The sequence below is a fragment of the Coptis chinensis genome, chromosome 7, assembly GCF_015680905.1.
Source record: "Coptis chinensis isolate HL-2020 chromosome 7, ASM1568090v1, whole genome shotgun sequence".
In the NCBI taxonomy this organism is placed as follows: domain Eukaryota; kingdom Viridiplantae; phylum Streptophyta; class Magnoliopsida; order Ranunculales; family Ranunculaceae; genus Coptis; species Coptis chinensis.
Window position 1 is genome coordinate 54,755,155 of NC_141462.1, and position 144,179 is coordinate 54,899,333.

General features: G+C 37.8%; 2 protein-coding genes, 4 long non-coding RNA genes and 2 pseudogenes across 12 annotated transcripts; 4 read left to right on the top strand and 4 right to left on the bottom strand.

The window, feature by feature from the left end:
* Nucleotides 1–22,509: 22,509 nt before the first annotated feature.
* On the bottom strand, nucleotides 22,510–81,501 carry LOC147488002 (uncharacterized). The gene is made up of 2 exons (XR_015201076.1): nucleotides 81,410–81,501; nucleotides 22,510–22,721 (listed from the first exon to the last, which is right to left on the bottom strand). It is a non-coding gene; the product is annotated as an uncharacterized LOC147488002 (long non-coding RNA).
* LOC147488003 (uncharacterized) lies at nucleotides 46,405–49,392 on the top strand. 2 transcript variants are annotated; one of them, XR_015202586.1, is made up of 3 exons: nucleotides 46,405–46,519; nucleotides 46,634–46,726; nucleotides 49,091–49,392. It is a non-coding gene; the product is annotated as an uncharacterized LOC147488003 (long non-coding RNA). The 2 variants fall into 2 exon arrangements; XR_015202587.1 differs by having other exon boundaries at nucleotides 49,022–49,143.
* A 16,520-nt stretch (nucleotides 81,502–98,021) lies between the features above and the next one.
* LOC147488004 (LEAF RUST 10 DISEASE-RESISTANCE LOCUS RECEPTOR-LIKE PROTEIN KINASE-like 2.4 pseudogene) lies at nucleotides 98,022–98,417 on the top strand (annotated as a pseudogene).
* Nucleotides 98,418–100,424: 2,007 nt separating this feature from the next.
* LOC147488005 (Zinc finger C-x8-C-x5-C-x3-H type family protein) lies at nucleotides 100,425–106,935 on the top strand. The gene is made up of 8 exons (XM_086569988.1): nucleotides 100,425–100,716; nucleotides 100,794–100,878; nucleotides 100,961–101,104; nucleotides 101,211–101,299; nucleotides 102,067–102,255; nucleotides 102,380–102,510; nucleotides 102,597–102,693; nucleotides 106,293–106,935. Exons 1-8 carry the CDS (start codon nucleotides 100,549–100,551, stop codon nucleotides 106,464–106,466), a joined length of 1,077 nt encoding a protein of 358 aa, XP_086426114.1. The 5' UTR covers nucleotides 100,425–100,548; the 3' UTR covers nucleotides 106,467–106,935.
* Nucleotides 106,936–108,740: 1,805 nt separating this feature from the next.
* On the bottom strand, nucleotides 108,741–112,257 carry LOC147488006 (mitogen-activated protein kinase homolog NTF6-like). Its single transcript, XM_086569987.1, has 6 exons — nucleotides 111,980–112,257; nucleotides 111,760–111,889; nucleotides 111,539–111,676; nucleotides 110,308–110,640; nucleotides 109,637–109,820; nucleotides 108,741–109,552 (listed from the first exon to the last, which is right to left on the bottom strand). Exons 1-6 carry the CDS (start codon nucleotides 112,126–112,128, stop codon nucleotides 109,383–109,385), a joined length of 1,104 nt encoding a protein of 367 aa, XP_086426113.1. The 5' UTR covers nucleotides 112,129–112,257; the 3' UTR covers nucleotides 108,741–109,382.
* Nucleotides 112,258–113,729: 1,472 nt separating this feature from the next.
* LOC147488007 (uncharacterized) lies at nucleotides 113,730–139,032 on the top strand. Of its 4 annotated transcripts, XR_015201223.1 has the most exons (4): nucleotides 113,730–113,981; nucleotides 114,091–114,266; nucleotides 118,664–118,886; nucleotides 138,911–139,032. It is a non-coding gene; the product is annotated as an uncharacterized LOC147488007 (long non-coding RNA). The 4 variants fall into 4 exon arrangements; XR_015201225.1 differs by lacking the exon at nucleotides 138,911–139,032 and having other exon boundaries at nucleotides 113,738–113,981; nucleotides 114,091–114,255; nucleotides 118,664–118,979; XR_015201224.1 differs by lacking the exons at nucleotides 118,664–118,886; nucleotides 138,911–139,032 and adding an exon at nucleotides 116,640–116,868 and having other exon boundaries at nucleotides 113,739–113,981.
* Nucleotides 114,887–116,874, bottom strand: LOC147488008 (uncharacterized; annotated as a pseudogene). Its single transcript, XR_015201221.1, has 4 exons — nucleotides 116,738–116,874; nucleotides 116,362–116,466; nucleotides 116,239–116,288; nucleotides 114,887–116,144 (listed from the first exon to the last, which is right to left on the bottom strand). The product of XR_015201221.1 is annotated as an uncharacterized LOC147488008 (transcript).
* LOC147488009 (uncharacterized) lies at nucleotides 121,564–143,525 on the bottom strand. Of its 2 annotated transcripts, XR_015201226.1 has the most exons (3): nucleotides 142,757–143,419; nucleotides 122,537–122,655; nucleotides 121,564–122,082 (listed from the first exon to the last, which is right to left on the bottom strand). It is a non-coding gene; the product is annotated as an uncharacterized LOC147488009 (long non-coding RNA). The 2 variants fall into 2 exon arrangements; XR_015201227.1 differs by lacking the exon at nucleotides 122,537–122,655 and having other exon boundaries at nucleotides 142,757–143,525.
* Nucleotides 143,526–144,179: the final 654 nt, after the last annotated feature.

A 144,179-nucleotide genomic window follows, 5' to 3' on the forward strand; every position in this document is an offset into this window, starting at 1 on the left:
CATGAAAAAATATAAATATGAAACAAAAAATAGAAGCGAAAAGAGATATGAGATTGACCATGACTTAAAAGCTTTTATATATCTATGAAATGCATTCTTTTTTCTTTTTGCAAATCAAATGATCGAGTAAACTAACATAAAGACATGAATGTGTTGCTTCTAATTCTTATTTTCCTATACAATTTACAAATCTATATTCTAAAAGAGATGTAAATATAGAAGAAAGAGAAATATTGAGAAATATATATTATAAAATTAGTGGAACATTATAATTAGTATAACATTTTACTCTAATTATATATTTGTAATATATAGTTATAAAATAAGCTAGTAGAACATTATAAGTAGAACATTTTACTCTAATTATATATTTGTGATATATAGTTTATAAGCTACTAGAACATTATAAGTAGAACATTTTACTCTAATCATAATATATAAGTAGAACATTATAATATATAGTTAGAATAAAATTATAATAAGTTGAGTAAAATTAGTGGAACATTTTAATTATATTGACAAATATATATATTATACTTTCTCTTTAAGTGTACCAATTTTTTGAAATCCGGATTTTTATTTTAAACCATTTAATACTCGTATAAAATATATTACGTATTATTAACATATTGCAAATTTTTGACAGAATGTTTCTAACATGTAAACGAATGAAACTCGAATTATTCCCGTACCGAATAATTCCTGTATTCCGAATTGCTAACAAGGGGTGCAGATGTGTTTGATGGGGGAGAGGTGGTGCCACTCCTGCGACCACTATGACTACAATGTCTACCTTCTTGCTGGCACAGAGAGTACTAACAAGAGAACCAAAGAAAACTTGTTTGAATCAACGCAATATAAGGGGTATTTATAGGCGCCACATTTTTCAACGGTACATTTTTTTTTCATAAAGCAATGGTACTTGTTAGCTTAGTGCAAGTCATTCTCAGAACATGAAAACTACCTTAATGCAAGAAACAGGTGGTGCCCCACATAAGACTATTGTAGCATGAGTGCATTTATAGGGTTATAGGCGCCAAGTTTTCAATAGTACTAGCAATTGTGAAAATAATGAAACAAAAACACTAAGGGGTTAATTAGTATTTATCCCAGATTGATATGGTCAACCCAATTTTTTTTTTTTTTTTTTTTTTTTTTTTTTTTTTTTTTTTTTTTTTTTTTTTTTGCTCACAACCTAGTATAATTACTTAAGATTGCATTTGTTTAGTGGCAAATGGTGGTGGAAAATTTTATTTTTCCACTAGATGCACCATTTGCTAGTGTTTGGGTGCATTTAAGGACACTGGCAAACACTATTCTCTATTTGTCAGCAAACGAAATTTTCCCACTAGAAGTGGGAAAATAGAATCCACCTCCCCCCTAATTAAACTCTTTTGCCAATAGAAATTTTCCCACTAGGGCAAGAATAATTTGCCACTACTGGTCTTCAAATTCACTAATCTCTCTCTCTCTCTCTCTCTCTCTCTCTCTCTCTCTCTCAGTATCATCTTTGCTTGAGGACAAGCAAAATGCTGTTTGGGGGTGGTGTGATAAGCACCCAAAAGTGTAGTTTAAACCCCTTAATAGTATTCTATTTAGGCAAATTATGTTTATAATAAATAAGAGTTAGTAATGTTTACGTGTTTTTGTGTATTTCAGGTTTTGAAGCTGTTTATGTGCTTAAATATGTCATTTTGCATGGAAAACGAATCAAGATGATTGCTAGAAGAGTTCTATGTTTAAAGCCCAAGAATCAAGAAGAAAAATCATTTTCAAGCCTAGTCAAAGTCAATTCGGGTAGAAAAAGGGCGAAAAGCCATCAGAACTTCAAATTGGCGTATCTTTGGACTTAGACCTCGAAATTGGGCCTACTTTATGTCAAAACGACTGGCTCGGAATAAAATTTCCAATGGACCTAGTCTTGCCCCAATCACAGCTGTAAAAGGTGGATGAAAAGGGTCCTGAAGTAATTTCCAGCAGCTGTGGCCTCTTTAAACTTAACCTAATGGACTTTGGGTTCACCCAAAGTCCCCCTTTGTGGCCCATGTACGAAAATGTAACCCTAACCTTCTCCTATATAAAGAGGGCTAAGGCTAAACAAAACTTGGCTACTCCCTCTTTAGTTTATATTATTTTAGGTCTCTCTCTCCCTTTCTTTAGTATATTTTAGTTTAGGTTTAGAAGTAGTTTTATTTTTGTAGCCTCTATTAGAAACCTTCAATAAAAGCTTAGTTTATTCAATTCTTCTCTTTACTTTAATGTCTTATTATTATTATTTTAGTATGATTCCGATGACACAATGTTAAACCTCCATTAGAGGGGGTTTATGAATCCGCGTGAGGATGACTGTTAGTAGTTTGGTTGTTGTTTAGAATAGAGTTTCAAGTTTGATTCTCATGGTTGTTTAGAGATAAAAAAAAAACATAAAAGTTGAACTAGAGTTTAGAGCCACCATCAAAGAGATTTGTGGTGGAGCTAAACTCTCATGCTAGTGAAGCTTTGATTCGAGACAACTTGGTGTTCACTAGCTAGGGATCAAGAAATCAATTCAATGACTACGCTAATAGCCAATTGAATCGTGTGGTGGATTGCCCCTCTCTAATCCTTTTTAACATTATATCTACTGTTTTAGCACTTAGCTCTACTATTTTCATCTCATATTACTCTTATGATTAGTTAATAGTAGTCTATTCTAGCTAGATTCGTTTACAATTACGTGCTAGCAAGAGTGGAGAACACGATTACTCCTCTATATCAACATGTATTGAGAGTATTATTATATTATTGATATGCATGATTTAGTACTATTTTTACACTATTAAATCTTACTTATCAACCACCACAATCGTCTAAGTCTTCATCTATCTCGGCTTTTGTAACAGCTAGAGATAACCCTTGCTCTAGTAATTAATAGTTTAGTCACTACCTTTCAAATATTGACTTTCCCAACCAACACTTCACTCCTAATTGAAAGCCTAGTAAGTTATTTGATATCGTCCAAAGTAATTGTCATTTCTCCAAACGGGAGATGGAAGTTGTTTGTCTCACAATGCCACCTCTCAAAGAAAGCACAAAGAACGATTTTGTTAACATACATATATGTGTGCAACAAAGGGGAAAAGCCTGAATCTTTAACCTTTTGCCAAAATGTTGCTCATTTTTCCTCCATAACCGATGCCAACATGTTTGTTCTGTGTTGGTGAGTTTTCAAAACTCCGCGCTCATGCAAAACACATATTGCCTCATTATAACAAACACAAACGAGTTATATATATAATAAAACAAACATATTATTGCATAAGTACCACACCTTTTCCAACCAAACAAGGAAAGATACATGCTTGTAATACTACCTCAAAACAGAATCTCTACCATCTGTCATTGTCGTTAGGCCTCCAGGGAATTGACCTTCTTTGGGATATTCTTCTCTTAGATCGGGACCTTTGGCTATCCTTCTTCATCTTTTTCAAAGAAAGTATAAGAACTTAATTAGTTAGACTCTTCGTGAGGGTTTATAGAAGTGCTTTCTTCCAAATTTTCTTCTTCTGAAACACTTGGACTTTCTTCTTCAATTACATTCTTACCTTGCTTTCTTCGATTGGGGTCTTTACGGAAAGAAGCAGTCTTAGATTACTTGTAGGCTCTTGACAACTTTGCATTGCACTTATGAAGCCTTTGCACCTCTAGTTTTAGAGGCATCATATCACTACCAAAACCATGCAAACATGTTTTATTTTTTAACAAAATTGAAATGATAAGTGATAATAGTAAAAATGATAGTTTTCCTTATGAATAAAGCGATGAAACTCTAAACGCAAGTAAAACTAAAAATTGAACTTGTACTAGATTTATCAAAGATTTCTACTCTCGATACTATTGAAGTAGAGTTGGACTAGAAGATTCGTTCCACTCCTAGTTCTTAGCATTCAAGTTTCCTACGACTATCAATCCTACCAAAGTTAATAAGAGAATTACGAATTATACTACGAAATGCTGTTGAATACTAAGGTTTTAATCTAGAATAAGAATTAGGGGGGAATTGAATCCACCTTGAATCCAACTTAAGAAACTAGCATAGATTGTTGTAATCCAATTATTACGTTCTTACGGTGAGAATTAGTCGTTCTAATCCCTAATTATACATGACATCTCTATCAATTCATAACTAGCATGTGAGGATGTCCACCCATTCTCATGGCGAATCAACGACCTTCTAGAGTGGAAGAGATTCTTACAACTATTCTACGCTAACAAAATCAAGTTTTCATCAAGGCTTCATCAAACCCCTCTACTGGAGGTTTAGCCTCGATTCATCAAACTATCATTTCCAAATGAAATTGAATAAGACATAACATAAATATTCTAACTTTATTAATGTAAAGATTCTAATCAATAATTCAAAACTAAATTAAACAACTAAGAAATGAATAACAACTAATAACTGAATTTAGATCTAAGTACTTCAATAAGTCAAAACCGAAATTATCAAGACTAACTATTTTATTTAATCCAATGAATAATAACAATCATTCAATAATCTAAATTAAAATAAGGAATGAAAACTAATTAATAAACTAATTAAAATTCTCAAAACTAGATCTAGAACTAAGGTTTAATGGCTACTCTAATGGCTACTTTCTAACCTAAGCTAATTGATACTTAAGAGCTAAGTCTTGTGTGTGGAAATGGAGGAGACCAGATCCATATTTTCGTGCATGGGTTGAGAGTCCATGTTTTGGGCTGGAAAATTGAGCCCAATGCCCAATTTCTTCAGTCCACAGGGCCCTTTTCAGCTGGCTTCGACTTCAATAAGCTTTTCGTCCACTTATGCTCTTCTGATTGGGTCAAGGTTTGAACCATTGGAAATCTCTTTCCGAGCCGGTCGTTTTGACATAAGGTACGCCCAATTCCGAAGCCTGAGTCCAAAGATATGATCTTCGGAAGTTCTCACGACTTTTTTGTCTTTCGCCTGCCGTCTTGGCCTTTAATCCCAGAACTTCTTAGCAACCAACCCTTTGCTCCTTTATATCGCCAAAGTGGCACATTTCTGCACATAATTAACTTTAATGCCTGAAATACATAAAAGCACGTAATTAGCATTAACTCTTATTTATTACTCGCATAATTGGTCTAAAAGTATTATTGTTAAGGGGTTAAAACTACAGTTTTGGGCTCTTATCAAACCACCCCCAAACAGCATTTTGCTTGTCCTCAAGAAAATATGAGAAATTAGCATAAGTGACCAAAATGGAGTTCTAACTAATCTCGTTTCGCCGAGTGTGATTGCATTGACTATATGCAACAAGGCCTTAAACCACTAGAAATTCCTTAGTGGACGAGTTATAGCCTCGTGAGAGTTTTCCAGTGACTTCATCTATACTACAACAACTCAGAAATAAAACTATTGTTTCCTTATCTATGTCTCAATTATCTATACATCTCACTAGCAATGAATACAGAATAATCAGGTCGAAACCTAAGCTAATATATGCATAATAATCAATCATCTACGAATAAACATATATACAATGAGTAATACTATGAGATGAACTAGCAGGTCCATTTATGAAAACTCGGAATAGCATCCTTAAGTAGGTCCTAACATAAATGTCAAGACAAAAACCACTTTGATTTTTCCGCTCAAGTTTCGCTACTCCAGTGTGCAGTGGGCACACTTTACCTTACAATCTCAATGACACACAAGGAAGTTGGAGTCGATCAAACACATCTGCCACTTACTATCATACTAATTTATTCCTAATTGAGCTAGAGGTCTTTATTAGGTGTTGCGGGGATCAGGAGATGGTTTAAGAAGGAAGGAAATGGATATTCAAATAGGACAAGTTTGAGATAATAGAGTTCATATTATGTAATTAGAGAAAACTTTATTCTTTACTTTTGCTTCTACACTTTGTTTCCATCCTTAGCCATTTTTTTTTTCTTTTTCTTTGGTTATTGACTCCTTGATTCTATTTTTGGAGTTCTAACTCTTTATTTCCTTTTATTTTTTTATTTGGATGGAAACTTACTTTTTTCTTCTAAAGCGATTAACGAATTCTTGATTTCAATGGTTCTTCTCTTTTCTATTCTTCATCTCTATTCTCAAACTTATTCAAAGAATTGGGTAGTTTTTTTTTTTTTTTTTTTTTTTTTTAACAGGGTAAAGGATTTGTGGTTTATGAAAGGCTCAAGAAAGGCTCAGAGGGGCGACTAGCGGAAAATAATTCATAGGTTTGAATTTCTGGCTATATCGATCCAAAGAGGGTCTAAATTCTCGCTTAGGATATGGTATAGTAATCAAACAAGTGGACGTGTGATTTCTCTATTCGGATTTTACTTCTCCCTTGTGTCATTTCTCAAATGTTCATTCATATAAGGCTTTAGGCTATATTCTCACAGGATTTATAGAATAAGTACTCTAGCCTAGATTTCAAAAACTTACTGCCAACAATCATAGATACTCATGTAACATATTTGTAGATAGATGCAAGGATTATTACCTATATATTAGCCTAAGTTTCTAAAAACTATTCTAATGTAAAAGCTACGTGAGACTTCTAGATTATTGAGAGCATAGAGAGCCTAAGTTTCTAAAAACTATTCTAATGTAAAAGCTACGTGAGACTTCTAGATTATTGAGAGCATAGAGAAAGAAAACAATACCAATATTCCTAAGTGTATAGCATACTTTTTATTTTTATTTTTTTAACTAGAAAATAAGTGCATATTATACATATATATATCCTAATAGATGTCTTAATTACACGTGTTTCTATTCCCCCCCCAAACAAGAAGCATGCTTTGTCCTCAAAGTATGTAAATAACTAGGGTAGAGAAATATCATTGAAACGTGTAAAATTCTGAAGCTTCTGCAAAATAAGGTTAAACATAATAATATAGAAAAGAAAAACTGACGCAACTCTATAAGAGTTCCACCCGTTATGGGGTTAATGAGAAATAGATTGCTTGGGACATAAGCAGACACTAACTGAAATAAAAACTAACCTTAACTCCCGTTTAAGCATTTCCCTCCTCATCCTTAATAAAGAAATGAGGTTCCTTCAAGATCCCGCCACGCCATGGTAATTTGTCGGGCTTCACGCCACTTATCGTCTACTATAGCTAACTTTGTGTGCCGCCACTTGGTGGGATGGAGTGTAAAGCAACTGACGATGAGGTTGTATCCTCCACCATTGCCAAGTCATTACACGGAACAATCGAATAATACAATTGGTGGGTCTCACAATGTCGACCCCAACCCAATCCGTGAAACGGGCACAAAAAACATGGAAGAAACATAGCATTATACGGCAAATTAAAACAGGCATAAGAAGGTACTCATGCCTCTTGCCATGGGATCGGGCTAAACTAGATATTAAGGTATGGGGAATATCATAGAGTGTACGTCCCCCAGCTAAAGCAAGGAAAATATCACAAGTTTTGTCATTCACAGAAGAATAACACCATTCCCCTCTAATGTTTAGTATGATCTAAAATATAACAGTGCCCACGTTCATAGACAGGCTACCAAGGGCGACGTTATAATCCCCTTGGTCCTCTATCCTAAAGATTCTTGCCCCGTAATACTCATGCAAATCATCATAGTTATACAAGTACATATTATCTACCAAATAGGCCCATGAGTCTTATATTTCGGCCGACTGATAACCGTAAAAACAATAGAATCCTAAATATTAATGTTAACAACATTAATACGTAATCCTACCATTCTTATGTTTAAATCAATTCTTCTTACTCTCAAAACATAATCATGCAATATAATGAGTAAGGATTCGTTCCACTCTTAACTGTCTAGACTTAAATTGAATTCAAATAATCAAACCAAAAGGAACAATGGTGAGAGTAATGATTTGATGTGAAATTTCTATACTACCATTCCCAACACAAGAACAATAATAAGAACATGTCATTATGGAATAAGTAATTAACTTTATAAATCTAATAGAACAATAAGAACAAGATATGATTGAATGAATAACAACTATTTTATTTATCTAATGAATGATATTCAATGATTTAAATAACTAATCTAAAACAAAGAATGAAACTAATTAATGGAATGAAAACTAAGTAATTAACTAATCTAGATCTATCTTTTTCTAACCCTAAACTCCATTAACATTAGCTTCCTAACCTAACTCCCTACCATTAACAAAGAGTCAAGCTTTTGTTTTTATACTTTCAGATCCAAAAATCGTGCATGGGCTTGGAGCCATGTTTTGGGCCGGAAAATCGGGCCCAAAACCCAATTTCTTTAGTCCAAAATGGGCTATTCAGCTGCAGTTGGCTTCGACAGATTTTTTGTCCACTTCTGCTCCTCTGATTGGGCCAAGGCTTGGACCATTGGAAAGCTCTTTCCGAGTCGGTCGTTTTGACATAAGATACTCCTAATTCCGAGGTCTGAGTCTAAAGATACGGCCTTCGGAAATTCTGCTGACTTGTGTACTATTTCTGCCCGTGTTGACTTTTCAGTTTTTGACCGGGCTTTACAAAGGCTTTGTCTCCTTGAATCTTGGCCTTTAATCACGGAACTCCTTAGCAACCGACCTTTGCTCCTTTATCTCGCTAAAGTGGCACATTTCTGCACATAATGGACTTTGAAGCCTGAAATGCATAAAAACATGTAATCAGTATTAACTCTTAATTATTACTCACATAATTGGTCTAAAAGTATGATGGTTAAAGGGTTAAAACTACAGTTTTGGGCTCTTATCACCGGCATAGCAAGTCCAAGCACAAAGGCTATCAAGAACCTGGAAATTTTCATTGGTTCATCCCCGATGGTGATGGAGAACACTTGTTCTCCATTTGGTCTATAAAAAAACTTACAATTATCATAAAATTACGATGTAAGTGCGGGAGAATAAAGTTCATCAGGACTTACCAATAGTAGCTCCCATCCTGCTAGAATGATCACTTTGCGAAACCACACACCATAGGTGTCACTTTTGAACAAGTCTTCAACAGACTATTCCGGTATGATACGAGGGAATGTCATCCCCAATAAACTTCATTTGGAATAGCTGCGAAGGATCTGGAACAACCCACAAAAATGGAATTTTTTTCTTGCCCGCGGGGTTCGGGCGCCGGGTGCGCTTTGGTGATTTTGAGTTCCGGGCACTTTGGGCAAAGGTGCTCACTTTGTGTGCAGGATGGGTGCGAAGTCGCTTCGGGATGAAAACTGGAATTCGGTGTTGTGAAGTCAGTCGCTTCAACTCAGGGCTTGGTAGGGCGCGGATCGCGCTCTGATGAAATTCTGTTAGAGAGTGCCTAGGGCACAGATCGTGCTCCACTGGAGCGCAGGCGCACTCCGAGCTGCTAATAGTGCTAAAATGGATAAGAAGATGGGAATCATGGGAGTGAGAGGTAAGAGATGAAAGTGAGGTGTAGTATGGGTTGTGAGTGTAGAATGAATGAAGTTTTTATAGGTTTTAAGTTGCTAAAACGAATCGGAAAGTTACCAAAAAGTTTTAAGGCAATTGCCGAAAACAAAAAAATTCCAAAACTGAAAACGGAAACAACCCATATTCTCTATTCCAAAACAAACCTAATATCTTTTAGGTTGAATTTAGGATTGAAACTGTCTAATTCATCGAGATTTCATCCTATCACAATATCTATTCATAGTGATGCCCATATCGGCAATATTCTCAACCCTCACTCCAACACAAATTATAAACCGGAGGATCATATCAAAAATCATGCTAGAATACATAATACCACCCCCAAACAATTCGGGAAGGTGGGATTAATGATAAAAACAATGCACAATTTAAAAATAACCGGATTATATTAAAACGGAAATTCAAACAACATTTAACAACCAAATTCAAAATTAAATACGGAATTCATAAATTAACATCCGAACTAAAATAAAAAGCAAATAAAAAACAACATCAACTCATAATATTTCTAAACCACTCACTGCTGGTAGTGGAAGGGACATGGGAAGGTGATGTCTCCTGAGCTCCTGATGGGCCAGAGCCATCCGTCCTGCGGCGACGACGCTCGTGCCTCACAAATTGCTCCTCAGAAGAAGCACCCCCCTGGGGTGGAAAGCGTGCAAGCATATCATCTCGGAACTTGCACTGAGTTTCCATCTCGGCCCTCGTCTGTTCCCACCGCTCATCCTCGCGCTGGGCACGAGTCTCAAAGTTATGATGCATGGTAGCCTGCCGAGTTCGGAGGTCTTCACAAATAGTATTGAGAGAACGCATGTCACGATGAATCACAGTCATGCGTTCTGCATCCAACCTACACCCCTCCAAGGCATCGACATCAAAACATGTCGTGTCCTCCTCATCCTCTTCGACTACCCTCTCTTCAGGCAACCTCCAAACTCTTTGGATACACTCCGTGATAAATATGAGGATTTGGTGCTCTTCGTGCAAATCCTATCAGAAGTCGGAGTCGCTCTCAAGGTCATCATGATCTTGGTTATCAAAACCGGGAGAGGTGCAATACTCTTCCCAACTCCCCTAATCATGTTACCCAAAACTCCAAAATACGTAACTTCATTTACGCTCTTGGAGTATCCATAGAATGTGAAGGCAGTTCGGACCGATGTCACCGACTTTCTCCTTCCCTATGACATTCCTACCAATCCATCGAGCTCTGACCAATTTGGTTGGTTCTCGAGAAACGATCGGGCGAACACAATGCGAGCTCGCATTGTAGTTCCTTCCAAAACGATCCGTTCATCAAAGGTTCGACCCCAGTAAATTGGGAATCTTGTAGTGTGGCATCGAGATGGCGTCTAGGCAGAATGCCTAAAATCTCGACTAACAACCCAGTAGATACTTCCCTCCTCCTCCCAGCCACCTTAACAAAAATCCTATTTCCATCTAACTCCCTCGCCCTATAAAACTGTCGGACCAAATCTTCATGGTAAAAATTGTCTGTCGAGTACCACAAACCATTCCAATCTCTCTTAACCATCTCGTCACCATAAAATGGCCCGAAGTGGTCGGCAATAAACGCGTGCTCTGGCAAAATCCGACGTCTTTGAGCCATTTTAAGATTTGGGACGAGTTGGGGCTTTAAATTGAATGTGGGGATGGTGTTTGAGACAACCTCACTAACCAAACAGTGGTGGTGGCGCGGCAGTTCAAATTCCTCAATTTTTTTTGTTTTTTTCTAATGTTTTGGTGGTGGGAATTTGTGAGGATGGTGGTGGGTGTAGTTTGGAGGAGACTTGGGGCGGATTTAATTGATTGGCGTGGGTGTAATTAGGTTTCTTTTTTTTTCTTTTTTTTAGGTTAGGTTTTAAAGCTTAAAACTTTGTTAATGGCAGTTTTGAGGAGGAACACGACTGTTGTGTTGAGGATGGTGACACACGTGTGCGCGAGATTGGGCCCTAGCCCAATTTGATTTTTCAAATTTTTCGTTTTTTTGCGCAACTTCAAACTAAATTTGCCGCTTCGTTACCAGTCCGATTTTTGCGAATGAGCTATGGAAATGATCAGAAGAGAATTTCCAATCCAATGATCCATAAAACACTCTATTTCGACCATGGATGACATATAAGAAGATGGAAAATGCATCGAAGTGCGTGTGTGACATAAGTTATGCGAACGAATGAACTCTAATTTCATAGATAAAGTCAACCCAAATCAAAATACAATTAAACGGTCTAAGCAACACAAATGGAAAGTTGAACAATCTAGTACAGAAACAAACACCCCACCCCCAAACAAATTTTTGGCAACGAAATTTAGAAAATTTGTTTTAAAAGCAGAAAGCAGGTCTTTTAAAGTCAGATTCCCGAGACTTCCTAAATTACTATTTTTATGATTTTAACAATTTTTATATTTTTTATGAATAAGGTTTAATATAAGAAAAACAATAAAGCAATAAATACATAATTCACACCATAGAAGAACATGACACAAAATCCGAGAAAACATGCAAGAGTAGAAAACATGAATTATGTTTAACGTGGACTTAGGATCCGGTACTTACAGCCACACACTCCATAAGGAGGGCCCGATTACCTGAATGGTGCACTTACCAATATATGGAAATGAAAGGAAGTACACCAATGAAAAAGGTCAGTCCTCATAGACAGGGTCCTATAAAAGGACTTTCTCTACATCAGGGGACAATAACTCGTGAAAATGTTTCAACCGTTGGCCATTAAATTGAAAGGTACTGTTGTCCTTGAGATTTACCAAGGTGATTGCCCCATGAGGGGTGACTTCAGTAACCAGAAAAGGACTAGGCCAATGGGTTTTTAATTTCCCTGGAAAAATATGTAGACGGGAGTTGTAAAGCAAGATTTTTTGACCTACCACAAACTCTTTGCGCAAGATTTGCTTATCATGAACATGTTTCATGTTAGCTTTATAATCCTTCGCGAGATCATAAGAATCGCTACGGATTTCTTCAAGCTCATTCAATTACAACTTGCGCTTGACACTCGCCTCATCGACATTGAAGTTAAGGCTTTTTATAGCCCATATAGCACGGTGCTCCAATTCAACGGGCAAATGACAAGGTTTCCCAAATACAAGTCTAAAGGGAGACATACCTATAGGAGTTTTGAAAGCCGTCCTATATGCCCATAAGTAGTGGTGTCAAATGGGCTAGGCCGGGCTGGCCCGACCCTCAAACAATGAAGCCCTCATGCTTTGAGGGTTGGGCCAGCCCTACCCTCATTTACTTCGAGGGTCGGGTCGGGTCGGGCCAATGCTTAAATCTCGAAGCCTTTACCCGCCCCTCAACCCTCTCGAAAGGGCTTGAAGGACAGGGCTTGAGGGCCAAACGTGAGGGCCGGATACTATGTTATACATTTGATTTACAAAATAAATTTAGAAACATTAGTTAAAAATGATAAAATCGAATGCACTTCACAATTAAACCTTCAAACTACTAAAAAAACTTGTTAAAGTTGTATTAGTAAATTAAGATCAGTTAAATTCATTTCATAAAATATTATAAAGAAATTATAAGGTTGACAAACTTAATAAATAAACATTTTTTTAAGTGATTTTTAGCATATTAATGTTAAAATGAAATATATTATAAAAAAATTTATTAAAATATATGTAATAAATGTTGAGGGCCTAATGAGGGCCGGGCTTAAGGGAGGGCTTAAGTTTCGAAATCTAGGCCCTTACCCTTCCCTCAAAAGCTTGAGGGCTGGGTCGGCCCAACCCAAGAATGTGTGAGGGCCTCATTTTGAGGGCTTTTTTGGCCCATGGGCCGGGTCGGGGCGGGCGGGCTAAGGGTTTGAGGGTCATTTTGACACCCCTACTCAGAAGGCATCAAATAGACGCTTTGACCAGTCCTTCCTATCAGGATTTATAGTTGTTTCTAATATCTTTTTGATTTCCCTATTGGAAACTTCTACTTGTCCGTTAGTTTGTGGATGATACGAAGTTGCTACTTTATGTGTAACTCCATACTTTTTCACTAGAGATGCAACAACTCTGTTGCAAAAATGTGTTCCACCATCGCTAATGATGGCTTTGGGAATGCCAAATCGACATAAAATATATTCTTTAACAAAAAATACAACTGTCTTATGGTCATTGCTACGGCAAGTCATGGCCTCTATCCATTTAGACACGTAGTCCATGGCGACTAGAATATAAATGAAACCGTGGAAAACTGGAAAGGGACCCATGAAATCAATGCCCCATACGTCAAAAATTTCTACCACCACAATTGGATTCAATGGCATCATATTACGCTTCGTGATTCGCCCAAGTTGTTGGCAACGAATGCACGTCTTGCAATGCACTTGGGCATCTTTAAAGAGAGTAGGCCAATAAAACCCACATTGAAGAATTTTAGCAGCTGTTTTCATACCACTAAAATGGCCACCACACTCTTTGTCGTGGCAGAATGAGAGAACCTCATTATATTCCCATTGGGGAATACAACGACGAATAATCTTATCCGCACAATACTTGAAAAGGTAGGGCTCATCCCAGTAGTATAGCTTAACTCTGGCCAAGAACTTCTTACGTTTATTTCTTGACCAATCATAAGGAATAATATCAAACGCTAAATAATTCACAATGTCAGCATACCATGGTGCAGAAAAAATAGCATACAGATGATCATCCGGAAAAGAGTCCGGTATGGAGTCAGAATCACTATCATCGTCGTTTATAAGTCTGGATAAGTGGTCGGCAACTACGTTTTCGACCCCTCGTTTGTTCTTTATTTCTAATGTGAATTCTTGCAGAAGAAGAATCCATCGGATTAATCTCTGCTTAGCATCCTTTTTTGCGATAAGGTACGTAAGGGCTGCATGGTCCGTGTAAACAAGAGTCTTAGAACCAACCAAATAAGGACGAAACTTATCTAAAGCATAAACGACAGCCAAGAATTCTTTTTCAGTAGTTGTATAATTCCTTTGAGCATCGTTTAGAGTTTTACTAGTGTTTCGACCCCCACCTACGTGGCAAACGTCCATTGGTAGGAGTCTCCACTTTATTCGTTTAATCGACAGGACTAAAGCCCAATTCGCAATATCATGGATCAATGTATAGGCTCATTAACTCATGTGGCTAAGGCTAAACCTTAGCCACATGGCTTGCCACTAATGTACGTTGATTTATGTCCAGATTCGTTTCTAATCAAAGAGATAATTATCAGTTGAAAGTTATAGTATATCACAATTACTCAAGCTACAAGATTACTTGAGCTACAAGGACTCTCTACTCTACCTATATAAATACCAAACTATTTTTCATCCAGAACTACGTTCTTGAGACTTGATCCCACTGATAATTTGGGTACATAGGCAACCGCAAGGTACAATCTCATCATTCCCCCGATCACCATCATTTTTCTAATTACTTTTCTACGTTCTTCATCTTTTCATCAACACTTGGTGTTTTGATCATATTTGGTCGAAACAACTAGCATAATAAATAACAGTGGATTTATTATCTAGTTTCTGTCCCAAAACAACACCAACGGCATAATCACTAGCATCACATATGAGTTTGAAAGGTTTAGACCAATCGGGAGGCTGTATAATGGGGGCAGAAGTTAAGGCGGCTTTTAAAGTTTTAAAAGCCTGTTTCTGATTAAAATTAAAATCAAAGATGGCCTCCTTTAAAAGCATATTAGTTAAGGGTCTAGCTATTTTCGAAAAATCTTTGATAAAACGCCTATAAAAACCTGCATGGCCTAGAAAGGCTCTAATATCATGGACAGTCCGTGGTATAGGTAAAGTCGCTATCTTATCTAGTTTGGCCTTATCTACTTTGATGCCATCACTAGATAGGATGTGACCTAGTACTATGCCTTTTTCACCATGAAGTGACATTTTTTCCAATTTAAAATAAGACTCTTCTCTTCACATCGTGTTAAAACTTTAGACAGGTTAGACAGGCATTCAGTGAAAGAGTCTCCATAGATAAAAAAAATCATCCATGAACACTTCCATGAAACGCTCTACCATGTCACTAAATATATGAAGCATACACGCTAGAAGGTATCAGGAGCATTACAAAGGCCAAAAGGCATTCATTTATAGGCGTATGTTCCAAAAGAACATGTGAAGGTAGTCTTTTCTTGGTCATCAATATCAATAATAATTTGGAAATAGCCAGAGTAGCTATCCAAAAAACAATAAAAATCATGACCAGCTAGACGTTCAAGCATCTGATCTATAAAGAGTAAAGGAAAATGATCCTTTCGTGTCATGGCATTTGAACGTCTATAATCAATACAGATCCTCCATTTCATAGGACCATGCGTGGCAACATATTCACCCTTGGCATTACGTACCGTGGTAATCCCTGATTTCTTTGGAACTACATGAATGGGACTTATCCATTCGCTATCAGATATTGGGTATATGATACCCACATCGAGTAAGCGTAAGACCTCTTCCCTGACCACTTCTTTCATGGCAGGGTTTAAACGACGCTGAGGTTCGCAGGAAGTCTTTGCGTTATCCTCTAAATGGATACGATGAGTGCACACATTAAGGTCAATTCCTTAATGTCGGCTAGGGACCAACCAATCGCAGAACGATATTCCCTAATCACCCTGATCAACCGTGTCTCTTCCTCTTTAGATAACAGAGAAAATATAATTACCGAATGACTACCATCCGGATCAAGTTGAATATACTTTAACTCAGGAGGAAGAGGTTTAAGCACCGGGGTAGAAGGAATATCGATAAATGCTTCTGGAGGGTCCTCATCTTGAGTAATGAATACTTGCTTAAGCAACAGGTCTTCAAACTCTGTATATGGAGCAACTGAAGGGTTTACGATTTGTGTAAACTCGAAGATGGTGTTGACTTTCTTTATGTAGGAGTCATCGACAAAATCTGAACTTCCAAAAGAAAGGAATTTATGCATATGGTTTTCTGGAAACGTGTTATTAAAGTAATCTTGAGCTAACCTCTCGATCATGCTAACCTCTCCATCTATAGACGAATCTAGTAACTGTTTCATCATTTTAAAAACATTTATCTCAACCGAAAGATGGCCAAAAGACAAGGACATCGAACCATCGCGGCAGTTTATAAGCGCGTTGGCAGTCGCCAAGAAGGGTCGCCCTAAAATGATCGGAATAGAGTCGTTAGCAACTTCTGTATCGAGAATAACAAAATTAACAGGATAGTAGAAATCTTGGACCTTAACAAGTACATTTTCAACCACACCCTTAGGGTACTTAATAGATCGATCCACTAATTGCAACGTCATTTTAGTAGGTTGCATCTCTTGTAGACCTATTTGTTTGTATAGATAATACGGGAGTAAGTTAACACTCGCCCCCAGGTCTAGTAAAGCGGTCGTTGTATGGGAATCTCCTAAGGTGCATTATCTGATGGGGCGAATCGTGGTCCTTGTACTTAACGATTCCATTGTGTTCCGTTAAAGTTGGAAACTGTTCAGTTAAAAAGGCGTCCTTAGGAATACTTGTCTTACGCCTTTTAGTGTACAACTCTGTGAGAAACTTAGCATGGTGAGGTAATTTTTTAATTGCGTCCAGAAAAGGTAAGTTTATCGTTAGATTTTTAAAAACTTCCCTAATCTCGTCGAAGTTTGTATCCTTGTTTAACATAGCTAATTTCTGGGGAAACGGTGGTTTCTCTCTATATTTAGCGTATGAATCAACTGGATGTCTAACCTTTGATTTCTGTTTCTTAGGTTGTGGTTTAACTGGTACCTCTATAGGGGTAGGCTCTTCAGTTTCTATTACGGTATCTAGTACAATCTCCGGTGTAGGGATAACTGGTGGGGTAACTATAGACATAGTTACTTTGTTATCAACCACTCTCCCAGAACGGAGAGTGGAGATGGCATTTAGCTCACCTACATTTTCATTTTCCGTACTAGTATTACCATTTACCTCAAAGGCTGTGTTTGGTGTTTTAGGATTAGGTATCGCTTGTCCTGGAAACACACATTTAGGTTGCACTTTCTCTTGAGCTAACTGCTGTAAGGAAAGTTGGGTGACTTGTAAAATCTGTTGTTGAGATTTCATAAAGGTATCAAAATAATCCGGTTGTGGAATAGTATTTGCTACTAGTTGTGTGACAAGAACTATGTCACGTTGATTATTAATAGATGGATTTTTGTAGTTATTATTTACCGGAACGATACCTCTATTAGTATTATAATTATAATTATTATAATTATTATAATTATCCTGACCTTGTCCTTGTCGTGGTTGAGCTTGGTTGTTATAATTATAATTACCCTGACCTTGTCCTTGACCTTGTCGTAGTGGGCCTTGGTTATAATTGTTTGCTGGCTTAACATTTTGATTATTAAACCCTGGAGGTGTTACATGTTGATTATTTCTCCAACTGAAATTAGGATGCTGTCTCCAGGGGGCGTTAGGAATAGGAAAACTATTAATCGAGCAAACATTATCTTGTTTGATGTTGTTGTTGTTCATAGAAAAAAGGACAATAGAGTCGGGATGCTCTGGACTCGAACAAAAATTACATGGATTGGAGTTGACATTTATGACGGGGATCGGCGTTTGTTGAACAGAAATAGACTCTACCTTTTTAGTTAGAGATTCGATTAAATTTTTAAGTTCCGGATCGGGTTTCATCTCAAACATACCGGCGGCTTTAACTATTTGAAGAACAAAGGAATGGGGAGAAATCGTCACTACCCCAGTTATTATTACGCTTAGTTTGATCTTCTAAAAATTTATAAGCCTCTGAGGCTCCCTTACTTAGGAAACTACCTCCATTCATTATGTCAAGCACCTCCTTGTGGTGGTGTAATAGTCCCTTGGAAAAGGCACGAACTAGCGTGTCTTTCGCGAGGTTATAGGGTGGACACTCTATAAGTAGATCGGTGAAACGATTCCAAGCCTCTAAAAATGATTCATGAGGATTCTGTCGAAAGAAATGAATCTTGGAAAACATTTCATTGGTCTTCAGTGGTGGGTAAAAATGTTCCATAAACAGTTGAACAAGTTTAGCCCACAAGTCCATTTAATTTGGCTTTGGGCGCTTTAACCAAGACGCCGCCTTATTGGCTAAAGTGAAGGGAAATACCCTTAGGTTAATTTGTTCAGCACCAACCATAGGATGGTGGAATGTAGTAAGAACTTGGTCAATCCTGCGCATGTGCTGATAAGGCTTTTCATGGTCTAACCCATGAAAAACGGGTAACAAATTAAATATATTTGGAGGGATTCGGAAATCCCCCACTGGGTCTGATAGAACGATGCAAGTTTTAGGGATATCGTTCAAGGCTTTGTAAAAGTCAGAGAGAGGAGACTCTCTTTCTTCAGCCATTACTTCAGGTGGTGTGTGTGGTATATTAATTAGAGGTGTAGTGAGTGGTATACTAGAAAGGCGTGTTTGTTGACATTGCCGGTTGATTACGTTAGACATTTTTCTTCGGCCTGACTTTAATCTCATGCAAGGCTAAGCCAATCTTAACGAAACACAACAACACTCCAAACAATCTTGATATGCTAGTATGAACCTCTAACAGGAGATGCGAGGTGTGGAAGAAAAGAGTACCTGAATGCCTCCTTGCTTCGCTTATAAATAGCGTCTTGTTTACGCGTGCTCAGTGTGTATAACAAGTTAAAACACTGAAAACTATGAAGAAATGGAAATTTGAAACAAACCTGTGGAAATCGGGCGGTTTAGAGGGAGGGTAAGCTCGAGAATAGGCCTAAGTAGAGGCGACGTGGCTGTGTTCGAGGCCGGAGTTGGAGTTCAGGGCTCTTGGCAGAGGCGTGCTCCAATTTAGCCTTGGTGGGGCGCAGGTAGCACTCAGGGAAAACCTCGAGATCCAGGCGCTTCAGCGAGGGGGGAACTCGTGTTTTGCCTTGGCAAGGCGCGGGTCGCGCTCAGCCAAAGAGTGGAGTTCCAGGCGCTTGGGCGCGGGTCGCGCTCCATGTAATTTGTTGAGGAAAATTTTCAATGCTGAAACGGACAACCACAGTGAGAATCAAACAAGGATGGGTGGGTTATGGGACTTTGGAAAATTAACAATTCTAAAGAAAACAATGCTAAAGGTAACTAAGATGGCAGCGGCGCCATTTGATAAACGTAAAATTGATAGTTTTACTAATGAATAAAGTGATGAAACTCTAAACGCAAGTAAAACTAAAAACTGAACTTGTACTAGATTTATCAAAGATTTCAACTCTCGATACTACTAAAGTAGAGTTGGAATAGAAGATTCGTTCCACTCCTAGTTCTTAGCATTCAAGTTTCCTACGACTATAAATCCTACCAAAGTCAATGAGAGAATTACGAATTATACTACGAAATGCTATGGAATACTAAGGTTTTACTCTAGAATAAGAATTAGGGGGGAATTGAATCCACCTTGAATCCAACTTAAGAAACTAGCATAGATTGTTGTAATCCAATTCTTACCGTACCCCCCGTAAGAATTGGTCGTTCTAATCCTTAATTATACATGGCATCTCTACCAATTCATAACTAGCATGTGAGGTCGTCCACCCATTCTCATGGCGAATCAACGACCTTTTAGAGTGGAAGAGACTCTTACAACGATTCTACGCTAACAAAATCAAGTTTTCATCAAGGCTTCATCAAACCCCTCTAATGGAGGTTTAGCCTCGATTCATCAAACTATCATTTCCAAATGAAATTGAATAAGACATAACATAAAGATTCTAACTTTAGTAATGTAAAGATTCTAATAAATAATTCAAAACTAAATTAAACAACTAAGAAATGAATAACAACTAATAACTGAATTTAGATCTAAGTACTTCAATAAGTCAAAACCGAAATTATCAAGACTAACTATTTTATTTAATCCAATGAATAATAACAATCATTCAATAATCTAAATTAAAACAAGGAATGAAAACTAATTAATAAACTAATTAAAATTCTCAAACTAGATCTAGAACTAAGGTTTAATGGCTACTCTAATGGCTACTTTCTAACCTAAGCTAATTGATACTTAAGAGCTAAGTCTTGTGTGTGGAAATGGAGGAGACCAGATTCACATTTTCGTGCATGGGCTGAGGGTCCATGTTTTGGGTTGGAAAATTGAGCCCAAAGCCCAATTTTTTCAGTCCACAGGGCCCTTTTCAGTTGGCTTTGACTTCAAAAAGCTTTTCGTTCATTTCTGCTCCTCTGATTGGGTAAAGGTTTAGACCATTGGAAAGCTCTTTCTGAGCCAGTCATTTTGACATAAGGTACGCCCAATTCCAAGGCCTGAGTCCAAAGATACGATCTTCGGAAGTTCTGCTGACTTTTGTGTGTTGTTTCTGCCCGTCTTGGCCTTTAATTCCAGAACTTCTTAGCAACCAACCATTTGCTCCTTTATATCGCCAAAGCGACACATTTATGCACATAATTGACTTCAATGTTTGAAATACATAAAAGCACGTAATTAACATTAATTTTTATTTATTACTCGCATAATTGGTCTAAAAGTATTATTGTTAAGGGGTTAAAACTACAGTTTTGGGCTCTTATCAATAAGCAATATAAACAATATCATCACAATTAATTAAAATAAAATGAAAAAATTAAAACATTCGATATATTTTTAGCACAAAATGCAACAACATCCATTTCGTTTCAATGAAACCAAACTCAAAATAAATTACAACAAAAAAAATGCTATTCTAGGCATTTCATGAAACATCTAGTGCATTTTATCAAACTTATATTTTAGACAACCAAATTAAAACCAACTTCATCTACGCAATCTCGAAGTTGTTTTACACATTTAATAAAAAAAAACAATGCACTTTACAATCATTTAAATCCAACATTAAACCAAGAATAGCTAACAATTTAGAAACTAAAACGCTAAAAATTCAAATCCCACTGTAGATTGACTTAAAAACAAAACTTTACTACAACAATACAAAATTTGTTTGAAACTTGCGGTACTGTGATATTGTAAATCTGTAACTGAACTGTAAACAAATTGAAAATAAATCATTAAAGTTTTTTTTTTTGAATTTATCCAATTTAATTTACATAATAAATTGCAAAAAATAAAAAGTCGAAATTGAAAGGTTCAAATTGAGAGTAGCGGGAGAGAGCAGTCGTGACTTTCAGCGCCAAAAAATTTCTTGTCGAATAAGTTGCTGCAAGGTTTTCTTTTTTATTTTCTTTTTTGTTTTGTCTTAGTCAGTTTCAATTCAGAAAACGTGGGGTGGAGTGTGAATAAGTTGCTGCAAGGTTTTCTTTTTTATTTTCTTTTTGGTTTTGTCTTAGTCAGTTTCAATTCAGAAAACATGGGGTGGAGTGCTTTGAATGGCGGGTGTATGACAGATGGGGTGATATTTGGGCACCACCTTTGGTGTGATTCTGTACCTTAGTTCAAGCTGGTTGGGCTTTGGCCAAATATTATATATATTTATAGCATGCAATGTTAAATTAGATTAAATTGGAGTATGGCCCAAATGTAGTCAGAACATAGGCTCAACCCAAGAGCATACATGAATTATGGAGGTACATTTTGATATTGTATCCTTTAAATATATATGTGCTTTATTTGATCACAAATTGAATCCCTTCTTCCAAGAAAACATAATGTTAACATATCAGATGTCTTTTGTAGGCAGGTCATAAGGGTCCATTCACTTCTTCTCCAAAAATACATTATCTTCACACTTTTACAACTTTAACTGTGTTTGTCCAAACAATTATGTTAAAGAGAAGGAGATGGACCGGATGAGAGCAAGAGAGTTCAAAAACGGTGGAAAATGAGAAGGTCAAAAGTAGGATAATTGTTTGAGGCGGGAGCATGGGAAATAAAACAAACAACGGAAAATCCCTAGGCAAAGAGGATGCATGCCACAGAAAATAGAAGAGATCGTTGGATAAGAAATCTCATTTACGGTTGAAGGAGAAGCTGTCACAGCCCGAATTTCTAAACAATAACAAAGTGAATATTTGAAATATAATTATCTCAAACATCACTAGGTTCACTTGTTTAAAAACCCAGACTATGACGGAGAATACTACACATACAAACCCTAATAGCCATGTCATTAAAGAAACAACTTAAAATAAAATAATCCCAATAATTATCCGAAATCTCTTTATTAAGATAACATCCTTCCAAATAAAACATCAAACAACTCTCCAATTAAAGTTCATCACTACCATGTCCTCATGCCATAAAAAAATAAACTACGTTATTACATTCTTCCAACAAAGAAATCAAACCTAAAAGAAAACTAACGGACCGCTCCAGGCACGAATCCCAATCACACGCCGCGGTTCCACTGCCTTCCACCTATGTTCCCAAGAACACACCCACGTTGCCAAAACAAAGCAAACATGGGTCAGCAAATTGAATTTGCTGGTATGAGTAGACTAAATACATATAATCATTTCATACTTTACTTATTCAACTAACACTTTAAATCTATCATAACCTAATCATTCTCAGCTTGGAAGACACTTAGTTCCGTCATCTCAACTGGCATAGTTTTTTCCCAAGCAAAACTTTCATTTTATTAACTTCCATTGTATTAACTCATTCTAATAACTCCTTTTAATATCTAAATAATTGAATTACACTTACCGATATCCGCCGCTGTATAAGGGTAGGACCGCGTCCCTGCACAAAATATTATTAAGTCCTACCCTCCTGCAAAAGAAAGTTAGAACTTGTATATATAACATATGTAGATATTCTATATGTATTCAAAGGTAAACCCAAGCACACTCGTATAAACAAATCCATTTCTCTTATCAATTAATCAATTACTTTTCTTATACACCCACCCTTTAGTACCTACTCCACGATTTGCACTCCACACATTTGCCAAATCACACATTTCTGTGTGCCTCTCTCCCACCGAATATCACAATATCATAGCCATCTTTGGGCTTTCATACACATATTTCACAGCCTCTTTGGGCACAAAACTCAGGTCATTCATGGCACATTCAATGAATACCTATCCTATCACTAACGGGCCATTCATGGCACATTCAATGAATGCCCTGGGTCATTCCTGCCACATTCAAGGAATACCCAATCCTACATTCCCGTACATTCAAGGAATACAACTAACCCGCAAGGCGAAATACCTTAGTTCCTCTTTAGGGCAGTCCACTACAATTTGGTCATTCATGGCACATTCAATGAATACCCTTATATAACACTAACGGGCCATTTATGGCACATTCAATAAATGCCCACCTACATATGACTTAATCAGTCATAAACTCAATTCTAAAACTTGAGGCGTGGAGAGTTCTAAAAGGGTGCGGTAAGTTTTGTTTACGCATTATTGTATTTTATTGTATATATTATTTCAGAGAACGTAGGAATATCTTGATTCAATTAATTTTGGTTTACGCGTTATTAATTTCATGAATGTATAAATGTCATAACGTTGTGTATCGCAAAAGACTGAAAAATCACAAAGCAGTAAATACACGTACACATGTATATTTATAAAGGTCCTAGCCTAAGGTCAAACACGTTAATAGTCCTAGACTTATCCTATTAGACCGAATCATAATTTTAGGAAAAGTCAAATTTTCGGGTCAACTGGTCAAAGTCAACAGTCAACTCTGGTCAACCCGGCCTAAACTCCAAAAACCCAAAAGCCCAAATCCTAAGGCCCATAGTCTAATCTAAAAGTCAAATTTTAAAAATCCAAAACAAAGAGATAATAGCCCACGATTTTGGCCCAAGCCCAAAATCGTTTTTTTTACTCGTTCATCTCCTTCCTCTCAATTTCAAACAACCACCACCCACCACCCACGGCCACCACCCGGCCATCCATGGCAAAAAGAAACCCCGCGGTTTGGTTCAGGGAGAAAAACCCTAGCTACCCATATCAACAATTCACCATTCTGTTATACTGAAGAAATTCGACCGACGCCATTAAAGCTCTCTTTGCAAGCTTCAATTGTCAAATTTCCAACACCCAATCCACCACCAACAATCCCCTCAACCCAACAACCTAACCTCACAACAAAATCTAAACAAAACGATCCAAACAAAACCAACCCAAACAATCAAAAGCAGCGGGGCCGGTTTGGTCACCATTGAAGCTTTTCCGGGCTTCAACAAAGACACCCAATCCTCATCCCAACGGTACCCTATTCATCCTCAACAATCCTCTCAACCCAACAACGGTTTAACGGTTCCACACATATACAAAGACAACTTAAAAGAGTTCAGAAAACATGGATACTGGGACCGACTTCAATGAAAACAAAGAAAGAGCGTTTTGGGTGGGTTCAAGGCTTTGACAACCTCCGAACCCACAACTCTCCATCCACCAATTCCTGAATCGTAAATCGTCCAATCTGTTCATAGCCAGCAAAAACTAACGAGCGGTATGTAGAAAAAAACAGTATGTAGAATAACATGTTTATCAATTCGACAGAAAAACCACAATCGAAGAATATGCAGAACAAAAATACTGAGGGGAAACCTAGGTTTTTCCTCGTACCCATAAAACTGTAAATCTCAAGGTGAGGTGAAATAGAAATAAAAATATGACTACTCACTGTGAAAATCGAGCGAGCTCCCTCTCGAAATCGAAATCGACCGTCTCGCGAAACTGGACGATCTTTCTGGTTCAAACCTCTTTTTTTTCTCTCGGTAAAACTCTCCCCTTTTTTTTCTCTCGTTTTGTTTTTCTCCAAAAAAACTCTACGTGAGGAACCCCTATTTTCTAGTTTTTCAAACCTCTCCGAAAAACCCGGGTTTTAAACCTATCTACTTACTTACGGGCTTTTTTTTCAAAACTACTGGATATCCTATTTCTGTTTTCTATTTACATTATTATTATTATTAATATTTATATTATTATAGAAAAAGCAAATAAAAATACGGGGTGTTATAATATACACACCTTAAAAGGATCTCGGCCCCGAGATTCAAGGTAGCGTGTCGAGAAAAGCTCGTCGGTGCATCCGTCTTATCTTATCTTCAAGTTCCTGTGTCACGTCATTTTCCCTTTCACTCCAATCGCACTTTTACCAAGTTTACAATCCTCCTCCTAAGGTGTTTCACATCCCTATCTACTATCATGATAGGCCTCACCGTGTAAAAGTTACATCATCGTTCAACTCTCTAGCTCTGGCGTTTGGACAACCTCGGTGGGATCTTTCACACATTTCGTAGCATAGACGCGTGGAAGACATCGTGAATCATTGCTAAGTTAGGCGGCAAAGCAAGACGATACGCCAAACTACCAATGGAGGCTACTATCTCATATGGTCCAATATATCGTGGACTCAACTTCCCTTTCATGCCAAACCTCATAACTCCTCTCATAGGGGAAACCTTCAAAAACACGAAATCGCTTTCTGAAAAACTCTACCCGTTTCCTCTTCAAATCTGCATAACTTTTTTACGCTTACTCAGGTCTTTAATCCTTTCTCTAATGACTTTAATCTGCTTTCGGATGTCTCTCTCACTATCTCGGCCCAAGCAACACTCGGTCTCCCACATCTGCCCAACAAGCAGGTGATCGACATGGACGCCCATACAAAGCCTCAAAGGGTGCCATACCGATGCTCGACTGGAAACTGTTATTATATGCAAACTCCACCAAAGGTAAATGCTCCTCCCATACTCCACCAAAATCCATTACACAAGACCGTAACATATCTTCTAATATCGATTCACCCTCTCTCATGCGTCCATGCAATGCGAGGGATGATAAGCGATGACTCATCGCCAAACTAGTGCCCATAGCCGCGGCTGAAAACTCTTCCAAACTTCGGAGTGAACAAAGGATCTCGATCTGAAACAATACTCTTTGGAATCCCATAACCCCCGACCACTTCCGAATGTACAAGGAAACTAACTTTATCAGTATTTCTACGCATCGTCAATAGGGATGAAATGAGCAGATTTCGTTAGGCGATCAACAATAACCCAAATAGATTCATTACCTCTCCGAGACTTAGGCAAACCATCAATGAAATCCATAGAAATATGCTCCCATTTCCACATCGGTATCTCTAATGGCGCAATAATCCGTAAGGCCTCGATGCTCTGCTGCTTTAACCTGGCCGACAAGTTAAACACCGAGAAATATATTCTCCGACATCTCTTTTCATTCCTTCCCACCAAAAGGTCCTCTTCAAGTCTTGGTACATCTTCGTTCCTCGGGATGAATTGTAAACGAGAGCGATGAGCTTCATATAATATTTCCTTCTTTAACTTTCTGCGTCATCCGGGTACACATAATCTCTCATGGAATCTCAATCCTCCATCGGAATCCTTGCCTAATCGGACGGACAATCATCTAAAATATCAATGACCGGATCATCCAACCGACTCAAAAAGAAATCGGTCTCGTGTTTGCATGGCAATCACTCTATCGAAAATCACCGCCTAACCTCCAAACTACATATATACCCCTCATCGTAGATCCGGTGTAGTCCGGACATCATAAGCGGCTATAGTCTCTAAACTCTTCCACTCTTGCACCATAAGAGTGGTCAAAACACTGTGCAATCGACTAAGTGCATCCATGACTACATTGCCCTTGCCACGGGTGATCTTGAATCTCGAAGTCATAACTACTTATGAACTCCATCCATCTCTCATTGTCTCATATTCAACTCCTTACGTGAATACGGATACTTCAAACTCTTGTGATGCGTGTAAAGCTCGAACTTCTCACCATATAAATAATGTCTCCACACCTTCAAAGCAAAACCACCGCCGCTAACTCCGGTCATGAGTAGGATAACGCGTCTCGTGTATCTTCAACTGCCGTGGAAGCATCGACACCACCTTTCGGGTCTTGCATTAACACACACCCAAAACCGGTTCCACTAGCATCCAGTAAAAACCACTAGCTTTCCGCCTCTAGTGGGATTACTAGAATTGGGCTGTAGTCAACCTCTGTTTCAATTCTAGGAAAGCTTTCTCACAATCATTAGTCCACATAAACTTCACATCTTTCCTAGTTAACTTGGTGGTGAGCTGCAATAAGTGAGAACTTCTCAATAAATCTCCGATAATATCCATTAACCCCAAGAAACTTCTAATCTATGTAGCGATTGGTTGGTTGTTTCCATTCTTTCATCGCAAAGAACCTTCTCGGGTCTACAACAATCCCTTCACTAGATACCACATGTCCCAAGAAACGAATTTCTTCTTCCCAAAAATGGCACTTGCTAAACTTAGCATACAACTTATGTTCGAAACGTCTGCATCACTATCTTCAAATGCATCTTATGTTCTTCTGTGTTTTGTGAATAAACTAAAATGTCATCAATGAAAACAATCACAAATTTATCCAAATAGGGTCTGAATATACGATTCATCAGGTCCATAAAGAATGCTGTGTGCATTAAATCGACCCAAAAGGCATCCACAGAAAAACTCATACAACCCATAACGAGTTCTAAATGGCGATCAAAGGAATACTCTTCTCTTCAACTCCCATCGATAATAACCGGTCCTTAAATCAAACTTGAAAATATTTTAGCCCCTTTCAGTGATCCAACAAGTCATCAATCCTAGGAAGCGGATACTTATTTTTATAGTCACCGATTTAAATCCACGAAGTCAATACACATCCTCAAAGTACCATCCTTCTTGGAAACAAAATAGCGGTAGCACCCCATGGTGAGTTGCTCGGTCATTATGAACCGGGTCATACACACCTTAAAAGATTCAAACCCATATACTCAAAAGATATGGTTAAGCCAAAAAACAAAATCACTAAACATTAAACTCTTACCCCTTTCTTGAGTAATTCCTCGACTTGCACTTTCATTTAGATCCAATAGCTTAGGTGCCAACTGTAAGCCCGACTTTGAAACTGTGCGGTCCCGGTAACAAAGTCTATCATGAAACTCCACCTCCCTCTTGGGTGGCAACCACGGAATCTCTGAAAAACATCCTCGAAGTCTCTCACTACTTCCACATCAGCGATATCCCCCGTGGGTATCTCTCTATAGAGCACGTGAAGCTAGACATCACTAAGTCCTCTTTACTAACACGGTGTGAATCAACCTCGGCATGCGGTGTATTCACTATAACCTCCTCCTCAAGACAATCCAAGGTAACATGATAAGCGTGTCAACCGGTCCATACCAAGTATGAAATGGAAACCCTCAAACCCCTAAAACACGATCAAGTCTACCATAAAGATCACGGTCTAAGAAACACAACTTAAAACCTTTGCACTCGTCATATAAGGTAATGAGAACCTCCTAACGGTGTCTCAACACACAAGGGCTTAGGTAAAGGGTAGTTTTAAAACTTTCTTTCTCAACATCTTGACGTGAGATATAAAGGAATGTGAAGCACCGAATCAAACAAAACTCTGAATGTAAACCGAGATGAACTAAAGGTACCTTCAACATTCCTGTGTCCGGCATAGGCTGATAGGCTCTAGCACGAGTGATTGGTCTTTGCCGGTGCTCTGATACCGCTGATTTCCACGCTTGGTAGGGCAATAACGAGATAAATGCCCCACTCGCTACACTCCCAACCAAAAGCCCTTTCAGCGGGAACTATGGCTCTAAGAGTGGGTCTTTGTGCGGTAAAAGTAATGATCTTTGGTCGATACGGAGGAGGGCGGGGAGCTCGACTCGACCTCAACCTTCTGGGGACCCCGCCTCGCCATCGCGATTCCCCGAGGTCTATAGCCTCGGTCGCCCGGTGGCCTATAACCACCCCTGGCGATGAAATCCTCCCGGGGTCGGAATACACCCTGGCGATGAAATCCTCCCACGAAACCCCGGGATGGTGGTCTCAAAGCGGAACCCTTTGAGGTACATCGTAAGGCCTAAACCGATTCGGCTGCCTGCTCAAAAGGCCTAGGACCAACAAGCGGTATCTCACCAAACTTCCTCTTCCCCTCGACTCTCTTATGGCTGCATTACGCTCCTCATATCTCAAGGCCAAGTCCAACACACGATCAAAAGTGTCCCCATCAAAAGGAATCAACTTGCGGACAAGTGACTCTCTAACCAGCGTATGAACTTTTGGTTTTCTTCTTGTCGATATCCACAAGATAGGGAGCAAACCTTGATAACTCATTAAACTTGGTCACATACCCGATCCACGGACTTCCCGTCTTGAGTCAACTCGAGAACTGTTGAGCCAATTGCTCTTTTCTTGCCCTCGGAATGAACTTACTCTCAAATCTAATCTTGAAGTCTTCCCAAGTCAAAGTTCTAGTGTCCGGACTAGGGGTGAGAGCTTCGCCACCAAAACCTAGCGTCATCAAGTTGGTGGTGCCAACTCCTAACCACGAACCTCGATAAAAGCTGCGATACGCTCAAACACATTTTCACAACTTTGAATCCAAGACTCGCTGCAATCGCATTCCCAACACCAATAAATGCCTGCCAAGAGTACCAAACTCCTTATTGCGCTTAGCAAAAGGATCTCCCTGAACTGGATGGTTATTCTGCATAGCCTGCAACAACTGATTCAACTGTACTCCTGACATCTGTACTGGAGTGTTCACTGCAGGTCCAGTGGTATTACCATTTCGTGTCTCAACCATGATCTACAGTTCAAACAAAACTCCCATTAATATTCACATATATCCAAAACTCTCAACACTATAACCCATATTCCACATCCGAGGATCACTTAGACTTTCCAACACTAAGCTAACCTAGGCTCCGATACCAAAATGTCACAGCCCGAATTTCTAAACAATAACAAAGTGAATATTTGAAATATAATTATCTCAAACATCACTAGGTTCACTTGTTTAAAACCCGGACTATGGCCGGAGAATATTACACATACAAACCCTAATAGCCATGTCATAAAAGAAACAACTTAAAATAAAATAATCCCAATAATTATCCGAAATCTCTTTATTAAGATAACATCCTTCCAAATAAAACATCAAACAAACTCTCCAATTAAAGTTCATCACTACCATGTCCTCATGCCATAAAAAAATAAACCACGTTATTACATTCTTCCAACAAAGAAATCAAACCTAAAAGAAAACTAACGGACGGCTCCAGCACCGAATCCCAATCACACGCATGGCGGTTCGGTCGCCTTCCACCTATGTTCCCAAGAACACACCCACGTTGCCAAAACAAAGCAAACATGGGTTGACAAATTGAATTTGCTTTGGTATGAGTAGACTAAATACATATAAACATTTTAATACTTTACTTATTCAACTAACACTTTAAATCTATCATAACCTAATCATTCTCTTGGAAGGCAGTTAGTTCCGTCATCTCAAAAGTGGCATAGTTTTTTCCCAAGCAAAACTTTCATTTTATTAACTTCCATTGTATTAACTCATTCTAATAACTCCTTTTAATATCTAAATAATTGAATTACACTTACCGATATCCCCATTTGTATAAGGGTAGGACCGGCGTCAAGACAAAATATTATTAAGTCCTACCCTCCCGAAAAGAAAGTTAGAACTTGTATATATAACATATGTAGATATTCTATATGTATTCAAAGGTAAACCCAAGCACACGCTCGTATAAACAAATCCATTTCTCTTATCAATTAATCAATTACTTTTCTTATACACCCACCCTTTAGTACCCTACTCCACGATTTGCACTCCACACATTTGCCAAATCACACATTTCTCGTGTGCCTCTCTCCCAATGAATATCACAATATCATAGCCATCTTTGGGCTTTCATACACATATTTCACGACTCTTTCTTTGGGCTCAAAACATTCATGACACATTCATTCAGGTGGCACATTCAATGAATACCTATCCTATCACTAACGGGCCATTCATGGCACATTCAATGAATGCCCCGGGTCATTCCTGCCACATTATCAAGGAATACCCAATCCTACATTCCCGTACATTCAAGGAATACAACTAACTAAAGGCGAAATACCTTAGTTCCTCTTTAGGGCTGGTCCACAATTTGGTCATTCATGGCACATTCAATGAATAATTTTATATAACACTAACGGGCCATTTATGGCACATTCAATAAATGCCCACCTACATATGACTTAATCACCATAAACTCAATTCTAAAACTTGAGGTGGAGAGTTCTAAAAGGGTGCGGTAAGTTTTGTTTACGCATTATTGTATTTTATTGTATATATTATTTCAGAGAACGTAGGAATATCTTGATTCAATTAATTTTGGTTTTCGCGTTATTAATTTCATGAATGTATAAGTGTCATAACGTTGTGTATCACAAAAAGCGAAAAATCACAAAGCGGTAAATACACGCATACATGTATATTTATAAAGGTCCTAGCCTAAGGTCAAACCGTTAATAGTCCTAGACTTATCCTATTAGACCTAATCATAATTAGGAAAAGTCAAATTTTCGGTCAACTGGTCAAAGTCAACTCGGGTCAAAGTCAAAGTCGAGTCCAAGTCAACCAAAGTCGAGTCCAACTCGTCAACCCGGCCTAAACTCCAAAACCCAAAGCCCAAATCCAAAGGCCCATAGTCTAATCTAAAAGTCAAATTTTAAAAATCTAAAAACAAAGAAATAATAGCCCATCGATTTTGGCCCCAAGCCCAAATCGTTTTTTGGCTCTCTTGTTCATCTCCTTCCTCTCCAATTTCAAACAACCACCACCCCACCACCACACACCACCACGCCATCCATGGCAAAAGAAACCCAGCGGTTTGGTTCGGGGAGAAAAACCCTAGCTACCCATATCAACAATTCACCATTTACGATAATCAAGAAAATCTCATCCCGCCATTAAAGCTCTCTTTTCAAGCTTCAATTGTCAATTTTCCAACACCCAATCCACCACCAACAACCCCCGGTTTCAACCCAACAAAAACCCCAACAAAATCTAAACAAAATGCATCCAAACAAAACCAACCCAAACAAAATCAACGGTTTGGGGTCTTGGTTGAACACCATTAAGCTCTTGGAGTTTCAAGGCTTCAGACAAAGATCCTCATCAAAACAACCACCCTATTCATCCTCAACAATCCCTCTCAACCCAACAACAGTTTATTCAAATATACAAAACAACTTAAAATTCCACAAAACATGGATAAAACCACTTCAAAAAAAAAACAAGGAACGGTTTTGGGTGGGTTCAAGGTTTTTGACAACCTCCTCAACCCACAACTCTCCGCAATTTAAATGCCGAAAAAGTAAATCGTCCAATCTGTTCATAGGGTTCACAAACTGGTGTCTAACCATTAAAAAAGAGTATGTAAATAACATGTTTATCAATTGAGAAAAACCACAATCGAAGAATATGCGAACAACCAAAAAATATAAAACCTAGGTTTTACTCATTACCCATAAAACTATAAATCTCAAGGTGAGGTGAAATAGAAATAAAAATATGACTACTCTCCGTGAAAATCTAAAGCGGCCGAAAACCTCCCCAAATCGAAATCGACCGTCTCCTTCAAAACTGGGACGATCTTTCTTGTTCAAACCTCTTTTTTTTCTCTCAAAAAACTCTCCTTTTTTTCTAAAACTCTCTTTTGTTTTTCTCCAAAAAACTCTACGTGAGAAACCCTATTTTCTAGTTTTTCAAACCTCTCGAAAAACAAAGGGTTTTAAACCTATCTACTTACTTACGGGCTTTTTTTTCAAAACTTTTGGATATCCTATTTACATTTTCTATTTACATTATTATTATTATTATTATATTAATATTATTATAGAAATGCAATAAAAAACGGGTGTTATAATATACACACCTTAAAAGGGTGTTATAGTGATAGTCACGCCTCACTCCCATCGCACTTTTACCAAGTTTACAAAAGGTGTTTACATCATCTACTATCATGATAGGCCTCTAGTACATCTTTTCAACTCTATTTTTCCGGACAACCTCGATAGGATCTTTCACACATTTTTCCGTAGCATAGACACGTGGAAGACATCGTGAATCATTGCTAAGTTAGGTGGCAAAGCAAGGCGACGCCAAACTACCAATGGAGGCTACTATCTCATATGGTCCAATATATCGTGGACTCAACTTCCTTTCATGCCAAACCTCATAACTCCTCTCATAGGGAAACCTTCAAAAAACACAAAATCGCCTACGTAAAAACTCAACCCGTTTCCTCTTTAAATCTGCATAACTTTTCTGCCTACTCTGTGCTGTCTTAATCCTTTCTCTAATAACTTTAATATGTTCAGATGTCTCTCTCACTATCTCAAGCCCAAGTAATACTCGATCTCCCACGTCTGCCCAACAAGCAGGTGATCGACATGGACGCCCATACAAAGCCTCAAAGGGTGCCATACCGATGCTCGACTGAAACTGTTATTATATGCAAACTTCCACCAAAGGTAAATGCTCCTCCCATCCTCCACCAAAATCCATACACAAGACCGTTAACATATCTTCTAATATCTGATTCGCCCTCTCCGTCTATCCATCTGTCTGAGGATGATAAGCAAGATTTCATCGCCAAACTAGTGCCCATAGCACGCTGAAAACTCTTCCAAAACTCGTAAGTGAACAAAGGATCTCGATTTGAAACAATACTCACTGGAATCCCATGTAACCTGACCACTTCCCGAATGTACAAGGAAACTAACTTATCTGTATTTCTACGTACGTCAATAGGAATGAAATGAGCAGATTTCGTTAGACGATCAACAATAACCCAAATAGATTCATTACCTCTCCTCCGAGACTTAGGCAAACCATCAATGAAATCCATAGAAATGTGCTCCCATTTCCACATCGGTATCTCTAATGGCTGCAATAATCCGTAAGGCCTCGATGCTCGCTTTAACCTCACGACAAGTTAAACACTAAGAAATATATTCTCCGACATCTCTTTTCATTCCTTCCCACCAAAAGGTCCTCTTCAAGTCTTGGTACATCTTCGCTCCTCTAGGATGAATTGTAAACGAGAACGATGAGCTTCTATATATAATATCTCCTTCTTTAACTTTCAGATCATCCGTACACATAATCTCTCATGAAATCTCAATCCTCCTCGAATCAACTGCCCACTCGGATGGACAATCATCTAAAATATCAATGACCGGATCATCTAACCGACTCAAAAGAAATCGGGTCTCGCGGTTGCATGGCAATCACTCTCACCAAAAATCACCGACCTAACCTCCAAACTATATATACCCCTCATCTCAGAATCTGGTGTAGTCCGGACATCATATGCTGCTATAGTCTCTAAACTCTTCCACTCTTGCACCATAAGAGTGGTTAAAAACACCGAGCAATCGACTAAGTGCATCCGCCAACTACATTGTTTTGCCTCGGGTGATATCAATCTCAAGTCATAACTACTTATGAACTCCATCCATCTATGTTGTCTCATATTCAACTCTTTATGTGAATAAAGATACTTCAAACTCTTATGATCTGTGTAAAGCCTCGAACTTCTCACCATATAAATAATGTCTCCACACCTTCAAAGCAAAACCACTGCCGCTTAACTCTGTGTCATGAGTAGGATAACGCCTCTCGTGTATCTTCAAACTGTCCGCGGAAGCATACGACACCACCTTCCTCGGGTCTTGCATTAACACACAACCCAAACCAATCCCACTAGCATCGTGTAAAACCACTAGCTTTCCGCCTTTAGTGGGATTACTAGAATTGAGTCGAGTCAACCTCGCTTCAATTCTAGGAAAGCTTTCTCACAATCATTAGTCCACATAAACTTCACATCTTTCCTAGTTAACTTGGTGAGTGAGCTGCAATAAGTGAGAACTTCTCAATAAATCTCCGATAATATCTAGCTAACCCCAAGAAACTCCTCTAATCTCATAGAATGTTGGTTGGTTGTTTCCATTCTTTCACTGCAAAGAACCTTCTCGGGGATCTATAGCAATCCCTTCACTACATACCACATGTCCCAAGAAACTAATTTCTTCTTCCCAAAATGGCACTTGCTAAACTTAGCATACAACTTATGTTCCTAACGCTCAGATCACTATCTTCAAATGCATCTTATGTTCTTCCGTGTTTTGTGAATACACTAAAATGTCATCAATGAAAACAATCACAAATTTATCCAAAAAGGGCCTCGAAAATACGATTCATCACGCCCATAAAGAATGCAGGTGCATTCACAACCCAAAAGGCATCACGTAAAACTCATACAACCCATACCGAAGTTCTAAATGCAACCAAAGGAATACTCTTTCTTCAACACCCATCCGATAATAACCACCCCTTAAATCAAACTTTAAAATATTTAGCCCCTTTCAACCGGGTCCAACAAATCATCAATCGAGGGGAAGCGGATACTTATTTTTATAGTCACCCGTTCAAATCCCTCAAGTCAATACACATCCTTAAAGTACCATCCTTCTTTGAAACAAAAATAGCAGCGCACCCCATGGTGAGTTGTTTGGTCGTGATGAACCCGGGTCATACACACCTTAAAAGATTCAAACCCATATACTCAAAAGATATGGTTAAGCCAAAACAAAATCACTAAATATTAAACTCTTACCCCTTCTTGAGTAATTCCTCGACTTGCACTTTCATTTCGGCCCAATAGCTTAGGTGCCAACCTGTAGCCCGACTTTGAAACCGGCAGTCCCCGTAACAAGTCTATACTTAAACTCCACCTCCCTCTTGGGTGGCAACCCCGGAATCTCCTGAAAAACATCTTCAAGTCTCTCACTACTTCCATCGGGCTGATATCCCTCGTGGGTATCTCTATAGAGCACGTGAAGCTAGACATCACCGAAGTCCTCCTTACTAACATAGGTGTGAATCAACCTCGGCATGCGGTGTATTCACTATAACCTCCCTCCTCGCGACAATCCAAGGTAACATGATAACGCGTCAACCCGGTCCCATACCAAGTATGAAATGGAAACCCCCAAACCCCAACACGATCAAGTCTACCATAAAGACACGGTCTAAGAAACACAACTTTAAACCTTTGCACTTTCATATAAGGTAATGAGAACCTCCTAACGGTGTCAAACACACAAGGGCTTAGATAAAAGGGTAGTTTTAAAACTTTCTTTCTCAACATACCGACGAGATATAAAGGAATGTGAAGCACCCGAATCAAACAAAACTCAATGTAAACCGAGATGAACTAAAGGTACCTTCAACATTCCTGTGTCCCCGCATAGCTGCATAGGCTCTAGCACGAAGTGATGGTGTTGGTGCTATGTTCACTGATTACACCCCTTGGTAGGGAAATAACGAGATAAATGCCCCACCTACTTACACTCCCAAAGAAGCCCTTTCAACAGAACTATGGCTCGAAAGGCCAGGCCAGTGCGGGGTAAAAGTAATGATATCGGGTCGATACGGAAGAGCGGGGAGCTTGACCTTGAAGGCCGGGACCCCTATCGCGCCGATTCGATTCCCCGAGGTCTATAGCCTCCAACCGCCCGATGGCCTATAACCACCCCGGCGAGGCAAATCCTCCCCGAAACCCTCGGGATGGTGGTCTCGAAACGGACCACTTTGAGGTATATCATAAGGCCTAAACCTATTCGGGTGCTTTTTGCTTTCAAAAGGCCTAGTACCAACAACCGGTATCTCACCAAACTTCCTCTTCCCCTCGACTCTCTTGGGGCTGCATTCTCGCTCCTCATATCTCAAGGCCAAGTCCAACACACGATCAAAAGTGTCCCCATCAAAAGGAATCAACTTGCCGGGACAAGTGACTCTCTAACCCAATATGAACTTTTGGTTTTTCTTCTTGTCAAGATCCATAAGATAGGAAGCAAACCTCGATAACTCATTAAACTTGGTCACATACCCATCCACAGATTTCCGCCTTGAGTCAACTCGAGAGAACTGTTGAGCTAACCGCTCTTTTTATGCCTCCAGGAATGAACTTACACTCAAATCTAACTTGAAGTCCTCCCAAGTCAAAGTTCTAGTGTTCTAGACTAGGGTGAGAGCTTGCCACCAAAACCTAGCGGTGTCATCAAGTTGGTGAAATGCCAACTCCTCGCTTCAACCTCAAGAAGTCGTGATACGCTCAAATACATTTTCACAACTTTGAATCCAAGACTCCGCTACGATCGCATTCCCAACACCAGTAAATCGTTGCCCACAAAGAGTACCAAACTCCTTATTGTGCTTAGCAAAAGGATCTCCCTAACAGGGATGGTTATTCCCGTGATAGCCTGCAACAACCGATGAAACTGTTCTCTCGACATCCAGATTGGAGTGTTCACCGCAGTCCAGAGAGTATTACCATTACGTGTCTCAACCATGATCTATAGTTCAAACAAAACTCCCATTAATATTCACATATATCCAAAACTCTCAACACTATAACCCATATTCCACATCTGAGGATCACTTAGACTTTCTAAATCTAAGCTAACCTAAGCTCTGATACCAAAAATGTCATAGCCCGAATTTCTAAACAAAAACAAAGTGAATATTTGAAATATAAATATCTCAAACATTACTATATTAACTTGTTTAAAAACCCAGACTATGACGGGGAAAACTACACATACAAACCCTAACAACCATACCATAAAAGAACAACTTAAACTGCACAAACCCCATAATTATCCCCTATTACTTTATTAAGATAGCATCCCGTCCAAACAAAACATCAAACAGACTCTCTGAAATATAGTCCTTACTACCATGTTCTCATATCATGTTGAAAGTAAACTACGTTATTACATCTTTTCAATAATAATCAGACCTAAAAGAAAACTAACGGACTGCTCCAGGCAAGAATCCCAATCACACGTCACGGTTCCACTGCCTTCCACTTATATTCCCAAGAACACACCCACGTTGCCAAAACAAAGCAAGCATGGGTCAAGCAAAATGGAATTTTTGCCGGTATGAGTAGAAGTAACCACATATAAATATTTAAAATCTTTTCTTATCCAACTAACACTTTAACTCTATCATAACCTAATCATTCTCACCTTTGAAAGAAAGGTAGTTTCATTATCTCAACCGCATAGTTTCTTCCCGCCCAAGCAAAACTTCCATTATATTAACTCATTCTAATAACTCGCTTTTAATATCTAAATAATTGAATTACAACTTATCGATATCCTGGCCAGAAGGGTAGGACCGGCCCCCAAGACAAAATATTATTAATTCCTACCCCTCCGAAAAGAAAGTTAGAACTTGTATATAACATATGTAGATATTCTATATGTATTCAAAAGTAAGCCCAAACACACTCGCAGATAATCAAATCAATTTCTCTTATCAATTAATCAATTACTTTTCTTATACACTCACCCCTTTAGTACCTACTCCACAATTTGCACTCCACACATTTGCCAAATCACACATTCCCGTGTGTGCCTCTCCCACCAATACTACAATATCATAGCCACCTCTGGCTTTCATACACGTATTTCACAGCCTCATTGGGTACAAAAACTCAGGTCATTCATGGCACATTCAATGAATACCTTAGGTCATTCCCGCCACATTCAAGGAATACCTATCATATCACCAACGGGCCATTCATGGCACATTCAATGGATGCCCTGGGTCATTCCTGCCACATTCAAGGAATACCCAATCCTACATTCCCGTACACTCAAGGAACACAACTAACCCGCAAGGCAAATACCTTAGTTCCTCTTTAGGGCAGTCCAAACAATCTGGTCATTCATGGCACATTCAATGAATACCCTTATATAATGCTAACGAGCCATTTATGGCACATTCAATAAATGCCCACCTAACATATGACATCATCAGTCATAAAACTCAATTCCAAAACTTGAGGCGTGGAGAGTTCTAAAAGGGTGCGGTAAATTTTGTTTACGCATTATTGAAATTTATTGTATATATTATTTCAGAGAACGAATGAATATCTTGATTCAAGTATTTTTGGTTTACGCGGTATTAATTTCATGAATGTATAAGTGTCATAACGTTGTGTATCGTAAAAGACTGAAAAATCACAAAGCAGTAAATACACGCATACAAGTATATTTAGAAAGGTCTTAGTTAAGAAAGTCAAGCATGCTAATAGTCCTAGACCTATATCGTAATAGACTGAATCATAATCCGAGGTAAAAGTCAAATTTGGGTCAACCGGTCAAAGTCAACCCCGTCAACAAATAACTCCGCCAATGGTCCACCGCAGATCAACCAGCCTAAACTCCTCTAACCCCAAAAGCCCAAAGCCTAAGGCCCATAGTCTAAACTTAAGTCAAAAAATAAAATCTAAAGTTTAACACACAAGCTCAACCCACGATTTGGCCCAAGCCCAAATTTGAATTTTACTTGTTCATCTCCTTCCTCACAAAACCTCCACCCTTCCACCACCTATATCACCACCACCGCCATCTATAACCAAAATGAACCCAAAGGTTTTCATCCCCACCTAAAACCCCACCTACCTATACCATCAATTCATGATTCCATCATATCAGAAAATCCCAAATCGACGCTTTATTGATGGTCTGCTAAAGCTTCACTCGCCAGAACACCACTCACCTCTCAACCATACCCCCTACAATCAATTCTCATACCGCCAAAAACAACCACCATACACATTTGATCGACCCTTCCTCCACACTAGATGGCGCTGCCATTAACGACCTTCTACCCCTGCAACAGCACCCACCCCAAACACCAATCGACCAAACCTCCACTTCACAACCCAACACTTCACCACACAACCAAACATCACCAATTATGACCGCAACAGTTCAACATCACCACAAATCAAATAAAAACATACTTCAAACACAAAAATAAAAGGGACGGTTTGGTGCTGATGGCAACGCCATTAACCACCGGTGTCCAGACTTCGACAGTTTAAATGCTAAAATTCTTCATAGTTTTATTTACAGAAGTATTCCAAAGTTTTGTATCCGTCGGCACCATTACAGAGTTTACAATATCTCGGATATGTAAAACAGTATTATTGATAGATTTTAGCGTAAAACAAATAATTAACTAAAAATCAACCTCTTCGGACTACTCACCTCTTATAAACCTAACAAATGAAAAACCGAAAAGATCAAGTCGATCATTTGAACTTGAACGACGATCTTCCTCGTTCAAAACCTTTTCTTCTTTCAGTAACTCTTTTTTTTTTCTAAAACTCTCGCTGTGTTTTTCCCCCAGAAACTCCCGTGAGAAAACTCTATTTTCTAGTTTTTAAAACCTCCCCGAAAAACAAGGATTGAAACTTATCTACTTACTTACGGGCTTTTATCCGTAACTGCTGGATATCCTATATCTGTTTTATCTATTTCCATTATTATTATTAATATTATTATTATTATAGAAAAAGCAAAATAAAAGACGGGGTGTTATAGTCATCATTACTAAAAAGTTAAAACTAGGCTAGCTCGATTTCACAGTTTGAACATCACTAGCCTGTTAAACTAACCTGGGTTATTCAAACCTGAGTTATTCAAACCTGAGTTATTCAACTCATCTTATGTTTAGGGTAAGATTTTGTTGTGAATAACTAAAGCGAAAACAATACTATCCACTCCAAATAGATAAATCCTACACAAGGATTGATCCTTCTTTCAAGAAAAAACTTCAACACCCTCCAAGTACTATCCCTACACTTCTCAATATCAACTAACAAACATATATAAAGTAAAGAAACTAATGTAAAGAGAACAAATCACAAGACGGGGGCCGGATATAGCGTGGTTCGCAATGTGTCTACATCCACCGACGAGTTCCAAGCTTTTACTAGATGCACAAAGTAACATATTACAAGAGCTCTTAATTCACTCACAAAGAATGAACACTCAATCACTCACTTAGAATGCACTCTTACAATCTCTGTCTCTGTTCTAGTATTGGTTAGGTTAAGTTCAATTAGAAAAAAAACTTATGTTTTTATACTGGATCGAAAAAGATCGATGTGTCTAAGAATCGCGATGTGGAGCGAGTGAAGTCTTGCCTTTTAGGTGTAGATGTAGCTGAAAAGCGCTATGAAATTTTGTACACAAAAGTCCAGTAACTTCGATCCAAAAAATTGGCTAAGTACAAATCCTCCAAAGGGATCGGCGACTTGTATTTGTGCTCTAAGCCAACTAGTGGCACGCGGGTCGCACCTTACAAAAAGCGAACAACCCCTTTTTTCTCTACATTCTCCATCGGTGAGGTTTTAACACATAAAACCAAGCTGAACACATCCATCAAGAAGCACTAGTCTTCAAACAACATCCCTAAACTTCGCCAACCGCCGAAAGGCCATTCCCACAAAGGGCTCTAATCAAACATGTAGGATTTGGAGCAAGTCCAAACAATGTTGGAACTTAACTCCGATGACAACCTTCGTTACTATATCGCCAAGATTGTCATGGGTGTCCACTTTCTCAAGTGCTATATCACCATCCTTAACTACATCCCGCGACAAAATGATAACGGACATCAATATGCTTGGTCCGAAAGCATTATAAACCCGGTTCTTCGCCAAATGAATAACACTCGACTATCACAATACAAAGCAACATTGTTACGCTCAATACCCATATCATCTAGAAGACCTCGAAGCCATAATGCCTCTTTCATCGCCTCGCCCATCGTCATATACTCTGCCTTTATAGTAGATAGAGCAATCAGAACTCAGAAGCATAGACCTCCAACTAACCGTGCACCATACATCATAAACACATAACCAAGAGTGAGTCGATCGTCGTCTATCTAGATCACCCTGCATAATCTGAATCAACATAACCACTAACATAACAAGTACCTCTACCATAAATTAATCCCACATCCAAGGTACCGCTTCAAGTACCTCAATACCCATTTCCTTCGCCTCCTAATGCCGCTTTTACTAGGATTTTTATATACCGCTTACAACACCGATTGCTCGTGGAAATGTAAGGTGTCAATGCACACTATAGCATACATCAAACTGCCCACTGCACTATAAGGAACATGAGCCATATGCTTTTGTTCCTCCACCGAACTAGGAGAGAACTTAGCTAAAAGCCTAAAATGTCCAACCAAAGGAGTAGAAATTGACTTTGCGTTCTCCATACCGAATCAAGAAATTACTTTCTGAAGGTATTTCTTCTGAGATACAACTATCCGTCGCTTCTTTCTATCTCTGTCAATCTCTATGCCCAATATCTTCTTGGTTCCACCCAAGTCCTTCATCTCAAACTCAGAGCTAAGTTGAGATTTCAACTTGTCTATCTCCACCATGTTTTTGGAAGCAATAAGTATATTATCCACATAAAGCAAGAGATAGATGAAGTCATTACCACGAAGCCCACGAAAGTAAACACAACAATTATACTTACTTTGGGTATACTCAGTTGCATCATGAATGTGGCAAAGCACTTGTACCATTGTCTTGGCGATTGCTTTAAACCATATAATGATCGATTCAACTTGCACACATGATCTTCTTTCTTAGTAACAACAAAATCTTCAGGTTGTCTCATATAGACCTTTTCCTCCAAGTCTCCATGCAAGAAAACAGTTTTCACATCAAGTTGCTCTAACTCTAAGTTCAAGTGAGCAACTAAACTCAATAACACAATTTAATGGAAGTATGTTTGACCACACGGGGAAAATACCTCATCAGAGTCGACTCCTTCCTTAGCGGAGAAACCCGTATACCACTCTTTGCTTTGTACCCGATCAAGTTAGACTTCGGGAATGACCTCTTTCTTCTCGAACACCCATTTACTGCCGATAGTTCTCTTGCCCTTTGGCAATAAAACAAGGTCCCATGTGTGATTTTTATCAAGAGATTTCATCTCTTCCTGCATAGCAACCAACCAATCAACCATATCCAAACTTTGTATTGTGTGAAATCTAAAACATATGTAAAACTCGTATCTAGAGTAGGCTAGCATAATCTTCCTAGGCAGCCGCCTCGGACCACCTGTTATAGTAGAAAAAATCCCCCGATTTCGTACCCAATCCAAACTTTTCTTTCTCAAATTACTACTCTTCTCAAATGCCCTGAATAAATAAGCCCAACTGCATTTAAAAAAACTAAGGCTGTGTTTGTTTATTGCGTTTGTTTACTGGCAAATCTCTAGTGGGAAAATATGAGATTTGCTAGTGTTTTCCCACTAAAGATTTGCCAGGCAAAATATGAGATTTGCTAGTGTTTTCCCACTAGTTATCTTGCCATATTGCCACACTGCAATTGACAAAAACTTTTCTTTATTACAAAAAAGTTACTATAACAATCCACCTAATAGCAATGTTTACATATCATTGTTATCTTGCCACATTGCAATTGACAATTCCTCCCTAAAATTAGTCCACTCCCAGCTAGGTTGCATATCAATATGAAATTCTTCATTCACTTGATTGTTTTGAGCATTCAAAACAGGGTCAACCTCTGCCTCATCCACGCTAAGCTCCTCATCGCTCAACGTACTATCAGGATCTTCTTCTCGCAAGTAGTTATGCAAACCACAACATGTACATGCAAGGATCACTTTTGTGTGTATGTTGACATCATGGAATTGGGGGTGCCTTAGATACACAAATCTTTTTTTCAATATACCAATTGTTCTTTCCACAACAATACGCAAAGACGAATGACGAAAATTAAATTGTTCTTTGTGATTTTGAGGTTGAACCTCACCTATCTCTCTGAGATGGTACCGCACACCGCAATAAGGTGTGAGGAACCCTGGGACTAAATCAAAACCAACATCCGCTAGATAGTACTTGCCACCTTAAATTGAAGACACAAAGTAGGTTGATAAGTAACTAGTCATTCAACACTGAACAAGGGGTGTTTAAGTTGTAAACTATACCATTGGGTAGAGTAAGCCTATGCCTTGGACGAGACACGACACTTCTTAACAATCGTCCATCGTGGGCAGATCCCTCCCACCCTACAAGTACGTATGTGAACTTCATGTCAGATGTGCAAGCCACCAACACATTTTGGGTGACATTACCCTTCCTATTACGATACCTAGCCTGTTGCTCCAATGGTAAATTGATTGGAAAGTGTGTACCATCAACTACACCCACCGCATCCTAACAAAGAAAACTTATTAAGATTGAATAAACTCTCTAACCTTGAAATAACACTCATCCTAACCTGTGTAAGAAAAAGTTGTCTAACCTTGAAATAGCAATGCCAATGATGTGTGTTGGAGCACTTGCGAGGAGAGTTCTCAGCAGTAGCATTTGTTACTAACTCCCTAAATAACTGAAACAATGCAGCCAACACAACATGGAAGTAACAGTGGACTATTTCTCTTGGCGCAAGAATTGAAATCTTTTATTTTGATTACGCATGTCATGCCCCAAGCGATTGTTGAAGAAACAAAGCCACTTGCTCTTCTCGGCCGGTGACATGTCTACTATCAAATAGACCATGGCCACGCGAAAGTACATAATTGATGAAACATTCCTCGTCTCATCCTTAGTTTGCTCATGACAAAATCATGTCCGGTGGTAGTATACATCCTACCCAACACGGGTTGCAACCGTATAGAATCCCAATTTCTACGAGGAGCTCTAATAAGAGCCGGGGAGCCCTATGCCTAGGCCTATTACTCCTATATACCTTCTCCTATACCACCATGTCATCATAATATGACCCATCATAATAATAAGAAGAGTCGCAACTAATCTACGCTCACGTTCTGTTCTCATTATACAAAAACTCAAATAGAAAAAACCATTTAACAGAAAGTTCATCAACTAGAGACAACAAATCAACAAACATTTAAATTCACTCAATGGTTATTAACATTAAAAAAAAAAAAGTACAAGAAAGTCGAGATAATCAACATAGTAATAATAGCTAAAACACCAACATAGTAATAATATCCAAAACATCAACATAATAATATCCAAAATAAATTAGCACTCCCAAATACAAACAAGTTTTATTTTCAAAACATGACAGCTGACTGTATGGAAAAAAGCACCTAATAAAGCAACATGCCAACCGACTTTCCCACTTAACATTAACTTGAGAGATGTATAGGAAGTAGAATGTGATAGTCCGTAGATAGAGAGTAGAATCAGTATAGTCGTACAAATTATTAAATATTATTTAAAAAAAATCCACATAAAAACCACTACTAGTTTGGTTAACATGTGCGCTATCGATAAGAGAATCTAGCAAGAGTATTAAAATTTAAAATTAGTTTCTAACCACAATACCATAATTAATTACAAAATTACTAAACACATTATTAACAATGAAATTTATAATCTGCGATTCTAATAGCAAGAATTCAAACAAATCAACCAATAGTTCTAAACAAACCATAGCAAGAGTTCTAAACAAATCTAGCAACAATACCATAATTAATTACAAAAATAGTCTAAAACCGAATTTGTTTTTGATGAAAAGAACTAACAACCTTCTTCAATTTACTCGAACGAACCAACAAACAAAAAGAAACAAAAATAGTTTATTAGATGCTATCGGCTAGAGAGAGACAGATTAAGAGAGATTGAAAAAAAGAGACCAAAAAGATGAGAGAGACACCGATAGATTGATAGAGAGACCGAGAGAGAGATTGAGAGAGAGAGATCGAGAAGGAGTAATTTGCAAGAGAAAAAGCTCGAGAGAGAGATGAGTGAATGAGAAGATCGATAGTCCGGAGATGGGAGTGGCGACTATGAGAGAGTGAGAGTGAGAGAAGAGGTCGATAGTTTGGGAAATAGGGTTGGCAAATTTTCTTGCCTAAGCGAAAAATAACTCCTATTTTCCCACTGACAAAAAGATTTGGGGGGGGAGTGGATCCTATTTTCCCGACTTCTCATGGGAAAATCACATTTTCCAGGCAAATAAAGATTATGTTTGCCAGCTCCTATTTTGACAAACAAACACAAGCAAATCACTGTTTAAGTGGGAAAATATGGTTTGCCACTAAACAAACACAGCCTAAGGGTTGAGGGCATAGGCCCCGCATGTTTTCTTTGTTATCTTCTGACGTGGCGAAAGTGTACATGAAAACGGTAGTTACTATCATATGGCTAGCAACTAAGCGTCTGCCAAGTGTAATGTATCGCTGTTTGCAAATTCGAAGGAAATGTTGGAATTCCGACAACTATTTCGGTTGTGTAGGAAACGGAAACGCATTGAAATATTAATAAAAGTTCGGCATTTCAATGATTTCGTAATTCGGTAAGAAATCTTTGGAATTCCGGACGTAAGTTGGATTTGAAACCCAACAGTGTACAGGAGTAGAGGTTGAAACCCTAGAAAGCTAATTCGAGATGGATAACCCCCACGCAAACACAGGTAAAATTGGCATACACTTTTACTTCTAACCCTTTTAAACGTGCTAGTTTAACTGTAAAAAAGAAGACTTTCTATTTAAAAAATAATTTCAGAATCCTTTTGTTGGTGACACAGACCACGACATGGAGAAGGAAATGTTAAGGATGGAAAATGAAAAGTTAAGGAAGGAGCTGCAGATTGCATTGGGTCGACTACAACAATCTCAAGGTATCTTAAGCTGATACTCAAATTCCTATGGTGTGTTTTGTGTGTGAGTTAAAGCTCCTAGTTTTATTACTTCATATACATATCGTAACTCCACTATGCATTGCCAACTTTTTTTTATCAAGAGTTGAAACTTAACATCATTTTGGATGCAAGTTGAACTTAAGCTTTTGCATGAACCATGACTTGGGAGTTAAAAATGAAGAAAACTCCTAGGACTAGAAATTAGGCCTTTTGGAATCGGATACGCCTCTTGTTTTTCTCAGAGATAGGTTCACATTGTTGAGTGCACCTGCCTATTCTCTCTGTTTTGGCCTACGATCCTCAAACTGGTCAAATAGTGACAATAAACTACTCCAGTAAACTAACATCGAAGTAAATAATATGACAGAGTATGCTGTTAAATACTCACTTATTAAGTTATGTTTGATAACCAGATTTTGCCATGGCAAATTACTATAGTGTTGTTGTGAAAAAGTCAGTAACTAGTCAGATGGTTGATAACCAGATTTTCACCCACTATAATGAGATTCACTGTTGTGAAAAGTCAGTAACTAGTCTTACCTTTATCTCCATAAATCTTAAGTGGTACAAAAAATAATTAAGTGTGCTTTTTTGTTTTCTTCTTATTTATATGGTAACAGTGTAATACATGGAATTACAACTGGGGCACTCTTGTTTTATGAAAGGGATTTGTAATTAGGAAGGTAAGTTTGGTAGATGGGAGTGTCTTGTTACGATAAACAATCGTTGTAAACTCTTCTATCCTTTGAAGTCTTAATCAGTAAGTTAATTTGACCAATCAAAAAAAGAAGATGAAATCTTTTACTATAACAGAGTCCACAGTTTAATATTACGGCGACGTATCTAGCCTATAACATTATTAGATAGGATTTTTATGAGTTCCAGGTATAATGCCCTTTATGAAATGCCACCATATGCTGCCCCTTCACTACTGTCGAAGCTAACCAGTTAGTCACAATGTTTGGTCCTAAAAAATCTTGCTCCGCTATCTCATTGAGATACTCAATCTATCTCAGTATTTTTTTTTCATTTTATTTTTAAATTTCGGAGTCAGTTTCCAGTTCGCCAAAATCTCCATGTTCAAAAGCACTTGACGACCCATCTCATTTCAAGACATCTGATACCATGTCTTTTAGTAAGTTCTAAACAAAACGAAAACGCCAAGGCCTCTGCTATTCTGTTTGTGGTTTTCCCTGTGCAGGCTAAATAAGTAAATATCCAACAATTAGGAGGACCAAACCATCTATATAGTTTCCTTAACAACCTCTAAAAGGCAGTAAAGTTACACATTCGATATAATATGTCTATGTCCTACAGAAGCAGAAACTTCAGTGAATACAGTTATTAAAGTTGAGTGTTAGCAAATCTCTTACTTTAAAAATGCTTGGGCAAAGCTTTTATCAAATGCATTCTGTTAAAAGAATTGATACAGTATCTTTGAAGAAACGAAAATCTTTGTATAACTTATTTCACTACACTGATAATGGGGGTAATGATGTAATTGTACAAAGAGAAGAAAATCACATCTTCGTTTTTTTTTCTTGTTCTCTCATCTGAATCCAAAACGTTCTGTAGGTATACATAGTTGAGATGTGTAATCCAACATTGGCCATTAAGGCCTAGCTTTGTCTTGGGGCTGCTCTGCTCATTTCCAATTGGTTTTGAGTTGGTTGCTCCAAATTTAAGAATGTGTTCAAGCAGGCTGTTGTGTTTTTGCCCGATGGCCTGTGTATGAGACATCACCTAATAAAATTCCTCTTCTTTGGTTCAACTTAGGCCAAACATAAGAGAAACAGATGATTTTAAATTTGAATTAAATCAACAAATTGTTTGTCTGTTTTTTGCTGGTATTCTTTGTAAAGAGTAAGGTTTGGAAGTGATCGCAGTTGGCAAGTCAGATCATGGTTGTAATTATAACTTTCAGTTTTATGACCACTTCACTACTGAATGGTTGGAATTGATTTGTCGTAAGATCAAACCCAATACAGAAATAACAGGAGTACCTTGAATAAGAATATATGGGGTTATTTTAGGAAGCTCTGATAATGGCTTCATGAGTTAAATTTTGACTCCAAAATTTGTACTCCTATCATAATATCATATTATGCCAAGCTTGCTGGTCAAATGGCTCAAACCTTTAGTAGTTGTCAATGATTTTTGTGTGCTTTGCTTTTGGTTCCTCTGTTAAAACAGATGTACTGTTTTGTGTGTGTGTGTGTTTAAATTTTCATCGTTTTAGCAATCTTTCATCGGGAATATTTTAACTTTTGACAGGCACTCTATTATGGGATCCCATCTATTATATTAATATGTGAATGGTTGATGACTGATCAATGGTAACAGAATCAGGAGAAACGGAGGGAGAGCAACAGAAGCGAGAAGATGCAGCAGGAGGAGATGAGAAGAGGAAGAGAGAAGAGGGGAGGTATGACATAGAAGACTGGAAAAGAGAAGAGAGGACGGCGATGGTATGAACTTCTGGACAGTACTTGACATGCCAGTTAACTGGTTTGAACAGTCACTCCACATCTAACATGTCTATTTGGTGTGTAATGGCCATGCAACAACTTTATTTATTCCCAAATATATATACATATTTGAGTGATCTTCTGGCCAGTACTCGACATGCTAGTTAACTGGTTTGAACAGTCCTCCCAGATCTAACACGCCTATTTGGTGTGTAATGGCCATACAACCACTTTATTTATTCACAAATATATATACCAGCCCCACTTTTTTCACACATTCCAAAAACTTATTATTTGTGGTAACTCATCTAGGTAATTTAATGGCAACTCCAGTCAATAACCAAAGAGAAAGTCAGTTCATTTCACGATGCTAGAAGACCAAAAAGCGTTATGCAATGCGTGGGTTAAGAATTCAGAAGACGCGTGAATGGAAAATGTCAAACCTCTGGTGGTTTCTGGAATCGTGTAGTTGTGGACTTTCACCAGCATCTCCCCAACGTTGAGAGGAGCATAGACTCATTAACTGGGCGGTGGAAGCATATAAAGAAGCACGCCACTAAATTCACTGCAATTATGAATCAAGTGGAGAATCAAAGACCAAGTGGTGCCAGTATTGAAGATCAGGTAAGTATATCAACAATCTTGAATGATCATTTATTCTTATTCGTGTTCTACTTACCATTTTTATACATGTTTAGCTATCAATTGCCAGAACGAAGTTTCAACTAATTTTAAGAACGACTGCCTTTTCGAGACTAGACCACTGTTGGTGCATCCTTAAGGACAACCCTAAGTGGAATAGTGCGCTTGAGACAAAAGTCAAGCAAAACACCTGTGAGAAGACACCGTCGCCAGTAGTCTTGAGGATGCTTCCTCCAATGACTCAACTCCTATCTCTCTTGATGAGGAAGCAACCCTTCCTTCAACACCCCTCAATGCTACAGTTATGCTACAGGAAGGAGAAGTAATGAAAATGAGAAAATGGAGAAGAATGGGGGCTCCATGGCAGTTACGGAAGTCTCTTTGTCTTGTAAAGAAGACAAGATTTCCAATAAAGACACTGATCTGGAAGCCGCCAAGATTTCCAATCAATTGAAACTAAGGAACCTCGATATTTTACAGAGAGAAGTCGAGGCGAGGGAAGAAGAAAATCGTATCAGACAGATGAACTTCGAGGTAAAGCTCTTAGCCATGAATACTACGGTCCTTGATCCAGCAACAGCTCTTCTTATCAAGAAAAGGCAAGCTAAAATACGAGCAAGTTGGGAACAAGAGGACTATGATGGAACAGAATTTTAGCTTTAACCTCGTGTATATTAACATTTCCGGTAATTAATTATGTTCATACTTAAATAGGCATTCCAACATCAGAATATTGTCACACGCCAAGACGAATATTTAATAACTGAAATTAGTAGAACGAACATATTTCACTTTTTGAATATGTGGCAAATCACTTGATTCTAAAGCATCTTTGATTTTCAACTTCATCAGGCATGATTTTTCCGCTCGAACTGGATTGCTCCCCATCGAAACACATAGTCAAATATCTTTCTAAGTTGTGCAATAGTTTTAGGGTTTTGAATTAATGTATTCTACTTGTTGAATCAACTGGAATCACGCCGCCTTTGGTTTTGGACTAGAGGTAGTATGTGGCTATGTGCTATGGGGCAGTCACCTTTCTTTCGTCTCTAATTTTCCACGCCAGTTTATCATTTGGACTAACAGATACTTGGATGAATTCACAAACAGAGTCAATCTAATTCACAAACTGATAACGTATTATGGAGTGAAGCAATGCAAATGTTCCATAGTAAGGAGTGAAGCAATGCAAATGTTCCATAGTAAGACAGTGATCAATAAACAACCATTTGATAACTACGAAAAATAAAATGTAAGTATGACTACGAGCTCAATCATAATAAAATGTAAGTATGACTACGAGCTCAATCATAATGATCTTCGATTGCTCAACTCTGATGAAGACATTTAGGACATTGTTCTATTAGTGAACGGAAGGAAGGAGATATGACAGCATGAGATGTTGTACCTAGAATTTCTAAAGAGTTAATTGCTGCAGTTTTGCAGGCAAGGCCCAAGCATAGATAGGTTCAAAATGTTCATACCAATAAAACACAACAATAAAATTAAATCATACTTGAACTAATTCAGTCAACTGTTCTCATCTACAAAAATTAAAGAAACCAGTGAACCAAATCAATGTGGTAGCGTTGGCTCGGATCCAAATGGGGGCTGGAAATTTCTTCTTTAACTTTATTGGACAGTATCGATCAAAGGTTCCGTCTTCCACATTGAAGACTCCCGTGTCATAAACATTTTCTGAAAATAGGATGTAACAGCTGGTCTTACGGAAAGTAACATCATCCGTGAAGTATATGCAATTGGGCTTGCATCCTGGAAAATCTGACGAATTTAGGCATATGGAAGAGTTATCGCCTAAAAACAACACTCGTCCATCTAGGCTTTTAACCTCAACCCACTTAGAGCCAACGGAGTCCAGTCTGAAAACTTCGAATCTATTAGTGTTGTTGGCTATCACCTGCCTTCTAACCTGCAACACTTTCCCAGAAGCTTCAGCTAGATATATCTTGATCAGTGAGAACCATGGTTGATCAGGAGTTGCTCCAATGCTTGGTGCTACACGCAATAGCTTGGGATGAGGATGGCTGACATGACATTCAAAAAGTACTCCATTGCAATCTACAGCATAAAATCGGTCATCACAGTAGATGACATTTTCAATTAAACCGGGGACATTATTGAAGTCTTTAACAGGTGTCCAGGTTCTCTCCAGATTTGAAGAAGGCCAAACGCTTATAGTTATCATAGATTGCCATAATCGCATAACTGGTGCTCGTTGCTGGGTTAGCAGACAAAACCATATTACTAACAGAATTTCCTTCCACGAAGAAAGGTGGCAACTCGATCTTGTTATTGACCAACAAGAAGGGATTGACTAGTAGAAAATTGGAATTTATTAAATACTTGTCCATAATAAGCAACCATCCATGGGTAGAACTACGACAGACCATATTATTGGGCACTAGAGACCGAAAAGTACCTGTTCTTCTCTCAGAGAGACAGTAGAACATGAAAGTTTTAATGTCATGATCAGCTTCATCTTCAGTACAAAACATGAGCAACGGAGGTTGAGTTGGAGGAGAATAATAGGGCAGGTTTTCAGTGTAAACGCATTTCCATGAATGACAAACAACACCAAAGCGGATGTAATCTCTAACGTTGATCAGTTTGTTTGATATTACAGTTAAAATATGGTTTGGAAGTTTCAACCAATCTACGTCTTTCCTTTGATTTTCTTCCACCAAGTTCAACATTATATTTCCCAAAAAAAAATCTAAGAACAAGAAATAAAACCCTAATAAGATACTTCTTATAATTCTATTGACAAACAAGGAATAAATGAAAAATCAAAAACAATATGAGCCGGGAGGAAGCCTTCATAAGACCTCGAATGATATTCTGATTTCTCTCTTCCTCCATTATATCGTTCTCTTAGGTTTTTAGGGTATCTTCGATCGCCATCGACCTAAACTGCCCAGCACCCTTAAAATTAAAATTTACCTGGTGTAGGCCTCGACTAGCTACATTTATTTGTTTATTTATAGCAAGGCCCAAAATATCGATAAATATATCGGTGTACCCAAAAACGATATATATATCGGATATATCGGATATTTCGGATATATCCATTTTTTGGTAACCAGTCCAAACTATTTAAAATATCGGAAATATTGTATATATCGGAAATATAATATCGGAAATATCCGGATATATATTGGAAATATCGGATATATATCGGATTTATATTTTAAAAATAGTCAAAAAAGTCAACCGATATATATCGATTATATCGGAAATATCGATTATATCGGGCGATATAAAGTTTCATATCGGAAATTCGATATATATCGGAAAAAGATTCTATATTCGGTGGATATATGTCGGAAATATCGATATCGGTGTACCAAAATACTGATATATATCGGCGATATTTTAGTCCATGATTTATAGTACTGAGTCTGGACAGAATAGCCCAAAGAATTTTGTGAATCATGGCCCAAAAATCTATTCTGGAATTTATCCACAAAAAAGTAGTGAAATTTTAGAAATTTTGTATACCAATTTTTATCACAATGAATTGGTCCCAAGGCCCATTTGCGAGTGAAAATCACTCTCAAAACCGGCGATTTTTTTAATCACTCTCAAGGACAAATTTCGGGTGACAATAACCCGGAAAACCAATTTTTGAGTGAAAATAACCCTTAAGATCGAATAAATGGCCTCATTTAAAATAAATATTTTTAATTTTACATTTTCAAATTTTGTTTTGCTATGAACAATGAGTATTCATATCTTATGTTGATGCATTTAACAATCATAATATATTGATGTATGAACAATGATTGTTCATAGCTCATGTCGAGATATAAACAATTAATGATTGTTCATATTCAATAGGTGTTCTACCGATCATACATTATGTTGATGTATAACATTGATTGTTTATACCCTAAAATATAGGTATACGAACAATGATTGTTCATATATAGATCATGTTGATGTATGAATAGTGATTGTTCATATTTCAATAAGTTGTTCTTATTGATTATTATATAAATTAAGTCGAGGTATATGAACATTGATTGTTCATATTGTTCATACCCCCAAATAGGTATGAATCATGATTGTTTATACCTAATAAATATTCTTATCGATCATACATTATGTCGAGGTATTTAATATTGATTGTTCATACCCCAAATAGATATAAACAAAGGATTGTTCATAATTCAATAATAGGCTTTTATCGATCCTACATTATGTCGAGGTATGAATGTTTTGTTTATACCCCAAATAGGCAATGTTTGTTCATATGAACCATGAGTGTTCATAAATTATATCGTTAAGGTATGAACATCGGGATTGTTTCATTATTTGGGGTAATGAACAATCAAACATTGTTCATACCTATTGTTAATGCATGAACATTGGATTGTTCATAATTATTCGGGGTATTTTAACAATCAGTTGTTCATATCTATATACACCGGTCGCTTTTGGGCCGAGTCCGCTTTTATTATTCTCGCACAGGTGGGTACTTTGACCTTTCATCTACCCTCGAGCCGCTTTTAAATTCCTCAAGATCAAGGGTATACTTTGACCTTCATCTACCCGCCCTTGTGAGTGATTCAAAAAAAAAATGTCTCCTCTAGAGTTACTTTTCCTAATTTGTCCCCGAGAGTCACTCCCTCTAAATTGGTCCCAAGGCCCATTTTCGAGTGAAAATAACTATCACAACCAACGCTTTTTCAATCTTTAAAAGACAAATTCTCAGTGAAAAATAACCCCGAAAACCAATTTTAAGTGAAAATAACCCATATGACAAATAACCTGGATTTGAAATAAATATTTTTCGATTTTACTCCTTCTATCGCTTTGCTATGAACAACGAGCTCATATTCTATGTCATGTGATTTAACAATAATTGTTCATACCCAACAGATGAACATACCTTTATACAATATATTAATTTATAAATAATGATTATTCATAACTCATATTGAAGCATAAATAATGATTGTTCATACTCCAATGTGTTTCTACCGATCATATTATGTTGAGGTATGAATGTTCATACCCCAAATAGGCATTGTTCGCACTCAAATGTGAACTTCATACAATATATTATGTATGGACAATGATTGTTCATACCCAAATAGATGAACGCATCTTTATACAATATATTATTCTTATTGAACAATGATTATTCATAGCTCATTTTGAAGCATAAATAATGATTGTTCATATTCCCCTAATAGGTGCTTTTACTCCATCATATTATTGAGGAATGAATGCACCATACACCAAATAGGTACATTGTTCTGTACCCAAACAGGTGAACTTCATACAATATATTAATTTATGAACAATGATTGTTCATATAAACATGCTGAAGCATAAACAATGATTGTTCATACTCCAATATGTATGCTTTTACCGATCATACATTATGCTGAGGTGTGAATATCGATTGTTCATACCCCAAATAGGTTTTAATAATGATCGCCATACCACGTCAACGCATTTAACAATGATTGTTCATAGCCAGTTTCCAATAGGGTTCTTATCGATCATCAGATATGAACATCGGGTTGTTCATACCCCCAAATAAATTTGAACAATGAGGTTCATAGCTTATTTTAATGTATGAACAACTTGAATAGGTATGAACAATCATTATTCATAATAACAATGAGTGTTCATGCATGTTAAGCGTAATTTAACAACCCAAATAGGTATTTAACTATTATTGTTCATAATTCAATAGGGTGTTCTTACCGATCATTTATTATGTTGAGGTATTTAATCAATGATTGTTTATACCCCAAATTCGTATAAACAATGATTGTTCATAGCTGATCACTGACGCATTATGTCGAGGTGGAACATCGATTGTTCATACCCCAAATAGGTATGAACAATGATTGTTCATAGCTCATGTTGATGTATGAATAGTGATTGTTCATACCCCCAAATAGCTGGCGAATGTTGATTGTTCATACTCCAATGTGCGTCTCCACGATCATACACATACTGGCGTGATGAACAACGGTCATACCTAAAATGTATGAACAATGAGTGTTCATAGCTCATTTTAATGTATGAACAACTTAAATAGGTATGAACAATCATTATTCATATGAACAATGAGTGTTCATACATGTTAAGGTATAAACAACCCAAATAGGTACGTAACAAATTCCATTGTTCATACCCGTCAGTGTTCTTACTAATCATACACATTATGTCGAGATATGAACGATTGTTCATACTCAAATAGGTATGAACAATGATTGTTCATAACTTATGTTCATTGTTCATATGAACAATGATTGTTCATAGCTTTATGTCGCTGAGGTATATACTGGTTGTTTGGATTGTTTTGCTTATTATTTCCTCAGTCAGTATTTGACTTTTCATCTACCTAAGCCGCTTTTAATTTCTCAGACAAGAGTATATACTTAACCTTTCATCTATCCCGGTCATTGTGAGTGATTAAAAATTGGTTTAGAGAGTTACTTTTCCCGACCGCCTGGAGAATCACTCTCTCGAATTTTTATTTTAATGTTTTACCTCTTTTTATAGAGAAAAGTGGTTTACCGATTTTTCTCAAGTGATTCATTGGCTATTCATAAAACCGTTGTTTGATTCAACACAATCATTGGCTATTCACAATTGCAGTTATTAATTTATTAACCGAGATTTTCTTCTAGGACCTTTTTATCGTGTAGAGGTACATTTTAGTCATACCCACGCATCTACACCAACATAGAGGTACATTTTAATCATGACCTTACAATCTCGTGTGGTTTGTATAAGATGTTTGATTGAACTCAAGTCTGTTCTCGAAGCCCACGATCCGCCTGGATGAACTCTAACGCCGATATAGCATTTTGAGTGATCGAGTCGGGGATGGAGAATGTAAAAATAGAATGGAGTGCGAAGTTCGTTCAACTCCTAGTGCTTACAGGATGGATGTTTTTCTAATCTAACTAGTGTTTTTTAAGTCTATGAGAGTTTTCTGAAGGAATTATACTACGATGCAACTACCCACAAATCTGACTATTAGGTTATGTCGAATACTAAGGGAATGCTACGTTGATTCTATGATAAGGAGTTAGAGGGGTTGATTCCACCTTAACTTCAACAATCCACTAACGACGAATAATTAAGTAATCGAATTGAGCTGGCCGTGAGAACAATTTAGTTATTCTAATCCACAATTATACATGGCATTTCTGCGATTCATAACTAGCATGTGAACAATTAAACCCATTCTCATGGTGAACTAATCATTTCTAGAGTGGAATAGAAAATCGGCGATTCTCGATAATCGGAATCAAGCTTTCATCAGAGGCTTCTGACCCCCTCTAATGGAGGTTTAGCCTTGAATCATTCATAATCATTTCCATTTATATTAAAACTAAACATAATATAAAGCATTGAAATTTATTTAATTAAACAATAATGAAATCTAATTTAATGACTAAATTGAACTAAGGACATGAATTGAAATTAGATCTAGAATTGGAATTGACAAAATCGAAATGGATAAAGAATACTACTTTATTGATCTAATCAAATGAAGAACAAGATTAAGGTTTAATCTAATAAAGGGATTTGAAACTAATTAAATAAAACAATTAAATCTAGATCTAGAAGCTATTTTAATGGCTACTTTCTATTCTAAGCTATGAACCCTAATTCTCTACTAATTAATCTACCATTAACAAAGACTTAAGCTTTTGTTCTTATACATTCAGATCAAAATTCGTGCATGGGCTTGGAGCCATGTTTTGGGCGGAGAATGGGGATTGAAACCCGATTCTTCGATCAAAAGGCCTCTTCAGCTGCAGTTGACTTCCACAGACTTTTCGTCCACTTCTGCTCCTCTGATTGGGTCAAGGCTTGGACCATTGCAAAGCTCTTTCCAGGGCGGTCGTTTTGACATAAGGTATGCCCAATTCGAGGTCTGAGTCAAAGATCTGACTTCGGAAGTTCTCTTGACTTTGCTCCTGTATCTCGCTAAAGTGGTACATTTACGCACATAATGGACTTTGAAGCTGAAATGCATAAAAAGCAGCGTGTCGGTGTTAACTCTTACTTATTATTCACATAATTGGTCTAACAGTATGATTATTAAGGGGTTAAAACTACAGTTTTGGGCTCTTATCAAACCCCCCAAAACTGACATTTTTGCTTGTCCTCAAGCAAATATGAGAAATTAGAATAAGTGACCAAAAATGGAGTTCTAACTACTCGTTTTTGGCTGAGTCGCGATTGCATTGACCATATGCAACAAGGCCTTAAACCACTAGGAATTCCCTAGTGGACGAGTTATAACCTCGTGAGAGTTTTTCGATGAAGGTACTCATGAACTTCAAATATCATCTTCTGGCGACTAAGAAAATAAAACTATTGTTTCCTTATTCATGCTTTCGACTATCTATACATCTCTACAGCAATTACATAAGAATAACCAGTCAAAACCCTAAGTTAATATATGCATAATAATCAATCATCTACAATAAACATATATCTGATAGTAGTCTTATCAAATGTTTAGCGAGGTTTGTTTTTACGAGAACTTCGGAATAAGCGTCCTTAAATAGGTTCTCACAATAATAGTCAAAAACAACACTTTCGATTTTTGCACTCAAGTTTAAGCTACTCCGATTAATGCAGTGGGCACACTTTACCTTACAATCTCGATGACAACAAAGGGCGGGTCAATCAAACACATCTGCCACTTACTATCACACTAACTTTATTCCTAATTGAGCTAGAGGTCTTTATTAGGTGTTACGGGGATTAGGAGATGGTTTAAGAAGGAAGGAAATGGATATTCAAAAGGACAAGTCTGAGATAATAGAGTCTTCATATTATGTAACTAGAAAACCTTGTTATTATTTTCTTTTTTGCTTCTACACTTTGTTTCCATCCTTAGCCATATTTTTTCTTTTTTTTTTTCTTTGGCTTTTGACTCCTTTTTATTCTTTTTTTTTGGAGTTTTTATTTTATTTTTTTTTTCTTTTCTTTGGATGGAAACTTCTTTTCTTTATTTTACGAAGCAACTAACAATTTTTTTTTTTTGTTTACGGTTTTTTCTCTTCTTCTTTCTTCACTCTATTCTATTCTCGGACTTATTTCTAAATTGGGTAGGTTGATTTATTCTTTTTTTTTTTATTTTTTTTTTTTAGCGAGGATAAAGGAATTGTGGTTTATGGAAGGGCTAATGAAAAGGCTCAGGAGTGGTGACTAGCGGAAAATAATTCATAGGTTTGAATTTACGGCTATATCGATCAAAAAGCGACCCTAAATTCTCACTTAGGATATGGTTTAGTGATCAAGCAAGTGGGCGTGTGATTTCTCTATCGGATTTTACTTCTCCCTTGTGTCATTTCTCAAATGTTTATTTCATATAAGGCTTTAGGCTATATTCTCACGGGATTTGTAGAATAAGTACTACAGCCTAGATTTGAAAACTTCTGCTAACAATCATAGATACTCATGTAATATATTTATAGATAGATGCAAAGATTATTACCCATTATTAACCTAAGTTTCTAACAATTATACGATGCAACAACTATGTGAGACTTCTAGATTGTTAAAGGCATGGAGAAAGAAAACAATACCAATATTCCTAAGTGTATAGCATAAACTTATTTATTTATATTTTTAAATTTTTGAAATTTTAACTAGAAAACAAATGCATATTATATATATCTATATCTAACGGATGTCTTAATTACCGTGATTCTATGCCCCTGAACAAAAGCATGCTTTGTCCTCGAAGCATTGTAAATAAAGAGGGTAGGAAAAATACCATTGAAGCTTGGCGTGAAATTGAAAACATCGCAAAACAATGTTAGAGCGTACTAATATAGGAAATAAAAGCGGTATTCAACTATATAAGAGTTCCACCCATTATGGGGTTAACTAATTAAATTGCTTGGGACATAGCGGACACTATGAAACTAAAACTTACCTCCACTCCGTTGTTATTCGTCATCTTCGTCATCTACCTTCTATAAAAAGTAGGGTTCATCAGCGATCTGCCATGCTATGATAATTTGCCGGGCTTCCGCCATTTATCATCTATGGTTGCTAACCTATTAAGTGCCACTTACGATGGGGTGTAGGGTTGCAACTGGTGAGGTTGTATCCGCCACCCATGCCAAGTCGTTACGCGGAAAGATCGAATAATACTATTGGTGGAATTGCCGTGTGTCTACCTTAATCAATCCGTGAAGCGTGTACAAAAAGCGAGGAAAAAACATAGCATAATCGTGAAATTAAAGCGGGCATAAGAAGGTACTTATGCCTCATGAGTATAGGCTCGTGCTAAACTAGACATCAAAGTCACGGGAAGGTCATAGAACCCAGGCGTCCATTGGCTAAAGCAAGGAAAAGCGTTGCAAGTGGCGTCATTCCACGAAAAAGCGCCATTCCCAAAATGTTTAGCATAATCCAAAACATAACAGTTCTATGTTCATGACCCGGGCTACCAAGAACAGCGTTATAGTCCCCTTGGTCTCAATCTGAGGAAAATGCACCTGCCCCATAAGCCTCGTGCAAAGACTTCGTAAGTATAGACATGCATATTATCGATTGATAGCACCATGGGTCTTGTATCTCGGCCGGGCATAGCAAGTCAAGAACAAATGCTAGCAAGAACACGGTAATTTCCATTGGTTCATCGTCGATGGTGATGGAGAACACTTGTTCTCCATCCGGTCTCTCAAAGAAAATGCAGTTATTATAAAAATAAGATGCAAGTCTTTGGAGAATAAAAGTTCGGCCGGTCTTACCATAAGAGGTTCCCGACCAGCGTATGTGATCACCTCGTGAAACCAAGCAAGTAAGTAGTGCTTTGGAACAAATCTTGAAAGACTGTTCGGTATCAATATTGGAGATGTCATCTCAAAATTGCGCTTTGGAATAGCTCACGAATGATCCGGATACTAAAGGCCTTGGCCTGGAAAATTTCTGGTCGGAGTAAAGTAGGGCTCTTTGTCGGTAACTTAAGCGGGTCGAAAAAGATTGAAGCGTGCGTATCTTTTGTATTTTTGATTTCCGATAACTTAAGCGGCGGCGCTCGACTAGAAGCGTGGTAGCGCTCGACCAAATTTTCGAGAATTTTAGAGCTAGGCCAGCGCTCGACTAGAAGCGCAGGAGTTCTGATTTGCGAAAATGAAGTCGAAGCGTGGGAATGGCGGGTTTGAAGGGTGAGTGATGGAGTTTAGGTGTAGTGTGAGTTGTGAGGATAGATTGTATCAAGTTTATATAGGTTTAAAGTTGCTAGAATGGATCGGGAAAGTTGCCAAAACTAATTCGGCGGTTTTAGGAAATCCTAAAATTTCCAAACTTCAGCGGAAACAACTTCGTATCACGGATTCTAATTCAAACCCGATTATCTCTTATTTGGATATTATGACTGAATGTACCTATTTAATCTAGATTTCATCCTCTGATGATTCTCAATCATAGATACCTATCTGACCATATTTTCACCTTACTCCATGATAAATTCTAACTAGGGTTTTATAAAAATAAAGCGTGAAATGATCAAACCACCCTGAAACAAGTTTGGAAGGTGGGATTAATATGAAACAAGCACACAAACTGAAAATAACCCTTATATTAAAATTTTCATTCGGATATCACTACAAAATTCACATTCTTGAAATAAAATTACATTACAATAAAGACAACAAAAGTAAATAAAACAACAACTACTAAAACATAAATAACGGGACTATCACTCCTCGTCCTCTCTAAACACCTGCGCTTTGGTGGCGGAGGAGCCTGAACTTCAGTGGTGGCTCACGGGCTCGAAAAGGTCGGCAGCGTGCGTCGATCCCGTCGGCGGCGCTCATGCCTAGTAATTTGTGTCCTCGAGGTGATGCGTATGAGGTGGGAAGCGTGCTAGCATCTCTACTCACGAAGTGGCCGGGCTTCTATCTCGCCCTCGCCTGCTCCCATCTCTCATCCTCCCTCCCTGCGGGTGCGGATCTCGAAGTTGTGATGAATGGTGCGCTGTTGAGTCGGAGGATGCAATGCGAGAGTGTTGAGTGAGCATGCCCTATGAAGCATAGCCATGCTTCGACATCGAACCGGACAACACCGGAAGGCATCCGTATCAAAGCGAGTGCCATCCTCCTCATCCTCCTCCGACTCATCCTCATCTACCCTCGCCTCCTCCTCCTCTTCTGTTCCCTATCCTCGGGCGATTTCGGACTTGTTGGACACACTCCTATAGATCTGGCGGGTTCGTGCGGGGTAATGTAAATCCTCTTAGAAGCCGGAGTTGCCTTCATCTTTGACATGATCTTAGTGATAAGCCGCAGGGAAGAGGTGCAGCGACCGTCGAACCTCGATCATGTTGACCAAAAACTCGGGATCTGAAATCGTACTTCGCTCTGGGTATCCATAGGGCGATGGAAGGCGAGTCGGACCGATATCAGCGACCTTGTCCTTGCCTAGGACATTCCGACCCAATCCAGAAAGTGTAGCCGGTTGGTTTGGTCCTCGGAGATGCTGGCGCCTGATGGGAGTTTGGATTGTAGCTCCCATTGATGGTGATGCCGCCATCAGCGGCTCTGCCCGTCAAGCTGGGGATCTGTAAAAGCGGCATCATTGATTCTAGGCGGAATGCCTAGAATCTCGATAACGATCCGTAGTCGACTCCCTCTCTTCTTCCTCACTGACACAAAATCTTACTCCCTCTCGACTCCACGGTGTTATAGAACCGTCGACCAAGTCTTCATGGTAGAAGTCCACCGATTAATTACCCTGAACTACTCCGGTCTCTACTAGCCATTTCGTCACCGTAAAAGCGGTAGCGAAATGGTCGGCGATGAAAAATTTGCTCGGGAATAATTCGGCGTTGAGCCATGGTGTTTGGAATAAAATTGGGGTTTAAATAAGATGTGGTGGTGGTGGTTTTACTTGACCGACTTGAAGAACGATTGGTGGTGGTGGAGTGGTGGCGGCGGCACAAATTTGGTAATTTTTTTTGGTGGTTTTAGGTTTTTAAATTGGTGGAGTTTGTTTTGATTGGTGTTTGCAAACAAAAATGGGTTGGGATATGATTTTTGGCGTGGGTTTATGGTATTTCTTTTAAATTTTTTTTTTTTTTTAGGTTTGGAGCTTTGTTAATGGCGGTGGAAGATGAAAGCGATGATGAACTGTTTGCGTGTGAGAATGTAAAAGGCCTTGGCCTTGCGCTCTCCATGAAGCGTGGTGAATTGAGTTGAATGCCCCAAAATCAAATTTTCGATTTTTTGATTTTTTGCGAATTTCAAATCAAAATTCGGCCGTTACGGTCGATTTTTCGCGAATGATATATGGAAATGATCAGGAGAGAATTTCCTATCAATGATCCATAAAACACTCTATTCCGACTTCGGATGACATACGAGATAGTGGAAAACGCCTCGAAGTGCGTGCATGGCGTAAAGTTATCGCGAGCGAATGAACTCTAAATTAATAGATCATGTCAATCAGAATCGTAATATAATAAAAGCGGCCTAAAGCAACTCTAATGGGACATAAAACCTTTGAAATGCGAAAACCACGAACACCCCTTTAAACAAATTTTTTACAAGAATTTTAGAAAATTTGTTTTAGCGATAGTCTTTTTAAAGTCAGATTCGAGAGACTTCATAGATTACTATGTTTATTTTATTTTTTATTTTTTTATTTTAGTTTTAGAAGGAAAAACAATAAGCAATAAAGACATAATTCACACCATAGAGAAACATGACTCAAAATCGAGAAAACATGCAAAGAGTGGAAGCGTGAACTATGTGAACCGTGGACTTAGGATCCGGTACTTACAGCCACACACTCCATAGGGAGGGCCGGTTACCTTAATGGTGCACTCCGCGATATATTGGAATGAAAGGAAATGCACCAACACAGAAATTTGAGTGGATTTATAGTCGGATACTCAAGACTTTATCTAAAACATATGTATGAACATGCGAGTTGATCATATATCGACAATAGAAATAGTTGTGGATCATTCCATAAATAAATATCCGGAGAAAACATATCAAACACAATGAAACACCAAGATTTCTCGACTACTGACCAGCCTAGTGGAATCAAGCGAAGTTGGATAACCTTATTGTGTAACCTATCATGCACGCTTCTTTTTCATTTTTGAATGAGTGGGTGTACTAGTAAATAAGTGTGGAAAAGTGAATGGTTGTGGAAGGATATGGTGGATATGGATAAGTTTTAGAAAGGCAGCGGTGTACCAATGAGGATGTTGGTTTTAGCATCGAACTTCATTCATTGTGTGTGTAAGGGCCAAATCTCAATTCTGAAAATGAAGGTGTCAAAAGTTTGTCCTTACGAAGTATCTGTTTGCTAGGAGGATTTAAAAATTATAGAGCCACGGAAGAAACAACGAGGATCGAGTGCAAACTTCGAGATTCCTTTGAAAGGGTGGAAGGAGGGAATCGAGGTGGATGTTGTGCAAGTTAGTTCTTGATAGGGTGAATTGTATCCTACTCGAAGAAACTCATCAAATTCCGTCATCAAAGATTGGTCGTATCCATCCATTTACTATGGTAGTCCTCTACATCTTTGAGAAAGTTATCTATCCGATCCTCATCAATAATATGTGTATCGACTAGTGTAGGAATGAAAATGTTGGAGTCGACTTTCCAAAGGAAAGAATTTTGGGCATATGACTATCATGGGCGTGTTGTTGAAATAATCTCGAGCAAAGCTCGATCATGCTAACCTCTCCATCCATAGGAATCAGATGAAGCTGTGTCCTTGTTTTAAAACATTGACTTTGACAAGATGGCCAAAGACATGGACATTGAACCATCCGCGGCAATTAATGGCGCATTGGCGGTTGCCAGAAAGGGCGCCCTAAAATGATGGGGACCCAGTCGTTAGCGACTTACGTATCGAGGACTACAAAATCACCCGGATAGTAGAAATCTGAACTTTTACCAACACATTTTCGACTACACCCTTAGGATGCTTAATAGACCGATCGGCTAATTGCAGCGTCATTTTAGTGGGTTGCATCTTGTCTAGACCTATTTATGCATACAAATAAAATGGGAGTAAGTTAACACTAGCCCCCGGTCTAATAAAGCGGATTGCGTCGTATAGGAATCTCTAAGGTGCATTATCTGATGGGGCGACCGGGGTCCTTGTCTTAACAATTCCATTATGTTCGGATAAGGTTGGGAATTATTACATTAAAAAAAGCGTCTTTTGGTATATTTGTCTTCGCCTAGTAGTACCTGATTCCTTAAGAAACTTAGCATGATGTGGTAGCTTTTTAATAGCCGAGGAAGGGAAGGTTTATAGTTAGATTCTTAAAACATCCACTAATCTCCTCATAATTTGTATCCTTAGTTAACATGGCTAATTTTTGTGGAAGCGGTGGTTTTACTGTCTATATTTAGCAATGGTATCACTGGATGTTTTTAGTAGCTTTACGTTTCTTTGGTTGTGTTGTTGTAGCGGTACTCTACGGTGGTAGGCTCTTGGTTTCTATTCCGATTATCTAGTAATATAGCGGTGTAGAGACTCTTGGTGGGGTAACTATAGGCATAGTTACTTTGTTATCAACCACTCTGCTGCGAGCGGAGAGTGGTGATGGCATTATCTCACCTACATTTTTCAAATTCATTACTAGTATTATCCGTTACCTCAAAAATTTTGTGTTTGTTGTTTTAGGATTAGGTATTGCGTTACGGAAACACACCTTTGGTTTGGGCTTTATCTTGAGCCATTTGTTGGGTTAAATTAGTTCGGATTGTAGAAATTTGTTGGTTGGATTGAGCCATGGTTTGAAAAAGTTTTGGCTCACTTGTATAAAGGTGTCAAGGCGATCGGTTGTGTGGGTGTAGTAGTCGCGGGTGGTATTCTTTGGAACTATTTCCGTGAATTATTTATTGGTGGATTTTGATAGTTATTATTTCACAGGAGCGATACCTCTATTAGCATTATAATTATTATAATTACCTTGACCTTGTGCTTGACCTTGTCGAGTTGCACTTAGTTGTTATAATTATTAAAATTACCGACCACATCCTTGTCGTAGTGGAGCTTGGTTAAAGCTCTGCGTTAGCCTAACATATTGATGATTGTACCGCTTGAGGTGTGGCGTTTTGGTTATTTCTCAACCCGAAGTTGGGATTTTTGTCTCAAAAGGCGTTAGGTTCACTATTAATGGAACAAGTTTGTTCATAGGCTATAGAACCCGATGGGATTAGGGATGCTTTCGGGACTCAATGAAACTACATGGATTTGAATTTACATTCATACTTGGGGATTGGCTTTTGTTTACAGAAATGGCATCTACCTTTTTAGTGAGGGATTGATTAAGAGTTTTAAGCTCGGGGATCTGATTTAACCTCAAACATCTTGGTAGCATAAGCGTGGAAGAAGAACTAGCGGGGCGGGGATATCGTCACTACCCCCGATTATTATTTAAGCTTAGTTTGGTCCTCAAAATTTATAAGCCTCAGGGCTCCTTTGTTTAAGAAACTACCCCGTTCATTATGTCGAGGACTTCTTTATGGTGATGTTGAAGTCCTTTGAAAAACCGCGAACTAGCGTGTCTTTAAGCTAAGTTATGATGTGGACACTCTATAAAGCGGATCGGTGAAGCGATTCCAAGCCTCGAAAATGTTTCATGAGGATTTTGTCGAAAAGAAATGAATCTTAGAAAGCATCTCATCCGTCTTTAGGGGTGGGTAAAAATGTTCCATAAAGCAATTTGAACAAGTTTAGCCCACGAGTCCACATGAAATTAGTGGCAGGTGAGTTAACCAAGGCGCCGCCTTATAAACTAAGGTGAAAGGAATACCCTTAATTTAATTTGTTCGAACCAACAGTAGGATGGTGGAATGTTATTAGGACTTGTTCAATCCTACGCGTGTCTTTGGTAAGGTTTTTCATGGTCTAAACCATGAAAAGCGGGTAATAAATAAAAAATATTTGGAGGGATTCGAAATCCCCGGTGGGTTTGCTAGAGCGATGCAAGATTTGGGGCTATCATTTCAAGGCTTTGTAGAAGTCGAGAGAGGAGTCTCTCTTTCTTCCCCATTATATCGGTATGGTGTGTGTGATAGTAGTTAGAGGTGTAGTGTGTGGTATACTAGATAGACTTGATTGTTGATGTTGTTGTGTATTTCGTTGGTGTTTTATGCGACCGGACCTTAATCTCATGCAAGACTAAGTCGAGCTTAACTACACATGCAACACTCAAACAATTCGATATACTAGTATAAACCTCTAACGAGGAGATCACGAGGTGTGGAAGAAAGGAATACGATTGCGTCCTTGCTTAGCTTATGAATAGCGTCTTGTTTCTGGCGTGTTGGTGTATATAAGAGAATAGAACACTGAAAAACTTGACAACTTCGAAGTTCAAATCAAAGCTGTGGAAATCACGGAATTTGGAGAGAAGGGTGGCTATATCTTTCGGCCTCAAGAACAAGTCGAGCTCGATAAGATAAGCGTGGTGGCGCTCTCTTTGAAGTAAGATGGCCTTCAATGTATAAGCGAAGTCCGGTAAGATAAGCGATGGTCGGCAGCTCTCTTTGAAGCGTGAAGGCGGCCTTCAGTCGTTTTCTCGCGGAATTTTCCAAAGCTGAAGCGGCAACCACGGTATGAATCAAACAAAGGGTGGGTGGGTGAAATGGGACTTAAAATTACTAATTCTATTATGAAAACAATGCTAAAGTGCAACTAAGATGCGGCGGCCATTTGATAAAAGGTAAAATGACTAGTTTACCCTCTGAAATAAGCGATGAATTCGCAGCGTAAAGTAAAACTAAGACTTAATGATGCTATATGTTTATCAAAGGGAATTCTACTCTACCGATCTATCGAGATAGAGATGGATAGATAAGTTAGTTCCACTCCTAGTGCTCAGCATGGATGTTTTCTAATCTAACTAGTGGTTTTTGGTAGAAAATGAGAGTTTTCTGAAGGGAATTATACTCTACGATGCAACTACCCACAAGATCTGACTAATTCGGTTATCGAATACTAAGGGGAATGCTCGTTGATTCTATGATAAGGAGTTAGAGGGGTTGATTCCACCTTAACTCAACTTAATCCACTAACGAATAAATTCGTAATCGAATGAGCGCCCAGCTGATAACAATTTGGTTATTCCTAATCCCTAATTATACATGGCATTTTACCGATTCATAACTAGCATGTGAACAATTAAACCCATTCTCATGGTGAACTAATCATTTCTAGAGTGGAATAGAAAATCTGGCGATTCTACGATAATCGGAATCAAGCTTTCATCAAGGCTTCACACCCCCTCTAATGGAGGTTTAGCCTTGAATCATTCCATAATCATTTCCATTTATATTAAAACTAAACATAATATAAAGCATTGAAATTTATTTAATTAAACAATAATGAAATCTAATTTAATGACTAAATTGAACTAAGGACATGAATTGAAATTAGATCTAGAATTGGAATTGACAAAATCGAAATGGATAAAGAATACTACTTTATTGATCTAATCAAATGAAGAACAAGATTAAGGTTTAATCTAATAAAGGATTTGAAACTAATTAAATAAAACAATTAAATCTAGATCTAGAAGCTATTTTAATGGCTACTTTCTATTCTAAGCTATGAACCCTAATTCTCTACTAATTAATCTACCATTAACAAAGACTTAAGCTTTTGTTCTTATACATTCAGATCAAAATTCGTGCATGGGCTTGGAGCCATGTTTTGGGCGGAAATGGGGTGAAACCCCATTCTTCGATCGAAAAAGGCCTCTTCAGCTGCAGTTGACTTCCACAGACTTTTCGTCCACTTCTGCTCCTCTGATTGGGTCAAGGCTTGGACCATTGCAAAGCTCTTTCCGAGCCGGTCGTTTTGACATAAGGTATGCCCAATTCAGGTCGAGTCGAAAGATACGGCTTTCGGAAGTTCTCTGCGACTTTTGCTCTGTATCTCGCTAAAGTGGTACATTTACACATAATGGACTTTGAAGCACTGAAATGCATAAAAAGCATGTCGGTGTTAACTCTTACTTATTATTCACATAATTGGTCTAACGGTATGATTATTAGGGGTTAAAACTTCTGATTTTGGGCTCTTATCAAGATCTTCTTCGCGCGTACCACTTTCGTGGATGAGTGCATGCCATTAAGTCGAGAGGCATGGCGTCGTCGCCCTTGAGGCGGATAAGCTCAAGCCATTCTTCACCACGAACCGGTCTCCATCTCGGGGACCATCTTCTTCCTGCGCCTAGGTGTTCACCATCGGTTGTGTCTGTTATTTCATTGTTTTTATTGTTTTGTTAGTGAAATTTTATTTTAGTCGTTAGATTTAAATATTAAGTTGTTTGTTTTAGATTGCTTGGATTTCATATTATTTTAATATAATTTATTTTTTATCATCTTTCGTAAGGTTGTCTTGGAGTAAAGTTGAAAATTAGGGCCGATATCGGCATATCTATGATTTTTTTGTAGTGGTAGCATGATATGTAGGAGAGTTTAGAAGTTACTATTCTAAACCAAGTTTAAAAGATACCGGGGTTGTTAGGAAATCAAAACTATGGTTAGTTCCGTTTTCGGGTTTGGCGATTTTCTATTTCCGAAATTGCCCTAAAACAATTTGGCAACTTGCCGATTCGTTTTGGAAACCCGGAACCTATTTAAACTTCCATCATTCTACTCCATGACCCACTACACCCCACAATCATCTCACCTTTCCTCCAAGCTTTTCTTCTTGTTTTTCTTGTAAACTCTGTTTTACGCACTACGACTGGGCGCCCGCGCTCGGTGAAAGCGGCGCCCTGCGCCCTATCTGCTTGCCATAAATTTTTTTTTCGCGTCTGGCGTCCGAAGCCTGACGCGACTTAAACCTGACGTAAATCGAAAAATCTCCGCCCAGCGAAGCGGCGACCAGCAAACAACTGTAATTCCAAAAGCCTCTGGCCAGCGCTTATCCTCCGTAAGCCGCAGGAAATTCCGATTTTCTGAGGGGTTTCTTCCAGGTTTTCGCAATTGTTCTCTGAGTAGTTTTGAGATGACACCTCTATAGTGATTCTGAACAGTCATTTTGAAGACTTGATGGGAACCGATACCTATAGACATCGTTTAAATGGCGGATCGTCGCGATTAGGATGGCGGCATCTTACGGTGAGTGATGGCGATTCTTTTTCACCTAAGCTAACTGAATTCTTCTATAATAATATTACTTTTTTTTGTACCCAAGAAGGAGAACAAAAATTTTCCCTTACTATTGATAGCGCGACTATGGAATTGATTAAAGCAATTGATAGCTTTGGTTTTGAGGTTGCCATTACGACCCTATGCACCGTGGGGATATATGACGGATAACTTCATACCTATATGAATATGCCTATTTCCATGAGTATTATGGGGAGGGTGTTTAAATATCATGGACCAAGACCAATATAACATGCATACTGAGTAGCCTATCGGTGAATGTAGAGCCTGACCATGTTGTTCATCATGATGAACATTCGTAACGGCAATTTACTTACGCGATAATACGGGTGGTGGCGTTTTCCTTGCTTTAGGCGAGGGGCGTCGTCGGTATGACATTCCGAGTTTTACTTGCTACTTTAGGCGAGGCCATACCTTGAGGCATAAGTACCTTCTTATGCTGTCTTGGTTTACGCATTATCTTGCGGTTGCCTACCCGTAATGCTGTACGATTACCGCAGATTGGGAAAGGGTGAAATCATGAGACCCACCAATCGTAATGGTAAGATCATTCGAGCCATGACTTGGCGGGATGGCGATCACAACCACATTTGGTTGCCCGCACACCAATCGGACCAAGTAACACTAGAGAGGTTAGCACTAGTTGATGATACCACGGCGGAAGGCATGGCAAGTTGTTATGGCATGGCGGGGATGCGAAAAGAACCTCATATAGAAGAGGAGGATGGCGGTAAATGCTAGGTTGCAGGTAAGTCTTTAGTTAAGTTAGTTATGCCTTATGTCCCGAAGCAATTTCATTACGGTTAACCCCATAATGGGTGGAACTCTTATAGAGTTCGTCAATTTTTATTACTATATTTGTATGTTTTAACCTTGTTTTGCGGATGTTCACGAATATCCGTTTGATGGTATTTTTCCTACCCTTTTATTTAAATGCTTTGAGGACAAACCATGCTTCTTGTGTTTGGGGGCATAGAAACACGTGTAATTAAGACATCTGTTAGGATATAGATATGTATAATATGCACTTGTTTTCTAGTTAAAATTTCAAAAATTCAAAATATAAATAAAAAAGTATGTTATACACTTAGGAATATTGGTATTGTTTTCTTTCTCATGCTCTTAACAATCTAGAAGTCCACATGGCTTTTGCATCGGAATAATTGTTAGAAACTTAGGTTAATATGTAGGTAATAATCTTTGCATCTATCATAAATATATTACATGAGTATCATGATTGTTAGCGATAAGTTTCGAAATCTAGGCTAGAGTACTTATACACAAATCTGTGTGAGAATATAGCCTAAAAGCCTTATATAAAGCGAAACATTTGAGAAATGACCTGAGGAAGAAGTAAAATCGGATAGAGATATCACCGTCCACTTGCTTGATCACTATGTCATATCTGGCGAGAATTTGAGGCCCTCTTTGGATCGATATAGCCCGAAATTCAAACCTATGAATTATTTTCGCTAGTTAAGCCCCTCGAGCCTTTCTTTAGTCTTCCATAAACCACAATTCCTTTACCCTGTTACAAAAACAAAACAAAAAAAATCAACCTACCTGATTTAGAATAAATTGAGAGAATATAATGATGAAGAAAGAAGAAGAGAAAAACCTGTGTAAACAAAAATTAGTTAGTTGCTTGAGAAAATAAAAAGAAAAAGTTTCCATCAAAGAAAAGAAAAAAAAATAGAAATAAAATAAAACTCCAAAAATAGAATAAAGGGAGTCAAAAAGCCGAAAGAAAAGAAAAGAAAAATATGGCTAAGGATGGAAACAAAGTATAGAAGCAAAGGAAATAACAAGGTTTTCTCTAAGTTACATAATATGAAGACTCTATTATCTCGGACTTGTCCTTTTGAATATCCATTTCCTTCTTCTTAAACCATCTCTAATCCCATGATACCTAATAAAGACCTCCAGCTTCGATTAGGAATAGGTTAGTGTGATAGTAAAGTGGCGGATGTGTTTGATCGACTCGGCTTCCTTGTTGTCATTGAGATTGTAAGGTAAAGTGTACTTACTTACACACCTTTAGATGTGAAAACAGGTGGAAAAATCAGTGGTTTTGTCTTGACATTTATGTGAGGACCTACTTAAGGGGCAGCTATTCGAGTTTTCAGAAATGGACCTTCTATTACATTTCATAGTATTACTCATTGTTATATGTTTATTTTTAGATGATTGATTATTATACATATATTAGCTTAGGGTTATTTGGGTTATTCTTATGTATTTGCTAGTGAGATGTATAGATAGTTGAGACATGAAGGAGAAAACAATAGTTTTATTTCTTAGTCGTTGTAGTATAGATGAAGTTTGTGAGTACCTTCCTTTGGAAAACTCTCACGAGGCTATAACTTCGTCACTAGGGAATTCCTAGTGGTTTAAAGGCCTTGTTGCATATGAATTGATCTGTCCTTTTCAGTGAGGCGAGTAGATAGAACTCCATTTTTGGTCACTTATGCTAATTTCTCATATTTGCTTGAGGACAAGCAAAATGCTGTTTGGGGGTGGTTGATAAGAGCCCAAAACTGTAGTTTTAACCCCCATGATCATACTTTTAGACCCGATTATGTGAGTAATAAGTAAGAGTTATCTTGATTCACGTGTTTTATGTATTCGGGGCTTCAAAGTCAATTATGTGCGAGGAATGTGCCACTTTTATGAGATAAAGGAGAAATGGTTGGTTACTAAGGAGTTCGGTGATTAAAGGCCAAGATTCAAGAAGAACAAAGCCTTTGTAAACACAGTCGAAAAGATGAAAAGTCAAAGTCCATGGTGAGAAACTTGATGCAAAAAAGTGAGAACTTAGAAGACCATATCTTTGGACTCAGACCTTGGAATTGGGCCTACCTTATGTCAAAACGACCGGCTCGGAAAGGGCTTTCCAATGGACCAAGCCTTGACCCAATCAGAGGAGCAGAAGTGGACGAAAAGTCTGCTGAAGCCAACTACAATTTGAAGAGGCCTTTTGAATTTGAAAGAGTGAGTTTTGGGCACGATCCTGCGGCTGAAACCATGACTCAAGCCCATGCACGATTTTTGGATGGGAACATATAAAACAAAAGCTTAGCTCTTTGTTAATGGTAGCTAGTTAGACCTAAATTAATATATAGAATTCTAGATCTAGTTTTATTAATTAATTAAGTTTTAGTTCCATTTCAATTCTGTTTTTAGATTAAATCTTTGAATCATTGTTCTTCATTGATTAGATAAATAAAATAGTTAGTTTGTCAATTTTGAATTTGGTCATTTCCATTCTAGATCTAATTTCAATTCTTGTTCTTATTTCATTCCAGCCATTAAATTAGATTCATTATTGTTTAATTAAGTAAATCTCGATTTCTTACATTATGTTTAGTTTAGATTCAATGGGAAATGTTGGTTTGATGATTTCAAGGCTAAAAACCTCCATTAGAGGGGTTGATGAAGCCTTGATGAAAACTTAGTGGTTAGTATAGAATTGGTTGTAGAATCTATTCCACTCTAGAAGGTCGTGTTTAGCCATGAGAATGGGTGGGGCTGACCTCACATACTGAATTAGTATCCGGTAGGAATGCCATGAACACTAGGGATTAGAACTCAAAATTTCCCGCCAGTAAGAGCGTGAGAATTGAGATACAACAGATCTCGCTAGGTTGTTAAGTTGGATTGAGGGTGGATTCAATTCCCTCTAATTTCTTTATCTAGATTCAAACAATCGTATTTCCGTAGCTTTTCGTAGATTAACTTTAGTTTATATTTTATCTTGTTATTTATTATATCTTATTTAATTTAAGTGCGTGTCTTGTTAGTATAACTTTTAAGTAAAGCTCTCATTAGACTTAAGACTGATTTCTTAGACTTAGAAAACAATCCATGCTAGAGAGAACTAGGAGTGGAGCGAACTTCTACTCAACTTAGTGCAATTAAGCATCGAGTAGAAGCTTTGATAATTGAGATTAAAAGTGCAGTTTTAGTTTACTTACGTTTTGAATTCATCGTTCATTTTAAGTAGGTAAACTATTCATTTTACATTTATCAGCTGGCGATTATCTCGTCATTAGTAAGTTAAGTTGAGTTAAAGGTGGAATCAATCCCCACAATTCCTTATCATAGAATCGGTAGTAGTATTTTCATAAATTTGTTTATTTAGTTGACTAGTTGCATCTTGTGGGTAGTTGCATCGTAGTCTAGCTTATAATTAAGTAAATCTCTCATTAGACTTTAGTTAAGATTATTTATCGTAGAGAACATTACTTTCTTGAAGAACTAGGAGTGGAGCAGATCATCTACTCCACTATATCTCGATAGGATTGAGAGTAGAAAACTTTGATAAATTAGAAATGTAATATCGTTTAGTTTTACTTACGTTTAGAGTTGCATCGCTTTATTCATTAGTAAAACTATTCTTCTTTTACAGTTATCGGTATGCCCAAACTACCAGCGGAGGCTACTATCTCATATGGTCAATATATCGTGGACTCAACTTCCTTTCATGCCGAACCTCATAAACTCTCATAGGGGAAACCTTCAAAACAAAATCGCCTCTGAGAAAACTTAACCCGTTTCCTCTTCAAATCTGCATAACTTTTCTACCTACTGTCTTTGTCTTAATCCTTGATCTAATGACTTTAATCTATTCAGATGTCTCTCTCACTATCTCAGGCCCAAAGCAACACCCGATGCTCCCCACATCGCCTTGACAAGCGGTGATCGACATGGGCCCATACAAAGGCCTCAAAGGGTGCCATACCGATGCTTTCGGTAGGCTGTTATTATATGCAAACTCCACCAAAGGTAAATGCTCCTCCCATCCTCCTCCAAAATCCATTACACAAGGCGTAACATATCTTTTAATATCTGATTCGACCTCTGCAATGCGTCCCGTAAATGCGAGGATGATAAGCGATACTCATCGCCAAACTAGTACCCATAGCCGCGGCGAAAACTCTTCAAAACTTCGGAAGTGAACAAAGGATCTCGATATGTAACTTTGACCCACTTTGGAATGTGTAAGGAAACCAATGTACAAACGAATGTATTTCTGTATTTCGCATGCGTCAATAGGGATGAAATGAGCAGGACCGTTAGGCGATCAACAATAACCCAAATAGATTCATTACCTCTCCGAGACTTAGGCAAACCATCAATGAAATCCATAGAAATATGCTCCCATTTCCACATCGGTATCTCTAATGGCTGCAATAATCGAGGAAGGCCTCGATGTTACGCCTTAACTGTGACAAGTTAAACGAGAAATATATTCTCCGACATCTCTTTTCATTCCTTCCCACCAAAGGTCCTTTCAAGTCTTGGTACATCTTCGTTTCCTCCGGGATGAATTGTAAACCGAGAGCGATGAGCTTCATATAATATTTCCTTCTTTAACTCGTCATCCGGTACCGCATAATCTCTCATGGAAATCTCCATGGAATCCTCCCAATCGGGCCGGACAATCATCTAAAATATCAATGACGGATCATCAAATCCGGCCGGACAATCATCATAAAATATCAATGATGACGGATCATCCTAACCTCCAACTACAAATATACCGGTAAATACGTATCGTGTAGTCCGGACAATCACTATAGTTGAAAATCCACCTTTGCACCATAATAACCTCCAAAACTGCATCTATATCCCTCGAACTACATACCTGGGTGATCTTGAATCTCAAAGTCATAACTACTTATGAACTCCATCCATCTCTCTTGTCTCATGTTCAACTCTTTACGTGAATAGATACTTCAAACTTTTGTGATGCGTTGCAAAAGCTTCGAACTTCTCACCATATAAATAATGCCTCCACACCTTCAAAGCAAAAAAACTGCCGCTAACTCCGGATCATGAGTAGGATAGCGTCTCCGTGTATCTCTTCAAGCGTGTCGTGAAGCATCACGACACCACCTACTGGTCTTGCATTAACACCACAACCCAAACCGGTTCCACTAGCATCACGTAAAACAACTAGTTTTTCGCCTCTGAGTGGGATTACTAGAATTGGAGCTGTAGTCAACCTCTATTTCAATTATAAGAAGGCATTCTCATAATCATTAGTCCACATAAACTTCACATCTTTCCTAGTTAACTTTGTGGGTGGAGTTCGCAATAAATGAGAATTTCTCGATAAATCTCGATAATATCGGTAACTTGAAACTTCTAATCTATGTAGCGGTGGTTGGTTGTTTCCATTCTTTCCTGCGACAACCTTCTCGGGGTCTACTGACAATCCCTTCACTAAATACCACATGTCCCAAGAAGCGAATTTCTTCTTCCCAAAATGGCACTTGCTAAACTTAGCATTCAACTTATGTTCACGAAGCGTCTACATCTTTATCTTCAAATGCATCTTATGTTCTTACGTGTTTTATGAATAAACTAAAATGTCATCAATGAAAACAATCACAAATTTATCCAAATAGGGCTGAATAATATCGATTCATCGGTCCGTAAAGAAATAGGTGCATTCGTCAACCCAAAAGGCATCCTGAAAACTTCATTACAACCCATACCGAGTTCTAAATGCGGTCGAAAGGAATACTCTTCTTTGACTCCCATTTGATAATAACCGGTCCTTAAATCAAACTTTGAAAATATTTTAGCCCCTTTCAACTGGTCAATAGATCATCAATCCTAGGAAGGCGGATACTTTTTTTTTATAGTCACCTGGTTTAAATCGGCTGAGAAGTCAATACACATCCTCAAAGTACCATCCTTTTTGGAAACAAAATAGCGGCACCCCATGGTGAGAGTTTCGATGTCATTATGAACCTGGTCATACACACCTTAAAAGATTCAAACCCATATACTCAAAGATATGGTTAAGCCAAAACAAAATCACTAAACATTAAACCCCCTTCACGGTAATTCCTCGACTTGCACTTTCATTTTAGATCAATAGCTTAGGTGACTTTTGTAAGCCCGACTTTGAAACCGGTGCAGCGGTCGGTAACAAGTCTATCTGAAACTCCACCTCCCTCTTGGGTGGCATCCACGGAATCTCACGAAAAACATCCTCGAAGTCTCTCACTACTTCCCATCATCGATATCCCCGTGGGTATCTACATAGAGCATAGGAAGCTAGACATCACCGGAGTCCTCCTTACTAACACGGTGTGAATCAACCTTGGCATGCGGTGTATTCACTACAACTTCCCTCCTCGCCAATCCATGGTAACATGATAACCGCGTCAACCAGTCCATACCAAGTATGAAATAGAAACCACCAAACCCAAGCGATCAAGTCTACCATAAAGACCGCGGTCTAAGAAACACAACTTAAAACCTTTGCACTTGTCATATAAGGTAGCAGAACCTCCCTAGCGGTGTCTTAACACACAAGGGCTTAGGTAAAGGGTAGTTTTAAAACTTTCTTTCTCAACATAACGGCCGAGATATAAAGGAATGTGAAACCCGGATCAAACAAAACTCTGAATATAAACCGAGATGAACTAAAGGTACCTTCAACATTCTCATGTCTGGCATAGCTGCATAGGCTCTAGCGCGGTGGTGGTGCTGGTGTGCTGCTGATTTCCTTGCTTGGTAGGGCAATAGCGAGATAAATGACCCACTTGCTACACTCTCGCCAAGCCCTTTCAGCGGGAACTATGGCTCGAGGTGGGTCTTTGAGTGCAGGTAAAAGTAATAATCTTTCTTTGGTCGATATGGAAGTAGGAGCTCGACCCGAAGCCCACGGGATCCCCGCCCTTTCGATTCCCACGAGGTCTATATAGCCTCAGGCTCGCCCGGTGGCCTATACCACCACCTGCGATGAAATCCTCCCTGGGGTCGGAATACACCTGCTGATGAAATCCCTTGAAACCCACGGGATGGTGGTCTGAAAGCGGAACCCTTTGAAGTATATATAAGGCCTAAACCTATTCGGTTTGCCTACTCTCAAAAGGCCTAGGACCGACAACTGGTATCTCACCAAACTTCCTCTTCCCCTCGACTCTCTTAGGGCTGCATTCTGCTCCTCATATCTCGAGGTCAAGTCCAACCGCGATCAAAAGTGTCCCATCAAAGGAATCAACTTGCGGACAAGTGACTCTCTAACCCAGCATTATGAACTTTTGGTTTTCTTCTTGTCGGTATCCACAAGATAGGGAGCAAACCTTGATAACTCATTAAACTTGGTCCACATACCAGTCCACTGGACTTCCCGTCTTGAGTCAACTCGAGAAGCTGTTGAGCCAACTTGCTATTTTTTCTTGCCTCGGGAATGAACTTACTCTCAAATCTAATCTTGAAGTCTTCCCAGTCAAAGTTCTAGTGTCGGACTAGGGGTGAGAGCTTCATCACAAAACCTAGCGTTCATCAAGTTGGTGAGTACGGCTTGACTCCTACCCCACGAACCTCGTAAATGGCTGCATACGCTCAAAATACATTTCACAACTTTGAATCAAGACTCGGCTGCAATGCATTCCCAACACACCGATAAATGCTGCCCACCAAGAGTACCAAACTCCTTATTGTGCTTAGCAAAAGGATCTCCTGACCCGGATGGTTATTTTGCATAGCTGCTGCAACAACCGATTCAACTATCCTCCTCGACATAAATCTTTGGAGTGTTCGCTGGGAGTCAGGTGGTATTACCATTTTGTGTCTCAACCATGATCTACGGTTCAAACAAAACTCCCATTAATATTCACATATATCCAAAACTCTCCACTATAACCCATATTCCACATCCGGGGATCACTTAGACTTTCAACACTAAGCTAACCTGGAAGCCCGATACCAAAATGTCGCGGCCAATTTCTAAACAATAACAAAGTGAATATTTGAAATATAATTATCTCAAACATCACTAGGTTCACTTGTTTAAAACCCGAACTATGATGGGGAGAATATTACACATACAAACCCTAATAGCCATGTCATAAAAGAAACAACTTAAAATAAAATAATCCCAATAATTATCCGAAATCTCTTTATTAAGATAACATCCTTCCAAATAAAACATCAAACAACTCTCCAATTAAAGTTCATCACTACCATGTCCTCATGCCATAAAAAATACTTCACGTTATTACATTCTTCCAACAAAGAAATCAAACCTAAAAGAAAAACTAGCGGACCGCTCCGGGTACGAAATCCCAATCTGCGCCCGGCGGTTCCTTTGCCTTCCACCTATGTTCCCAAGAACACACCCACGCCAAAACAAAGCAAAATGGGTCGACCAAATTGAATTTGCTTTGGTATGAGTAGACTAAATACATATAAACATTTCATACTTTACTTATTCAACTAACACTTTAAATCTATCATAACCTAATCATTCGAAGAAATTTGGAAGGCGATTAGTTCGTCATCTCAGTGGCATAGTTTTTTTCCCAAGCAAAACTTTCATTTTATTAACTTCCATTGTATTAACTCATTCTAATAGCTCTCTTTTAATATCTAAATAATTGAATTAAAACTTACCGATATATCCCATTTTATAGGGTAGGAGGACGTCCCTGCACAAAATATTATTAAGTCCTACCCTCCTCGCAAAAGAAAGTTAGAACTTGTATATATAACATATGTAGATATTCTATATGTATTCAAAGGTAAACCCAACACACTCGTATAAACAAATCCATTTCTCTTATCAATTAATCAATTACTTTTCTTATACACCCACCCTTTAGTACCTACTCCACGATTTGCACTCCACACATTTGCCAAATCACACATTTTCGTATTGCCTCTCTCCCTTTGAATATCACAATATCATAGCCATCTTTGGGCTTTCATACACATATTTCACAGCCTCTTTGGGCACAAAACTTCGGGTCATTCATGGCACATTCAATGAATACCTATCCTATCACTAACGGGCCATTCATGGCACATTCAATGAATGCCCAGGTCATTCCACCGCCACATTCAAGGAATACCCAATCCTACATTCCCGCATACATTCAAGGAATACAACTAACCCATGGCCTTAAATACCTTAGTTTCCTCTTTAGGGCAGTCCACTACAATTTGGTCATTCATGGCACATTCAATGAATACCCTTATATAACACTAACGGGCCATTTATGGCACATTCAATAAATGCCCACCTACATATGACTTAATCGGTCATAAACTCAATTCTAAAACTTGTGGAGAGTTCTAAAAGGGGCGGTAAGTTTTGTTTACGCATTATTGTATTTTATTGTATATATTATTTCAGAGAACGTAGGAATATCTTGATTCAATTAATTTTGGTTTTGGCGTTATTAATTTCATGAATGTATAAGTGTCATAACGTTGTGTCGCAAAAGGCTGAAAAATCACAAAGCGATTAAATACACGCATGTATGTATATTTATAAAGGTCCTAGCCTAAGGTCAAACCGTTAATAGTCCTAGACTTATCCTATTAGGGCGAATCATAATTTTTAGGAAAAGTCAAATTTTCGGGTCAACTGGTCAAAGTCAACAGTCAACTCTGGTCAACCCGGCCTAAACTCCAAAAACCCAAAAGCCCAAATCCTAAGGCCCATAGTCTAATCTAAAAGTCAAATTTTAAAATCCAAAACAAAGAGATAATAGCCCACGATTTTGGCCCAAGCCCAATCGTTTTTTCTACTCTTGTTCATCTCCTTCCTCTCCATTTCAAACAACCACCACCACCACCACCAGCGACCACCACCGGCCATCCATGGCAAAAAGAAACCCCGCGGTTTGGTTCAGGGAGAAAAACCCTAGCTACCCATATCAACAATTCACCATTCTGTTATACTGAAGAAATTCGACCGACGCCATTAAAGCTCTCTTTGCAAGCTTCAATTGTCAAATTTCCAACACCCAATCCACCACCAACAATCCCCCTCAACCCAACAACCTAACCTCACAACAAAATCTAAACAAAAAACGATCCAAACAAAACCAACCCAAACAATCAAAACCGGTTTTGGGGACGGTTTGGTCACCATTGAAGCTCTTTCGAGCTTCAACAAAGACACCTAATCCTCATCCCAACAAGCAGACTTATTCATCCTCAACAATCCCTCTCAACCCAACAACAATTTTAACAGGTTCCACACATATACAAAGACAACTTAAAAGAGTTCAGAAAACATGGATACAGGACCGACTTCAATGAAAACAAGAAAAGGTTTTGGGTGGGTTCAAGGCTTTGACAACCTCCGAACCCACAACTCTCCATCGACCAATTCTGAATACGTAAATCGTCCAATCTGTTCATAGCCAGCAAACTAACGAACAGTATGTAGAAAAAAACAGTATGTAGAATAACATGTTTATCAATTCGACAGAAAAACCACAATCGAAGAATATGCAGAACAAAAATACTGAGGGGAAACCTAGGTTTTTCCTCGTACCCATAAAACTGTAAATCTCAAGGTGAGGTGAAATAGAAATAAAAATATGACTACTCACTGTGAAAATCGAACAGCCCGAACAGCTCCCCGAAATCGAAATCGACCGTCTCGCGAAACTGGACGATCTTTCTGGTTCAAACCTCCTTTTTTTCTCTCGGTAAAACTCTCCCCTTTTTTTTCTCTCGTTTTGTTTTTCTCCAAAAAAACTCTACGTGAGGAACCCCTATTTTCTAGTTTTTCAAACCTCTCCGAAAAACCCGGGTTTTAAACCTATCTACTTACTTACGGGCTTTTTTTTCAAAACTACTGGATATCCTATTTCTGTTTTCTATTTACATTATTATTATTATTAATATTTATATTATTATAGAAAAAGCAAATAAAAATACGGGGTGTTATAATATACACACCTTAAAAGGATCTCGTCCCGAGATTCAAGGTGGCGATGTCGAAAAAGCTCGAGGGTGCATCCGTCTTATCTTATCTTCAAGTTCCTGTGTCACGCCATTTTCCCTTTCACTCCATCGCGCACTTTTACCAAGTTTACAATCCTCCTCCTAAGGTGTTTCACATCCCTATCTACTATCATGATAGGCTCACCGTAAAAGTTACATCATCGTTCAACTCTAGCTCTTTTTTTGGACAACCTCGGTAGGATCTTTCACACATTTCGTAGCATAGACGCGTGGAAGACATCGTGAATCATTGCTAAGTTAGGCGGCAAAGCAAGACGATCGCCAAACTACCAATGGAGGCTACTATCTCATATGGTCCAATATATCGTGGACTCAACTTCCCTTTCATGCCAAACCTCATAACTCCTCTCAGGGAAACCTTCAAAACACGAAATCGCTCTACGAAAACTCTACCCGTTTCCTCTTCAAATCTGCATAACTTTTTCGCGCCTACTGTCTTTGTCTTAATCCTTTCTCTAATGACTTTAATCTGCTCGGATGTCTCTCTCACTATCTCGGGCCCAAGCAACTTTTCGGTCTCCCACATCCGCCAAACAAGCGGGTGATCGACATGGACGCCCATACAAAGCCTCAAAGGGTGCCATACCGATGCTCGACTGGAAACTGTTATTATATGCAAACTCCACCAAAGGTAAATGCTCCTCCCATACTCCACCAAAATCCATTACACAAGACCGTAACATATCTTCTAATATCTGATTCAGCCTCTGCTGTCGTCCATCCATCATTGCGAGGATGATAAGCAGTACTCATCGCCAAACTAGTGCCCATAGCACGCTGAAAACTCTTCCAAAACTCGGAAGTGAACAAAGGATCTCGATCTGAAACAATACTCACTGGAATCCCATGTAACCTGACCACTTCCCGAATGTACAAGGAAACTAACTTATCTCAGATTTCTACGTGCACGTCAATAGGGATGAAATGAGCAGATTTCGTTAGGCGATCAACAATAACCCAAATAGATTCATTACCTCTCGGGACTTAGGCAAACCATCAATGAAATCCATAGAAATATGCTCCCATTTCCACATCGGTATCTCTAATGGCTGCAATAATCCGGAAGGCCTCGATGCTGCGCCTTTAACCTGGCCGACAAGTTAAACATCGAGAAATATATTCTCCGACATCTCTTTTCATTCCTTCCCACCAAAAGGTCCTCTTCAAGTCTTGGTACATCTTCGTTCCTCCGGGATGAATTGTAAACCGAGAACGATGAGCTTCATATAATATTTCCTTCTTTAACTCTGCGTCATCCGGTACACATAATCTCTCATGGAATCTCAATCCTCCATCGAATCCACGCTTAATCGGGACGGACAATCATCTAAAATATCAATGACTGGATCATCCAACCGACTCAAAAGAAATCGGTCTCTCGGTTGCATGGCAATCACTTACTCGAAAATCACCGGCCTAACCTCCAAACTACATATATACCCATCGTATCCAGATCGGGTGTAGTCCGGACATCATAAGCGGCTATAGTCTCTAAACTCTTCCACTCTTGCACCATAAGAGTGGTCAAAACACTGTGCAATCGACTAAGTGCATCCGCAACTACATTGCCCTTGCTCGGGTGATCTCGAATCTCGAAGTCATAACTACTTATGAACTCCATCCATCTCTTTGTCTCATATTCAACTCCCTACGTGGAATACGATACTTCAAACTCTTGTGATCCGTGCGGTAAAGCTCGAACTTCTCACCATATAAATAATGTCTCCACACCTTCAAAGCAAAACCACCGCCGCTAACTCCGTGTCATGAGTAGGATAGCGCGTCTCGTGTATCTTCAACTGCCGTGGAAGCATACGACACCACCTTCTCGGGTCTTGCATTAACACACAACCCAAACCGGTTCCACTAGCATCCGTAAAAACCACTAGCTTTCCGCTCTAGTCGGGATTACTAGAATTGAGTCAGAGTCAACCTCATTTCAATTCTAGGAAAGCTTTCTCACAATCATTAGTCCACATAAACTTCACATCTTTCCTAGTTAACTTGGTGAGCGGAGCTGCAATAAGTGAGAACTTCTCAATAAATCTCCGATAATATCCAGCTAACCCCAAGAAACTTCTAATCTATGTAACAGTGGTTGGTTGTTTCCATTCTTTCACTGCAGCAACCTTCTCAGGGTCTACAACAATCCCTTCACTAGATACCACATGTCCCAAGAAACGAATTTCTTCTTCCCAAAAATGGCACTTGCTAAACTTAGCATACAACTTATGTTCCCGAAACGTCTGCATCACTGTCTTCAAATGCATCTTATGTTCTTCTGTGTTTTGTGAATAAACTAAAATGTCATCAATGAAAACAATCACAAATTTATCCAAATAGGGCCTGAATATACGATTCATCAGGTCCATAAAGAATGCAGTGCATTAACAACCCAAAAGGCATCACAGAAAACTCATACAACCCATAACGAGTTCTAAATGCAGTCAAAGGAATACTCTTCTCTTCAACTCCCATCTGATAATAACCAGTCCTTAAATCAAACTTCGAAAATATTTTAGCCCCTTTCAACTGATCCAACAAGTCATCAATCCTAGGAAGCGGATACTTATTTTTTTTATAGTTTTTGATTTAAACTCAAGTCAATACACATCCTCAAAGTACCATCCTTCTTGGAAACAAAAAATAGCGACCCCATGGTGAGTTGCTCGGTCGATATGAACACGGTCATACACACCTTAAAAGATTCAAACCCATATACTCAAAAGATATGGTTAAGCCAAAACAAAATCACTAAACATTAAACTCTTTTACCCCTTCGAGTAATTCCTCGACTTGCACTTTCATTTCGGCCCAATAGCTTAGGTGCCAACCTGTAAGCCGACTTTGAAACTGGTGCAGTCCCCGGTAACAAGTCTATACGAAACTCCACCTCCCTCTTGGGTGGCAACCCTGGAATCTCCTGAAAAACATCCTCGAAGTCTCTCACTACTTCCACATCACTGATATCCCTCGTGGGTATCTCTATAGAGCACAGGAAGCTAGACATCACTGAGTCCTCCTTACTAAACAGTGTGTGAATCAACCTCGGCATGCCAGGTGTATTCACTATAACCTCCCTCCTCGCACAATCCAAGGTAACATGATAACGTGTCAACCAGTCCATACCAAGTATGAAATGGAAACCCTCAAACCCCAACACGATCAAGTCTACCATAAAGATACGGTCTAAGAAACACAACTTAAAACCTTTGCACTCGTCATATAAGGTAACAGAACCTCCTAACGGTGTCTCAACACACAAGGGCTTAGGTAAAAGGGTAGTTTTAAAACTTTCTTTCTCAACATACTGACGAGATATAAAGGAATGTGAAGCACCCGAATCAAACAAAACTCTGAATGTAAACTGAGATGAACTAAAGGTACCTTCAACATTCCTGTGTCCCCGCATAGCCGCATAGGCTCTAGCACGAGTGGTGTCTGGTGCCGGTGCTCGTTTCGCTGATTTCCGCTTGGTAGGGCAATAACGAGATAAATGCCCCACTGCTACACTCCCAGCAAGCCCTTTCAGCGGGAACTATGGCTCACGAGTGGGTGCCGTGCAGTAAAAAAAATGATGATCGGTCGATACGGAAGAGCGGAGCTCGAAAACTGAAACCGGACACCGCCGCCATCGATTCCCCGAGGTCTATAGCCTCCACCGCCCGGTGGCCTATAACCACCCTGGCCGATGAAATCCTCCCGGGTCGGAATACACCTGGCCGATGAAATCCTCTCCCCAAACCCCGGGATGGTGGTCTCAAACGGAACCCTTTGAGGTACATCGTAGGCCTAAACCGATTCGGGTCGCCGCTCTCAAAAGGCCTAGGACCAACAACTGGTATCTCACCAAACTTCCTCTTCCCCCTCGACTCTCTTATGGCTGCATTCTGCTCCTCATATCTCAAGGCCAAGTCCAACACACGATCAAAAGTGTCCCCATCAAAAGGAATCAACTTGCCGGACAAGTGACTCTCTAACCCACGTATGAACTTTTGGTTTTTCTTCTTGTCAGTATCCACAAGATAGGGAGCAAACCTTGATAACTCATTAAACTTGGTCACATACCCAGTCACAGACTTCCCGTCTTGAGTCAACTCAGAGAACTGTTGAGCTATTTGCTCTTTTCTTGCGGGGAATGAACTTACTCTCAAATCTAATCTTGAAGTCTTCCCAAGTCAAAGTTCTAGTGTCCAGACTAGGGGTGAGAGCTCGCCACCAAAACCTAGCAGCGTCATCAAGTTGGTGAGCTGCCAACTCCTGCTTCTGAACCTCAGTAAGCTGCATACGCTCAAACACATTTTCACAACTTTGAATCCAAGACTCACTGCAATCGTGATTCCTAACACCAAGAAATCGCTGCCCACCAAGAGTACCAAACTCCTTATTGCGCTTAGCAAAAGGATCTCCCTGAACTGGATGGTTATTCTGCATAGCCTGCAACAACTGATTCAACTGTACTCCTGACATCTGTACTGGAGTGTTCACTGCAGGTCCAGTGGTATTACCATTTTGTGTCTCAACCATGATCTACAGTTCAAACAAAACTCCCATTAATATTCACATATATCCAAAACTCTCCACACTATAACCCATATTCCACATCCGAGGATCACTTAGACTTTCCAACACTAAGCTAACCTAGGCTTCGATACCAAAAATGTCACAGCCCGAATTTCTAAACAATAACAAAGTGAATATTTGAAATATAATTATCTCAAACATCACTAGGTTCACTTGTTTAAAAACCCAGACTATGACGGAGAATATTACACATACAAACCCTAATAGCCATGTCATAAAAGAAACAACTTAAAATAAAATAATCCCAATAATTATCCGAAATCTCTTTATTAAGATAACATCCTTCCAAATAAAACATCAAACAACTCTCCAATTAAAGTTCATCACTACCATGTCCTCATGCCATAAAAAAATAAACTACGTTATTACATTCTTCCAACAAAGAAATCAAACCTAAAAGAAAACTAACGGACCGCCTGTGCACTAATCCTAATCACACGCCATGTTCCATTTGCCTTCCACCTATGTTCCTAAGAACACACCCACGTTGCCAAAACAAAGCAAACATGGGTTGACAAATTGAATTTTTGGTATGAGTAGACTAAATACATATAAACATTTCATACTTTACTTATTCAACTAACACTTTAAATCTATCATAACCTAATCATTCTCAGCTTGGAAGACAGTTAGTTCCGTCATCTCAACTGGCATAGTTTTTTCCCAAGCAAAACTTTCATTTTATTAACTTCCATTGTATTAACTCATTCTAATAACTCCTTTTAATATCTAAATAATTGAATTACACTTACCGATATCCATTTGTATAAGGGTAGGACCGCCCCTCAAGACAAAATATTATTAAGTCCTACCCTCCTGCAAAAGAAAGTTAGAACTTGTATATATAACATATGTAGATATTCTATATGTATTCAAAGGTAAACCCAAGCACACTCGTATAAACAAATCCATTTCTCTTATCAATTAATCAATTACTTTTCTTATACACCCACCCTTTAGTACCTACTCCACGATTTGCACTCCACACATTTGCCAAATCACACATTTCTGTGTGCCTCTCTCCCACCGAATATCACAATATCATAGCCATCTTTGGGCTTTCATACACATATTTCACAGCCTCTTTGGGCACAAAACTCAGGTCATTCATGGCACATTCAATGAATACCTATCCTATCACTAACGGGCCATTCATGGCACATTCAATGAATGCCCTGGGTCATTCTGCCGCCACATTCAAGGAATACCCAATCCTACATTCCATACATTCAAGGAATACAACTAACCCGCAAGGCGAAATACCTTAGTTCCTCTTTAGGGCAGTCAACTACAATTTGGTCATTCATGGCACATTCAATGAATACCCTTATATAACACTAACGGGCCATTTATGGCACATTCAATAAATGCCCACCTACATATGACTTAATCAGTCATAAACTCAATTCTAAAACTTGAGGCGTGGAGAGTTCTAAAAGGGTGCGGTAAGTTTTGTTTACGCATTATTGTATTTTATTGTATATATTATTTCAGAGAACGTAGGAATATCTTGATTCAATTAATTTTGGTTTACGTGTTATTAATTTCATGAATGTATAAGTGTCATAACGTTGTGTATCGCAAAAGACTGAAAAATCACAAAGCAGTAAATACACGTACACATGTATATTTATAAAGGTCCTAGCCTAAGGTCAAACACGTTAATAGTCCTAGACTTATCCTATTAGACCGAATCATAATTTTAGGAAAAGTCAAATTTTCGGGTCAACTGGTCAAAGTCAACAGTCAACTCTGGTCAACCCGGCCTAAACTCCAAAAACCCAAAAGCCCAAATCCTAAGGCCCATAGTCTAATCTAAAAGTCAAATTTTAAAAATCCAAAACAAAGAGATAATAGCCCACGATTTTGGCCCAAGCCCAAAATCGTTTTTGGCTACTGTTCATCTCCTTCCTCTCCAATTTCAAACAACCACCACCGACCACCACACAGCCACCACCGGCCATCCATGGCAAAAAGAAACCCCGCGGTTTGGTTCAGGGAGAAAAACCCTAGCTACCCATATCAACAATTCACCATTCATTTATATAATGAAGAAATTCGACCGAAGCGCCATTAAAAGCTCTTTGCAAGCTTCAATTGTCAAATTTCCAACACCCAATCCACCACCAACAATCCCCTCAACCCAACAACCTAACCTCACAACAAAATCTAAACAAAACGATCCAAACAAAACCAACCCAAACAATCAAAACGCTAGGGCCGGTTTGGTCACCATTGAAGCTCTTTTGAGCTTCAACAAAGCACACCCAATCCTCATCCCAACAGTACCCTATTCATCCTCAACAATCCCTCTCAACCCAACAACAGTTTAACAGTTCCACACATATACAAAGACAACTTAAAAGAGTTCAGAAAACATGGATACAGGACCGACTTCAATGAAAACAAGAAAAGGGCGTTTTGGGTGGGTTCAAGGCTTTGACAACCTCCGAACCCACAACTCTCCATCCAGCCAATTCCTGAATACGTAAATCGTCCAATCTGTTCATAGCCAGCAAACTAACGAACAGTATGTAGAAAAAAACAGTATGTAGAATAACATGTTTATCAATTCGACAGAAAAACCACAATCGAAGAATATGCAGAACAAAAATACTGAGGGGAAACCTAGGTTTTTCCTCGTACCCATAAAACTGTAAATCTCAAGGTGAGGTGAAATAGAAATAAAAATATGACTACTCATCGCGGAAAATCGAACGAGGCGAACGAGCGGCTCCCTCGAATCGAAATCGAATCGCCGTCGCCAAAACGGGCGGACGATCTTTCTGGTTCAAACCTCCTTTTTTTCTCTCGGTAAAACTCTCCCCTTTTTTTTCTCTCGTTTTGTTTTTCTCCAAAAAAACTCTACGTGAGGAACCCCTATTTTCTAGTTTTTCAAACCTCTCCGAAAAACCCGGGTTTTAAACCTATCTACTTACTTACGGGCTTTTTTTTCAAAACTACTGGATATCCTATTTCTGTTTTCTATTTACATTATTATTATTATTAATATTTATATTATTATATAAAAAGCAAATAAAAATACGGGGTGTTATAATATACACACCTTAAAAGGATCTCGTCCCGAGATTCAAGGTAGCGTGTCAGAGAAAAGCTCAGGGTGCATCTGTCTTATCTTATCTTCAAGTTCCCAGGTCACGTCATTTTCCCTTTCACTCCACTGCACTTTTACCAAGTTTACAATCCTCCTCCTAAGGTGTTTCACATCCCTATCTACTATCATGATAGGCCTCACTGTAAAAGTTACATCATCGTTCAACTCTAGCTCTGCTGGCTGGACAACCTCAGTAGGATCTTTCACACATTTCCGTAGCATAGACACGTGGAAGACATCGTGAATCATTGCTAAGTTAGGCGGCAAAGCAAGACGATACGCCAAACTACCAATGGAGGCTACTATCTCATATGGTCCAATATATCGTGGACTCAACTTCCCTTTCATGCCAAACCTCATAACTCCTCTCATAGGGGAAACCTTCAAAAACACGAAATCGCCTACAGAAAACTCTACCCGTTTCCTCTTCAAATCTGCATAACTTTTCTGCCTACTCTGTGCTGTCTTAATCCTTTCTCTAATGACTTTAATCTGCTCAGATGTCTCTCTCACTATCTCAGGCCCAAGCAACACTCGGTCTCCCACATCGCCCAACAAGCGGTGATCGACATGGACGCCCATACAAAGCCTCAAAGGGTGCCATACCGATGCTCGACTGGAAACTGTTATTATATGCAAACTCCACCAAAGGTAAATGCTCCTCCCATACTCCACCAAAATCCATTACACAAGACCGTAACATATCTTCTAATATCTGATTCAGCCTCTCATCATTCCATATCCGTCATGCGAGGATGATAAGCGATACTCATCGCCAAACTAGTGCCCATAGCACGCTGAAAACTCTTCCAAAACTTCGAAGTGAACAAAGGATCTCGATCCGAAACAATACTCCTTTGGAATCCCATGTAACCCCGACCACTTCCGAATGTACAAGGAAACTAACTTATCTCGTATTTCTACGTACGTCAATAGGGATGAAATGAGCAGATTTCGTTAGACGATCAACAATAACCCAAATAGATTCATTACCTCTCCGAGACTTAGGCAAACCATCAATGAAATCCATAGAAATATGCTCCCATTTCCACATCGGTATCTCTAATGGCGCAATAATCCGTAAGGCCTCGATGCTCTGCTTAACCTGGCCGACAAGTTAAACACTGAGAAATATATTCTCCGACATCTCTTTTCATTCCTTCCCACCAAAAGGTCCTCTTCAAGTCTTGGTACATCTTCGTTCCTCCAGGATGAATTGTAAACCGAGAACGATGAGCTTCATATAATATTTCCTTCTTTAACTCTGCGTCATCTGGTACACATAATCTCTCATGGAATCTCAATCCTCCATCAGAATCTACTGCCCAATCAGACGGACAATCATCTAAAATATCAATGACCAGATCATCCAACCGACTCAAAAGAAATCGGTCTCTGTGTTGCATGGCAATCACTCTACTGAAAATCACCGGCCTAACCTCCAAACTACATATATACCCCTCATCTGTATCTGGTGTAGTCCGGACATCATAAGCGGCTATAGTCTCTAAACTCTTCCACTCTTGCACCATAAGAGTGGTCAAAACACCAGGCAATCGACTAAGTGCATCCGCAACTACATTGCCCTTGCCTGGGTGATACTGAATCTCGAAGTCATAACTACTTATGAACTCCATCCATCTCTGTTGTCTCATATTCAACTCCTTCTGTGAATACAGATACTTCAAACTCTTGTGATCTGTGTAAAGCTCGAACTTCTCACCATATAAATAATGTCTCCACACCTTCAAAGCAAAAACCACTGCCGCTAACTCCAGGTCATGAGTAGGATAGCGTCTCTCGTGTATCTTCAACTGTCGTGAAGCATACGACACCACCTTCTGGTCTTGCATTAACACACAACCCAAACCAGTTCCACTAGCATCTGTAAAAACCACTAGCTTTCCGCCTCTAGTCGGGATTACTAGAATTGAGCCTGAGTCAACCTCTGTTTCAATTCTAGGAAAGCTTTCTCACAATCATTAGTCCACATAAACTTCACATCTTTCCTAGTTAACTTGGTGGAAATGAGCTGCAATAAGTGAGAACTTCTCAATAAATCTCCGATAATATCCATTTAACCCCAAGAAACTTCTAATCTATGTAATGGTTGGTTTTGTTTCCATTCTTTCATCTGCAAAGAACCTTCTCGGGTCTACAACAATCCCTTCACTAGATACCACATGTCCCAAGAAACGAATTTCTTCTTCCCAAAATGGCACTTGCTAAACTTAGCATACAACTTATGTTTCAAACGCGTCGCATCAATGGTCTTCAAATGCATCTTATGTTCTTACGTGTTTTGTGAATAAACTAAAATGTCATCAATGAAAACAATCACAAATTTATCCAAATAGGGGCTGAATATACGATTCATCAGTCCATAAAGAATGCAGTGCATTACAACCCAAAAAGGCATCACGTAAAACTCATACAACCCATAACGAGTTCTAAATGCGGTCAAAGGAATACTCTTCTCTTCAACTCCCATCGATAATAACCGGTCCTTAAATCAAACTTGAAAATATTTTAGCCCCTTTCAACTGATCCAACAAGTCATCAATCCTAGGAAGCGGATACTTATTTTTATAGTCACTGATTTAAATCCACGAAGTCAATACACATCCTCAAAGTACCATCCTTCTTGGAAACAAAAATAGCAGCGACCCCATGGTGAGTTGCTTTCGGTCGTTATGAACCGGGTCATACACACCTTAAAAGATTCAAACCCATATACTCAAAAAGATATGGTTAAGCCAAAAACAAAATCACTAAACATTAAACTCTTACCCCCTTCTTGAGTAATTCCTCGACTTGCACTTTCATTTCGATCAATAGCTTAGGTGCCAACCTGTAACGTAAGCCGACTTTGAAACCTGGTGCAGTCCCCGTAACAAGTCTATCGAAACTCCACCTCCCTCTTGGGTGGCAACCCCGGAATCTCTGAAAAACATCCTCGAAGTCTCTCACTACTTCCACATCAGCGATATCCCTCGTGGGTATCTCTATGAAAGCGAGTGAAGCTAGACATCATCGAAGTCCTCCTTACTAACACGGTGTGAATCAACCTCGGCATGCCGGTGTATTCACTATAACCTCCCTCCTCGCGACAATCCAAGGTAACATGATAGCGTGTCAACCGGTCCATACCAAGTATGAAATGGAAACCCTCAAACCCCAACACGATCAAGTCTACCATAAAGATACGGTCTAAGAAACACAACTTAAAACCTTTGCACTTTCGTCATATAAGGTAACGAGAACCTCCTAACGGTGTCTCAACACACAAGGGGCTTAGGTAAAGGGTAGTTTTAAAACTTTCTTTCTCAACATCCGACGAGATATAAAGGAATGTGAAGCACCGAATCAAACAAAACTCTGAATGTAAACCGAGATGAACTAAAGGTACCTTCAACATTCCGTGTCCCGCATAGCTGCATAGGCTCTAGCAAAGACGAGTCTTCGGCCGGTGCTCGTTCTGGCGATTTCCCGCTTGGTAGGGCAATAACGAGATAAATGCCCCACCGCTACACTCCCGGCAAAGCCCTTTTCGGGGAACTATGGCTCTGAGAGTGGGTGCTGGTGCAGGTAAAAGTAATGATGCTGGTCGATACGGAAGAGCGGGAGCTCGACCGAAAGCTTGCGGACTTTGCCTGCGCCATCGATTCCCCTGAGGTCTATAGCCTCCAGTCTGCCCCGGTGGCCTATAACCACCCTGCTGATGAAATCCTCCCTGGGGTCGGAATACACCCTGCTGATGAAATCCTCCCTGAAACCCCTGGGATGGTGGTCTCTGAAACGGAACCCTTTGAGGTACATCGTAAGGCCTAAACCGATTCGGCTGCCTGCTCTCAAAAGGCCTAGGACCAACAACTGGTATCTCACCAAACTTCCTCTTCCCCCTCGACTCTCTTATGGCTGCATTCTGCTCCTCATATCTCAAGGCCAAGTCCAACACACGATCAAAAGTGTCCCCATCAAAAGGAATCAACTTGCCGGACAAGTGACTCTCTAACCCACGTATGAACTTTTGGTTTTTCTTCTTGTCAGTATCCACAAGATAGGGAGCAAACCTTGATAACTCATTAAACTTGGTCACATACCCAGTCACAGACTTCCCGTCTTGAGTCAACTCAGAGAACTGTTGAGCCAACCGCTTTTTTCTTGCCTCGGGGAATGAACTTACTCTCAAATCTAATCTTGAAGTCTTCCCAAGTCAAAGTTCTAGTGTCGGACTAGGGGTGAGCTTCGCCACCAAAACCTAGCGGCGTCATCAAGTTGGTGAACGCCAACTCCTCGCTCGAACCTCAAGTAAAGGCGCATACGCTCAAACACATTTTCACAACTTTGAATCCAAGACTCCGCTGCAATCGCATTCCCAACACCAGTAAATCGCTGCCCACCAAGAGTACCAAACTCCTTATTGCGCTTAGCAAAAGGATCTCCCTGGCCGGATGGTTATTCTCGCGATAGCCCGCAACAACCGATTCAATTTGTACTCGACATCTCAGATCTTTGGAGTGTTCACTGCAGGTCCAGTGGTATTACCATTTTGTGTCTCAACCATGATCTACAGTTCAAACAAAACTCCCATTAATATTCACATATATCCAAAACTCTCCACACTATAACCCATATTCCACATCCGAGGATCACTTAGACTTTCCAACACTAAGCTAACCTAGGCCCGATGCCAAAATGTCACGGCCCGAATTTCTAAACAATAACAAAGTGAATATTTGAAATATAATTATCTCAAACATCACTAGGTTCACTTGTTTAAAAACCCAGACTATGACGGAGAATATTACACATACAAACCCTAATAGCCATGTCATAAAAGAAACAACTTAAAATAAAATAATCCCAATAATTATCCGAAATCTCTTTATTAAGATAACATCCTTCCAAATAAAACATCAAACAACTCTCCAATTAAAGTTCATCACTACCATGTCCTCATGCCATAAAAAAATAAACTACGTTATTACATTCTTCCAACAAAGAAATCAAACCTAAAAGAAAACTAACGGACCGCTCCAGGCACGCGAATCTAATCCCAATCACACGCCGCGGTTCCACTGCCTTCCACCTATGTTCCCAAGAACACACCCACGTTGCCAAAACAAAGCAAACATGGGTGAACCAAATTGAATTTCTTTGGTATGAGTAGACTAAATACATATAAACATTTCATACTTTACTTATTCAACTAACACTTTAAATCTATCATAACCTAATCATTCGGCTTGGAAGGCGGTTAGTTCGTCATCTCAACTGGCATAGTTTTTTCCCAAGCAAAACTTTCATTTTATTAACTTCCATTGTATTAACTCATTCTAATAACTCCTTTTAATATCTAAATAATTGAATTACACTTACCGATATCCACTGCTGTATAAGGGTAGGACCGCGTCCCTGCACAAAATATTATTAAGTCCTACCCTCCTGCAAAAGAAAGTTAGAACTTGTATATATAACATATGTAGATATTCTATATGTATTCAAAGGTAAACCCAAGCACACTCGTATAAACAAATCCATTTCTCTTATCAATTAATCAATTACTTTTCTTATACACCCACCCTTTAGTACCTACTCCACGATTTGCACTCCACACATTTGCCAAATCACATTTTCGTGTGCCTCTCCCACCGAATATCACAATATCATAGCCATCTTTGGGCTTTCATACACATATTTCACGACCTCTTTGGGCACAAAACTTCAGGTCATTCATGGCACATTCAATGAATACCTATCCTATCACTAACGGGCCATTCATGGCACATTCAATGAATGCCCTGGGTCATTCTGCGCCACATTCAAGGAATACCCAATCCTACATTCCCGTACATTCAAGGAATACAACTAACCCGCAAGGCTAAATACCTTAGTTCCTCTTTAGGGCAGTCCACTACAATTTGGTCATTCATGGCACATTCAATGAATACCCTTATATAACACTAACGGGCCATTTATGGCACATTCAATAAATGCCCACCTACATATGACTTAATCAGTCATAAACTCAATTCTAAAACTTGAGGCGTGGAGAGTTCTAAAAGGGTGCGGTAAGTTTTGTTTACGCATTATTGTATTTTATTGTATATATTATTTCAGAGAACGTAGGAATATCTTGATTCAATTAATTTTGGTTTACGCGTTATTAATTTCATGAATGTATAAGTGTCATAACGTTGTGTATCGCAAAAGACTGAAAAATCACAAAGCGAAGAAATACACGCATTACATGTATATTTATAAAGGTCCTAGCCTAAGGTCAAACCGTTAATAGTCCTAGACTTATCCTATTAGACCCGAATCATAATTTTAGGAAAAGTCAAATTTTCGGGTCAACTGGTCAAAGTCAACAGTCAACTCTGGTCAACCCGGCCTAAACTCCAAAAACCCAAAAGCCCAAATCCTAAGGCCCATAGTCTAATCTAAAAGTCAAATTTTAAAAATCCAAAACAAAGAGATAATAGCCCACGATTTTGGCCCAAGCCCAAAATCGTTTTGGCTTTCTTGTTCATCTCCTTCCTCTCCGATTTCAAACAACCACCACCGACCACCACCACGACCACCACCGGCCATCCATGGCAAAAAGAAACCCAGCGGTTTGGTTCGGGGGGAGAAAAACCCTAGCTACCCATATCAACAATTCACCATTCTCATTTATCTTGAAGAAATTGACCCGGCGCCATTAAAGCTCTCTTTTCAAGCTTCAATTGTCAAATTTCCAACACCCAATCCACCACCAACAATCCCCTCAACCCAACAACCTAACCTCACAACAAAATCTAAACAAAATGCATCCAAACAAAACCAACCCAAACAATCAAAAGCGCGGAGCCGGTTTGGTCACCATTGAAGCTCTTAGAGCTTCAACAAAGACACCCAATCCTCATCCCAACAAAGCACCCTATTCATCCTCAACAATCCCTCTCAACCCAACAACGGTTTAACAGTTCCACACATATACAAAGACAACTTAAAAGAGTTCAGAAAACATGGATCTGGGACCGACTTCAATGAAAACAAGAAAAGGCGTTTTGGGTGGGTTCAAGGTTTTGACAACCTCGAACCCACAACTCTCCATCCGACCCAATTCACGAATCGTAAATCGTCAATCTGTTCATAGCCAAAGAAAACAAACTAACAAGCGGTATGTAAAAAAAACGGTATGTAGAATAACATGTTTATCAATTCGACAGAAAAACCACAATCGAAGAATATGCAGAACAAAAATACTGAGGGGAAACCTAGGTTTTTCCTCGTACCCATAAAACTGTAAATCTCAAGGTGAGGTGAAATAGAAATAAAAATATGACTACTCACTGTAAAAATCGAACAGCCCGAACAGCTCCCCGAAATCGAAATCGACCGTCTCGCGAAACTGGACGATCTTTCTGGTTCAAACCTCCTTTTTTTCTCTCGGTAAAACTCTCCCCTTTTTTTTCTCTCGTTTTGTTTTTCTCCAAAAAAACTCTACGTGAGGAACCCCTATTTTCTAGTTTTTCAAACCTCTCCGAAAAACCCGGGTTTTAAACCTATCTACTTACTTACGGGCTTTTTTTTCAAAACTACTGGATATCCTATTTCTGTTTTCTATTTACATTATTATTAATATTAATATTTATATTATTATAGAAAAAGCAAATAAAAAGACGGGGTGTTATAGAAGCGCTTGGACCGAGGTATAAAAAGAGAAGAAAATCTAAAGTTAAGGAGATCGAAAGAAGAGAGCTAGAGGGAATTCGAGTTCAAGGAAAAGAAACTATGCTTCAACAAAGGAGAGCGAGGCTATGCCACCGATCGAGTACAATACCAATCACCGCCCAACCGCCTTATATAGACCATTAATCATTGACCAGTAGGGTAGCAGGAACGCATAAGGTGATACCAACTCAAACATCAGTTCTAAAATTTGATGAAAATCATCTTCAATCAAATTTCAGCAACTTTGGCAACAAATGAGTCTCTTGTTTTTTGTCAAGGTTGGTGTTTAATGAAACACTTAATTGGCATAGTATACAACGTACTATATATGTTTTTGTACTTTGGATACTATACAATTTTCTAGGCACTAAACTACATTGTACTATCAAAAAAAATTCAGGTTGCGACCTGGGCAAATATTCTGGCCAAAATTTGCTGATGTGGCCAAATTTGGAGGTTTTATAATCTTATGTGGAGACATGTCATTTTATTTATTATAAAAAACATGTGTTGACATTTGCCACACAAGCTGAATAGCCAACAAGTTGAATGTCATTTCCCGCATTTTCCCTCTCCAACTTTTCCCTCTCTTTTGATTAGCGCCCAAAAATTGGAGACTTCATCAGAAACCCTAATTTGTCTAGTCGAGTAGGTTAGTGTGCAAATAGCTGTTAAGGTACTGAAAGACAATGTGCCAGATGTCTTGAAAAACCAATTCATGGGTGAAGTGAGCACAATGGGCAGAACTTACCATCGAAACTTAGTTAGACTCTATGGGTTTTGCTTTGATCTTTGAGATGAAATCACTTATCTATGAGTATATGGAGAATGGATCGTTGGACAAGATTTTATATGAGAACCGCCTTAATGTGGAGTGGGAGCAGTTGTATGGTATTGCAATTGATACAGCAAAGGGGCTCTCGTATTTGCACGAGAATTGCCATATGCGAATAATTCACTATGACATAAAATTTGGGAATGTGCTTCTCGACTCAAATCTTTGTCCTAAGGTTACGGATTTTGGAATGGCTAAGCTTTGTAATGAGAGATTTGAGCCATGTCACCTTTTGGATTTAGAGGAACCCCGGTTATGCAGCCCCAGAGGTGTGGATGCCACCACTGTGTCTTACAAATGTGACATTCTGAGTTTTGGCATGATCTTTGTTTGAAGTTCTAGGGAGGAGGAGAAATTTTAATAACAGTTTAAGGCGAAGGAAAATTTTGGTTTCGAGACAAGTTTGGGATAAGTATGAGAAAGGACACTTGATGAAATTATGGAAAACTGTTGCATTGGGGAGAAGGATAGAGAAAATGCAAAGATATTGGCTTTGGTCGCACTATGGTGTGCCCGATTACTTGCCTCAAGAGAGGCCTTCTATGAGCACGATGGTGAAGAAGATTCTTGGGGAAATACAAGTTAGGTAAGCCTCCCAATCCATTTGCACATCGATCTCTTGGTGTAGGCTCGTCGATGACTTTAGCAAGCACCGAGACTATGCCGTCCTGGTCTCTTCCAAAGACAAGCATCACTAGATATGGTTCGCCTAGAACCGGTCTACTAGCTCCTATGAAGTTGTCTTATTCACGGGTTTCTTCAAAAGTCTCTCTCGGCCTTGATGAGCGGTATGATCACTAAGCGTTGTTATACTTCTTTTCCTATATACATATATTATTTTTTGACAGATTTAGTGGTGGATATATGCGTATAGAACCTTGTTCTTATATGTTTGATGAGGCATCTTGTCTAACTTAAGGTCATATAATATGTTGATTATTTGAAGAAAAATTTCGGATCATTTGATTGAAGCATATTCAAACTCCCTCAGTATCACATTTGCATAAAATTTATAAAAATGTTGAGTCACATGAAACAAAGTCGATTCGGAAAAAAGAGTTTGATGTGGCATTATATAGTGCCCCCGCTTATTTGCATTTGTTTTTTTTATGATTTATTTTGGTGCACTCATGTCACGGACAAGTTGAGAATGTACATTCGTCCCTTGAACCTACGGTTGAAGTTGAGAACAAAGGCCCGAAGAGGATAAAATTTGGGGCGTCAAAACTGAAGAGCGAAGGAAAAGGTTCAAACATTTCTGATTTCGATCAAATAATACCATGTTTCTTTTAGCATTTCTTGCTAACATATATCTATTTTTCAATATCTCATCAGTTGATTCTTGTGGTGTTAAAGGTCTACATGCCTTTGTGAAGCTTGTGCTCAAAAGATTTTGAAACATCTAAAAAGAGTGGAAGGTGGCTTACGACCAAATTCATCAAGTTTCTTTATCAATTATCATTCTTTTTTTATCTTGATATCTTACGACCAAATGTAATTTGTTTTCTTCTTTAAAAATTTCAGGAGTTTATTCTGCGGATGCTCATCTAAACAGCTCCCAAGTAAGCTGTGAAAGGCGTAGCACTCAGTCCACTTAAACTCGTAGAATATGTTTACAAGAAAACCACAAGCGTCGGAGATTGTGAAAACTGAATCGAGGAAAAGAAAAAGAGAAGGCTATCTTTGAAAAACGTAGCGGATAAATAAACAAGAAGAAAATGGTGTTGTGAAAACGAAAAGAGAGAAGAGAAAGGAAGAAACGACGAAAGAGGCAATGGATATTACAAACTCGGATGAAGACGAGAAGAAAGAAGAAAAAATGGTCAATGTGAAAACACAAGCAGAGGAGAAATGTGAAGAGAAAATAGAAGAGTTCAGTACTGCAAAAACAAAACAAGATATGGAAGAAGAAAGAAATTGGATAAGAGAAAAGAAGATAAGGGTTTTCAAATTGAGAGTTAGGGTTTTCAAATTGAGGAAGAAGGTTAAACTCCCAATTGAGACTTAGTGTTTCAAGTTTTCAAATTGAGGTAACAGGTCACGTGTATTTCAAAAATGCCACATGTCTAGATGGCCGGACACATGGCATAGGCCGGTGGCCACATCAGCAAAAATTGACCGGAAATACTTCCAAGTCGCAAAGTGATAATTTTTTGATAGTACAATGTAGTTTAGTGCCTAGAAAATTGTATAGTATCCAAAGTGCAAAAACATGTATAGTACATTGTATACTATGCCAATAAAGTGTTTAATCAAATATTCAAATGTACAAAGCCGTTTGTCAAGTGTCGCGTGGGCTTGGGCCTAATAACCAAGCGGAGTAACCTGGTGGTACTCTGGCCGGTCCAGATTGTTTTCACTATACTTCGTACAATCTCCTTCCTCTTTCCCAAACAGCGCCCTAGTAGCAAAAAAAAATAAAATTGATGCTGAAGAGAGTGTGAGTGAAAAAACAAAAAAAAAATATGCCTCCAAAGCAATCGAAAAGTGATGTGGCAAAGAAGCAGAAAGTATTAGAAGATAAAACTTTTGGATTAAAAAACAAAAATAAAAGCAAAAACGTTCAGAAATATGTTCAGTCTCTTCACCAATCCGCTCAACCCAAGCCCGACCCAACCAAGCTAGCTGCAAAGGTAATACAAAAAACAAAAGTTGTACCTTTTTTTATTTTATATTGATTGCATTGCTCTGTTTTGGGAATTGGTTACAGAAAAAGAAGGATGAGGAGAAGGCAAGAGAGAAGGAACTGAATGATTTATTTAAGGTGGCTGTTAGTCAGCCTAAAGTTCCACCTGGTATTTTTTTTTTTTTTTTGTATAGAATGTCGGCATTTTTTTTTAGTGTGACGATGATTATTATTATGGTGTGAAAAAACAGGTGTTGATCCCAAGTCGATATTGTGCGAGTTTTTTAAAGCGGGGCAGTGTGTGAAGGGGTTTAAGTGTAAATTTTCTCATGATTTGAATATTCAGAGAAAGGGTGAAAAGATTGATATTTATAGTGATAAGCGTGATGATGAAGGTGGTGATACAATTTTAATCTTATGGTTTCATTTCTTTGTTGTTTGATGTTTGATGTTTCTGTTGGTCACATTGTTTTTTTGTTTGTTTACTTTTGCTTGGTTTAGACACTATGGACGACTGGGATCAAGAGATGCTTGAGAAGGTTGTGGAGTCGAAACAGAATGAATACAACCAAAACAAACCCACTGAAATTGTATGTCTTTGCGCTCTATTTGGCATTTGAGTTTTTGATAAATGATTTGGTGCATAATGATTTTCCCACTCATGATAGATGCAGGCTTCATTTAGTTTCTTTTAATTGCTATATATAAGTTTCTTGTTTCTGTCTTCTTTCATTTTTTAGTCCTAGGTGACGGCATGACTTGTGATTATGAGTAGCAGACCATGTCGATGAAATTCCTTTTGAATTGACAATTTTTATCATGCATGGATAGCAAGTGTCACATAGATAAGTTCAGATCCATAACTAAGTCTGCTCTATCATCAAGTTGAATATAGCTACATAATGACCATGCATCAATTTGACTGTTTCATCAACTTGAGTAGATGGATTCAGCTATATAAATAGGGCCATGTTTTTGGTCACATGATTAGAACAACTTCAGATAGATGATTTTTTTTTATCCTTCCCCAAATTGTATAGTCATTTGCTTGGAATGCTTTTTTGTTTCTCAATGAAGTCAGATTACTCTATACAATCTATGGTACAAAAACTTGTTTGATTTCACATTTGGTTGTGATTTATGAATTGATTACTAATGGTGCAGTTTATCACGATCTGCTTTAGTATCCCAACAACAAAATCTTCAACTTTGCTGTCGACTTATTAGCTTTTGGATGCTGTACCCTGATTGATTGTTGCTATCCTGGTTTTATAGAAAATCCATCCTGTGTCTTTAGTTTCTATTCATTTCTCTCTGTAGAGAATGTGACATTCTTAAGTACTATTCTGGTGAGTAGGTTTGCAAATTTTTTCTGGAAGCAGTGGAAAAGAAACAGTATGGTTGGTTTTGGTCCTGTCCAAATGGTAACACCACCTGCATGTACAGACACGCTCTTCCCCCAGGATATGTGTTGAAATCTCAAATGAAGGCTTTGTTGGAGGAAGAAGGTGAGAAGATATCAGTTGAGGATGAGATTGAAAATCAGGTACTATTATAATTACCTCTTTGTTGTATGGCCAGGATCTTAGCATCCTCTTTAGTTTTATGTTTTCCATCTGTTGCATTGATTTGAAATCATACTAAGATAATATATTGGGTTTCATCCATAGCGTGCAAAAGTGGCAACTACAACTCCGATGACGACGGAATTGTTTATGGAATGGAAGAAGAAAAAGATAGATCTAAAAGAAGCTGGCCTTGCCGAACAGCGAGCTGACAGGGCAAAGAATGACCGCATGAGGTATTAAATTTTGTCAGTTATATCTTAATTTGCTAGGTGTTCCACGTAACCGCTGTCAGTTAATCTAAACCCCTTGTACATGACAGTGGTCGCGAGCTGTTTCTATCTGATGCTAGTCTGTTCGTTGATGATGCGGAGGCATATGAGAAATACCAACGGGAAGATCCTGATGACAGACAGAAGGTAATGTTTTCGGGTTTTCTTTGTTTATGTAGTGAAAACACATATGTTAACGTAAGAATTTCAAGGTTGATGAAGAAATAGGATATGTATATTTAGGGTGTGTTTGAATGGACACGGATGCTTTTCTGCAAGAACCATATATTTAGTGCAGATCATTTAGGGAAACCTGGGGAGGAGATATGGAATTACAGCATTTCTATTTTGATTTAGGAAGCTCTGAATTTCTCATGCAGCGCGCCCTTATTAAAAGTTTCCTTTGAAATATATTCTATTGAATAATTTATTAGCAGCAGAATTTCCCATGTGGACTCCTATTTTCTTTACAAGTTTTTCCTAAAGTGGGTCATTCCCGTGGGTTTCTTCTATACCCCAAAAGACTAAGAAATCTATTAACATAGTTGCAACTTCATGATATGCCACTTTCATAGTTATTTATTTGTGAGGGGCTTTGTAAGATCTTGAGCCCAAAAATTAGTTGTGTAACTAAAAGATAGTAATAGTTTTATTTTTAAATTAGTAGTGTCCCCGTAGGTACATACTTTATATAGGTCCCGTGTTGGACACCGACCACGTCTCCATGTCAATGTGATTTGGGCTGAAACCAATCTTGGTTCCGTCTCAATACATGTAAATAATCCTTGTCATTTACCTTTGCCATATAGAAACACATCCCTACTTTACACCCAGCTGTATAGTTCTAGAGAGGGAGCGTACTTATTTTGTATCTTTCCAATTTCCATTTTATATAACTAATAATGCATGTGTAGCAACAGTTCAAAATACGAACCTTTTCATTAAAGGTGAGAATTTTTTAAAAGGGAAGCTTTCACGAAAGCGAGAAATCTAACTTTGAGCCTTGAATTTGAAGTTGTTTCATCATATAATTCCGTACATTGTAGTCTGTCCCTTGAGTTCGCTCAAGATCCACTGGAGTAATTCTTTACTTTATCCGGAGGATATGAACTACTAACTGCACTAACTACTAGCAGTACTGCAACACTTTGCACATAGCTATGTTTCTAATTGTTTTGGGGAGATAAATATCTCCTGTCTTTTTAAATCTTGGGACCATCTTTTGGCCATTTCTATGGTATGCTGGTCTATTTGGGACACTACATCTGACAAGGCTATACGAGGACTAGAGGTAAATAAGGTATGGTGTAGAATGGAGATGTTGAGTTGATTATTCTCCATGTTGAAGCCTTATGTTTCGGGTTTCTTGTGAGGTAGAGAAGAAAAGTCTTTCTTTTGATAGATTTAAGTTGTATGTACACCTCCCTCTCCCCTCTGGTTAGTGAGATTCTGATTTATTACCTAAAAAAAGCTTGAATAATTCTTTTTTTTCAAACTTAGGATTCTTCTTGAAGTCCTTTTTGTTTATTTCTTTACTATTTTGATGCACGCGTGATTAACTTATTTTCCTTTTAATATTTATCTATTTAATTATTTTTGGATCTTGATGGATTTATTACATTAATTTTGATCAGAGACTAATTTTTCATTGAAAATCTAACATTAAATTGATTTTATTTTATGCTAAAAAGTAACTTTCTGAAAAAATATTCATGAAAAATAATACACTTATCTAAATTTCGGTTTTATGTTCTTGAAATATATATTAGCACAATGTATTGAAACTTGAAAGTAGAATGCTGCCACATGGTAAGGTGTCAAAACTTTGGGATGGAAATGATTTGATCTGGGCGTTAATAGGTAAGAGACCAAAGAGCAATGTAACTTATTTTGTCTGCCGTGTGTGGGGAACCCATTTGAGGTGGGATTTCTTCACTAATTAGTAATTATAAAGAGAAAAGAGTGGGGAAGTGTCTTCTTGGATATTAATATTTTAATGGTGCAAGCACATCAAATTCCACTGTTACTGACTCCATTAGTCCATAGGAATTTTAGGTAGTAAGATAGATGTTTTTTGGGCTAGTTGAGGTGGTAACATAATTTAATGGGCAATAGTTGGGACATGGAAGTCTGTGTACTTAGTGGATCTCATCAGAAATTTTATAGTGTTTGGATTATCTATCATACCAATTGACTGGGTTGAGGTGTCTATGTTGATATCAAACCTCAATTTTTTATTTATTTGACCCGAGTATCATGCATTACTATTTAATAATACGAAGAAATGGTAGACACAACATTGGTTGATATTTAATTAACTAATCACCAATTGCTATATCTAACATTGAAACATTATATTGAATATTATATTCATTTTTGGAATTGTCAAATTTCCTTTGTACTTTCTAAAACCCCTTTGAAGCCCACATGTCTGTTTTTGGCTATTCAACATTGATGTGCCATATATTTTCCAAACAATCTGCATCCTACGTATACGCGTCAGAGAAGACACTCGGACATATTGAAGGTTATTGACCTCAGTTATTGGTAGTTTTCCACGTCGGATACTTCATTTGTGTCAATGTCACTCAAGTTCAGTAAAATTGAAAGGTCTGTAGATCTACAACATGATTAGGAGCAAAAGTCTTCCCTGCAACAAAATGGAGATGCTTGAAAATATATAGTACAAGTCTCTCAGTCTTCTCAAATCGTAGGAAATTTGCGGGGGAGAGAAAATGGGAAGTTTAGATGGCGTATGGGGAATGCAGATTTTTTTAATCTTTATTAGTAGGTACAATACACTTGTCTTTCATGATACACTTTCAATCTTGATGAAGGTTTGTCATTGGCCGTATCCAGAATTGTCGTTCCCAATAGATTGTGAAACTACCCACGGTAGTTTCACTGCCCCACAGGATAACTAGTATATATCTCATTAAGAAGACCCCTGACTTTTGGCTGGATTATCCTTTCTCGGGATAGCAATGTGAGGAAGATCATGTGACAAACTGCCAAAACCTGGCTTTAGGTGGATTAGTTTTACGGTATACTTCACCATTGGGCTTAATAATGCTTGTTGAAATCTTTAGTAGTTGTCCATTTAGCTGCTTGCTTGAGATTGCATGATGTTGAGCCTTTTCTGAATATTGAGCTGAAACCTGGCTTTAGGTGGATTGATTGTACGGTATTCTTCACTTTTGGGCTTTATGCTCGTTCAAATCTTGAGTAGTTGTCAGTTTAGCTGGTTTCTTGAGATAGTATGATATTGACCTTTTCTGATTTATTGGTGAGGAGATCACCTTGTATACTCTCAGGCTGCTGATGAATCTCATTTGCTACAGTTATGTTTCACAGTACTGCAAAGAAATTTATAAAATTTCACCAAGGGATCTAAAGCCCAAATCCTTCAGCCATCTCCAAAATTTTCCTGGGACCCACCCCTCTCCCTCTCTTTTTTTTGAGTTGTGCAGTCATTAAAAGCCCTGCTAAAGGGCTTAAATTTAACAGCAGATGCTTTTTATGACCATCATGACTAGGATTATCAATATTTTTAAGAGTAAGGCTTCATTTTCACTTGGTTGGTGGTTGGAGAAACCCATTGAAGGATACTGAATAACCAAAATACTTCTTACCGGAAAAAAAAAGAATAACCAAAATACTTTAGGTCACCTCCTGGTGTACCTCTCTTTTGTATCAAACATATCTAAATGGAAATGTTCTTATGATTTTGTTGTAATCATTATCAGGCCAAGAATAGTAGTGCTGCAGAGGGGACAAGTACATCGACAACGTCGGTTGCAGATGCTGAAGAAGTGAACCTTGATGATGATGATGAACTTGATATGGACGAGTTAGAGGAGTTGGAGGCAAGCTTATCTAAAACATCAATTCAAATTCATGAACCTGGCATAGAGGCATAATCTTGAGAGATACATATTTTGAACACATTCTCAGTATATGCAGCATACTTCACTTGAATGACTCTGGGATTCAACTACACCAGTTTGAGCAAGGATTGGCCAGATAGGATTCTTTGATGCTTGATGAATAGTTGTCAACAATTCTGTTGGAGGGAATCTGTTTTATTTTAGCCAGGCCAATCCTTCTGTCCACAGCACCTTTTTGATGCTATAATATGGATGGAATAAGTGCATGAAAATCTAGGTTTTGATGAAGAGGTTTTCATTGTCAATATTATCGAGGAAATGAGAATGTGTTTTTAGTTGTACCTATTTTTAATCTTTGAAGGAACTCTGTGGATGACTTTTATAAATCAGATATGTTAGTTTGAAGTCCTTAAGTTGACATTTTAACAATTTTCATTATCAGTTGAAATGCTGTAAGAAAACAACTTTTAATTTTCGCATGATCATGAGTTATCTTTTCAAATGTGTTTCCTATAATATTTTGATGACAGTTGTATCTAGTCAAGAAATAATAATTGAGGAGCAATAATAATTAGATGACAATGAATAGTATCGACCCACTATATGATCGCAGTGAACTCGGTGTGTTTTGTCTTGATCTTCCCATTGGTTTATTAAACCATCTTGCTGAACTTGTTACACAGGCGGGTCGTGCACCTGAAATGCACCTGCTTATCAATAACAGCTGATATTTTTCCATAACACGTAAATTTAATCCAATTATATTGAATGTTGAAATTTGTCTTCATTCTTTTGGTAAGTTTAGGATGCTGATCTGTTTGATAGCGGGGAAATTTTCTTGTGGTCCTTCACCCATGGTAATGTATTTATGCTGTTGAATTTTCCCATCATGAGTGTTTGATAGGAGGGAAATTTTAGTTGGGAAAGTTTTTTTTAGAGCATTCCCAATGCAGATGAAAATGGGGGGTTTGTGAAAATAGTCACCTCTATTTTGTGGAAAACTAGTGCCCAATGCAAAAGTGAATAACTAGTGACTATTTTCCCAAGGTGAAACTTTCAACCGAGATAGTGGCTGACTTCATATCTTTGGACGGGATGTTGGATTCGTCTCGTGTTTTTTTAAAAAATCGGTTTTTTTTTCCGGACGGAATGTTTCATTCCGTTTCGCGTGTATTTTCAATTTTTTTCGGATTTTTTTTTTAATTTCAGACAAAATGCCAGACGGGATATTACATTCCGTCTCGATTAAAAAGCCTCCAGACGGAATCCAACATTTGTCTAAGTTTTTTTTTTCACTTTTGTATTGCACAATTTCACTTTGTTTTTCACCAAAACGGTGAAAAGAGAGAGAAAAACTGCCTATGTAGAGGTGATAAGAGGAGGGGAAAATCCACTTACATTGGGAATGCTCTTAGGGTGGTCAGGTGGTGAGTTGTAAGTTTTTCCAATTGTGTGAATTCTTTTGCAGATTCTAAACTATCCAACACATTTAAAGCCTATCAACCGAGTTTGTGAGAAAAGTTACAAAACTTTTCGCTATATCTATATTCCGGCGCCCTATCACGCAGAGCTATAGTCCACGTCTCAACGGATGGAGCGAGAGTTTGTAGTCCGTCTGTCTCCTTTTTACTTTTTCCGTTCAATACTCTTCTCCCTCCTACAACCAAATGTTTTTTTTCGGTGAAGTAGTACAACCAAATGTCAATCTACAAAGATTAGAGATTTCTGATATTAAAAATATATAATGTATTTAGATTACATGAAAAATGAAAACCATGCCGGACGAATCTATGTAGAATCTTAACCCCTTAAATATTAGTAAGTGTGAGTCCACCAATATGTCACATTGTGTAAATTGACATATTTTATCTTAACACGTAAACAAATTCAAAATCGTAAACAAACCCAAAATCGTTAGAACATTTATAAATTTTGGATTAGGCTAATTTTTTATAGATATAATCTCCTAACTATTCTAAACATTGTCACGAATAATAAAAAAATCCAAACTTGCCAAATGTAATTAACAATTTATAAAATTTGGCTAATCGTAGACAATTCATTTTCACCAGTTTGGATACTATATTTAGCAAGTTTAAATTTTTTTGATTATTTGTGACAATATTTAGAATAGTTAGGGAATCATATCCACAAAAAATTAGCCTAATCCAAAATTTATTAGTGCCCTCACAATTTTGAGTTTGTTTATGTGTTAAGATAAGATATGTACCTAGAACCCCTCCCTTGTGTAAAACCTGTCTCCTTAACTGCTTTCGGCAATACATAGCATATGATATGCTACTATGCTTTTCTGTTTCAAACCAGTTAAGTGGGGTTAAGGCAGACCCCCGACCTGTACCATTTGCCAAATCTTAAAAAGATTACATACATGATACATCCCTACGAGTGTGGACATCAAAGTGAGTTCCAATTTATTACAATTTATTCCTATAAGGGAGACACAACAAAGCATATCAACCTTAGCGAGAGGTTCCACGCAAGACAAGTCCACAACCAACCCTGCTAAGTGCCTAAGCTTCCACCCAGAAGCCCCAAACAATCATCATAAGCCAAACAATATCAAGGTCTACAGACTAAATCCCATCAGTTTAAGCTAGGAATCATGCAATCAAGTAGTCAACCCAGCTCTGACATGAACCAAGCCAAAAGATATAGAGCCATGTTGCCAGAGAATTCACTACCCTTCACAGTAGGATCAGATCATAGTCCACAAGAGCCGAGCCTACAAGTTGACCTACATCACCACCACTACGCTCTCAACATAAGATGAGAACAGTCGTCGCCAAATCCAAGGGAATACCAAGAGATTCAATAGTGGGCAAGATACACTCCTATACTTAATTACAAAGCCAGAATAAAAACTACTGTTTTCTTTTCATTAGCCCAGAAAAGTCAAAACTGAGAAAAATACATAAAATCTTGGACTGACTACATCTTATCTTGGTAGAAGTTGAGAGATTCCTTCCATATAAGATCCTTGATATCTTCTTCACTTAAAGTCGATTGTTCGAAATCAAAGTTGAAGGGACACGCGCAAACCGGCTCTTCATTGATCTCATGGAGACCCACTAGATATGGGTGATTCAATGCTTCGTCAACTTCATTCAGATATTACATAAAAGAATGTGTCAATAACAAAAAGTTTTGCAAGAATCAACAACCTAAGATTAGAAAAGTTGTACCTGTTATACGTTTACATGGATCAAAGACTAGCATTCTCTCTGCAAGATCAATGGCAAGGGGAGAAACATCAGGAAACCTTTCAGAGAATGGTTGCTTTGGGATTTTCTGTAGCTGCTTAACATACTTTCGGGCATTGTCACTCCTCAGGAAGCCAAGGTCTGAATCATCAGGGGATCCTAATAGCTGTTCAGTGGAGAAAGAAACGAAAGGACGTCAATAACCATCCTAATATTGCAAATTGGAAAGCTACAATAAGATATTTTGACTCTTATTATGAATGAAATATAATCAGGAAGCAGGGTGCAAATGTTGTTGTTAGATTTCTCTAAATAATAAGTCTCACACGTATCACCTATAAAAGCATCTGCTAGGTCAAAGGGAAGGTAGTAAAACACTTATAACCGCACAAGAGAGAGCAACCTGTATGTAACGCTTGTAAAAGTCATGCATAAATCATCTATCACATAAGAATATGTGGTTTTAGGGATTCCACTATACATATTATATAGGCCGGGTAAATTGAATCATCTTCAATAATGCCACTAGTCCCAGTGTCACTGATCCAATGTTACACTGATTTGTTGGAGCGCTATTGTCTATATTTCCCCCTTCCTATATCCATCTACAGTTGTGGTATTGGTGGAAAAAGTAGGGAAGGATTGGTTGTTACCTCGGTGATAATTCTTAGCTGTTGAACGTAGTCTTTACCAGGAAAAAGCGGCTCCCTTTTGATAATCTCCATGAAAATGCATCCAACTGACCAAATATCTATTGCAGTAGTATATTCTGAACAGTTGAGAAGTAATTCAGGGGCACGATACCAGCGTGTGACTACATACTCTGTCATGAAATCCGTTTCTGATGTGGTTCTTGCAAGTCCAAAGTCACAAATCTTCAGGTCACAGTTCGAGTTGAGGAGCAGGTTGCTGGGCTTCAGATCTCGGTGCAGAACATTTGCTGAGTGTATGTATTTCAGGCCTCGCAGTAACTGATAAAGAAAATACTGCGAAAGCAGAACAGAGAGCAATTATAATTAAATGAGAGATATGTATACTAGAAAAAAAGATCACGGTGAAAATTTATAAACATATCTTACACATGTAAAAGAGGAAGAATTGTTTTTTCAGTTACAACATTCTTGAGTGGCTGTCGGCCATGGTTATGAACAAATAAAATCTTGAGCTTGGAATCGATTGACTCTAAAATTATTAAATTAGTCATCCTAATTTCACGCATACAAATTTCCAAGTACAATTTAGTCTGTAAACAAAAATGTCATGTGAACATTACTGAGTTGAAATCGACAAATATGACTTACAATTAAAAACAAACGAAGAAAGACCTTTAAGCTTACAATATAAATGAACAATAACTACACTCTAGACTTTCTCAGTAAGCAGTAAAACACAGAGAGACGAGCTCTGAACGTGTCATCTCTTATGATTTCATCTATTAAGTTCTTATGATTTCCCTAGCTCTCAGAAAAATCTCAGCTTGTGCCTTTGACAATCTCGAGGTACATTGGGTGACTCAGTGACAATGTGAGTCACAATATTGGCTTTCCAAAGGATAGACCATAAAGGAAATGAAACTATTGATGGTAATTTGACACGAATGATATTGGTAGAGATGATAAGTACTTGCAAAACCACTATGTGAACTAGCTTAAGTGATTATTTTAAAGAAAAGAAGACCGTTCACTATCTAAGACTTTAAAAATTGTAAGCAAAAACATAATGTGTCACAAGTACTTTTAACTACTCAAGAAGCTTATCAATCCCAGGCAGTGGTCTCCTATATCCCATCTAGGTTTGGCATTAACAATCAGAAAGGATTGGTCATAATTTTCGCGAATTTTTTATCCGAAATTGCAACTTAAACAATTAAATACGTTTAGTCACCTGACAATGGTCATCAGTCAATGATTGAGTTGAGCTTATTATTTCGTGTAAATCAGTATCCATCAACTCATACACAATATACACATCATCAAACTTTTCCCTTTCTGGTGGACACACAATATCCTTAATCTTGATAACCTGCAACAGAACAAAAGCCAGTATTTCAGTTCATTTTCCATTTGAAATCCATAAATTAACACACAAATTTGTTTATTAATTACATTATCATGATCCATATGGCAGAGGAGTTTAATCTCGCGGAGCGTCCTCTTTGCATCAATTCTATTGTCGAATGCATTGCCTATTTTCTTAATTGCAACTTCTTCCTTTGTCTCTGAATTTGTTGCAGAACTGAAAAACACAAATATAACCAAACAAGCTTAATATATATATATGCATTTTAAGATTCTATGTCATTGAAGCATTAACAATTGATATTACCAGACAATGCCATAAGCACCACGACCAACGGGTTGAATGGGAGGGCTGTATTTGGCTGAGACCTCAAAAAAGTTTCCCAGAACATTGTACTGAATGTACCTACCACCATATGTGGACACTCCTTTCGCTATTATAGATTCCTCCTCCATTGAGTTTTGAGTGAGAGTATAAATTGGTAAGACAAAGAGACTGTTATGTGTGAAGAAGAGAATATGAGAGTTTATTGAGAAAAAGTAGAAAGCAGCTGGATGGGTTGAATGTAAATGGGCCTGCCTTCCCACTTACTAAAACTATGCCTTGCTAAAGTTTAAAATTTTGAATTTAGTTTGGAAACGCTCCATTTTATGATATATTTTATATTTAATAAAGAAAAGTATCCACTAGATTTGCCTATATTTTATATTTAATAAAGAAAAGTATCCACTGTGTGGGATTGTGATCCATATCAAAGTGTACACCATATCTTTACTCTGTAATGAAAACTCCTCCGGTAACAGTAACAGTAGTGTTTTGGGTTGGATATTTTTCTTCCAATTGTATTCTCTTTCATATTTTTACAACCCTCTAATCTAGGAGTCTAAAAAAAACGTTGACCCATCACCCAATAAGGGCATCGGTCTTCATCTGCAACCCAAACCCGCACCGATCCGAAAACAGATCCACCCTGCCCCGCTACCGTTGTTTCTACGCGGTCGAGCTATGGGTGTAGGTTATATGCTCAAACCCGACCCATCAAGCCACCCAACCCACACCGTGCCATAAGCCGTTGGCCTAACCCTATTGACTCACACCGTTTCAAAACTCTAACTCCAATATTTTTGTATTTTGTTTATATTTTCTTTTACTTTTTGTAGGAATTTGAGAGATATGAATACAAACTTATAAGTTCAGCATTAATTTCAAATGTTCAAGTTTGAACATTAGACAAATATCAAGAGTTCAAATTAAACTTTCGAATTTTGGAGAAGATGAACCATTCATCATTGTATTAATTTTAAATTCTTTTAACTTATATTTTATTGTTTTGTACCATATATAGATCATCCCGTTTTCATTTTATCTTGCTATGGAAGATAATCAATTTACAAATGGAAAATCACGATAAAGAAGTTTCAAATTTTCAAATATATATGGTTTTGGGTTCAAGTTAAATTTTTTTATTTTTGTTTATTTTTCATTGATTGATTCCATTAATTTTCTTTATGTTGTGAAATGGAAAGATATTACTTGTAGAATTAGAAAGTTTTTTTTTTTTTTTTTTTTTTTTGGTATAAAATTGGGTTAAAATGACAATTTCCACCTGACTCGGATGACCCGCCCTGTAAGCTGACCTAACAGGCCGAGTGGTAGTACTAAGACATGACATTTCAACCCGCCCCGCCCCATCAGGGACCACTGGATTTGTATTCCCTAGACCCGCTCCGACTCGACCTATCACTATTTGACCCGCGGTTGACCCGACTGCCCCGTATTACACCTATATTCTAATATGATCTTATGTGTAATTTGTTATATTTAACAAGGGTAAATATGTAAATGTAAGATTCAAATCTAATTAGAGTGGTCAACAATTGCGATTGGGCTTCTGCTGAAATTCGATTGGCTTTTTTGGTACTGGTCTTTGGTTGCAATTTGGTTGGGTTTATTTTGACTGGACTTTAGTTGCAATTTTTTTAAAATCAACATTACCACATGGATGGGACTTTTGTTGGGCTTGTTTTCATGGCACAACTCTCAATTTCACGCTCATAAATCGCGCCCAAAATGCTAGTATTACCATAACCGATGGGAATGGTGTGTAAAAAGAATTTCGGATGATATATTTAATAATTAAGACATTTATACATAAAACAAAGTTGGGTGGTGGCGCAGTTGGCTAGCGCGTAGGTCTCAATAGCTATAACGAGTGATCCTGAGGTCGAGAGTTCGTGCTGCATGTTTGTACAAACCAAACATAAACCTTCAATAGAAAATTATGAGGAAGAACGAAGTCAACTGTAAGGTAATGCTGCATGTTTGTATCGATTTGTCACTGTTTGATGATATTTGGTAAATATTTTGTTTTTTTCATTTTTTGTGCTTTTAAAATATTTAAAATTTAAAAATTATAGCCTCTCCTGACTTCACCAAATTCAAATCTCATGGGCGCTGTGGATGAAGTCAGAGAAAGCAATGGTGCTACAATCCTATTCATAGACGAAGTTCACACTTTAATTGGAGCGGGGGATATAATGCAAGCAGGGCAGCAAATATATTGAAACCAGCTCTCGCTAGAGGTGAATTTAAGGTAGATTTTACTGCACCAAATAGCCGCAAACCATTGCTTCTATTATGTTCTAAAATTTTATTAAGGCAAATGGATTCCTGTCAATACCTTTACCAGTATAATTGATTCTATTAAGATCTGTAATTCATCCAAGCAATAGGCGCTTGTCCTGATAACATCACAATTCGCATTATGCAACCCTTGAATAAGTTATGTCAAGCAAAACAACCGAATATTTCTAAGCTGACATGAACCTGGTATAAGTTAACAAAAGCAGATTCACCATTTAAACAGGTGCATCTGTGCACAAGTCCACAATTCACCCTTCTTTAATGAATCTTTTGGCATATAGAATGCCTTATGTACAATGCGAAACTAGAGTAAAAAGTTTACTGATTTCTACAAAGCAGAAAACAAATGTAGGAACATATGCACATATCAACAAATTCTAACTCAAAAGCCATAGTAGAATGCTAAAAGTTAATTATTGTACTAAATGTATCATGCTAGCAGAAGCAGCAAAACCAAAGAAGATACAGTTGAAGAAAGACACAGGAAGAAATCACAATTTCATGAATTAAACTGAATATGAATGGTAGGTGGGTTGTACAAAAAAAGAAGGGGAGAAAAAAAAAAAGAATCTAAGGCACATATTCATTCTCCAGTACCGCTTACGTTCTCGTTCCCATTGCAACTGGGGCTCTTGTATTCCCAACTGAAGCCATGTGAAGAGCTTCCCCCACTTCAGCTGCCTTTTCCAACTTTAGCATCTTCTTTCTGCTCTTATATCTTTGCACTCAAAAGCTCAAGATACCCAACAATACCAACAATACAAACCCACCAACCACTGAACCCACAATTATCCACACCTTAGACTTGTTTCCCTCATTTCTAGTACCACCAGTTGGCACGTTTGGCACTTCACCAGTAGGTGAAGGAGACACTGGTGCCAGTGATGGGGCAGTTTGCTCAGCCACAATCGTGAAATGCCCTTGATTTAAAGTTGAACAGACATTGCTTGATACTAGTTGAGTGAATTGTGGCAAACCATTCAAATCAATCCAAACACATTGCGCACTTAACCCATCCGGCACTGATTCCACTTGACTAAAATTGATCAAGATTGGTTTACCCTGTGCACTTAAACTCAATTCGGGTAAGTTCACAGCAGATAAATTAATAGCATCATAAGCAAGAACACCCACCACTAGAGTCACGTAAGTATAACCCTGTAACGGATAATAACTCAAAGACAAATTCCCCAAATTTTGATAAACAAGAACAAGCCTTTGAACATAAGGTTTCACAGCCACTGCAACTGGAATCTCAAACTCCCAATACCTCACACCTCTGGAAAAAAAAACTCCCACTCCTAAGCCGCATTGCGGAAATCCTAATACCAGTCAAATTCAAAGGAACTGTCCCATTGTACACATCACCCGTCTTTAAGACCCTCGGACGACCAAATGCCCTATAAGCATAACCCTGTAGAAGCACCTGCACACACACTCTCACATACACCACACTACCACCACCTGCCAGCACACACTCACACCACAAATAACACTGCATGGTCCCTTAAGTGGATTCTAAGAAGTAAAATTTTGGAAGATTGATTTAGCAAGTGTAAATCACAGTATTTTGAATACATATTGTGCATACATTACATTTTACAATTCAAATGCACAATAGTAAGTGAAAAGACAACAGACCTCTTAGCATCCAAGAACCTCTAAACACATAATATTCCGTTTCAGCCGACTACCAAAACCAGTATAAACTCCAATAATAGCAAGAAGCTTTTGTCTCGTACCACTTTTAGGTTTGCTCCTAAGATACCCCTGAATCTTTGCCAATGTCAAGTCCATCTCAACTTCGGTAATCCTCTTCGCCAAATCTCTAAAAATGACACAAACAAACAAACACCTTAACCTCAAAACCAAATCAACAAACCCACTAACAAAACAATGCAAGAAATAAAAGGTTAACTTACTTTCACCCAAGAACCATCAATTTATCTTCAACAGTAAGAACTTTCAGCCTCTACAACAACATTATAAATCAATAAATTAAAACCATACAATCAAAATTTCAAAAAGAAATCGAAATCGTTTACCTGGTCAGTATTCTTCATAAGAAGGTCTTTCAATAGCAATCTGTTCTCAGCATCTTGCCATAATCTAATTATTAATTCAAGCATTATTGATAGATCTTCGATGTTCTGCATCCCACAAACAACTCCACATGAACAAGTAATAGAGAAAGAGGAGGAAACCTTAGACAGAATAAGACAACTCTGTCAAGATAACAAGCTTCTCTGAAATCGAGAAACCACAGTACAATTGCTTGTTTAGCTTTCATTCTCAAACTATCCATTGATTTGATGAGACACAGAGAGAGAGAGAAACAGAGACTGGAAAGACAGAATTGCATGCGTTGTAAAGACTAATGGTACCTATGAGAGAGAGACACACACAGAGATATGAACATACCTGAGAGAAGAAGAGAGACCGTTGGAGCCTGCAGGCGACTCCCATGGTTGTTCTTGACGAAGGGAAAGAGAGTGAGATTTTCTCGGGCCTTTGTTTTTTCTTTTTTGGTTTGGGGCAAATTTATGTGTTAATTTGTTGTGGCAAAATTAGGGTCTTTTGCATTTTGGTCCTACTATTAATAGCGAATTTAGGGTTTGGTCCACAATTAATCGTTTATTGCAGTTTAGTCCCAAATTTTCCGCCATCAAAATCATGACGTGAAAAATCAACAGCCAAAATATTTGGTCCTAGTGATAATAGAGGGTTTGGTCTAGTGATAAAATATTAGGATTTGGTCAATTAATCGTTTAGTATTTTGGCAATCCACTAAAATTTTATAATAAATTTAGTAAAATCATTTCATCATTTAATCATTTGATTTTAATCCATGTCTTACACCATATGTAAACTAACCGAGTCCCAAACTTATATATTTATATTCTTCATATCTTACCACCATAAAACTACCACCGATTTTTCCACATTACTCAATTATATCCATTTATCTGAAATAAAATCATTTTTGTACGTGCCTCGGGCGGAGAGTCAGGGATACACTGTGTTTTAATTTATTAACTTTTACAATTTCCAATTTTTGTCCATTTTTGACCCAAACAAGAAATTTTACAAATTTAGTAAGACAGAGTACACTAAACTTAATTTTAACTAGTTTTTGTTAAGTTGTATGGATTGAGAGAAAACACAAAGATGAATTAAATGAAGTTTTCACGGGATTCTAAAATTTGAATCCGTGTTCTATTCATAAAAACTCATTTGGCTCAAAGATTGGTTCATTATTTTAGTTTATTGAAGACATTAGATTTTTTGAGAGAAGTTTTATTTTGATTTTTACTTATTGCTTAAGATTTTTCTTTTAAATGACTACAATGGTTTCATGTTTCAATCACATAAAATTAATTTTAAAGTTTAGCTAAGTAATTTAGTGATAATTTATGTCATATTTAATTTTTATTTTATTTTTTATTTGATTTATCTTTTTTTTATTTGCACAGCCTCACTTCAATCAGCATTGAGAGGGTATTTTTTGACTATCTTGATTTGTCCTATTGAACTTAAAATACTATAAGACTACAAAAATTAATTTTGAATTAATAAAATAAAAAAAAAAAAGATTGGGTATTTGAAATTTCAACTTAAACTCCTTAATAAATGAGACAAATTTTTTAACAACTCTTATCTTAACTTGAAATAAATTTTAAAAAAAAAATGAGTAGTTGATTGTGTTAATGACGGACATTGTTGTTAGATAGTGGTGGTGGTGGCGATTCAGATTGTTATGGAGGGTGGAGGTGGTGGTGGAGTGGTATTCAAGAAAAAAAAAAATGTTAATTGTCTAAAAAACCGTTGGATTGAATGAATGAGATGATGTCATGTGTAGTTTTTTAGTAATTGGTCCCACTTTTAATAAGAATATTTGCAATTTGGTCCCACTTTTAATAACAATATTTGCGAAGTTTGGTCCTCAAATAATCAACGCGTAATGCGACATGTCGAGGGGTATTATAGGCATTTTAGAAAATATATGGATGGAATAGACGTGGACCGTTCGGTCAACTCACGGTCAACACACTTTAACGGCAATTTGGGACCAAACTGTAATAAACGATTAATTGTGGACCAAACCCTAAATTCGCAATTAATAGTAGGACCAAAATGCAAAAGACCCCAAAATTTACGTAACTCCGCGCCTCCCAATAGTAAAATTTGCCATCAAAATCATGACAAATCCAAAAAATATTTGTTATAGATCAAAAAACATATCAAACAGTGGCAAACAAATAAATAGTGTCATTTATTTACATTTGCCATGACAAATAGGACTATCATACGCAACCTAAAATACTATTTTATCTTGTGTACGTGCAGGTTTCACTGTGTTGCTTATCCTTGGTCCTTTTGACCCAAATGAAAAGGGACACTAGAGTACCAGACAACTAACACTACTGAGCCAAAAAACTAGAAGGGTACTAGACATTGAATTTTCAGACCCTTCACTCCCTTTTTGGTCCAAATATATATCATATGCAAAATATCTACCTAACAGCTGCCGATTGGGGTGATATAGTCCTTTGAATGCTTACAAGCATTGGTAAGTTTTCTGTTCACGAAATGTATATAGTGTTGATCATTTCCAATCACCCTCTTCAAGATTTCACTAAATCAATCTAAATAATCTTAGATTCGTCGAGTCTTAGAGCTGTCCTATACTTGGAATGCTAGCTATATGTTTTGCACTTCTGCGTCTTCATTTTTCTAATTAAAAAGGCGACTTCTTTGCGAAATCAAGTGACTTATTGACTTCATATTGTTAACAATTGTGTGAGAGCATCTATAGGAGAGACACAATCGTAGCAACAAACACCAAATTTTTAATAATTTGATGTTTTTTTATCTTCAGGAGAGACACATATTGATGAAAATACCAAAAAAACACCAAAACAAATACCAAATCGGCGAAAATATGGTGTTTATTTTGGTACTGTATCAAATCTCTCTCGCAGTTTTGGATAAACCGCGCAGTTTTGCGAACACCGCGTGGGCTTTGGTGTTAGTTTGGGCTTCTGTCATGTAGTATTTCAAATACCAAATTTTGATGTGTCGTGGTTTACCGAAAACTGCGTGGGCTTGGTGCAAAATATTTGATGTTTTTCCTAAAGGGCCGCGGTATTGACACCCCAATAAATGGGACTAACACCTTTTTGATAAAAAGGTAGTGGAATAATGGTTATTCCACATATGTCCCTTCTTTATATGGGCTTACCACCAAGCACCACACCTTTTTTTGTTCAAGTAGGCACCCAAGTTTGAAAAAAGAAATCCAAACCTTATATTTCTCATTTAATTCTCATCCGACACTTTTTCTTATTTCTCATTCAATTCTCATCCGACACTTTTCCTCCATCCCTTTTCTTGTCCTAGCGAAACCAAACTCCCGCCATTTTCAATTCCATAAAAATTTACTTCGTTCAACTATGAGTGATGAAAATATCACGGCAGCCAGATTCCGCCAACAGAACAAACCCGCGGCACAAGGGTGCCGCCAACAGATAACACTAACGACAATCAACTACCATAGCTCATTTTTTACTTGAAAATTTCTGGTTTGACTCTCGGTTCATACTTTTTGGAACTTCCAACCAACCAAATTTTGAAACAAAAAAATAGAATGTGTTGGGGGAAGTTAGAGTTGGGATATTTGCCAAACAAGCTAGATATACCCTTTGGAACTGAATTTTCCTATAATTATAACTTTGAATGATATGGTGGTGCTAAGATTTGCTGCCTATGTGGTGACCCTTTCTGTTATGGTTTTCTCTGGGCAAAGTCTCGTGGTTTCCAGATGAGTCTTTTAAAAAAGTCGAGCAATGCAATCTTGTTGTTGCAGATTATAAACCGCTTAATGCATATCTGGTTTTGTTGCATGGGCGTGGCAAGACCATATTGCTAATTAGCACAATACTCTCAATACGACTTGGTGTAATTTATGTATGCAAATGCTAATTAAGTTGATTTGTAGTTATCTTTTTCGACACTGTAGTTGTGATACTTGAATCCCGGAAGTGTTGTATCTTTTATATGCATATTGATGTACTTGTTATTGTATAGTTAATACTACAATCTAATACCATCTCAATATAAGGATCGAAAAATCATGCTCGATCAGAAAGAAATTGATGCCAAACACGTTTCTTTACTCTATTGGAATTCTATAGCAAGCTGATGCCGCCAACAGAACAAACTTGCGACACAAGAGTGCCGCCAAAAGACCACATTGACGGCAATCAACTGCCGTAGCTTATTTTTCATTCAAAAATTTCTTTACCCCCTACTGGAATTTCACGGTAGCCAGATGCCGCCAATAGAACAAACCCACGACACAAGGGTGCCGCTAAAAGACAACACTAACGGCAATCAACTGCCGTAGCTCATTTTTCACTCGAAAAATAGGGTGGGGTGTTTTGGATGGCGGGGTGTATGGATAATGTGTCATTAAATGGAGGGGTGCTAATACCACGGATTTAGGCAAAGGGTGCTAACTCCATTTTTTTGGGTGTCAATACTGCGGCTCTTTCCTGAAATTGGTTGGTATTTTTTTGGTTTGGTTCAAATATTTTGTGTTTTCTTAGTTTCTCTCCTAAAAATATTCTGACAATATAACTGCGGGTAGTTTTTGACCCAAATGTGAGAGAAAGGTAGGCGTACGTGTAGGACACATGTTTTAAAACAGGTGGTTAAGTTTTTATAACGCTTAGCTCGAACCGAGGCATATTCTCTCCTTACTTTTTTAGATTGACACGCCGTCATATTTTAAAACATTGGATTGGATGGTCGAATCTGGTGGCTGTTGCAGAGAGTACAAAAGTGAGTAAAAGTGGGAGAGTAAACCGATCCCTTCCCTTTGTATTGATACTAGGGTTTGTCTGTGCCGTACGACACAGATACGGGCGCCTTCGGCGCAAAGGTGTCTAATGTTATGTTGTTTACTATAGAAACTACAAATACACATTGCATCAATATAGAATTTTTTTATATTAATGAGAATGCACAACTGTAATATAAGGAACAAGGCATTATATAAAAGAGAAAAAGGGTCCATCGGTAGAGAGAAAGGAGAAAGGGGGTCGTTGCCGATTATGAAAAGGGAAGTTATAGGAGTATGACTGTTTCCATTCTCAGACCACTGATAATCCTAACCTTGAAAAATCAGAGAACCAGCTATACTTTTCAGAACAACTAACTTCTATTTTGGGACAATATAGTGGGCAGTAGCACCATAGTTTATGCCTAACCAAGTTGTTAAAAGTACAAGCTATTTTTGGATTGGATGGTCGAATCTGGTGGCTGTTGCAGAGAGTACAAAAGTGAGTAAAAGTGGGAGAGTAAACCGATCCCTTCCGTTTGTATTGATATATTTATTGAATAAAAGTTACGAAATATCTTTTCCTATCCAGAATGTTAAGTTCCCAAGCCAGGAAGGATGGGTGTGCTATCCATTCGGTAGCAATAGGTACAGATTTTCCATGCTCGGCAAAGATATGGGCTGCATTCTTTCCAGTACGACTAACCCAATTAATACAAACATATTCTAAAGTAGATAGTAAGTCTAATGCATCGATAACTTGTAGCTAAGAAGTCCAGAATAGATTTCCCGTATTCTTCTTTTCCAAAATGGTACTAGCTGATTTTGAATCAGTCTCCAAAATGGCAGTTGAACTTTCTGCTCCACTTGATTCCTTATAGCAAGTCTTTGCTTTCTGCTGTCCCATCTCAACATTGTTCTGTTCCTGCATCAATAAATTGCCCTTTAGAATCTCTCAACATATTACCCGGTTTAACATAATCTTCAATAAAATGCCTTTGAAGCAGAAAGCCACGGGCCCATGCCCACATCTGCCGACAGACTTAATTTAGTTTATTTTTTCTAGTGTGACACGTTTATGAGGATCAATGTTATGTTTACAGAACTTTTGATGTTCAGGCAATGACAAAAAGATGGAAAGGAAAGAAACAAAACTCTCTGCTACAACTAGAAGAGACGGGCCCTAATTTTCAATATATGCCTTCTTTACAACTCCCAGCACTTTTTATATCTCATTCTCTAACAAACAAACAAACAACTTTTGACTACCCTATCAAGTACTTCCACGTGGCGTGCACCTCTTAACAAAATAAAATCAGACACATTTCTACTAAATTACTTAATAACCCTGTGGCATGTAACTAGACTAGAAATATTACCAGACTCCCTTGTCTAGTCCATGGGACATGACAACCAGACACTCCGTTTTGTTCCACAGCAGGAACATTTCAATTCCAGTAATGATTTACTAGTCATCATTGTCTAACGTGCCATTCACCTGCATGATCAAATATATATTCATCTAGTTTTTAACTAAGGAGAAACAGAATGTTAAGAGCTGATCATTCTGCTACTTTATTAATTAGAGGCTTAGAGCATAAATGGTAATCTCAAAAGATCGACAAGAGCATTAGACAGTGGGTTGCTTAGTGGTGGTTTTGGTCCAGGAGCCAAATAGAAGAAGGATAACAGCAGAGGAAGGAAATCAAAACAAACACTAAAACTATTACAACATTAAGACAAATTGTTACAAGAATAAACTTCCTGGAAACTCAAAGTTGCATAATACTGTTCATAACAATTGTGAATTAAAAAATCCTCTAATACTTGATGACAAAGAACAAGCTATCCAAAATCATTAACTGAACACAATATGTTGTCTAAAGCATTAAGGAGAAACCGGCCTGAAAATAGAATTTGGAGGCTTTGGTTGTCACAGCCTGAATTTCTAAACAATAAAAAAAAAATGAATATTTGAAATATAAATAATCAAACATCACTCGATTCAATTGTCTAAAAACCCAGGCTATGACGGGGTGGATACAACACATGTCAAAACCTAAAACCCACATCATAAAGAATCTTAACAACAAAAATAATCTCCAAAAATTCTCTTTATTACTTTATAAAAAGTATATCTTCCGTCCCAATAAAACATCAAACCACTCTAAGAATAACAGGTCTTCAACATCGTATTTTCATGTCATATGAAAAGAAAACTACGTTATTACAAACTTTCAAAAGATCAGACCTAAAAGAAAACTAACGGACTGCTCCAGGCAAGAATCCAAATCCTGCGCCCGCGGTTCCATCGCTTTCCTTCCTGTGTTCCTAAGAACACACCCACGTTGCCAAAACAAAGCAAACATGGGTCAGCAAAAATAGAATTTGCTGGTATGAGTAGACTAACCACATATAAATATTATCATACTTTAATTATCCAAACAATCACGTTATATTTCCCATAACTTAATCTTTTTCAGCTTGGAAGACAGGTAGTTCCGTCATTTCAACTGGTATAGTTTCTTCCCAAGCAAAACTTCTATATTATTAACTCATTTTTAATAACTCGTTTTAATATCTAAATACTTGAATTAATACTTACCAATATCCATTGTTGTATAAGGGTAGGACCGCGTCCCTGTACAAAATGTTATTAAGTCTTATCCTCCTGCAAAAGAAAGTTATAACTTCTATATAACATATGTAGATATTATATTAGGTATTCAAAAGTCAACCCCAAACACACTCGCACAATCAAATTAATTTCTCTTAGTAATTAATCAATTGTTTTTCTTATACACCTATTTCACAACCTATGTACCTTAGGTCATTCCCGCCACATTCAAGGAATACCCAACCTTATATTCCCGTACACTCAAGGAATACAACTAACCCGCAAGACGAATACTTTAGTTCCTCTCTAGGGTAGTCCAAACAATCTGGTCATTCATGGCACATTCAATGAATACCCATAGATAACGCTAACGGGCCATTTATGGCACATTCAATAAATGCCCACCTAACCTATGACATCAACAGTCATAAAACTCAATTCCAAAATTTGAGGCGTGGAGAGTTCTAAAAGAGTGCGGTAAATTTATTTACGCATTATTGAACTTAATTTCATATATTATTTCAGAGAACGAAAGAGTATCTTGATTCATGTATTTTTTTGTTTACGCGTTATTAATTATATGGATGTCTTAGTGTCATAGTGCCGTATATCATAAGAGATTGAAATATCACACGTACACACATATATATATATATATATAGGTCTTAGCCTAAAGTCAAGCACCTATCCCAATAGACTTAATCATAGCCAAGTCAAAGGTATTTATGACTATGTCTCTAAAAATATAAATCTTGTCACGTGTCTAAAATACGCCATATCAACGTCAAATCTTTATTAGATAAAGACAAATCAATTTATGCAGGCTTCCGCAATATTTTAGCATTTGATTTATCCATACCATCTACAACATAAAACGTAGCACAATTAAACAATCAAAAGTCCACAATCAAAGTCCAAACCAAAGCCCAAAGGTCTAACTATTTAAAGACCCAATTTGGATCTATATTAAGTCCTATGGACTTACCCAAAACAATATTAGAAACTGGCCCAAAGAAGTCACAACTTAGTTTCGGCCCAACCAAACAAAATAGAACTGGCCCAAGCAAACAAATGAAACGGGCCCAAACTTTAATTTAAACCGGCCCAAACTAAACACAATCCGGGCCCAACCAAACATTGAAATTTCGGCCCAGCCACTAAAAATTAGAACTGGCCCCATCTAAAAATAGAACCGGCCCAACTTAAAAGATTTGGATCGACCCAAACTCACCTAAGGCCCAAGGCCCAGACCGACCACAGTTCATCTTCTCCAACTGATCCTCCACCACCAGCCACCAAAACGCCGGCCACCACTAATCCCTTCTCCCTCATATCGGTTTGACTCATATGCACAAACCATACAACTTTAATAAAGACAATAACTCTAATATCAGTGATTCAATACTCTTCTTCAAACTAGATCTAAGGTTTCGACCTCCATTAAAGCTTGTTTCAAGCTCCCCCCCCTCACTCAACGGTCCACTACCACCATTCATCAAACCCCCACTCACCATACCAAATCGCGGTTCAAACACAAAAATAAATACAAAAAACTCAAATCCTTCAAGATTATCCAAGATGCGCCATTAACGCCTCCCTTCAAGCTTAATTTACTGCCCACATCTCACTACACAACCCAATCACAATACAAAAACGAGTTCAACCAGCCACAAACACACAACAAGAAAAAAACGAGTTCAACCAACCAAGAACAGGACGATTCCATTGTTTTGGCTCGCGACGCCATTAGCGCCCATAAAGCTTGGACAGTTCAAAAGTGGATTTCCTAGCCTCAACAGAGTTTCGACAGTTCTATATCAAATCTGAATTTCACTAGAGTTATAACAACTCGACAACACGATTCCGAATAAAACAAGATGACGAGCAGTATATATAAAAGCAGAAACCTATACACCTATATACGAAAACTATAATTTTCGGTGAAATAGCAAAAAATAGCTACTCACCTTTAGCGCGCTCCGACTATCAACCAGCTACCAGGAAAAATCTTCCTTTCCTTCCTTCAGTAAAACTCCCATTTTTTTTTTCTAAAACCCTCGCTGTGTTTTTCCCCAAAACTCTACGTGAGAAAACTCACCGAAAAACAAGGACAACCCTTATCTATTACTTACGGGACTTTTATCCCTAAGCTGATAGTTATCCTATATTATTTTATCTATTATTTATTATTTTTATTTTTATTATTATTATTATTAGGAAAATAAAAGAATAAAAACACGGGGTGTTATAATATACACACCTTAAAAGGATCTCGTCCCGAGATTCAAGATAGAGTGTAGATTAACCAAACAACAGTACGTCAACCAATTAAAAAAAAAAAGACATGTGTATACGCAAGTATACACACCTTAAAAGGAATACACATATACAATATCATATAGATAGACATACTAATATTCAAATCACATACTTTGAAAGTGTGTCTATATACGTATTGAACCCAAGAAATACGTATATACGCTAGCATACACAACTCAAAAGAATAAACGTAATTAATTTCTTCAATTGCCAACACTTAAGTAAACTCATTATTTCACAATTTAGCAAAACCCATATTCTTCAAGTTAAATCATACTAAGAAGGCAATGTAGTTCCTCTTACACCGAGGCAGTTAGTTTCACTCTTAGTATTTCCCAACTAATCCAAGGCGTTTAAAAAAATATACATATTATAATTTCCTTTTTAACGATCTTTCCTGTCAAAACTATTTATTTAAAAACTCATATGTTTTATCCACCACCTTAGTGTTTACACATATATCAACATTTCTCTCAGTGTCTCACAAACACCACATATTCGAAAATAAAAATATAAAACGTATAGACTGATTCATATTATCAACGGCCTACACTATGTCAACCATCACATAGGATCAAACACCTACAATGTGAGGCATACATACTGGCTCACACACCAACGATATGCAAGTATACACTGGTTCACACACCAACGATGCATACTAACTCTCTACCATCACATAGGATCAAACACCAACAATGTGTGGTATGCACACTGGATCACACACCAACGATGTACATGTATACACTGGATCAAACTCCAACGATGCATACCGAGAGATGTTATGTATATTGGATCACACACCAACGATATACATAACTTAGACAATATCAAATATTTCAAATCCAACCTTTATCAAAAGGGTTTATTTATTCCTTGGATAATTCCAATTTACGCCAATATGAAATTTTAAAATAACAATTTCTTCTTTAGCCAATACTTACTTAAAATCGAAAACTCTGTTAGGAAAACAACACTATAACATGCTGAACAATTTCGATTATAAATTTCATAAGAAACTAACCGTTAAAACAACCAGCATTTTATTTTTCCTAATCATATCCCAACATTCCACTATAAAAGTACACACAAAACAACAAGCCAAACCAAATACCACAAAGAAACACTCCTACTACCTATTCACCACAATCCGAGGATCACCTAGACCTTCACTATCTAGGCTAACCTAAGCTCTGATACCAAAAATGTCACAGCCCGAATTTCTAAACAATAAAAAAAAATGAATATTTGAAATATAAATATATCAAACATCACTCGATTCAATTGTCTAAAAACCTAGGCTATGACGGGGTGGATACAACACATGTCAAAACCTAAAACCCACATCATAAAGAATCTTAACAACAAAAATAATCTCCAAAAATTCTCTTTATTACTTTATAAAAAGTCTATCTTCCGTCCCAATAAAACATCAAACCACTCTAAGAATAACAGGTCTTCAACATCGTATTTTCATGTCATATGAAAAGAAAACTACGTTATTACATACTTTCAAAAGATCAGACCTAAAAGAAAACTAACGGACTGCTCCAGGCAAGAATCTAAATCACACGCCGCGGTTCCACTGCCTTCCGCCTGTGTTCCCAAGAACACACCCACGTTGCCAAAACAAAGCAAACATGGGTCAACAAAAATGGAATTTGTTGGTATGAGTAGACTAACCACATATAAATATTATCATACTTTAATTATCCAAACAATCACGTTATATTTCCCATAACTTAATCTTTTTCAGCTTGAAAGACAGGTAGTTCCGTCATTTCAACCGGCATAGTTTCTTCCCAAGCAAAACTTCTATATTATTAACTCATTTTTAATAACTCGTTTTAATATCTAAATACTTGAATTAATACTTACCAATATCCATTGTTGTATAAGGGTAGGACCGCGTCCCTGTACAAAATGTTATTAAGTCCTACCCTCCTGCAAAAGAAAGTTATAACTTCTATATAACATATGTAGATATTATATTAGGTATTCAAAAGTCAACCCCAAACACACTTGCACAATCAAATTAATTTATCTTATTAATTAAACAATTGCTTTTCTTATACACCTATTTCACAACCTATGTACCTTAGGTCATTCCCGCCACATTCAAGGAATACCCAACCTTATATTCCCGTACACTCGAGGAATACAACTAACCCGCAAGGCGAATACCTTAGTTCCTCTCTAGGGTAGTCCAAATAATCTGGTCATTCATGGCACATTCAATGAATACCTATAGATAACGCTAACGGGCCATTTATGGCACATTCAATAAATGCCCACCTAACCTATGGCATCAACAGTCATAAAACTCAATTCCAAAACTTGAGGCGTAGAGAGTTCTAAAAGAGTGCGGTAAATTTATTTACGCATTATTGAACCTAATTTCATATATTATTTCAGAGAACGAAAGAGTATCTTGATTCATGTATTTTTTTGTTTACGCGTTATTAATTATATGGATGTCTTAGTGTCATAGTGCCGTATATCATAAGAGATTGAAATATCACATAATAGTTAATACCCGTACACACGTATATATATATAGGTCTTAGCCTAAAGTCAAGCACCTATCCCAATAGACTTAATCATAGCCAAGTCAAAGGTCTTTATGACTATGTCTCTAAAAATAGAAATCTTGTCACGTGTCTAAAATACGCCATATCAACGTCAAATCTTTATTAGATAAAGACAAACCAATTTATACAGGCTTCCGCAATATTTTAGCATTTGATTTGTCCATACCATCTACAACATAAAACGTAGCACAATTAAACAATCAAAAGTCCACAATCAAAGTCCAAACCAAAGCTCAAAGGTCTAACTATTTAAAGACCCAATTTGGATCTATATTAAGTCCTATGGACTGACCCAAAACAATATTAGAAACTGGCCCAAAGAAGTCACAACTTAGTTTCGGCCCAACCAAACAAAATAGAACTGGCCCAAGCAAACAAATGAAACGGGTCCAAACTTTAATTTAAACCGGCCCAAACTAAACACAATCCGGGCCCAACCAAACATTGAAATTTTTTGACCACTAAAAATTAGAACTGGCCCCATCTAAAAATAGAACCGGCCCAACTTAAAAGATTTGGATCGACCCAAACTCACCTAAGGCCCAAGGCCCAGACCGACCACAGTTCATATTCTCCAACTGATCCTCCACCACCAGCCACCAAAACGCCGGCCACCACTAATCCCTTCTCCCTCATATCGGTTTGACTCATATGCACAAACCATACAACTTTAATAAAGACAATAACTCTAATATCAGTGATTCAATACTCTTCTTCAAACTAGATCTAAGGTTTCGACCTCCATTAAAGCTTGTTTCAAGCTCCCCCCTCTCACTCAGCGGTCCACTACCACCATTCATCAAACCCCCACTCACCATACCAAATCGCAGTTCAAACACAAAAATAAATACAAAAACCCAAATCTTTCGATTATCACAAGATGCGCCATTAACCTCCCCTTCAAGCTTAATTCCACGCCCACATCTCACTACACAACCCAATCATAATACAAAAACGAGTTCAACCAGCCACAAACACACAACAACAAAAACGAGTTCAACCAACCAAGAACGGGGCGATTCCATTGTTTTGGCTCGCGACGCCATTAAGCCCATAAAGCTTGGGCCGGTTAAAAAGTGAATTTCCTAGCCTCAAGAGTTTTCGCAGTTCTATATCAAATCTGAATTTCACTAGAGTTATAACAACTTCGACAACACGATGCGAATAAAACAAGATGACGAAAGATATATATATAAAAAGAAATCTATACACCTATATCACGAAAACTATAATTTTCGGTGAAATAGCAAAAAATAGCTACTCACCTTTAGCGCGCTCCGACTATCAACCAGCTACCAGGAAAAATCTTCCTTTCCTTCCTTCAGTAAAACTCCCATTTTTTTTTCTAAAACCCTCATTTGTGTTTTTCCCCCAAAACTCTACGGAGAAAAACTCACTTAAAAAACAAGGACAACCCTTATCTATTACTTACGGGACTTTTATCCCTAAGCTGATAATTATCCTATATTATTTTATCTATTATCTATTATTATTATCTTTATTATTATTATTATTATTAGGAAAATAAAAGAATAAAAACACGGGATGTTATATTGGTAGCTTTGGAGGCTCCCTTTGCCTATTGCTTATTTCTCCTCCTAAATTTAGCAATGACATAACATATTGTTAATGACCACCTTAATTTTCATATCCATGGCTTCAATGTTTCCTTCCGATGCATGAGAGAACTGTGGTTTGCAAGCTGTAATTTATCTTCTCTTTCTGCCATTCAAGCTGTAATTTGCAATGCAAGTTTGCGACATTACAACTTGAGGGGGAGTATTAGAATATGTCCTATATGTAAAGTCTCACGTTTTCATAAGTGTGGACATCCATATCTAGTAATTTCTATTCTCATGTTTTGGGTTACTTCACACCCAAGATAGGTTAGTATAAATATGTAACTCTGGGTAAAGAACAATAACTCAACTCAGTCTCTCTAACCCTAATCAATCTCAATTCTTCTCCATTGATCTTCTTCTTGGTTTCTCTCAATATATCAATGTCACAACTCTCCTAGCATCACCACTAACATAGAATCTAACATGGTATCAGAGTGTCAGGTTCAAATTAAATCAAAGTTTAGTGGTATGCTAGGAGAGGAATCTCTCAAAATCAACAGTCAAAATCAAAATCAATTTTTTTCAATTTTCAGTATTCAATTCAAGTTTCAATCTTTCTCACAAAAAAAAGTTCTTCTATCTCGATTCAAGTTTCAATCTTTCTCTAGATGGATTTACTGTTCACCAGCACTATTCACTGGTATTGTTCATCGTTCCTGTTCACCAGTACTATTTATTGCTCTTGTTCACGATATTATTCATCATCACTGTTCACTGGTACTGTTCATCGTCATGTTCAAGGCAGTTTTCAAGGTTCCTCAATCTCACGTGTCATTATTCTCCATGGTTCGAAGTTAGTATTCAAGGTTAATTTCACAGTCTCTTTGTCTCATTATTCTCCATGGCTCGAAAGCCAGGTAATCTCTCTGTCTCCGTATTGATCAAGGCGCGCACGTGCTCAAGATTGTCTTCGTACAGGCGTGCACGCCCTCTCCAATATTCAAAGTTCGTTTCTAGTAGAAGACGCCGCGACGCTCGAGTCTAAGTCTTTTGTTAGCGACACGCCGCGCCACGGGTCTCATTCATCATCTCGTATCTCCGTATGCAGATTTTTCGTATTCTTCAGCAGTTTTTCCTCATCTCAACTAGTATGATTTGGAAGAATTCTTGATTATTGGTTGGTTGATAAGTTCTTTTGTTTGTAAGGGTTTGACTCCCTTTCATGTCATGGTTCTGAGTTCTATGGTGTTTCACCGGAATTATGTTTTAGCCTTCTTATTGAGGAGCTTATTATATGCTGCTGTCATTAATGGTTCAACTTTTCAGGTTTTGATTCCTTTTATGCTGCAGTGGTGCCAAGTACTCAGGTGTTTCATTAACTCTTACTATCTCTTATTGAGCTCTTTAGCTGAAAAGCACAAGCTTTCTATTCATCTCTCAGGTTACAGTCCCATCATAAACTGCACTAGTCAGTAATAATCTCTCAGGTTGCAGTCACATCATCACTACACTATTCAGATTCATCTCTCATGTTGGAGTCACATCATCACTGCACTATTCAGATTCATCTCTCAAGTTGCAGTCATCACACAGGTGTTATATTTCCAGTTTGTGCCTGTGGTACAACTTCAGTATTCCGGTTAGCCCATTGTCTACATCGACAGTTTCACTTTCCAGAACGTCTCGTCTCAATAGTTGTTTGAGTTCTTCAACTAAAGGCAGTATGCAAAAAGGGGAGCTGTATTCGATCTTATCTTCTCTTTCTGCCATTCAAGATGTAATTTGCAAGTTTGCAGTATTACAGCTTGAGGGGGAGTATTAGAATATGTTCTAAATGTAAAGTCTCACATTTTAATTTATAAGTGTGGACATCCATATCTAGTAGTTTCTATTATCATATTTTGGGTTACTTCACACCCAAGATAGGTTAGTATAAATATGTAACTCTGGGTAGAGAACAATAACTCAACTCAGTGTCTTTAACCCTAATCAATCTCTCTCTCAATCAATCAATCTCAATTCTTCTCCATTGATCTTCTTCTTGGTTTCTCTCAATATATCAATGTCACAACTTTCCTAGCATCACCACTAACATGGAATTTAACATGGTATCAGAGTGTTAGGTTCAAATCAAATCAAAGTTTAGTGATATGCTAGGAGAGGAATCTCTCAAAATCAACAATCAAAATCAAAATCAATTTTTTTCAATTTTCAGTATTCAATTCAAGTTTCAATCTTTCTCACAAAAAGAAGTTCTTCTATCTCGATTCAAGTTTCAATCTTTCTCTAGATGGATTTACTGTTTACCAGCACTATTCACTGGTACTGTTCATCGTTCCTGTTCACCGGTACTATTTATCGCTCTTGTTCATAGTACTATTCATCATCACTGTTCACTGGTACTGTTCATCGTCATGTTCAAGGCAGTTTTCAAGGTTCCTCAATCTCACGTGTCATTATTCTCCATGGTTCGAAGTTAGTATTCAAGGTTAATTCCGCAGTCTCTCTGTCTCATTATTCTCCATGGCTCGAAAGCCAGGTAATCTCTCGGTCTTCGTATTGATCAAGGCGCGCACGTGCTCAAGATTGTCTTCGTACAAGTGCGCACGCCCTCTTCAATATTCAAAGTTCGTTTCTAGTGGAAGACGCGCACGCGCTCAGTCTAAGTCTTTTGTTATAAGCATCTTTTAAAATTCATTCATCTGTCTGCGTGTACGGTTTTCAGTATTCTTGGCTGGTTTTTCCTCATCTCAACTAGTATGATTTGGTAGAATTTTTGATTATTGGTTGGTTGATAAGTTCTTTCGTTTGTAAGGGTTTGACTCCTTTTCTTGTCATAATTATGAGTTCTATGGTGTTTCTCCAGCATTATGTTTTATCCTTCTTATTGAGGAGCTTATTATATGTTGTTGTCATTGATGGTTAAGCTTTTCAGGTTTTGATTCTTTTTATGCTGTAGTGGTGCCAAGTACTCAGGTGTTTCATTGACTCTTACTATCTCTTGTTAAGCTTTTTGGCTGAAAAACACGAGCTCTCTATTCATCTCTCAGGTTGCAGTCCTATCATAAACTACACTATTCAGTAATAATCTCTCAGATTGCAGTCACATCATCACTACACTATTCAGATTCATCTCTCAGGTTGCAGTCACATCATCACTGCACTATTCAGATTCATCTCTCAGGTTGCAGTCATCGCACAAGTGTTCTATTTCCAGTTTGTGCCTGTGGTACAACTTCAGTATTCCAGTTAGCTCATTGTCTACACCAACAATTTCACTTTCCAGAACATCTCGTCTCAACAATTGTTTGAGTTCTTCTCCTTCTGTCATTCAAGCTGTAATTTGTAAGTTTGCGGTATTACAGCTCGATGGGGAGTATTAGAATATGTCCTATATGTAAAGTCTCACGTTTCTATAAGTGTGGAAATCTAGTAGTTTCTATTCTCATATTTTGGGTTACTTCACACCAAAAATAGGTTAGTATAAATATGTAACTCTGGGTAGAGAACAATAACTCAACTCAATCTCTCTAACCCTAATCAATCTCTCTCTCAATCAATCAATCTCAATTATTCTCCATTGATCTTCTTCTTGGTTTATCTCAATATATCAATGTCACAACTCTCCTAGCATCACCACTAACATGGAATTTAACAAATACCACAGAAGATCTTCTTCGGCCTTGATCATCTTGATTACCTTTAAATCCTTAATGAATCTGTGGAAACAATAATATGAGTTAATTAGATTTAGAGGTGGCCAGTGCAGCCTTTGAGTTCTGCGTCAGTGCTTCTGTCTCTGAAAGTTCTTGATAGAGGACCAATCGGCTAGTTGTCATCACTACTTGAGTACTCCATGACCACAATACCTATATATGGTCCCTCACTATGCCTCCAAACCTTGGTCTTTGAAGACTCACCGAGCCATCTGTGTTGAGGTAGTATCTTGATCAGGCTATCTCCAATTCCAATCAATTATCTATCACCTAGCTGTTGTAGAATCCTTAAATTTCTTCACTTGTAGCCGAATATAAGTATAGACTGTTAATTTTAATGATGGCAAGCTGAATTTCTGGTTATTGACGGCGGTCTTAATCTTCTAAAGTTTCTCCATCTCCATACTAGTGCCTCGCCGTCACTTTGGCACATACAAATGATTAATTGATCATGGATTGTTGCACTATTCTTCTTTGCAATCCTTAGGATTTAGGAAAGATTTCTATCAGAATTAGTGAGATTAATAACAACAGGTTGAGACCCACCAATTGCTCGACAGTATAGACTGCACTTTCTGAGTAATACGGGTAATTAAAACACGGGTGCATTTTGTTTTCTCTACTGGAGTTACAGAGTACAACTCCGAACGAGTTCCGTAACTTTCATCTTTATTATGAGTTCTGTCCTAGGTGGCTAGGCCGCCAGAGGAGTAGCCAACATGTAAAAGAGTGCCGAGCTTGAACAAGTTTTATCCATACCTGTTCTGTTTATACCATCTGCCCGGTTTTTCCCTCTTCTTAAAGCTTGATAGGCTGATTTCAAGATGTAGGGTCGACTAGGTGCTAGATTCCATACAACTACTGGAGGCCTTTCAAGAGCTTACAAAAGTTCTGTTCTTCATTGCTTTAATTCCAAAAATCATGAATCCTTCACTCCCGGAACATTTTCGGCCAATCAGTTTGACAAATGTGGTTTACAAAATCATTTCTAAGATTATTGTCAATTGTTTGAGACCTATCCTGCAAAGAATTATTGGTCCTTTTCAGACTGCCTTCTTACCCAAGCGAAGTATTCATGACAATGTTTTGCTTGCAAATGAATTTTATCATAAGATAAGAGGGCATGGGAATAGAAAAGCTAAATATTTTGCTCTGAAGATTGATATGCAGAAAGCTTATGATAAAATTGAATGGAGTTTTCTAAGGGTGATGCTAACCAAGTTTGAGTTTCCAGTGGACTGGATTAACAAGATAATGTTTTGTGTTCAGAATGTTTCTTACTCTGTGTTACTAAATGGTGCTGCACATGGTTTTTTTAAGCCTTCTAGAGGACTAAGACAGGGTGATCCCCTTTCACCCTACCTTTTTATTTTATGTTCAGAGCTATTGTCTTTGAATTTCTTGAAAATGAATAGAGAAGGGCTTATACATGGTTGCAAATTGGGGAGATTTTCTCAGCCGGTGTCTCACTTAATGTATGCTGATGATCTTTTAGTCCTGGGTAAGTGTGGATTTGAGGAGCAGCATCATTTGAACAATCTGCTAACGGAGTATTGTAAAGTTTCAGGTCAGACTATCAATAGAACCAAGTCGCAAATAATTCATCACCCCAAATTGCATAGAAGGTTTGTTTACTTTTTGAGAAAAAGTTTCATGATGTCGTCTATCTACTACGTCACCGCCAATGTACTTGGGAGTACCAAATTTAATAGGGAAGGGTAGAGTTCACGGGTTTAGTCCTCTTCCGGAAAGATTTCAAAGAAACTGGCGGATGGAAAGCTAATTGTTTATCTAAAGCGGGGCCGACTCACTCACAGTAAATTTCTGTTTTATCTTATTTGCCTACTCATATGATGTCCTGTACAATTTTACCTGCACAGATACTAGATCGAATGGAGATTATCAGAAGATCTTTTTTATGGGGCCATACACCAGAGACAAGGAAACTACATTATTTCCCGTGGAAGTTAGCATGTATGTCAAAGAATAATGGAGGGCTGGGAATCAAGGAACTGCAATTACAAAATTATGTTTTATTAGCAAAGAAAGGATGGGATCTTGAATCCAACATCATTATGGGCTCATCAAATGAAAGCGAGAGGTACTTTCCCAACTCCGGTTTCTTGAAGGCGGAAGTCAAATCTACTTCATCGGTTATGTGGAAGAGGATCGTGACGGACACACGAAAAATTATCAATCTTTGGTTCGTCCGAAGTTGGGGAATGGTACTTCTATTAAGGCATGGGAGGAAAAATGGATTCCACATTCGAGGAATTGCACGAAATTACTCGAAACCACTTGATCCTTTTTCACTTTGTTTTCGACTTCATTGACATGGATACTAATACATGGGATTGGGAGAGGTTAAATGAATTTTGGCCTGTAGAATATGTGGAGAGAATTGTTTCCATACCTTTAACACCAAATGAGAAGGATACTTTGATCTGGAAATTGGAGGATAATGGCGAATACTCAGTGAAGTCTGCATATGATGGTTGCATTCGGTTGATTTACAAAGAATGATATATTTTGGATCGGGATAACAATTTTTATAAACAGGTTTGGAAGATGAAAGTCTCATTCAAACAAAGATTTTTCTTATGACAATGCTTGCAAGGTGTCGTCCCAACAGCGGATATTTTGGCATCTCATCATTTTCAAGTTTATCCAGAATGCACCATGTGTGACAGCTTTCCTGAAACTCAAACTCATGTTTTCTTTGAGTGTTCCTTTTCTAGAGCTATTTGGTGTGGAACAAATTTTAGTGGACTCGTTGATCAGAGGAATATGAATGTTGGCAGTTTTAAGGACCAGTTACTGAGTTTATTAAAATACATCAAGACAATGCAAAACGGGGAAGTGCAGTGCTGCTATTTTGTTGGGGTTTTGTGGATTATTTGGATCGCGAGAAATGATACAAGGTTTCAAGGTAAGCGTCTGCATCCATCTCGATACATCAGCAGAGCCTTGAAACACATACAGCTGGTTATGGAAGTCATGTTCCGTCAGAAGCATAAGGGAAAAATGCTTGTTTATATTAAATGGTTTCCACCAAATGAAAGCATGGTTAAACTGAATACAGATGGGGCTTCGATTGGGAATCCAGGATATGCAGGGGGAGGATGTATTCTCAGGGATTCTGCGGGCCGTTTTATAATGGGAGCTTCGATACCAATTTTCTTCGCAACCAGCAATGAGGCGGTATTTGTAGCTCTATTATATGGACTTCAAATTGTGGTAGAAGTGGGATATATGAAGGTGGAGGTAGAAACAGATTCTCAATTACTATATAAGGTTTTAAAGGATGAGAACTTGAACTGTCATTGGTTACTAGCTCGAATTATTTATCAGATTAAGATAGTGCTGAGTAACTTCCAAGAAGTGCACTTCAGTTGGGTTTATCGGGAAGCAAATGGTGCTGCAGACGCGCTGGCATCGCATGCATCGGATCAAGTAAAGAACTTTTGTTTGTCACGGCAATCAACTGTACACCTTTCACCTGGACCTGCTCGAGACCTATCTTTCCTTCCGCCTTTCTCGTCTGTGTGGTGGCATCAGCCACCAATGGTTGTAAATATGCAAGTTCTTTATGATGTCTTAGGATTATGTAAAGTACGTTTGGTCTAATAAAAGATTAAATCTTAACAAAAAAAAAAAAAGCTTCACGTCATGCTTTTTCAAATGGGTTCAATATGTCCTTAACAGCTGGAATTTAGTATTGCAAAGCTAACAACATTTTTAGGAGTGATATCAATCTAGTACCAAACACCAAATTTCTAATAATTTGGTGTTTTTTCAACTTCAGGAGAGCTACATGTTGATCAAACACCAAAAAAACACCAAACCAAACACCAAATCGACTAATATTTGGTTCCAGGCTTGATGCTGTATCAAATCACTTGTGCAGTTTTCCCAACACCACGTGGGCTTGGGCTTCTAATTGGGCTTATATGGCGCGGTTTTCACAAAACCGCATCAGAGATTGGAAAAGAAAAAAAAGAAAAAAGTTAATGTGTGATACATGACGCGGTTTTTTGCCAAAACTGCGTAGTTGTTTGGTGAAATTTTGATGTTACTCTTAAAGTTGCTTGGTGTTTTTTTAGTTTGGTGTTTTTTTGTTTCAAAATTTTAGTGTTTTTTTGGTAGCTATCCTAAAGATGCTCTAAACCATACAAAAAAATATAACAAAGCATGTGTGTTATTATACTTTTATTTTTATATTTTAGCATCTAGTAAATTGGTAAGTTTAAAAGTCACTTCGCCTAGAAGCAAACAACTCAGAACCTCCTTGACCATAGCAAAGATGAGGGTGTTACTGTCAGTCTGTCAAGACTTAAGTAGCCTTCAAGTGGGACATTGATAAGATGTGGGTATCTTTGACGGCATGTCTGCTGCTAAACTGAATTTAGGTAAACCCATGAAGACTATTTGGAAAATCTGCCACGTGCGTGGTCGCGTGGAGGCACCAAAAACATTAGCACACTTGTTTTCGTGGAACTTCCGAAGATAGTTAGGAATCCGTTGGGCATTCCAATGGGAGCTAGACAAAAACATACCAACAACTAGTATCATAGTATGAATGGTTGAAAATCTTTATGCCATTTTGGTGAAACGCTGGATAGCTGGAAACGGATACCACCAGCTGGAGGCTGGGACAAACTTCTTAAGATCTCAGAAAACTGCAAGTAGATTTTATGATCTGATAGTGAGATTGGAAGAAATTATACTAAAATAGCATAATCATCTTTTTACATGGTTTCATAGTGTGATCCCCTTTCTTGCAATACAATCCGATGACTCTCATTACCAAAGTGTAAATTAATCAAAGGCATTAGACTTGACAAAGTTGACAATGATGAGTTTGACGGTTTGACCTGCGGGAATACATTGAGCTTATGAGCTTATCAAAATATAAACCTAGTATTAATCTTCAATTTGGTCTGTGCAGGACAAGTTTTGTTCTTGGAAGACATTCCTGATGGATTCCTGATGACCCAGTATGCACTATGCAGTTGATTGGATTCTGATACATCTCAAGTCCTCTCCGACACTTGGTTTGTTCTACTCAGCTCTGGTACGAAGAAGATATTAAGAGAATGTTTGGATACTTTCATTAATTTGAGAGACCAATCCCTACAAGTTACATAGGTAAGTTACATAGGTATGATGAGATTAGGAGTGTAAAAAAAAACCGTTGACCCATCATCCGGTAGGGTACCCGGTCTTCACCCGCCACCCAAACCCGCACCGACCCAAAAATATACCCGCCCCGCCCCGCCACCGTTTTTATGTGGTCGGGCTATGGGTGTAGGTTCTATGTTCAAACCCGACCCATCAAGCCGCCCAACCCAAGACCGTAGATCAAAAAAAGCCGTTGACCCAACCTCATCGTTGGCCATATACAATTTCAAGACTCTAACTCTAATATTTTTTGTATTTTGTTTATAATTTCTTTTTAACTTTTGTAGAATTTTTGAGAGATATGAATACAAACTTATGAGTTCAATATCAATTTCACATATTCAAGTTTGAACATTGGGAAAATATAAAAATTCAAATTTTTCGAATTTTAGAAGATAAATCATTCATCCTCAGATTCATTTTGAATTCTTTTTTAGTTTATATTTTATTGTTTTGTCTGTAGATCGCCGCCCATCTTCATTTTATCATCTTTATGGAAAATAATCAATTTACAAATGATAAATCACGATAAATAAGTTTCAAATTTACAAATATGGTTTTGGATTCAAATTCAAGTTTTTTTATTTTTGTTTATTTTGTATTGATTGATTCAATTTTTTCTATCTTTATGAATTGGAAATATATTACTTGCAAAATTAGAAAGTTTTTTAGTGAAATTGGGTTAAAATGATAATTTTTTCACCCGGATGACTCCACCCAAAACCCGCCCCCAAAAGTTTTGACCTAACGGTAGGGTGATAATCTTAAGACGTAACACTTCAACCCGCCCGCCCCCCGTATTTGGGACCATGAATTTGTATCCCCTAACCCCGCCCCGTATTACACCCCTAGATGAGATTACGGAAACACCCTTGAGCAGTAAGAACGAAATATGCTAAAAGTGCTACTTATACTCACAATATGTCAAATACAGTTATACAGGTGAGCTCAAACCATACGGTGTAACTTTGATCATTTTGACTTAAGCTAACTAGAATGGTGCACGTGCTACTTACGAATTTATACATACATGCGTTGGGGACCTTAGTTACTACGAAAAGACAATAAAATAAATTCTGAGTTTTTAATTCTTGAAACAGACACGTTTTTATGGCTTGTGGCCCGAATAAAAACAAAATTTTAGAACAAACAAAACAAACAAAATGTTAGAATAGATACAGCTAACACACACTTGTACAAAGTGTAATGCCGGCTCATTCAGCTAAAAAAACACGTGTAGGTAAAAGAAATGGTTGTTAGAACCGATAGACAGCCCATATGGCTAGCTATGCCACGCCACTTATAAATAGTTGAGATAAAGAAAACTGAAAAGTATATATAATTTATTTATGTTTTATTTGGACAGTGCCAAACTTAGAATAGAGAACAAAAAAAAAAAAACAAATGAACAAATTATTTACATTCTAAAATCATCCGTATTCCACACCTGACCATCGGAACCATCAGAAAACACCTTGTTATGGCTTGGAGTGGCTGCTAAAGCACATCACTCTTTTGGTAAGTAAGCGTTTATAGATTAGTTTTATGCTGATTGTCCCTATAACAACTCCAAATTTTAAACAACGTAAATTATATTATTTAGATTGAAACTAATTATTTTGAAGTATAACATATTATAAATTTTGTTTCTCTATAGTCGAACATTGATATTCTTATTGTTGTTGATTTTATGAAGTAGATTATTTGAATTGATTGTTAGAATTTTTGTGAGTATTTGAAAATCATATTGGGCTTGAAAACACTATTAAAATGTACCCATTCATATAGGACCTTGGGTGTTTTTAGACTCACATTAGGCCCAAAAGTTAAGTTAAACAGACTTAAAACATTGAATAAAGAAAACTTGTGAATTTCCTTTCTAAAAATCTTTTTATTCAAAAACAAAACCCTAGTCTCTATTTAAAATAAGAATAATTTTTATTGAAAGAAAGAGAAGAAGAATAAGAAAAAGAATTGTAAATCGAAAATGAAGCTATGATATTCTTTTACTAGCATACAATTCAATGTGAGTAGTCCAAACCTTATTTATTTTAAAATTTTATTAATTGATTGATTATCATATGATTTATATTAGTTGAGTATTGGTTTATTTATTGAAATTTTGTGTTAAAACATTATTAATTTGATTAAAGACATACTAAGAATATTAAACTATTGACACCAAGATTCTTCTTTTTAAAATACGGGTTTTATGGGTATCCTTATATGTTCGACATTAATCTAGTGAAGTTAATTATTGCCTAGCTTAAAGTGTTGAAATAAATAAATCAGATTTTCTTTGCGATTTCGGGTGAGTAAGAATTTAATTTTTGTAGAGTTATAAAGAATTAAATATTGTTGTTAAAAGTTATTTATGTAGTCATTTTCATATTTAAATAGTTGTGCTCAATAAATTGCTGATTGGTCATTAAATTTCACATTTTGATAATTCTAGGTAAATTCCCGTAATTACATAAATTGTTTTCTTAAAATGCATTTTCTCATTGTATTACAAGTTAGAATCAATTGATTCTAATTTATATAGATAGAACTTTTTGGGTAGATGTGTTTAGCCATATGATTCATTGTTTTTGGATGATAAATAATTTTCGCTAAATATTTGTTTTGTACTATTTTTAGGAATTATTCATGACGTCAAAAAATTCTAGATTTTTGTGAGTACCGTTCCTGGAAGTATCTACTGACTGCAGTATTAATTTCATAATTTTTAGAGTATATTCCATAAGGTTGTTAACTTGTGTGCTTATAAAATTTATTGGCCAATATTATAATTAATTAGTGCAGCATCAGTAATTGAGGTTTTCTACAAGACCCGACAGAAATATCAATTTTTTTTCTTATGACGGAACGTAGGTATTTTCAGTACGATCATTTTGGTATATAGCTTGCTCGATCTGTTTGAATACTAGTTAATATATGATGGTTAGATCTTATCCTCCTCTTTGTAGCTAGATGTGTGTTTTCCTCCATTTTCATCATATGTTCTTCTCTGGAAATTAACCCGCCCATTCCCTTTTTCTACTATTTAACTAGCTTGCATGATATCGTTCATTTTCCGTCTAATAGGTTGTTTTAAATTCCAAGTTGAAAATACCATCTTTTGAATATGGACATATCCATGCTAAGGCTCCTGGTCGTACCCCTTCTTTTCCTCATGTTTGCTAAAACTTAATTTACATGATAAGCTTCTCCGGTACAACTCATTTATATCTTGTATGAGATTTAATCACTTGACTTGGTGTCGTTCTTTTCCTCAAGCTTTGCTTCTTTTAACCTTTATTAGTTATATGGCAAGGTGGAGAGGTCTTCCTTTATTGTTGATTGAATCAACCATCATAATGCGTTAATAATAACAATACCAATATTCTCAATGTTAATAAAAATAGAACTAGCTCACCACCAATTAAATACCACTTACATTATTTCAACAGAGCTATAACAATTGATCAGCCATAAATAAAAAGAATATATTTTAATCAATTTGACGTACTAAGAATAAAATGCAGCCAACAATAAAATTTATATCTAGTGGACATAGCTAAAAGTATCGTTCACATGGCAGACTAGATAGATGGAAACACAAAACACTTACCTGGTGTTGAGGAATGCTTGGTAACATCCTTAATTAGCTTTCTTTCGAAATTCCCTGCAGCTGGATCACATAGAGTTTTAAGCTAAAACAGCAAAAAGGAAAACTCGTTCCTTTTCAACCATCTTCGATCCAAGCGATGGCACATCCTCTTCAATTTCTTATTCTCATAAATCCCTAGCTTGCTGTGTTCTCACTAGGAGTGATTTCCATTGTTCAAAGGCATAATAGATGTCAACAATTCAAGATAACAAGCATTGGTATTCAAGTGATCCAGCACAAGAAACAGAATTGATTCCAGCAAATAGTTATAGGTTTTGATATTTTGTAACCATCCTTGAAAGCTTATGTTGTAATTGATTTCAGGTAAGGTGATGAGGCGTCCCTTTAAAGAGTTTTAAGAGCTGGTCCTACTTCAATAAAAAGGATTGAGTAACAACAACTAACCCCACTCCCATATTGAAATTTGATTGAAAGAAGATTTACAAGAAACCCTTTTAGATAGTCTTCTTCTCAAGACTCCTCGAGTCAAGTTTCTGATTCGTTTTTCAATAATCACTCACCGTCCCTTTTTTTCCTCTACCCTCCGTATTGAATCCTCCGTCCAAAATCTAAGCAAGTGGACCAAGCCATGCATACCCCTCCCTACAATCTCAATCTCCATGTCTCATCCTATAAAAACAAAAGCCCAATCTTTGTATTCATGATAAATGGGCCAAAACCATTCCAGGCCTAGATTTTTTATATAAAAACATGACCAAATAATGTAATAGGCCCAAGATACCAAAACAAGCCAAAATAACCATAATTCAATAAAAGGGCCCAACATAATTAACAGGCCCAGAAAACCAAAACAATAGACAAGGCCCGATACAGTTGAATAGGCCCACTAACGTAACAGGTAGTACATAATACAAACAGTAAAGATAGCCTAAAGTATTTGTGTAACTAACTAAATAAATTAAACAAGTAAATAATAATAATTACACCCTATAAATTACATGCCATATCGATATTACCGAAATGTCCTTGAGAAATCTCCGTATTATTACAAAATAAACAAACATTTCAATAGCACACTGACACATTGAACTTACCTTACTACTCAAGTTAGTTATCGTGCAAAGCTATGCTAGACATATAACATCTATTGAAGCTTGATTGATTACTCTTAAAAGCTCAGTTTCAAAATTAGTGATACCACAAAGTGGTTCAACCAATATCAAGAGAAAAACCCCCAGCAAATAGCTTCTTCTTTCACAGTCATAAAATAATAATATTGTGTAAACTTGTTTTTTCTTCGGCACCAACAACCAAGCCATAATGATGTCCATTAGCTCACTAAATAACGGAGACATATGTGAGGATTAATTCTCATAGCCAAGTGAGGTGGAAACACTTTTTGATATACATTTTCTAGCATTTA

What these genes read in the sequence shown, in the direction of transcription:
- LOC147488005 (XM_086569988.1), top strand. Translation starts at nt 100,549, where the DNA reads ATGCCTCCAAAGCAATCGAAAAGTGATGTGGCAAAGAAGCAGAAAGTA. An exon ending in AAAACAAACCCACTGAAATT is followed by an intron (nt 101,300 to 102,066) that starts GTATGTCTTTGC and finishes TCTGGTGAGTAG; the next exon opens with GTTTGCAAATTTTTTCTGGA. An exon ending in GCAAAGAATGACCGCATGAG is followed by an intron (nt 102,511 to 102,596) that starts GTATTAAATTTT and finishes TGTACATGACAG; the next exon opens with TGGTCGCGAGCTGTTTCTAT.
- LOC147488006 (XM_086569987.1), bottom strand. Translation starts at nt 112,128, where the DNA reads ATGGAGGAGGAATCTATAATAGCGAAAGGAGTGTCCACATATGGTGGT. An exon ending in GCCATATGGATCATGATAAT is followed by an intron (nt 111,677 to 111,759) that starts GTAATTAATAAA and finishes GTTCTGTTGCAG; the next exon opens with GTTATCAAGATTAAGGATAT. An exon ending in AGCTAAGAATTATCACCGAG is followed by an intron (nt 109,821 to 110,307) that starts GTAACAACCAAT and finishes TCCACTGAACAG; the next exon opens with CTATTAGGATCCCCTGATGA.